Source organism: Piliocolobus tephrosceles, chromosome 5, assembly GCF_002776525.5.
Source record: "Piliocolobus tephrosceles isolate RC106 chromosome 5, ASM277652v3, whole genome shotgun sequence".
Lineage (NCBI taxonomy): Eukaryota > Metazoa > Chordata > Mammalia > Primates > Cercopithecidae > Piliocolobus > Piliocolobus tephrosceles.
The window spans coordinates 71842324-71986502 of NC_045438.1; the positions used below are offsets into that span (position 1 = coordinate 71842324).

Below are 144179 nucleotides of genomic sequence, written 5' to 3' on the forward strand. Positions count from 1 at the left end.
TTATCTTTGTTGGTTTAAAGTCCGTTTTATCATAAACTAGGATTGCAACCCCTGCTTTTTTTTTTTTTTTTTTTTTTCTTCCCATTTGCTTGGTAAATCTTCCTCCATCCCTTTATTTTGAGCCTATGTGTGTCTTTGCATGTGAGATAGGTCTCCTGAATACAGCACACCAATGAGTCTTAACTGTCTATCCAATTTGCCAGTCTGTGTCTTTTAATCGGGACATTTAGCCCACTTACATTTAAGGTTAATATTGTTATATGTGAATTTGATCCTGTCATTATGATGTTAACTGGTTGTTTTGCCAGTTAGTTGATGCAGTTTCTTCATATTGTTGACGATCTTTACAATTTGGTATGTGTTTGTAGTGGCTGGTACCAGTTTTTCCTTTCTATATTTAGTGCTTTCTTCAGGAGCTCTTGTAAGGCATGCCTGATGGTGACAAAATCTGTCAGCATTTACTTGTCTGTAAAGGTTTTTATTTCTTCTTTGCTTATGAAGCTTCATTTGACTGGATATAAAATTCTGGGTTGAAAATTCTTTTCTTTAAGAATGTTGAATATTGACCCCCAGTCTCCTCTGGCTTGTAGGGTTTCTGCAGAAAGATCCACTGTTAGTCTGATGGGCTTCCCTTTGTGGGTAACATGACCTTTTTCTCTGGCTGCCCTTAACATGTTTTCCTTCATTTCAACCTTGGTGAATCTAACAATTATATGTCTTGGGGTTGCTCTTCTCGAGGAATTTCTCTGTGGTGTTCTCTGTATTTCCCGAATCTGAATGTTGGCCTGTCTTGCTATCGGGGAAGTTCTCCTGAGTAATAGCCTGAAGAGTGTTTTCCAACTTGATTCTATTCTTCCTGTCACTTTCAGGTACACCAATAAACGTAGGTTTGGTTTTTTCACATAGTCCCACACCATGCTCAAGGAAATAAGAGAGGACACAAACAAATGGAAGAATACTCCATGGTTATGGATAGGAAGAATCAATATTGTGAAAATGGCCATACTGGCCAAAGTAATTTATAGATTCAGTGCTATCCCCATCAAGCTACCACTGACTTTCTTCACAGAATGAGAAAAAACTACTTTAAATTTCATATGAAACCAAAAAAGAGCCTGTTTAGCCAAGACAATCCTAAGCAAAAAGAACAAAGCTGGAGGCATCACATTGCCTGACTTCAAACTATACTACAAGGCTATAGTAACCAAAACAGCATGGTACTGGCACCAAAACAGAGATATAGACCAATGGAACAGAACAGAGACCTCAGAAATAACACCATATGTCTACAACCATCTGATCTTTGGCAAACCTGACAAAAATAAGCAGTGGGGAAAGGATTCCCTATGTAATAAATAGTGCTGGGAAAACTGACTAGACATATGCAGAAAACTGAAACTGGACCTCTTCCTAGCACCTTATAAAAAAATTAACTCAAGATGGATTAAAGACATAAACATAAGACCTAAAACCATTAAAACCCTAGAAGAAAATCTAGGCAATACCATTCAGGACAGAGTCATGGGCAAAGACTTTATGACTAAAACACCAAAAGCAATGGCAACAAAAGCTAAAATTGACAAATGGGATCTAATTAAACTAAAGAGCTTCTGCACAGCAAAAGAAACTATCATCAGAGTGAACAGGCAACCTACAGAATGAGAGAAAGTTTTTGCGATCTATCCATCTGACAAAGGGCTAATATACAGAATATACCAAGAACTTAAACAAATTTACAAGAAAAAAACATACAATCCCATCCAAAAGTGGGCAAAAAATATGAACAGACACTTCTCAAAAGAAGACATTTATGCAGCCAGCAAACATATGGAAAAAACCCGTCATCACTGGTCATTAGAAAAACGGAAATCAAAACCACAATGAGATACCTTCTCATGCCAGTTAGAATGGTGATCATTAAAAAGTCCGGAAACAACAGATGCTGGAGAGGCTGTGGAGAAATAGGAACACTTTTACACTGTTGGTGGGAGTGTAAATTAGTTCAACCATTGTGGAAGACAGTGTGGAGATTCCTCAAGGATCTAGAACCAGAAATACCATTTGACCCAGCAATCCCATTACTGGGTATATACCCAAAGGATTATAAATCATTCTAATGTAAAGACACATGCACACGTATGTTTATTGCAGCACTGTTAACAATAGCAAAGACTTGGAACCACACCAAATGCCCATCAATGAAAGGTTGGATAAAAAAATGTGACATATGCACCATGGAATACTATGCAGCCATTAAAAAGGATGAGTTCTTGTCCTTTGCAGTGACATGGATGAAGCTGGAAACTGTCACTCTCAGCAAACTAACACAGGAACAGAAAACCAAACACTGCATGTTCTCACTCCTAAGTGGGAGGTGAACAATGAGAATACATGGACACAGGGAGGGGAACATCACACACCACGGCCTGTTAGGGGGTGGGGAGTTAGGGGGTGGGGAGCTAGGAGGAATAGCATTAAGAGAAATACTTAATGTAGATGATGGATTGATGGGTGCAGCAAACCACCATGGCACGTGTACAGACAAACCTATGTAACAAACCTGCACGTTCTGCACATGTATCCCAGAACTTAAAGTATTAAAAAAACTGAGGAAATGTTAAAATGGAAAAAAGGGATATATAAAGTACACCAAAACTGTAATTATATACATATTTTATAGATTCAGTAGGTGGACAGAAAAATAATCTACCCTGCTGAACAGAGGAAGAAAAGTGGCAACTATAATTAAAAGTCAAATATCTTTGATTGGATTTGAAATTATTTCTTGGCTATGACACCAAAGGCACAGGCAATAAATGAAAAAAGAGACACTCGGACTTCAAGAAAATTGAAAATTTGTGTGCATCAAAAGACACTATTAAAAGAGTAGAAAGGTACCCCATAGGATGGGAGAGAATATTTACAAATCATATATCTGATAAGAGATAATATCCAGAACACTCCTAAAACTCAACAGTAAAATAACCTGATTCCCAAATTGACAAAAGTCTTAAATAGACCTATTTCCAAAGAAGTTATACAAATGGCCAACAAACATGTGACAAGATGCTTAACACCACTAATCATTTGAGAAATGTGAATCAAAACCACAATGAGATACCACTTCACACTTCGAAGATGGCTAACCACAAAATAATAAAATAAACAAACAAAAAATAACCAGTGTTGGTGAGAATTTGTGGAGAAATTGGAACCCTTGTCCACTGTTAGCAGGAACGTAAAATGTACAACCACTGTGGAAAACAGTATGACAGTTCCTCAAGAAAATAAAAATAAGATTACTATAAGATCCAGCAATTCTGGAAAAATTGAAAGCAGGGTCTTGAAGAGATATTTGTATACCCATTATCATGGCGGCATTGTTCACAATAGCTAAACCTTAGAAGCAACCCAAGTGTCTGTCAAAGGATGAATGAATAAGCAAATGTGGTATATACAGAAACCAAAATATTATTCTGCCACATGATATGATGTGGATGCACCTTGAGGATATTATGCTAAAAGAAATAAGCCAGTCACAAGAAGAAAAATATGCTTTGATTCCACTGATACAAATTACCTCATACACATGAGTAGTCAAATTCACAGAGACAGAAAGTAAAATGGTGGTGCCAGGGCCTGGGAGGAAGGAAAATAAGGAGTTATTGTCTAAAGGGTAAAGAGTTTCAGTTTTTCAAGGTAAAAAGAGTTCAGGAAATGGTGGTGATAGTTGCACAGGAATATAAAGACAATACCACCTGTATATTTTTAAATGGTTAAAATGGTAAATTTTATGTTTTATGTATTTTTTACCTTAACACAAAATGTGCACTAAAAAAAAAGTCAACTGCTTTGAATCAAAGATGATAAAGTACAAGAAAAACAAATGGCACCTGATATGGTTTGGCTGTGTGTCCCCACCCAAATCTCATCTCAGATTGTAATCCCCATGTGTGGAAGTGTGGAAGGAGGGACCTACAATCCCCACATGTCAAGGGAGGGAGGTGATTGGATCATGAAGGCAGTTTCCCCCATGCTGTTCTCATGAGAGTGAGTTCTCACGAGATCTGATGGTTTTATAAGCATCTGGCATTGCCTTTGCTTGCACTTCTCTCTCCTGCCACCATGTGAAGAAAGTCCTTGCTTCCCCTTCACCTTCTGCCATGATTGTTTTTTGAGGCCTCCCCAGTCATGTGGAACTGGGAGTCAATTAAGTTTCTTTCCTTTATAAGTTACCCAGTCTTGTGTATGTCTTTATAGCAGTGTGAGAACAGACTAATACATCACCTGCAGGTTTATTTAAAAGTTCAGGACAATACACTATGGAGTCAGAGTTCTATATAAGCAAAAGCAAACTTTCTAAACAGAAAGCTTACCAGATCATTTCACCAGCTTATCCCATTGAAACCATACGTCAATAACCTATTAAATGCTGGATCTGGAAATCATTGTTTCTAGATATTTTATTAAATGGGGCGGAGCAACTAATTTTCATTCGTGCATCCTTTGGTACTCCTTTTTTGCCAGAACCCACACCCGCAAATTGGGTGAGAGTCAGGTCTTCTCATAGTGTGAGGGTGAATTAGCATCCCTGACACTCAGCCTAAGAGAATGCTAAAATGTTATTGGTTGGTTGAGTAGTAATCACTTCGTGACACCCAAGCCTCCAGTAAAGTGAAACCCAAGCAAAACTGGCAACCAAAGAACCAAGTCTCCTTTCTCCCTCATTTCCAACATCTGTTTGCCAAATACTTGAACCCAACCTTTCAAGTCCAAAGGAAATAGCATAAAAGAGTTTTAATTATTTGTAATTTGCTCATTATTTTTTATGATGAAATATTTCAAACCTTTCTAAAATGAGAAATTAACAAATGGACATCCCTCTATTGTCTCCCAAATTTATTAAATTATAATATTTTCCACACTTACTTTTTAAAAGAGAAATAAAACATTAGATGTATAGTTGGTGTCCTGATATACCCTTTTCCAATGCTGTTCTCGTCTTCCATTCCAGAGCTAGTCCTTATTCTGAATTATTATCTTTTGTGTCCATATTTTAAACTATTACTGGTATTACCACATAATTTTGTTCCATGTTTTTATACTATTCTCACATACTGTATATCCAAAAGTAATACACAGCAGTTGTGGTGGGCAGCCTCCAAGATGGCGCCCATTGATCTATGCCTCCTTGTGCTCGCACCTGTGGGCAGTCCCTGCCCCTTGAGTGTGTGCTGGACTTAAGAGATTCACCTCTAATGACTAGAATACACAATGGGATATCACTTCCAAATATAGGTGATAAGAAGACTAATTTCCATTTGGGTACTCTCTTACTCTCTCTTGGTTGATCACTTACGAGAGAAGCCAGCTGCTATGTCCCACTTTGTCACGGGGCAGCCCTGGGGAAAGACCCACATAAGCATACGTGGAAGTAGATCTACTGAGGCCTGCAAATAGCCATGAAAGATAGCCTGGAAGCAGCCTCATGAGAGATCCTGAGCTGGAAGGAACCAGCTCAACCATTCCTGGAGCCTTGACCCACAGAAACTATGATGAAGTAAATATGTATTCTTTTAGGCTGATACATTTGGAAGTATTTTGTTGCACTGCAATAGATAACTAATACGGCAGAGTCTAGCATGTTTGTAAACTTTTTTCACTTAATATGGTTGTTGAGATTTATCAATGTTGATACATGCAGCTGTAGTTTAATTACCTGTATGAATATATCATAGTTTATTCACTCATTTTTAAGTTGATGAGCTTTTATATTTGTTTCCAATATATGCTACTACAAGTAAAATTCCTGCAACAAATATTTTTTCTCATTTCTCATCTAATCATTTTTAATTTCATAAAAATCACAAAGCCAACTAATACTCAAGTTCAGATTCTTCAGTAATCAAAATAAATTAGACACGAGGAATTTATGATTTGTCTACACTAGCATGACATGTTTACATTTTTAAGGCAATATTTAATCTACCAAGGTAAAGCCCTGGGTTTCTCCACAAAAAACAATCTAAGCAGGTGATATTGGAATTGTAGAATAAAGGTGGCCATTGAAGCATATTCCAATCCAAAGCTGAGGCACACAGGTAGCAGTTTCTCATAATTAGCCCTGATTTGAAAAAATTTGACCTAGTTAGCATGCTTTTCCTTCTCTGTTATTCTAAGCTGAGATGTACTGCAGAATTTCCCAACAGATGTTTCTTCTGTGACTCAGTAGGAGACTTCTCACAGGTGCATTCTCTAGTAGCCACATGAAGAAAAGTCAAGATGCAGAGCTCCTCCTCACACTGCCCTTCTGAGCCAGGAAATGGCCAGCCCTGCCCCTGCGGCTATACGCTGGGGCTCCTGAGATGCCTGTTACTCTCTTTGGACTACAATGGTGAAGCTGAAGTTGTAAACCTCCTAAGAAGTGGGAACATGCCCTGTCATGATCTCTCCTGGCAAAACAGGACTGGTTAAAATGTCATCATGAATTAACAAGCGTGCCTGCATGCTTCATGATGTGACAAAGGTCTTAAAAGATTCTCTTCTATTTTTGATTTACAGACTTTTGAAGCTGACATTAAAAATTATTCGTCCCATAAAGTGTATTTGGTAAAATGGTATCACTTTAGCAGGCTCAGTTATTTGTTATCAAATGTATTTCTTTATGTTTTTATATTTCCTATCACATATTGATAGGAAAAGAGAAACTAGCAAATGATGACCTCCCAGTTTTAGCTATAGCCATAGAAGCGAAGCACCCCCAACACCACTACCACCCCCGTTGAAACATAAAAGTGCTGAATAAAGAAAAGACAGCTTTGATGAGAGATGCAAATACAGTAACACCCCCACGATGAACAGCCTTGAATGACTGTCATTTTGATGCAACCCGAATGGGTGATCTATTTAAAGGGATGTCAGGCTTGTCAAAGCACCTCAGTAACCATTTCACCACAACCTAAGATTTATTCAAGAAAAATCAAAAAGATCACGTATAACATTCCTTCCTTATTTGAATCATTTTTAGAAGCAATCCATATCTCTCTCAGAATATATACCACAATTCACGTGCATCAATAAAAGAAATACATACTAAGCAAAACCTGCAACCAAAAGTGTGTTATCCAGATGCTTCTGAACAGAAGAGGCAACAAAGATAGGCCATAGGCAGTCTCCCCTGGCCCTTTGGTCCTGCGCAGCTTCCACCTCGGTCTTGCTCACTGTGGCCTACCCCCGAGCCTGCCCCCACAGCAGAGCCTCTCTCAGGGCACGAGTTTACTTTGTCTCTTCACCTGCATAGCACACAGCCTTGTGTATCAGAAGTGTTTGAAAGATGACCGTGGAACAAGTACAGATTTAAACTTACAGGCTTAAGGATTAAAAGAGACAACCAACTGACAGAGGAAAATGAACTTAAAAGTTTTCTTGAGCACCCATTATGCTCATTGTCCCATCTTCTTTTAAAAGGATCAGTTGAGGTGTCTCCGGCGAAGGTCAACAGAACAAAATGAGGTTACCGAATATCCTTCCTGCTTGCAGGTCATTAGGCAGACAAATGCCTTCCTGCGGCGGGAAAGCTGATATGAAAGAGAGCAAAGTAAGCACAGAATCTAGGAAATTAAAGGTATTTTTCAGGCAATGCGTTCAGCGGTAAAACCCAGTCCCTGACGTCCAACAGACCCTGCTGGAGAATATTTTACAGCCTCTGCCCCAGACTGCTATTCATTTAACAACACATTCGTTACCAAATGTGCATTGTCTAAAGAACTCAATGCTCTCCACAGAATAATTCTGGAAGGCTATCAGAGGAATGTATGAGTGGTGGCTTCTGAGGAAGGGACTGCAGGGTGAGACTTCATGTTTAATGTTTTGCACCATTTGATTTTTTTTTTTTTTTTACCTTATGCTTACAGTTTTTTACATTAAAAATAGTTGTTTGAAAACGTTTGATTAAAAAAAAAACCAAACACTCAAAATCACAATATGCCTCAAACAAACATAACAAAACCAAAAGCTAGCACTTAGTGTTTTCTTTACAAGCTGCTTCACTAGCTGTGCATCTGAGAGGTCCATGGAGAGTTAAGGAGAAAGCTTTAATTTCGTGCTGAGGACAGCTTTGGGGGAAAGGGGGTTATTTCTTGTTCACGCATGTGAAAACACCCTCCTCAGAGGAGACACAGGTTCTCTGAAGGGTTTGCAGGGTATAGAGACGTCACAGTTGTGCCCAAAGCCCTCAAATCTTCTATGACTTTAACCTGAGCAGATGGTCACCAGAGCTGACTCCCTATTAAAGGACGATTAAAACAAAGTCAGCTTCAGTATCATGCTTTAGGGAGAAAAACTGAATATTTCTGGGAAAGGGGTTTTATTTTTGTGCGTTTTCTACTTAAAAAAAACTCGGCCAGGTGTGGTGGCTCACACCTGTAATCTCAGCACTTTGGGAGACCGAGGCAGGCGGATCACGAGCTCAGGAGTTTGAGACCAGCCTGGCCAACATAGGGAAACCCCATCTCTACTAAAAATACGAAAAATTAGCTGGGCATGGTGGTGGGTGCCTGTAATCCCAGCTACTCAGGAGACTGAGGCAAGAGAATCACTTGAACCCAGGAGGCAGAGGTTTCAGTGAGCCGAGATTGCACCACTGCACTCCAGCCCAGGTGACAGTGCGAGTCTCCGTCTCAAAAAGAAAAAAAAGAAAAAAATCAAGGTGATTCCTCTCCTTTCACCCCTGTTCTGGATTGAATTGTGTTCCACCCAAATATATGTTGAAGTTCTAATTCCCAGGACCTCAGAATGTGACCTTATTCGGAAATGGGGTCTTTACAGTGCCTTCCACAGTTACAAAGGGGTCATTAGGATGGACCTTAATCCAGCATGACTGCTGTCCTTATCAAAAGGGGAGGTGTGGACAGACACACATAGAAGGCAGATGATGTGAAGAGACACAGAGAAGATGCCACTGGAACAAGAAGGCAGAGATTGGAGTTATGCTGCCATGAGTCAAGGAGCATGTGGGGCTACAAGAAGCCAGAAAGAACAACCCCCTTAGTACCGTCAGTAGCACACCATCAAGGAGAGACACACTATTTCCAATCACCTCCAATTAAGAACCAAGGCCCAGAATCTCAGCAGTCTTGTGGTGCACTGGAAAATAAGTATACAACAAGGAGAAACTAGGGCATCTAGTGTGTTTCTAGCACTTCTGCAGCAATTGTTCCTCCCCACTCAGAGGCCACATGAGATAAAAGAGCCCAGAACAGTTAATGAGTCCCCAGGAATGGCATCAGACGTAGGTTATACATCTGTCTGGGGTATTTTTACTCCCATTATCTCTCACGTGTCTACATGTACATCTGCATTGATTTCATTTGGTCATAAGTTCCTTTGGGGCTGTAACCTCTGCCTCAGACAGTGCCATTCAGTGTCCTCTGGGAACTGAATAAATGATTGCTGAATTGAAACTCCAAAACAATTGAGACTAAACAAATGGGTAGATGTGAAAACATTCCCTGAGATAAGTAAGTGGCTTCATTCCTCACTTCTCTAAAACCAAAAGAACATGTTTAAAGGATTAATGATTTTGAAGACATAAAAAAGAAAAGTAGAAATAAAAGTCCTATTTTTCTAATTAAAAAAAATTCTCTTGATCATCTACAAATTATAGGACTACATATATTAGCATGCTATTTCATTAACAAATTACTGCCAATTCTCCACAGTGAAGGAATAAAGAAAAAGTTCACCTAATAAAAGAGGTTAGCTCCTAATTAGGATCAGGCTACAGAATTTGCCGGGTGTAATTTTCCACTGCGAATTGTTCTCGGGTTGACCTTGGCTGGTATTAAGGACATGGGTTTGAAAACACATCTTTCTTTTGCCAGCACGTCCCCATAAAGCACCAGTACCTTCCACAGACCATTACTGAGTCTGTCTCCTCCCTTAGTACCCCACTCCCCATCACCCTGCACTGCCTCTAGCTTTTAGGAATCTTCTTGAAGAGGAATTAACTTGCACTGAGACCCACGGGGTAGCAGAAAAGGCACAAGACTTGGAGTCAGACAGGCCTGGTGGTTCTGCAATACCTGTGTGACTTGGCCCTCTGACTCTCAGTTCCCAGTGGTATAATGAAATCATAACACCTACTTTCACGGGGGTTAAACATGAGGGTGGTTTATAATGGTATGAAGCAACTGCTCACACATGTTACTTCCTTTCTGTTTCGAGTCCTGTCATCAGCTCTGGCGTTCCTCTCCATTCTGCCCTAGATACCCAGGGAAGCTATGTACATCTCCTAAGAATGTGCAACTAACATACGGTAAGGGCAAAGATTGAAAACGTTGACCCCCAAAGTGTCCAATTTGGCTCCACTGTCCACCCCATACTCTCACCTTGAAAACTGACTGCACTAAGCACACTGTCTTATCTACATCTGCCATCCTTTGGGGCTCAAGCAAGTGAGTTTGGAGGGGAGGATGGGGCAGCAAGGCAGTCCTGCGCAAGGACACTGTCCCTGCTTGGAACCCCAACGCCCTGGCGGTGCTGACACAAAGAATCTCCCTGCTTACCCTGCTACCTCTACCCCACTGGATTCTAAGTAGATTGTGTGAATCCCTTGAAGATGTTATTTACTTATTTGCAGGAAATCATCACCACCTGTCTTCCTATTCCATCCCAGTTGGTTCTCCCAAATGCCCCGTGAGGTCCCAGGTGTGAATGATCTGTGTGGTTATTTCACAACGAGGCAAGGGTCAGAGCTTTATACAATCACTTCATCCATATCAATTGCCTCACCATGTGAATAGAAAACCCATGGAAAAATTCTGTAAATGCACACCAAGCAACCGAGCTTCGTAAGTCAGCACTTTGGAAAACTTTGGGGCTCTGAAAATTTTCCAGTGGTTCCAGAGACATCAATGTGACTTTCAGAGACAGGACAATGGTGTGGAAGTTTGGGAGGAATGAAGGAACAAGGATTTAGAGCTGAGGCCAATTCTGCTCCCACATTACTGCCATTGATAGGTATCTGGGAGATTCTTACAGAACTTCAGACTTCCCTCGATTCCTTTTAGGGCTTGTTATCTCTGTTTGTCCCAAGTGGGCCCTACTTTCTCAGCTTAGGGACTATCATCAAGAAAGTTATTTCAAGGAAACAAAATCAGTTAAAATTTCTAAAATTGAGAAGTCAAAGATTGTAACAGGCTGTGGAAGACAGAGAGTAAAGAGAGTGAAAAGTAAGTATAGGGAGATAATTTTTCTTGGCCAACACTTACAGATTTAGCAGGTGATATAAGTTATTTTCATGAAGATGAAGAACCTGAAAGCAAAATTCTTAACATGCCAGTATGTTTTAAAGGGGGAAGGAAAAAGATTTCTTTTTCTCTTATATTTCAAAAGGAATTGTACAAATTTCAACAAACTTCCTTTAGTTAAAAAGACTTTCCTGAATTTGGTTATATAGATACTTAAATTTACAAGGGATAATTATAATACAATCTGACTTTTAGCAAATCCCCAAAATTGTATTCAAATTATTCTTATTTCCCCAATGTAATCATCTCCAAAGCAATTATTGCCACAAGTTTTTAAAAAACTCCCTTTCAGAATTATTTTCAGAACCTGAGGGATATTTCTCCTCAGTAGTGGTAAACATTTGTTCTTTGAAAGAAAATTTAATTTTTGGAAATGGCCCAAAACCAATGTGATCAATTTAGGTAAAAACAGCTTTGGTCAAATAAGATGAGACTGAGATTCTATAGTCATTGATTTCAAAACCAGTTCCCAAAGAGAAGTTTGAAAGTGTATTTTGCACAATGGTAGCCTTGTTAAAATAGGTGTTTTCTTTCCCAAGATAATGGTGTTCACTTAGCTTTATGAAAAGCTTCCTTTGTCTTTTTGCGCCTAAACCTCAGTATTCCGTTTTTGCTAGCTGCTTTTCAAAAACTTGTAATTAGACACTTATGACTTCATGATACTACTTCTGCTTTCACCTGGGATCAGTAATTTTTTTCATTTCTAGTGTGGACAATTAGTTCTCTTAGAACTCCCAGAACTAATTAGCTAGTAGAAAGGCCACTGTGGATTTGCTGGACAGCTTTATTCTTTAGTTTACAGTATTTTCTGGCATTCGTAAGCTGTTAAGATTAGCGCTAAGTTGTAGCTTTACCATGTTTCTGACTCCAATAACATGTAGAGGTTAGATGGGCCTCCTTTCTTCTCTAATTTAGGAGCTCATTAAGAGACTTTTACTTACTTCAGAAGTGCACAACCATCAAGGTTATCAAGTGCTAATCTCTGCCATGTCATCACAAGAGACAAGGAACAAAATTTTTCTACACCCACAGCGTTTATGCACGCTTTTTGGCTCAGTTCCTGTGGCAATTTCTCTATATTCTGGGGAAAGATCTATGTTGGTACCTATGGGAAGAAAAGGGATAAAGTTATTTAGAAATGATGTTCTCTCTGGACTCCTTTGGAGCATCTGTGCACCTCCCCGTGGTCCAAGCCTGCCCTTTAAATTCAATTGAATAGAACGTACATGGGCATCTTCCCTGCTCCATGCTAAGGCCACAGCAGGCTGAGATGGGATCCTAGCTGAGTGTTTGGGAACACAGTGGAGTTACCCAGGCTACCAGGGGTGCCTGTTCCACAGAGGTCAGCTGTCATGAGCCCGTCTGAAATTGGCATCAGGCTAAACCAGGGTGTGTGTTCCCTTGGGCCATAACGGAGGAGCACACTCAGAGGAGGAGCCTCAGGCATCTTAGAAAACTCCATTAAGACGCACAGGGAACAGCCTGCACAGAGTCTTTTGGATGGCAGCTCCTAAGGGTGAGTGTTCCACCTACTGACCCAACCCGATATTTTGGAATTGAGGGTAGAGGTTTTCCACCCCATGAACAAGGAGGATGATGGATGCCATGCTGACCTACTGTAAGTGTTTGCCTTTGTCACTGATGCTTACCTGGGTATTTTTATTTGATTCATATAATTTATTAATGTATGTAAATTGAATTTGACATTTATATTCTTTTATTTACATAATTAAAGTTTTATGCCTCTAGATTAGAAAAAGATGTCATATTTATCCCTTTCGGTGGTTATTTGACATCACTAACCACTCAGGATGGCTTATCAAAATGGAAAGTGAAGGCAGTTATTCTTCTAAAGTAGTATCAAGTGAATCACTTGCTCAGGAAGTTGGAGAATACAAAGTAAGATTCTGAATTGAATCCCTAAGTTCTCAATAATATTTGTATATAGCACTTTCTACTGACAAATTTGCTGCAACTTTGAAACACAACAGAATCTACTCTGGAAAATAAGTTTTGCCTGGAGTCAATATTTTCTGGTGGTTGGCTGCCTACGAAAGGGAAATTACCAAAGAAGACTCAGGGTAACTGGAAAGATCACAGCCTGTGGGCCTTCCCTCCTCTGTTCCTCTGTTGCTTGTTTCTCAATCTTTGCTTCAGAAGTTGGTGGTAACTGAAATATACATTGTTTATATAGATAACTCTACTAATTTGTCACTGTATTGTCAGCACAAAGAAAAATTTATTGAGAGAAATCTGTGCAAAATACCTCTCCTCCCACTCTGCTCACACATCAAAATATCCTCTGTTTCTGACACATACAAATGTGACTTTAATAAGGGAATAAAATATAGACTCACTAAGCATTCCTGTACCATTTCTCATCCCCTGTTTCTTCAGCCTCTCTCTTTCTCTCTCTCTTCACTATTCATCTTTGAGTCTCCTGATTTGTTGGGGTGGAGAAGGGGTTGATAGGTCTAGCGTGGGGATAGTAGTGATGAAAATCTCTAACTCCTAAGAGACACAGGTCAAATTTCTCTGTGTGCTGGCAAAGAAACACATGGTCACTGCCAAAACCACAGAGTAAAGTCTTCTAAAAATCCCCTCAGACAGCGATGTTTTAGAGTTAAGCCTTTTCATTTATATTTGGACAACCACCTGTTGACTTCTACTGTCACTTGACAAGGGCGGGTAGATGGCGGGAACCTGGAGCAGAATTAGCCCATTCAAAGGGCTTGGTATTCCCCTTTGAAGAGGCTGCCATTGTTTTTAACTGAGCCTAGTCAAGGCTCATAAGATCAAAACATGAAAAACAAAAAGGAAAGCGTTTACTTGGGACAGGGTCTCACTCTCCTCTTGAGATTATCGCAGCATTCTCAGACCATCCCTTTTAATCCAGGAATCAATTAGAGCAGTCTTTACAATGTATTTCCTAGTCCTGAAAGGCAGTCAGTGAGAGCCAGGGGAAAAGACAAAGGAGAAAATCCATGCTGGATGTGCAGGGTGCAATGGTGGGTCCTGCCCGATGACTCCTGCTGTGGCCACACATTTTCCAGGGCAGGATTTTTCTCTGCCACAGAAGTAGAAGCTGGGATGGAAGCACATGAAGCCAGAAGTAAGAGAATGAAGTGCAAAGTATGCTTCAGTTAGGAAAGTCTCATTTAAGCCAAATTGCAAGTTTGTGATGGGAAAGGTACCTGCCATAGGTTGACATCTTTTGTGAGATGCAGACACTCAGTACTGACTGAGTTACCCAATTCTCTAGTTGACCTAGATTAAGCCATTCCACCTACATCTTGGGGTTTATAATGAGCTGCTTATGTCTCAGGGGAATGGATCTGTGGTAGGTACTTCAAAGGGCAGATGAAAAACTGCAAATGTTCTATTGCAGGTGGTGGGGAAGAGTAGACCAAATTTATGAATGTATACTATATTATACTCTAAGCCCTATGAAAACAAATTGATGAACCTATCATGGATCCTGCTCAAATAAAAGTGTATATTATTAATTATTCTTAACAATCCCCAAACGAGACAAGAAGATAAAACTCAAAACTGTATGGCTGGCCTGGTTCGGTGGCTCATGCCTATAATCCCAGTGCTTCAGGAGGCTGAGGTGGGAGGATCACCCAAGGCCAAGAGTTCAAGACAAGCCCAGGCAATATAGGGACACTTCCGTCTCTACAAAAAGTGAAAAATTTAGCCAGGCATAGTGGCACATGCCTGTACTCCTAGGAATTTGGGGGGCTGAGGTGGGAGAATTGCTTGAGCCCGGAAGTTAAACCTGCAGTGAGCTGTGATCACACCACTGTACTCCAGCCTGAGCAACAGAGTGAGACCTTGTCTCAAACAAAATAAAACGAAACACAACACAACAAAAATTGTATGGCTGCTTTTCCAAAATAAGACATTCCAATATCTCTCTTCTGGAAACAATCTTTTGGCCAATTCAAGAGCATAAACAGTGGATGATGTCTTCTACTTACCTTTGTAACATTTATTGTGCACCTCTGCAGAGTCAAAATTATGCTAAGGGCTGAGAAGCATACAGGCAGCTGGGGTGAGAACGCCAATCTTCCCTCCTGCCCTGTGAGCTGTGACATTCTGACAAGGGCAAGCATGCAGGTCCACCAGGTTCCTCCTGTACCATGGACGTGGGTTTTGCAACAGCTTGCAATTCATTGCCCTTTATTCTCATCCATGCCTACTCCAGTCACCCTTCAACCTAGACCCTCAACTGAGCTTCCACAGAGCTGGGGTAAAGTAAGCTGGCTCTGCATGCTGGGGACTAGGGGACCAAAGCCAAACCCAGACGATTTGTCCTTGCTCTCAAAGTTAACATGGTCAGTTCTAAATCAGAGTTTCTGTGAAGTGTTACGGGAATACGAAAGGTAAATATTTGCTTTTGGTGGGAGAGAAACAGAGACTTCTATAGTCCTGATTAAACACAAGATCAGCTACAGCTAGGCTTGGGACAGGACTGGAGCTGGCTAAACAAGATTACAGCTTTGTTGGAGCTATGGGAGCCCTTCAGGTGTTCAATTCCTCAAATTTATTTTTTGATTTCTTGGTTACTTAAAAGTAGCATTGGGCTTTGAAAGCAGATAATGAACAGATGTGTCACCTAGACAAGGTAGCTTGTGGCAAGAGCAGGCACTCTGTACAGCAAAGAAAGTACATCTATACCTGTCCTTCATTTCCACCCTCACTTTGCTGCCTGTCATAGCCCAGTCCTTCATTGGTACTCTTTCTCTGGATGGAACTCATCCCTGCCATCCATCCTGCATCCTGCAGGTCCGTGCCATATCATTTTCTCCAAAAGGTCCTTTGCACCTTGTCATAGCCAGATTCCAACAGGAACAGATGGGCATATGCACAAAATTTAACTGAGAAGAGTTTAATAAAAGAACTGTATACAGAAGTGGATTAGGATTCAGATATTACCAAAGGATGCCAAAATACTGAGGGACTAGCAAAAGTCAGATCTTGCCCCAGGTCTGAAAGCTAAAAGGAGAAAGATGGACTCTCTCAACTGGTGAGAGCCATAGCTATAGAAGAGGGACTGCCTGTCAAAGTCAAGACCTAGAAAAATATAATCACTGTAAAAGCCACGGCAGGAAGAGGATGAGGCAATGAACATTCCAGCTTTTCTCTCCCCCATCTCTCAATGGTTACCCACTGATTAAACCCAACGAGAAGGTGAAGGGAACCCCACTTCCCTCTGGAGTCTCTGCATGGGTTCGGTGTCTGTGGCACAAAGCAGGGTAGAAAGGGTAGAGAATGAATCTGAAGGGGAAGGGGTTCTTTTATATCAGTATCTCATATAATTCCTACGGTTAAATTGTAGATCAGCATCTTACCCATTTTACAGATGATGAAATGTGACTCAGTCCGATTACATGTCTTAGCTAATAATATAGCCACATAGAGTCAGGATTCAAATTCAAATTCATTGTATGACTCCAAAATCTGTGCGCTGTAGCCAAGGAAGCTGCACTGACGACTGGATTCAGGGATTGGTGGGGTCTAGGGAAGGAGCAAGATGGGAGATCTGACGATGTCATTCAGGGGATGATTCTGTTGACTTTGATCATGTTGAGGCCATGAACTGAAATAGGAAACCCAGGAGGAACATATTAGTTTTATGTGCCCACCCATGCTGAATCTGAGGACCCTAAAGGAAACAATCATTCAGTGGATGTGTCTAGCATGCGATGTGAATGCAGGTCTGGAGTATCCGGAGGGCTCAAAGCCAAAAAGAAATATTTACAACCACAGACTAGGGTGATGGCTAATACCTTGAGGGTAAAGGACATCACCCAGGGGACTTGCTGAGCAGAGATGAGATGAAGATTCAGGCAGGGCCATCCAAGAGCCCTGCACTGAGCATTTCCTTATTACCAAGGGCTTTCAAGGCATTTCATAATGCCTAGCTTGGCACAAAAGGCCCTCCTCCACTGGGACCCAGACTTCAGCATTCTTTCTCACTGATTCCAGTAACCAACTCTCTTCTCTGTTTAAACCTACCTGCACTCTCCCAGCTCTTCCACTTTCCCACACCCCAAGCCTTGACTTGCCCATGCTCCACTCCTCCTTTGAGGCACACTATGCCTGGCTCCCTTTCATGATCTTTGGTAATTCCCACATCTTCACTACACAGCACATCCTGTCTTACAGACCCTGTGTCTTTTGTCTCCATCTGTATGAAGAATTAGGTGCTCAGCATACATTGGATGTAGATAAATAAAAAAAATACTAGTTGGCTTAATCACGTGCCTATTTTGGAGATGGCCAAACATCACTAAGGCCAACTTTCTTGTTTTAATTCAAATTAGCTCACCTTGGCCAGGCATGGTGGTTCACACCTGTAATCCCAGCACTTTGAGAGGGCAAAGTGGGAGGATTGCTTGAGACCAAGAGTTAGTGACCAGCCTGGGCAGCATAGCAAGATCCTGTCTCTACAAAAACTTTTTAAAAATTAGCTGGGCATGGTGGTATATGCTTGTAGTCCCAGCTTCTCAAGGGACTGAGGCAGGGAGATCACTTGAGCCCAGGAGGCTAAGGCTGGGGTGAGCCAAGATTATACCATGCCTGGGCAACAGAGCAGGACATTGTCTCTTAAAAAAAAATTAGCCCATCAGTTTGGGCTACTTTCTGTCCAAAACAGTGATCCAAACATAGTAATGGCAACATTATTAGAATATCTGGGTAGGCTTCCGAAGGGACTATATGAAAGGGAACGGCACTTATTGGGATATATATTATAGCGCCTAAAGTCATTTTGGGCTCAGTAGGTAGTCACTGGTCAACTTCTGACCATAGCACATACTTTCTTATAATTTGGGGCAAGTTACTAAATCTCCCTCAATCTCAGTTTTCTTGCTTGTAATAGTGTCACTTATTTAATAGGTTTACCATGCAGATCAAATGAGATCATGCTTAGCCCAGGCCTGACAGCTAGTAAGGCCTTAATAAATGCTAGAAATCCTTGTTATTATAATTACTTCAGCCCATCGAGTCTAGCTTATTAGAGCTAGAAGGAACTGCATAGAAAATTCAGTCCCAGCACTTAATTTATAGATGAGCAAATAGATGCTCAGGTGTCAGGCCATGATCTGGTGGAGCTCAGAGATAAAATAAGGCCTGTGTTCCTTTGTCCACTGGCCAGCACTACTCAAGAGTCTGTGTCACATTTTATACTTGCACAGGCCCATGCTTTTACTTGTATTACAAGCAGTAAGGCAGAGTGATCTAGATCTGTTTTTTGTTCATTTTCTGAAGAAACAGAACATTTATATCAAATCCAATCTACCTTGATCAGACAGGAAAATATAATAAAACATTTAAGACAAATCCTTACAGAGCAAAAGTTACACCTGTTTGTAGTTACAAAAATCCTTGCCGGTGACCCTAATTAACACCAACACTTACGGGAATAATGAGAGCAAATATGCGAAGAGTAAAGTTGAAATGAAAGTCACGGGGGTGTTTTGTGCATGACTGGTTTTTTGTTAGTTAGTTTTTGAGTTTTGTTTGTTTTTTTAGACCACTGTCTGGGTCACAGAAAAACACTTGTAATGACAATGTCCACCTATAGGTGGCAAACTTGTACTGCTGTCATTCTGTCCTTGAGTGTCCTTGCAAATAAATGTCACTGGGAATGGAGATGAAAGTGAAATTTGAAGAAAGAAAACAAGAAATCCAAATGGATCCAGAAACAACGTTCTCAAAAAATTTTTAAATGAAAAAAACACGTAATAATCTTACAAGATACTTAGTCTGATTCATCTGCAAGAATACCTCATGAAATTGCACCAAATGCATATATTCAGGATCCATTTCAGAGTTCTTACAACATAGCACACCCTGGTTTAGAGTGGGAAGGACATATCCTTGCCTTGAGAGTGCTAACAGCTGGGAGCCTTCCACCCGCAACACACTTCCAGCAACAGCTCTCATCTGACTTTTGCTGTTGTCCCTGATGTCACAGATAAGAAAACAGAATCTCAGAGACACCGGGGGGAGTGGCAGACTGGAGCCCAGCTCCTTAGAGTCCAGGTACTGTCTCTGTCTGCCACTTTATGCTATCTCAATGTAAGGCAGAAAGCGACAAAGAGATCTAGGATTTGGGGGTAGGAATAACTAATTATTTAGATGTATCACTCACAGGAAAGCCCCAGTGGTTCTTCTAGAGCCTTTGTAAATAGAATGACCTTGGACTCTCTCATTTCTGCCCTTCACCCCAGCTAACCAACCCTTACTCTCTCATCGTGAAAGGGGAGTTGTTTCCCAGAGTGAGGGTCAGGATCCCCTGGGGCTCTAAGGAAAGTAGTGAAGACTTTAATTTACAGTGGCCAGGCTTGGTGGCTCACATCTGCAGTTCCAGCTACTTAGAAGGCTAAGGTAGAAGGTTCACTTGAGCCCAGGAGTTTAAGGCTGCAGTGAGCTATGTTTACATGCCACTGCTCTTCCGCCTGGGTGACAGAGTGGAAAAAAAAAAAAAGACTTTATTAACAAGAAATAATTCTTTTTTTTTTGAGATGGAGTTTCGCTCTTGTTGCCCAGGCTGGAGTGCAGTGGCACAATCTCGGCTTACTGCAACCTCCGCCTCCTGGGTTCAAGAGATTCTCTTGCCTCAGCCTCCCGAGTAGCTGGGATTACAGGCATGTACCACCATGCCCAGCTAGTTTTGTATTTTTAGTAAAGATGGGGTTTCTCCATGCTGGTCAGGCTCGTCTCGAACTCCCAACCTCAGGTGATCCGTCCACCTCGGCCTCCCAAAGTGCTGGGATTACAGGTGTGAGCCATCACCCCCGGCAAGAAATAATTCTTCTACCCTACTTTTAAAAGATTTTGATATAGTATACTCATTTAAATGTGTTTAATTAAGACAATATTGAGTGCCTGTTTAAACGTATAAAGAGGGTACAATGTGTTTTTTCATGCATTCCTTGCTCCTTTGAAAAATTGTCCCATGTATCATCCCAGGCTTATCCCTAAGTATTTACATATATGTAGATACGTAAGTGTGGATATAGAGAGAATTTTCTTTGCCCAATTCATGTAGTACTCTGCTGCTTGCTTTTTTCATTTAACAGTATAACTTGGAGAGCTTTAACTAGACATATGTTATGCAGTTTAACGTGTCATGGGGTTTATAGTTGAATGTACTATAATATATAAACCATTCCCTTCCCTACTGGTGGATGTCTAGGTTGTTTCTCTTTCTCATTAATATAAACAGGTCTGTAGTGAAGTGCTTTTATATATCTCTGTGTACATGTACAGTATCTCTGAAAGATACATTCCTTAAAAGAAAAAAATTGTTGGACCAAATCATAGATATGCATGTTGAATTTTAAAAAAAATACTGTTAAATTACCTCCCACAAAGGCTGAACTGCCTTTTTATTGACCCCACCTCTCTCTCATTAACTTTCTATTCACAACCTATACTCTGGGCCACTTTTATTCTGCTTTAACTTTTTTTTGTTTTGTTTTGAGACATAGTATCCCTCTGTCACTCAACCTGGAGTGCGGTGGTACAATCATGGCTCACTTGAGCCTCTTGGGCTCAAGGGTATCCTCCTACCTCAGTCTCCTGAGTAGCTGTGACTATAGGTACACACCACTATGCCCGGCTAATTTTTACAAAATTAGTTTTTGTAGAGATAAGGTCTTGCTATGTTGCCTAGGGTGGTCTTGAACTCCTGGGTTCAAGTTATCCTCCTACCTCAGCTTCTCAAAGTGCTGGGATTACAGGTGTAAACCATTGCACCTGGACCTATGTTTTAGCTTTAATCTTGAAGTCTTCCTTATTCCTCTTTCTCTCACCCCACACTCAATTCACCGAAAACTCTGTTGGATTTACCTTCAAATACATCCAGAATCTAGCCACTTCTCACCACCTGCTTTGCTCTCACTTGGTTGAAGCCGCCATTACCCCTCCACTGGATCCCTGTAGTAGGTATCTCCTTGCTTCTGCTCTGCCCTCCTTCAAACTACTGTCAACACAGCAGCCAGAGTGACCCTGTTAAAACAAGTCAGATCATTTTACCCCTCAGCTCAAAATTCTGCAACGTATCCTCACTTCACTTCATAAAATCCTTAGGGTGACCTCCAAGGGCCTATGTGATCTGCACCTACATTCTCTTCTCCTACATTATCCTCCTCCCCGTCTCTAGTCTGCCATGGACACTGACCTTCTTGCTACTCCATGAATCGTCCAGGCACACCCCACATTAGGGTCTTAGCAGTCCTCTCCTTCTTGATATCCACTTGACTAACTCCTTCACCTCCATCAAGTTGGCTCAGATTTATCTTTCTCAGTAAAGCCCTTCTAATACCCTTATTCAATACTGCAAACATCCCCCACCAACACCTTATACTTCTTGCTCTCCTTTTTCTTTTCCCAGAGCATTTACAACCCTCTTACCTGTTATGTAATTAACTTTATTATGTTCATTGCCTACCTCCCCCATTTGAATTTACATGCCACATGGGTGGGGATCTTTACTGTTTTGTTCACTGAAAAAAATCTTCCATAAATATCTGTTGAATTGGAATTGCCATTCCTCTCTCCATTGCAATGGTGAAATAGGTTCAGAAAGCTGTGGTTTTGACACTGAGTCATTCCCTTGTGGATGATGTTGTCCTATTGCTTTTTAAAGATAAGTTTCAAATAGAAAAAAAAAAAAAACAGAAAAAATGGACATCATCAAAATTTTAAACTTTTGCTTGTGAAATACTCTGTAAAGGAGATGAAAAGATGGACTACAGACTGAGAGAAAATATTTGCAAATCACAAATCAAACAAAGAATACATATAAAATCTCAAACTCAACTGTAAAAAAACCACACAGGCAATTCAATTAGAAAAGGAACAAAAACATGAACAGACATTTTACCAAAGGGGATACAGAGATGGCAAATAAGTACGTGAGAAGGTATGTAACATTATTTGCCATTAGGAAGATGTAAACTAACAAACACCACAATGATATCAGACATATCTGAATGGCTAACATAAAAAATCACGTCAAATGCTGGCCAGGCACGGTGACTCACATCTGTAATTCTAGCCCTTAGGGAGGCCGAGGCGGCTGGATTGCTTGAGCCCAGGAATTTGAGACCGGCCTGGGTAACCCTGTCATACCCCATCTATACAAAAAATACAAAAATTTCTCAGGCGTGGCGGTGCATGCCTGTAGTCCCAAGCTGAGATGGGAGGATCACTTGAGATTGGAAAGTCGAGGCTGCAGCATGCCTGGGTGAGAGAGAGAGATATGATTTAAAAAAAGAAAAAGAAAAAAATCAAATGCTAGTGAAGATGTGGAGAAATCGGATCACTCATATGTGGTGGTAAGGATGTAAAGTGGTACAGTCACACATATAGTTTTACTTTTTCTTTTAAAACCAAAAATGGACTTCCCATACCACCCAGCATTTGTACTTTCAGGCATCTGTTCCACAGAAATGCAGACTTACGTTCATACAGAAACTTGTACAGCAATGCTCATAGCACCTTTATGTATAATATACAAAAACTGGAAACCACCCAAATGCTCTTCAACAGGGTGAATCGTTAAAAAAACTGTGGAACATCCATACCATTGAATACTACTCAGAAATAAAAAGGTACCTGTAACAATATGAACTGGTCTCAAGAGGTGGTGCTGAGTGAATACACCAATCTCGAAAAGTTACATTATATATTATTCCATTTACATAACATTCCTGAAACAAAATCATCAATGGAAAAGAGATTAGTGGTGTCCAGGATTTAGAGATGAGGATGGAGGGAAAGAGAAAGGGCTAATATAAGGGAGTCTTGTGGTGATGGTGCAATTCTGTATCTTAATTGTGGTGATGATACACTAAGCTACACATGTGATCAGACTGTATAGGACTATGAGCACACACACACGGACACACACACACAGCCGCGCACAGACACACACACACGAGTACAAGTGTAACTGGAGAAACCTGAATGAGCGCTGTTAATTGTACCAATGTCACTTTCTTGGTATTTATACATACTGTGGTTATGCAAGATGTTACTGGGGTAGGCAAGGTAAAGGGTGCACCCGAATTCCCTGTACATTTATTTGCAACTTCCTGTAAATCCGTAATTATTTCCAAATTTAGAAATTAAGGGCCGGGCACGGTGGCTCACGCCTGTAATCCCAGCACTTTGGGAGGCCAACGGGGGTGGATCACAAGGTCAGGAGATCAGACCATCCTGGCTAACACAGTAAAACCCTGTCTCTACTAAAAATACAAAACATTAGCTGGGCTTGGTGGTGGGTGCCTGTAGTCCCAGCTGCTCGGGAGTCAGAGGCAGGAGAATGGTGCAAACCCAGGAGGCAGAGCTTGCAGTGAGACAAGATGGCGCCACTGCCCTCCACCCTGGGCGACAGAGCAAGACTCCATCTCAAAAAAAAAAAAAAAGTTAAGAAAAAAGTTTCAAGAAGAAATCCAGGCCAACTTTCCATTGGGATGTTTTCCCCTGGGGTTACTCTCCTTATTTCCAATACATCTAACCTTAACTTCTTTTTATTTGGTCTTTTTCACTTTTTGAGGGAAAGCCCAAAAATACTTACTTGAGTGAACATTATTCTTATGTGGTTTTGGGTAAGCTACTCAGCTCTCTGTTCTTCAGCCTTCCCTTTGGAAACCTGGGGAAATATCTTCTGTCCCCATCCTCTCGGGAATGTAGACAGTTACTCACAGAAGTTCCAATTAACTCATTTCATGCTGAAATAATAGAGCAAGTGGGAAGTGAGGTGAGCACTCTCCTCTAGTGAGCACCCATCACATTCTGGTCACTGCACAGGCATTTCAAATCTGCTGTCTCACTGGTCAGGTTTCAGCTCATTTGAAAAAGATGCGAAGGTCCTATATAAACTACAGCATTGCTGGCCACTGAAGAACTGATAGCTGATAACATTGCTAAACAGCAAGAGTTCTTACTGGGTTTATACTTCTCAAATTTCCAATTAGTCAAAGCAATAGTAATATTTAAGTTACTTTTTAAAAATGCACATGCTAATTGTCTAATGCAATTTTCAAAATAAGCATACTTGGCTCTTTTTAAAGCCTTTCCCCCTGAATTTGGTCAATAGATTTTGGAACCATTTTAAACACATTGATGTCAATCTTTTTGTAAAACTTTCTCCTCGGTGCTCCCCACCTCCATGTGTCCATCTCTTTTTCTTCCTCACAGTAGCATTTCTTTTCATTCTCTACTTTCTCTGGGATATGCCCTCACTAAACAAATTTGCTCTGTCACTCTATTCTTATACTTGCTGGGAATGAAATGTTATTTGTTGGTCACCCATTAAGCACTGAAACGACTGCAAGATTATTTCCAATACATCATGACAAACATTCTTTGAAGTGTGTCACATGAGCCCTGAATCAGCAAGGAGGATAGTATTGGGAGGGCCGTTGCTAGACTATACAGTGCCTTTGTGCAAATTAGAAAAAGACCCCCCCTCTGCATGGGACACAGGACTGAGCCAGGGCTGAATTTCAGCCCTTACCTGCATGGATGAGACACAACCTCCTCAGTAAGATCCAGAAGCTATGGAAGGAGCTCTCAAAAGTACACTCAGCTCATCATCATTTTTGTACCCAAATCCATCACTGACTTACAGTGATTCCAAGAGTGATCCCTTGACTCATTTGTGACCAAACTTTCTTTCTGTGTTAGACTATAAATCTATAAAATACTTACACATGAGGTTTTACAAACCTGTCCTGTACACATTTCTTATTTATCATCATGACATTTATCATCTTAATTATCATCATGACAGTGGTGCCAGTACTCATTGGGAGATCAGCAGATCACTCAGCCTTGGGACAAAATAGAGAGTTTTAAGTAAGACAGGGGTACACCAGATATTTTTATCCTTGTTTAGTTTTCCTCTTCCAGTGCAGTGGTGTCTGACTCAACAAAGCCCAACATTCACAACCTGCTGTCAGGGGCCTGTTGCATGCATTGTCTTGAGTTGAATGAAAACATTTGACTCTCTCTGTCAATTTGCAGTGGAACACACCTTCCAGATTTTCTACACTATGTGGTACCAGCTCTGAATATTTTCTATTCAGTGTTCACCTCTGTGAGCTGGTCTGAAAATTGGAGACAGAAACACTTGACAAATCACTGGCCACATTACGGTTGCAGGTGGTGACACATTGCTGCTGCTGCTGCTGCTACTGCCGCTGTTTATTCATGAAACTGGAGATTAACGTTCCATTTCTGAGATGTAAACTAGGAAAAACCCCATATAAAGCACCAGCATTGAGCAGAATAACAGACAGACAATTTTCAACTGAAATGTCAGTTATTAGAAGTCATGTGGAGTCAGGAGTTGCCATGGAATCCATTTGTTTCTAAACCAGCTCCTCCTGCTGGAATAGTTCCTCATTATCATGTCTTTCTTATGGGGTTGGGGGAGAAAGAAAGTGAGAGTCCATCTGATATAAAACTATACTATAATTCCAAAGCACTGAGGCCCTAAAATGAATAGGAAATCAAAAGTTTTAAGGAAAGTTAATGTAAAATTTTAATACTCATTTATATTGTTGGTTGGCTTGGAGTAAAACAATCACATTGCTATCAAGATTTCTTTTCTGTGACTTTTGATTATTCAAGGAGAATACACAATGGCTTATGGTACAAGATGTATCTTCACAAACTAGTTATCAGATCTCCAGGAGTTAAAATAAATATCAAAGCAGATCTAAACTGAGATGGGCTGCAGATTTGCAGTGCACTTGTTTTCCCCTGTTTTCTCCTACGTATCATTTTTATTTAGATTCTTAACCAGACTATTATGGCTTTTCCTCCTGTGAAACTGCTGATGAATCTATCCCCTTGTTTCCTCCAAGTTATTTGTTCAAATCACGAGAAGTGATTGGCTGGCATATGTTAATGCTTGAGTTGTTTCTGTGGTAAAGTCTCCCATGTGTTTGTAGGTAAAATAAAGAAACAGATTGATCAAATATCAACTTGGGACAATTGCATTTCAAAACATACAGAATCCAGAAATTAACCACTGTTTTAACATATGTACAATATAATTGATTATAATTAGACAGGAGATCTGTTGAATGAAGATACATTAGAATTATATTTGCATATCTATCTTATTCTGTGTTTTCTATGAAAGAATGTTAAATGTTTCATGTGAGTAAAAGTGTTGGTAGATGACTCTAGAACCTTGAACCCGTGTTTCTCATTGTCTCCACTTCCCAGTGTTGACGAGTGAGCTCACCCCAGGGATTCAAGAAAGGTTCAACTGTATTTAAAACCAGACCCCACCTCATCCTCCTACCCAAGGATTTACCCACCTCAGAGCCAAGAGGGCCCCCACCCTCAAATCATTTGGGTTGACAGTTTACAGTAGAGAAATGCAAGCAGCAGCACTTAGGCATAGGAAAATATGCCAAGCTTCCCTAATAACAGAAAAAAATTAAAAGTCAATTTTCATCTATTAGACTGGGGAAAAAAGTTAATAGTATGCTTCATTCCAAGACTGTAGGGAAATAGTTACCCTCACACATTGCTGATTAGTGTCAATTGGCAAAACTGTCATGGAGGGCACTTTAGCAATGTTTATCAGGAGTGCAATCCATGTATCCTTCCATATAGCAACTCCATTTTTGGGAATTTGTCCCGTGGGTGTACTTGTACACAGGTAAATGACATGTGCACAGTGTTATTCACTGCAGCATTGTTTGTGATAGCAATAATGGGAAACAAACCTAAATGTCCTCAGTGGGTGAAAGGTTAAATAATTTATACTGGTATTTCCTGGAATGCTATACAGATGTTTAGAAAAGAAAGGATGAAGAAGCTTTCTGTATACTGTCATGGAAAGTGAAATAAAAAATCAAGGTGCAGAATGGTGTGTATAATATAACTCTTAACGTTTGCTTGAAACTCTGGAAGAGTAATAAGAAGCTAAGCAGTTGTATAGCTGCAGACATAAACTGGTAGCCCAAGATCCATTTGCTTGGTTTGCATAGTGTTTTGAGATTGTATTTCACTTAATAACCTGGATTTCTAGGTAAGGAAAATGACTGAAGTAGGTCAGGTGTTAAGATAAGAAATGGTGCTGGTAGCCTAATCTGTCTGGATTTTCCACTTGGTTTTAGGGTGGAGGGACTCTGCAGTGCAGCCCTGAGGAGACGAACAGTTTCATTCCAGAAATGGAGCTGTGACTCACAGATAGAGATCGTCATCCCAAACTTCTCTCCAGTTTTCTGAAAGGGGCTTAGGAACCACGGCTGGGAAAAGGCATGCCCAGCATCCACATCATCCCAGGTGTACCCAGGAGCAGCACTGACTTACCCATTTCACACAATAGTCACAGTGCCGGGGTCCATGTAGTTTTACGGCCTGAGAAAAATGTTTCAATGTTTATTTCTTTTATCATCAGAAGAAAAATAAATAAATATGTAAAATAATGAATATATGATAATGAAACCAACCTGGATTACACTCTTCTGTTTACCAATGCAGTTAGAAAAATTTAATTTTAAAATATTTTCTTATGCAGGATGGAGCCATAAAAAACATGAGAAAAGTGCTTAAGGATCAACAAAGCTATATTATAACGTTGACCCCGCACAAGAGGAAGCACTTAACCACTTGAGGGGAGGCCTAGACCTCCCTGGCCCAATGCATCCAGGCAGGGCCCCCTCCTCTAGCGACCACTCCCCCTGTACCAACAGCACACACACACACACACCTTGAACCCTTTATGCCTAAGTTGTCTTGAAAAATGAGGGAACAGGTTTGGGGCCAAAAGCAGAACCAATGCTTGTCTGCTATCTTTCCAGTGTGTTCCACCCCTTGTTGACTGAACCAAAGCCTCTGGACTTATTTCCAGCAACATAGCTGAGAACCCTGGAACCCTGGAACATTCTGAGAGCACCCTGTGTATTTTCCTGCTCTTCTGAAGCCAAACTCCCCACGGAAGGTTGGTCTGGCTAAGGCCCCAGCTTCCTCTCCCTTTTCTTGAGACCAGCCACTTTCCTCAGGAGGCAGGAATAAGCCATCTTCAGCGACCCCATCCCTATCACGGAGGACAGCCTCACTTCTAGGCCTCGACTAGACCGCCCTATCATTTTATGCTGTATGTTCAAGATCCCACAATACTATGGCCATCGCTTGGAATATTATCCCCCCTCACAGTCTTCTACTTCAAAAATAGGCTGAGAAAAAGCAGACTAAGGCAATGGTTCTTAAAGTGCAGTTCCCTCACCAGCAACATCACCTGGGAACCTGTTAGAAATGCAAATAAATTATTGAGTTCTACTCCAGATCTACTTAATCATAAACTCTGGAAGTGAGGCCCAGCAATCTGTGTTTTAAGCAGCCTTTCAATCAATTCCCACGCACGCTCAAGTTCCAAAACCGCGCTAAGAGCGAAGGCGCCCAGATATTCAAGGGCAGATTCCCATGTCTCGGGCCCACAGGCGATGAGTCCAGAAGGACCCAGGAATGTGCCCCAGACGCCCGAAGCACAGGATCTCCCGCCCAGATAAGCACAGTGGTACTTTTCCCGGGTCCTGGGGTTGAGACGCGAAAGCGGGAGCAGCTATTGGAGGCTCAGGACTTGGAGACTCAACCACCTCAGCGGCGCGGCGCCCCCAAAGGGGTTAAGCTGCTACGGCCTCTGCGTCTCCGGGCGGGTCCACCGCCCCTCACTGCGCAGCCCCGGGTGGCGCCGGCAACCCTCGCTCTGAACTCATCCTTGCTCCTGCTTCCCTGCATTCGGAGCTGCGTAGTGGCCTGAGGCCCTCCTCACCCTTACGGAATGCCAATTCCAGATTCGGACAGGGATTCCGATTCCTAAACCAAAGTGGGGCCTTAGACTTCATATTTAAAAGCCGCCCTCCTCCCCAACCTCCATCCCAAGTGACCCCGAGGCTCGGCCAAGACTAGAAGCCAGACATCTGCTTACCTATTAGAGGGATCCTCCTCCTCAGAATCCCTTACCTACCTACCCAGGGAATGCAGGGCATCGTTCCGCGATTCACTGGCGCAGGGGCTAGAAGGAAAGTTGGGGTTCAGAGAAGGGAAGAACCCTCTAGAAACTTAGTCCAATGGTTCTCAAACCCGGAGGGGCTGAAGGGCTAATGTTGGAGACCTGGAGTTATAAAGATAGGTACCTGCTCTCCGGATCCAGCCCATTCTGATGTCTGGTACCCTTTTTCAGGCCACTGGCCTCCCCACCCCCAGTCCCTCCGGCCGCCAGCCTGGGCCTCTTGAGCGTGGGCCTGATGTGGCCACCTTATAACAAAAGCAGAGTTTGGTCTGAAATTCGGGATCCGATTTAAGAATCAAAGTGTTTTTCAGCCCGAGTTTCCAATCTAGTGTTCATCTCCAGAGTTAGAACGCCTCAGCTGTGTGCCTGCATTCAGCGTTGCTGAAATTTATGTACACAGAGCTTCCCCCGCTTGATTTCTGGAAAAAAGTGTGAAAGTGCAGGCACCCACCTGCTCCCATCCTCAGAATGCACAGAATCAGACCTTTTTCCAGCTAGCAATTATATGTTAAAATAATTATATTATTTAAAGCTTAAAATTTATGTCTGCAAATACAGTAGTGCACAATTCAAGAAGCACTTATTTCTCGGCGGCCATTCAAGGTTCTATATTAGACAACGGTTTCCAATATCTGGAAAATTAACCATAATATTTAGAGAAACTATATGAAACCCTTACTTGTATTCGCCAATCTCATTTTCCAACTTGGTGGATTTTCTTTCTTTTTTTTCTTTTTCTTTTTCCAGTGTGTAACCACTGAAGTGAATTTGGGATATTTCAAGGGTCAATTTAGGGAGACAACTGAAAAACAGTACCTCGGAAAAAGATTTTTTCTAAATATTTATATACATAAAATATACTTTTCAAAACGTCCTGATCAGACAAGTAATATTTACCATAACTTCTAACATAGCAAATATGACCCTATTTTGGGGGGCTCCTTCTACACTTTGGGGTCAAGGCTACAAGTGGCCTTTGTTTCTGCCTCAACATCATAACGACTCACAGAGATGTAAATGTCTAAATGTGGTGACAAAATGAGTCTAGGATAGGATTACATTAACTAATATACTTGGAAGTAGAAAATGTTAATATTTCCTAAGACAATAATATGTCCCTAGATAACTTGTCCTTTTCAGTGATAGAGTGAACATCTGGATATAACATACTGAGATGTTCGAGTGACCATCTTCAGATTTTGTATCTTGATTATAAATATATCCTTCATCCTGACCTTGGACATTGAGCAAATCCATGTCTGTGTGCTTTGTGCAACTGTGCATGTGGAATGTGCGAGCATGCAAATGTGTATGTGTGCGTCCCTAGCAGTCTGCAAAAAAAATTAAAGAGAATGGTAGTGGACAGAAATCATTCTAGTTTTGATAAGTTACTCAAACAACCTGGAGCAAAGAAGAGTCATTAGAGGAGTTATGGGAAGGCAGGGTGGAGGTCTGTGCCAGAGCAAGGGTAGGGGGCTGTGCCAGAGCAAGGGTTGGGGGCCGAGGCATTGAACCCCGGTTCAGCGGTTTGCACCAGAGTTCCACTATGCGTTCACTCGTTCTTTTACAACCGAAAGTTCACCTTCTCTAGTCTTGATTTTGCCTTTTGCGGGGAGGGGTCAGAAGGCGCCTGAGATGCCCATTCCCCCTTCTATCCGGGTGCGCGTGGTATGTTGGACATTGCTCACACAGGCGCGTTGGTTCCTGAATCCACCCGGGCTGGCTCCCCGCAACCACTGGGGTAGACTCACGGACGCCTGCACGTCCTGGCCTCCGGGGTCCAGGGCAGACTCCATGAGGGCAGCATCCTGGGTTGCCCCAGAGGTGGCAGGGACTCTTGGGGGAACAGTGTCGCCATCACACTAGGCTGTTCGCCCTGCTTGGTAGGGGAAGGAGGGAGATACTTTTTTTGCAGCCCCGCATGGGTTTTCTCCCACATCAGGATCGCACTCTGGATGCCTGAGGGCCAGAGGCTAAGTTTTAAGGCCACTGGCTCAAGGAGGTGGCGGCCTAGACTCTATAAGGATCTCTATTTGGGGATAGTGGGTCGCCGGTGACCGTCTCTTCCTTTCTGGGGCTTTTCTCCTTATATTGGCAAAGCGGATGGTGCGATTAGTCTCTGAGCTTCAAGAAATTCATTTAAAATTTCCCATGACAAAGAGGCGAACGCAAATTCTCAGAACACGTGGGAGGCACCTGAGGTTCCGGTTCACAGTTCACGCCTCCGGCTACAGGGCGCATGGGGGGTTGGCAGGCAGGGTCGCCGGGAGGGTGCAAAGCCGCGTCCCTGGGCCCGGGCGGGGGAGTGAAGGAGCAGCGTTCCGGCTCCAACCTAGGTTCAAAGATTAGAAAAACAGGTGTTACGTCGTCATGCTAATTCACTCTCTCGGTAAACGCGGCTCAGACAGTTGTGTGCTGAGGACTTAGCGAGAGGCCGTCACCTCGTGGTCGTGCATTCACTTTGTTTATTAAACGACATCTACTAGTCTCATTGACAATTGAGCTTTTCTGGGACATTGGAACAGCCCGCCCAGCCCCCCAGCACGTCCGCTTTAAGCGTGAATACTTCCTTACTCATTTTGCCCATCTTGCTTCTGAAGACAAAATTACTGCGTTTCTTCTTCTGGAAACCCAGCATTACCTGACTCCCCGCCCCCACTCCCGGAAGTTCCTGCTGTGGGCACAGGTTTCAGATCCCTGAGAGGCACTTCCACACTGGCATGTTGTTTTAAGTAGAGATAGGGTTAGAGTAACCGCGGACTTGACTGAAATCCTCTCTAGAACACAGTCGAATAGAAAACCTCCTCTTAACCCTGTGTCATTGCTTCGCCTGGCAGCTATATCTGACCTGGTTGGAGGGGAGAGGAGGGTCAAGAAAGTTTATTTCCCTCTCCACACGCACTCTCCACCCCCTACTTTACATGTAGTAGCCAACTTGACCTTATCTGATCTTTCTGGAATCTTGTGTATAAGTGAGCCACAGTGCATCTCTCGCTATCTTCTAGCTATGCTTGTTAAAAATGCATCACTGGGTGGTTGAAAGCCGCCCAGAACCAGGTCTGTAAGTGGCTACAGTCACTGGGGAAATGACTCCTCCTAGATTGGAGTCCACTAGCCAGATTCCAGTTTTGAAAGACGTACAAAATCTCCGTGCTTCTTTCTTTTTCTTTCTATCCAAAACGTTCACCTCCTCCAGCCAGGTGTTGCCCAGATGTGTAAATACCACCAGAAAGCTCCTGTTGTCCTTCTACGAGGATCTCACTGCCATCGGGCAGCAAGGAGGAGGCAGATGTCTGTATGTTTGAACAAACACTCTTAAAGTTGTTCTGAATATCAGCAGAATGGCACACACCCCTCTTCAAAGTATTTATTTTCTCAATGGCAATTAGCGCCACACACGAGAGGATGAGTGCCCCGTCACTGGTGTTCTCACTGATTTTTATGACAGATGAAACAACTCCCCCCAAACGCACCTCTGGGAGCCGAATCTGGTCACAGGCAGTACCCAAACCAAGCCGGGAATCGAGTCTGTAGGGGGTGATTGGTGAGCACAACAATTGTTTTTGGGACAATTTGACTTTTTCTCTATGCTATCTGTTGTGTTTTCTCAGATGAGAGAAAGAGAAGGCGTTTCAAATTAGAGGGTCTCTAAGAGATAATTACTCAGGGAGAGTCCTGGTGAGCGTTTGTTTAACCAGCTCCTATTAGGGAATTGTGCGCTCCTATTAGAGAACTGTGAGCATCGTTAAGTTCATTCATGCAGACTGTATCCTTTATGTAAGGAATAGTCATGTTGGACTTTTGTTCCCTGAAACAAAACCCGACAAAGAGTTGGCTAATGTTTAAGATAACGGACTGTTGTGATATGTATCTCTATATATCAATCATTCTATTTTGCCCTGAAATGTAACGTGTTCCCCTAGTGTCCCCCTCGCTCCTCCCCACAGGAAAACTCCCTGGTCGAGCTTTCCACAGTGAAAAAAATCAGCCCCCAAACCCAAACCGTTTAGAAAAAGGCGCACTTCTTTGGGATTAATTTAAAGACAGTTATTGCATTTATTTCCTCTGGCAATGAATTCCGTGTCTTCATGGTTTCACAGAAAGAGAAAATAAAGCACAAAACCGGCCTCGCGCACGCCGTCGGCCCCCGACTGCCAGCGAGATGGCCCTTTGGGCCAACCCTGCCTCCTCCGCCGGTAGACCTAACCAGCCGGTCCGACCTCCGCTGCCTCCGGACGTCCCCGGCTCTTCTGGGCCGCCGCGCTGGACTGAGCGCTTAACCACCCGACCCCAGGGAGCCCGAGGAACGCGGGTCGCGCACGATGTCGGGAAGGCCCAGGAGGCCGCGAGCAGCGGCGGCAACCGGACAGCGCCGACCCCGCACCCGGGGCTCATTAGGAGCCCTGCGGCGGAACGGATAGTAAGATCCAGACCCCGGAGCCTGGACGCGCGGAGGGCGGCACAGGGCCGACTCGTGTCACTCATCCCTGTTGGCCAATGAGCGCCTCGCCCCTGGCCGGGCCAGGCCAATGGGAGGCTAGGAGGCTTCTGAGTGGCATTGAGGGAGGGCGGGAGAGAGGCGGCCCGGGAGTGAAGTTGAAGCTAAACCCTTAAGCTATAAAGAAGTTACGGGGGGCAGTTTTCGGCTTCCAATTAGGAATAATAGTGAACTGGCTTCGTAGCAACTACGGAGGACCAGGATTCTAAAATCACCTCACTCTTCCCAAAGCTTGCATCCTCCTTTTTTCTGCCACGCACCGCTCCTCTAATTCATGATCCAGAAAAGGGAGCCGGGAATGCTCTGCTCCTCTCTGCTGGTGGGAAGCGGAGAGGCCGGCGGAGCCGCTGGGTTGGACGGTAGGCATGAGTACAATTAAGAGATGGGCGCCCCCGAACCCTCTGCCGCCTGTGGGGACTGAAGGTAGGTGAAGCAGAAGACGCCCCGCGCCCTCCCGGCAACCCCGGAGCTCCGCGGCGGTGTGGGAGAGGCCGCGGCGCCTCCCACCCCCGGGGCGCCTGAGAGGGGCTGTTGCGAGCTCGCCACCTGTTAACCTGGCGCTGTCGGACCCCGCTTGTTGCCGCCCCTGCTGGGCAGCCAGAGCGCTGGGTCGCTTGGGAGTCCCGAGGGACTTGGTGTGTAAGTGTCACTTTTTGAGGAATCCCTCAGACTTGAGGCCCAAGTTAAAGAGGTAGCCAAGGTCCAGATCTGCCAAGGTTGGGAGCTGAAAGGCCCCCGCCGCGCCGTGGAGGAATTCTGAATTGTGCAAACCTGCTTTTGTGGGACATGCGCCCAACCTGGGCGCGGGCTCGGGGACCCGCAGCGGAAGGTCCCTTGCGGGTCTTCAAAAATATGCGTTTTGTTGTTTGGGCAACTTCCCAGGGGTCTGGAGGATGTGGCTGGCATGGGTGAGGGAATGCCAGCATTATTTGCAGGGGACCGTCTCGCTGCCGATTTATCCGGTTCTTTAAAAACAAACCCCAAACGCCTGGCTAGGCACGCTGAGTCCCTTTCCGGCCGTGTTTTTGGAATTGGGACGAGCGTGTGAGTGGTTGTGGAGCCGCGGATCTCTTATGCTCTAATGTTGTTGTCTTCACAGGGCCTTGAAAGAGTAGTCTGGAGTTCCTGCTCTTCCCAAAGGGGCTCGGAGATACCTTAAATGTCGCGAGACTGAAGAGCAAACGTCGGGGATTATTATGTCGATTTTCCGAGGACCAGCGTTCGCAGCCCGGAGTAGAAGAAAAGGCTGGCTCCTCAGGGGTCCCACCGGCATTTGATACCCCGGAGACCCCCAGGATTGCCCAAATTCCGTGGATCAGCAACTTTCCTATACTGCATCCCGCATTTTCAAAGAAAATATTTTCCTTTCACCCCCGCTGGTCTTTTACTGCCGTCAATACACAGTTCTTGGTGCAAATACTTCAGCCTCTTTATTCAAAGTATGTTTTATGTTTCTGCCAAATATGATCTCTAATTGAAAGTTTATTTTTTGTTTTGGATGAATCTGCGGAGTTTACCTTGTAAGAAGAAAGGGGGAACAAGACACAATGAAAGAAAAGTCCAAAAATGCTGCCCGGACTAGGAGGGAGAAGGAAAACAGTGAATTCTATGAACTGGCTAAATTACTGCCTTTGCCTTCGGCTATCACCTCGCAGCTGGACAAAGCATCCATAATCAGACTCACCACCAGCTATCTCAAAATGAGAGTCGTGTTCCCAGAAGGTAAGTGACTTTGGCCAGATGGAATTTCAAATGCAGAAGGGGCAGGGGATTTGCCAGGCAATGAGCCTGACACCAGTGACCAGAGAAATGCATACATATTTACATATATATTCTGCAAAGGGAAGTTTGGCTCGGCTACTTCACTAAGGTCCTCACTGAACTCAGAATTTCTGTCGCTTTTTCTTTTTCGAGGCTCCCTCTACTTCCCCATCAATACTTTCTCTTCAGTCCATCAGATATGTTTGGTTGGGAAGCAGCCCAACAGTCCTTTTGTCAACACTTCAGATACTAGGCTCAATTGAAAGTACTACTAATCCAAACATGACTTTCTTTTTACTCCTCTTGTTAGAATTTTGTCCAGTAAAAAGCCAGAGCACTGCCAAATTCTGTATTTTTTGCCAGGTGTAGATAGACCCATGTACCTGGAGCTAGATATGCCAGATAATAATTTCTCTATATGTCTAAAGTTTTGCAAATGGGTAACATGCATATTTGTGAACAAGTATGCCTGAATTTACTCAGGTTCTTAAATAAATTCTAAGCAAATTTATTCTGAGTTTTCAAGACATTCACAGATTCTGGAACTAACTCTGGAGCTTGATGATTTGCAACTGTGGGCTTGATGTTATCTGTAAGATAATAGGCTAGTTCTAAAATACATAAGATTGAGTTAAGATGGCTAGCCCGCTTAGAAAATATCTTCTGGGTGTCAGCTTGGCAAATGGATTCTGAGAAAATTGTCTCTTATAAGGCCTAGAAGTTAGAATAGCTGAGCTGTTGACATGGTTTAAAACTTGTATTTAGATTATCAAGATTCACTGTGTGAGGACAGTGCAGCTTTCATAGAACAGTGTCCTGTATAAAACCATTTATACTTACTAGAAAAGGACACTTTTCCATTTGCCCATCTTTTCCTTTACTTGCATTCAAATAATACAAACAGATTTTTTTAAAAAAATATCTTGGATATGTCTTTGCTGGCAGAAGGGGATTCAGAAATGTAAAAGAGGGATTACTAAACAAGCTAACAAACAAAAATCCAGAAGAAAGAATTCTGTTTATTTACAAATGAGAACTTCTGATTTGACCCCTGGAGGTGTTTGTTGTTGTTGATTTTAGATGTTTGGGGTTTGTGGTTTTCCATTAGATGAATGGATGGGCAGGAAACAGTCATTATTGGGTTTGCAGTTTCACTTTGCTTGATCATGACGTTAAAGTTATTATCTAAGTCAAAAAGCCTGCAAAACATGCTCCAAGCCAAAGGAAAACTTTCAACTTATAGTTCAGTTCTACCTTCAAACTACAAGTGATGTTTTAGTCGTTCCCTCCTAAAGCAGTTCCTTGAACAGTTCTTCTCTGACCCTGGAAACCGCGGGGAAAAAAGAAATGAAAGCCTAAAGTACCTGAAAAGTAAATAAATAAATAAATAATTTAAAAAGAAGAAGAAAAAGAAGAAGAAGGGGAACTTATATACCAAAAATCACATTTCCCATTCACACTGTGCTATGAATTGTTGATGGGATAATTGCCATTATACCACACTGCCTTCTATTTAAAAAAGAGATCTCGTTGTCTTTTATACTGTCAGCGCCTACTTTATAAAAATAAAGCTATTGCGAACTCCGCTGGCCGCACTGTTCCTAACAGGATTATTAGCAGTGATTTGTCAGCCCCTGCGGTCTCAGTGGGCTCCCTTTCTGCGTGATTTCCAGCCGGTCTCGTCAATTATCTGTGCCGATGTCGCTCGCTGTTTGATCAGAAGCAGCATATGGTGTTGCTTGTGGGGCTGCGAGTAATCGCGGGAGGAGAATAGCAAGGCGGCGTTCTGGGGCGGGCACGGAGCCGGCCGGGAGAGCCCGGGGAGTCGCCCGGCCAGGGACGCTAGTCGGCTTGGTGCAGACCTGGGGCAGGCGCAGCTGGGAGGATATCGGGCTGTTATCTGCTGTTGTTCGTGTTTTTGTTTTTAAAAGAGCAAGCCTTTTTGCTTAATTAAGTGCTAACTCTACACATTGTAAGTCGCGTTATAAATAAATAGGAACAAAAAGTAAACTCTCACAGCCAACCTCTCGTTATTTTTAAAGAGAGCGCCAATGAAGGCTTCCGCTGGAGTCCTTTTGGTGGCCAGGATGGTCCCCTCTGGCTACTTTAACAGCCACTGTGCTTTCTGCAGCCCCCTCACCTTCCCCCTCCCGAGCCCCGTACACCTCCTTTCTCTCCCTTCTGTGGGTGAGTGTGAGTTTATGGGGAGGAGGAGGTGGACGATGTGTGAACTCTGGGCACATCATTTGTTTCTCCAGCTACTGTTGAGCTCATAACTCACCCTCAGCCTCCACCCAGTGAGCTAGACAGGGTCATCAGAACAGCTGGCTTCTAGGGATGAGGTTTTAATTTTGACGGTGGACAAGCTTCAAAAACCCAAAACCCAAACACAGCTCTTGAAAATATTAAACAACAACAACAACAACAACAACAACACCACAACAGCTTTCAAAGCAATAAAATAGTCACAATCGCAAGACCAGGCACAACCTGTAGGGGTGCCAAATTTAGGTTCAGTGTTGACTGAAGGCAGAGAGTGGACAAGATTGGGGTCCAAGGCAGTTGGGGGAACTGATCACTTTATATGGATGTAATCTTTTCTAGTGGTGTTAAATGGAATTTGTTGGAAGATGAAATTCATCTTTACATCTATCTTGAAGCCATCCTAGTACATAGTAGGTCCTCAACACGATTTTAAGGATGAGATTAAGATAGGTATAAATGTCTTATCACAGGTAATATATGAATTTTGTAAGTTGTATAATCTAAATAATTATAAATCTGGTGACATAGCTGTAGGTATAAAAATGCTGTGAAACTTCAGTTTTGTTCATATACTATTTCATCTCTAATACACTGTAATGCCAAAGTCTGTAAGTTAAATGAACAAAAATTGTTTCATAATTGTATTTGAAATAATAAATATCCTTAAGTACACCTTAAATACAACTAATTCCCTTCCCTTCTCATTTGCCAAATACACTTTTTTGTTTTCCTCCCAAGTCTAGTAGCTTCCGTGTCTGGCGGCAAGTTTCAGCTTTTATTTGCCTGAGTAGATGAAGTTAAACTGTTTAGGTGAAAATGGGGGAGTGGAAGAACAGAGAAATGGGATATGGGGACCTGAAATAATTAAGAATAAAGCATTAGGTTGGAGATTTCAGAGAAAAAGAAAATTAGGAAAGATAACTGAGAAATCACTAACACTTCATATCTCCCAATTAGTGACATATTATATTCCAAAGTAGCCTTGTGAAGAAAAAATCGAGGCACATGGAAGTGTACCAATTTTTGATATTATCAAAGCAAGAGGGCCAGGATCTATAAAATAGCATGACTTTATTTGTGTGCAAAATAGGACAAATTCAACTACAAAGAAATATATATTTGTTATCCAGCTATAAAGCAATTTTGGCTGGGTGTGTAGTGGCTTTCATAATAAACTTTGAAAGGATCAGATATATTTTCTAATCTATAGCTATTCAAAATCTTGGTAACATCACATTGCCATTTCATTGACAAGATGTCTTGGAAAAATAAAAATAATCACAGAGTTGAAATTAGTAACTACTCAGGAAAGATGGTCTCTACAACAGACAAGGGTGATTAAACAAACTTCCGCAGACGATTTCTGTAATATTCACCTGAAGATTGAAATCCTTAATGGCAACATATATATATAGAGAGAGAGAGGCAGAGAACTGAAAAAGAAAAGGAGGCCCCATTTCCCACGTGGGTCAGTGATTTAAGGCTGTTTTTCTTGCTTCTTGGGGAAATGATTGAGCATTAGGTTTCCATGTTTATTTTCTTACAGAAGTTTTTCTCATTTAAAGGCCTTTAAGCACAGTTTACGCTCCGTGCTGGTTTTCTGTGTTTAATTCCAGTTTTGATGGAATTTGTTGACTTAAAATGTGGAGTGCAGAACTAAACTCCGTGCAGAACATTTGCAAGGTGGATTTATGTGTTAGAAATTGTAGATCAGATCAATAAAAAAGGATACTTTTTTCTTTTAAGGGAGAGATCACTAATAAAAACAACAACAAAAACAGGTATTATAAGCTATTGTGGGATGCTTTCAAGCAGGGTGCAGTCACTCATCTAATGATAAAACAAGGCTGAATTTCTAAAGGACAAATCTAATTTCTAGGGGAGTTGTTGTCCAGTTCTAAGAAATCTTGGCAGCTTCCAGCTTTTACACACCCAAATGTGGACACAGAATGAGAGCCCATAGATTCTCACCTCATTTCTCCGTACCACCAGGTATTTCGCAGGAAAATGAGGCTTGTACCTTGCTAACATCTAATGATTTCAATGGGCCACCCATTGCCAGTCTCTGATCCGTGAAATTTTAAAATTTTGTGTGGAGGAAGGGGAACCTCAATTATTTAGAAGTGGTCCTGCTACTCTGAAAGTGCTAAAACAGTGTCCACGGCAGAGTAAACTTCCTTCCGCAGGCAGCCCCACTGAATAGGCGGTTCCTGCACCTTGTCACTCGGCCTCGGCGGCTCGGGGCCGATATGGGACAATTATGTCCAGGCCCCCGTCGCGTCTCCCGCACCGTCCAAAGCACGCAGTCAGCCAGGTCTGCACAATGTGTCCCATCCTCTGTCTGCGATGGCCCCAGCCAAAGGCCTAGCTCATGGTCTCAGCACAGAGTCTCCTCACTCCCCAGGACGGCCCAGGTGCCACCCCCTGCCCTGATCAGAAGTCCCTCTGGAGCAGGTGTGTGCCAGCAGCCCCTCCTGCCGTCCCGGTCACTGCTCCCGAAGGGCAAGCAGTCGTCTAAATCTTAGGTCCAGATCCAGTCTGTTTGGGCAGTTCCCGGTAAGGCGGGTTAGGTGCCATCGTCCGAGTCCCTGTGCCAAGTAGAACCGAAGTGGATTCGCCTGCGACTTTGGGCTTGGCCACGCCAGCGCGGGCCTCTAGGGAGGTGGCATCGCCAAAGCTGGGCCGCATTAGAGGACGCGGAGTCCCAGGGTGACATCGGTTGACGTTTTTCGGCCGTCACGCAGGACTGTCTCGTGAACGCTGCATGAATTTCGCCCGCAGTTTAGGTCTGACCGAACCCCGCCCTCCTTGGGTTTCTGCAGTCTTTTGGCGGCTGACTCCAATTCGGGCAGCCAGGTTGGCCCGCAGGCTCTATCCCTATGGGAAACCCAAATTCCGGGGTTGGAGCTCCGCGAAGGCGGAGAGAGAGAGAAAGAGAGAGAGAGAGAGAGAGAGAGAGTCAGCGCTGTGACCTTAGGCCTCCACCCCACATTTACAGTAACATTAGTGGATTCCCTGGGCGCGGCCGCGGTGTCTCTGAATCGGGATCGGCAGGTAGGAGAGATCAGGGCACTGCCGAGTGCAGGCACACACTGTGGGGTCCAGGCTGCTGAGTGCAATAAGACCTGGCCCGGCGCGCTCGACGATGCCCTCAGGTCAACCAAACAGGCCCCTTGGCCGTAGAAGGCCGCAGGCAGAGGGGGGCAGCAGCGCCAGAGGTGGGGTCGGGTGCGCCTTGGTGCGTGAAGCGGCCTCCTGCCAGTGACTGCTCCAGAAGCTTGGTTCGGGCTGGTAGCACCCATTTGCAGTCACTTTTTTTCTCTAAAGAGCCCGGCCGCGGAGGCTCCCGGAGGCTGAACACAAAGGCCACTCAACGCCTCAGCCCGGGGAAGACTTGGACAGTACGCATTTAGCGAGGATGCGCAGGCCCAGAAGGATACATGGGATTTGGGGTTTTGAGGATTACCCCCCACCCCCGGACCAGACTCTCCTGCGCACTCTCAAGGGACACTCAGTAGGTTGAGACAAGTTGTTCAGGAACCGCAGTGGCCTCGGCCTCAGAGGGCTTTCCCCTCCTCAGTCACTAAGTCGTGGTCAGGTCATGAAACAGGGCCTCGGTCCACCCTCCTCCATTGCCTAAAAGGCACCTCAATTAGTTGGGGAGGTGAAGGTTCCTGGGAAGGACTGCAAGGAGGATACATTTCTATTGAGATGTAGCGTTTATTTATTAAAATAAAGAAAAAATTTAAAAGAACAGAACACACTCTTCTCTTCCTCCTTTTCCTGTCTGAGTGAAGGCGGTGATGATGACGGGTCTGTAATCTATATTTTGTCAAGGGTATGAAATTCATTCCGAAGGAAAAGCTCTATCAATTTATTTTTGCTGCTTGCAATAACACAGCTGGATGATGCTTTGAGCTCACGCTAGACTGGGGCTCATCATTCATTCGCCAAGAACGGGCCTAAATGGTGCCTGTGGGATTAGGTCAATTTTAGTGGATCTACTTCGCCTCATTTGGTTACTAATTGGTTTCTTGTTTTATAAATCGAAATCTCATTTTCAGGAAATTACAAAACCCGTGCAGTCAGTCCATTGAGGTAATCCTTGGGTCAGGGGGTATTTAAATGGAAATGGCTCAACCGAGAACGGAGGGTAAAGCAACAGTGAAACTTGCCTGGGTTTCACAGGATATGTGAGCTAGCCCTTTAGATCCATAATAGATACATCCCTTCTAATGCTACTTATGTAAATATGATAAACCAGACTTTAAGGGAAGAGGGGGGCCTGGGAGAAGCAAAATTTATCAGCTAAGGTTAATGTGGCATATCTTGGAAATCTTCCAAAATAGATTCTGTTTTCCTTTGTCTTCGGCCACTTTAGCTGAGGAAAATCCTTTTGTCTAAAACCCGATTTAGTTATCGCCTCCCTCACAGAGCTTCTTTTCTCCTTTGCAAAACCCCGTTCCCTCGGCCTCACCGAATTACAAGAGAATCTTTAGATCTTGTTCCCACTGTAATCCCGCCGCAAAGGGAGCTGGTTTCCTCCTCATTTTAAACAGACAATCAAAGGATTTGCGAATTTTCTGCGGTAGGTCAAGTGCAGAAACGAAATCTCAGCTTACCCCCTGGCCAACTGAAATTGGGTTTGCCAGAGCGCGTCAACCAAGGCAGGAGGCGAGGGGGTCCAGGGAGGAGGGCTCTACCCCACTTCGAGACTTTAGGGAGGGGGGACCCCTTACTAGGACTTGGGGAGGTTCCTTCGATATTAGATCGGGAAAGCCCGGCAGGTAGACGAGAGTAGCCAGTCCTTTATAAAACATTAACCCAGACACAATCGTGAGATTTCTACGGGTAACAGAAAGAAAAGGCAAACCTCTGGGAAAGCAAAAGGTTCCTTAAAAGGTGGCGGGGGTGGGGCAGGAGAGGGCGAGGAAGGCTCCTGTTAACCTGTGCCGGACGGGCTGTTTATTAACCAGTGGGGAAGTCTTATTTTCCCTAGTAGGCGCGTACTAATGAGGCCGAAACCCGAAACAACAAACAGCCTAAACTGGCACAGGGAGTTCAGAACGAGTATTTATCCCGAGCCCAGCCTGGGGGGATTTTCATATCATTCTAGTTGGGAGGCCGCTTTGGGTGTCTTCCAGCCCCTTTGGGAAACCCTCAAAATGTTAGTTTGAAGACGGTTTTGTTTTGTTGGCCTTCAGCGCAGGCTTCGTACTCTTCCGGGAGCCGCGCGAGACCTGTTCCCAGTCGCAACGCAGTCTCCGCCCGCTCTGGGCTCGCCTGAGTGCCCCGGCCCTTCGTCCCCGCCAAGCTTTGGGGTTTAAGGCCTCTGTAGGCCCCAGAGCGCCCAAGGGCCAGGCCAGCGTCACCGGCGTCCTCGGCTTTCCCGACAGGGTCCTTTCTCCTTTCCCCCGTGTGGCCTCCGCAGCCAATCCCTCCTGCCACTCCTTCTGAGTGGGTATGTCTGAGCCGGGATTTAAAAAGAAAAAAGCAGGTCGTGACAGAAACGAAGAATAGGTTGGCTGAAACGGGAAGAGCGATAAATGTGACAAGGCGAAGGGGTGTGTACAGGTGGCTGTGGCGGGGGCCCTCCCAGAACGGTCCAGGAGGACCCCAGGGACCAGGGCAGTGGAGTCACTCCAGGGAGGAAAGCTGGGGCGGGCTAAAGAGTCGAGAGGAGTTGACCGGGAGCCAGAGAGGTAGAGGAGTCCCGAGTGCGGGCGGGGAGCATCAGTGTTTGCAGAGTGGTGGGGAAATCGTTAGATTTATTTAGATGTGCAAACACCCAGAAAGACCGGATTTGAGTTTAAGGGGCGCTCACGGTTCCTCATTACCAAGGCTTTGATCGCTTGCTTAGGAAGCAGCTCCTAGCCAACACCTTTTAAAAATCCAACTCCATGTTTTATTTTGAAAGATCTGCCCCCAACCTCATATTACAAGGCGAGTGTTCATCATTGTGTACTTCTTGGTGATTTGCTCCTTAACGCAGTAAATCACCTTTCTGAGGGGTGGGGTGTGGGAGGTCATGTTAAACTTTGTTTAATGGTGTAAGAATAAAAGGATTTAACTATCTAGTTAAAATAATTTTAGCAGCAGCACTATTAAAAAGATAACACCCATAAATAGCTTAACACAGGCCTTCGAAAGTTTTTTTTTTTTTTTTGCCTTCTTTTTTTTTCTTTCCACAAAAGGGTACTCTAGCATACTCCATATTAAATTTTTAAAAATCGGCCACAAGAGTCCTGAGCGTTTTATTTTTTTAGGCATCAACAGAGAAAGTTTGCAGCAAAGCCTCCAAAGATCTTAACGGGGAAACACCAAGGAGAGAAAGAGATGGTCTTTGTTAATAGAATACAGTACCTGGAACGTAGAAAAGTTGAATGAGTCTCAATTCGAGAAGAGAACGAAAATATTACAAAAAGGTTGTTAGCACCCCAAAGTAACTGACTTCAGAAAAAGCCCATGCGGGTTTTAGTGGTAGGGGAGGTGGGTAGGGGGCATGCATTGTGTGTAAGGCAGAGGGCTAGGAGGGGAAAGGAATAGGAAGATGAGTTGAGCAGTGATGCTGGTAGACTTCAGGCTGGAAGTCATCCGCCAGGGAACTAATTTTTCCGAATGGGATTAAAGCCAGAGGCCAAGGGGAGGAGAGTGGCTAGAAGCCCCGCAGCCAATCAGAAAGCCCGCCAGGGACCGGTTGGACCTGGCCGGTCGTCTTAGGTCGCTGCAGGCTGGCAGTGGCTTTCGCTGGCTGTCGGGACAAGCTCGGCCCCGGGAAAAGGATGACGATGAAAACTTTGGGCGAGAAGCAGAGTGCCCTTACCCCCGTAAACACACTAGTGAACCTACACGAAAGTTATCGGTGGGGTGCAATGTTGGAGGCTTTTTCCGAGCCTGGGCCACTTGGAGTCCTGCCAGGGGGCCCTTGGCCTGGGCCCAGCCCTCCCTGAGAAACCAGGTCTAGTTTAGAAGAGGAAATCTAACCTCTGCTGAGAAACTGAGAGGACGGACTGAAATGTACACTCTCCCATCCTCCGCTGTCCACATTGAGAGGGATCCCCTATGGTATCCAGTCAAAGGGCAGGTGCTCGCTGGGGTAATACAGTCGCGGGACTTGGTCCCAAACTGCCTGCCAGGTCCGGGTTCAGTGGCTACAGGATGTTTTTGTGTCTCCACAGGGCTCGGCGAGGCGTGGGGCCACTCGAGTCGGACCAGCCCCCTGGACAACGTTGGCCGCGAACTGGGCTCCCATCTGCTCCAGGTACAGGTGCAGGTCTTCCGGTGGCACATAAGCTTTGAGGGTCTGAGTGTCTGGCCCTGAGCTGGGCTTTTAGTTTCTCAGAAAAACAAAACAAAACCGAACAAACAAAAACAAAACAAAACAAAAAACAGATCTGGATTGCACGGGGCCCTCTCAGAGCCCAGTAGCTGCTGCAAAGTAAAATTTTAGCTTTTGCAGATGATGCCTCAAGAGGTTGAGAGAGAGGCAAGGTAGACAAGTGAGAAGCTGGGTTTGGAAGGTAGCCCAACGAGGCCCCATCAGAGCGACCTAACCGAGGGAGGGGGCACCATTTGTCTCCATCGGGCTGAGGGAATTGGAACACCCCAGATCAGGCAGAAGAGGCAAGGCCACAAAACCATCCCAAATGAAGAATTTCCAAAGGAAATAACAGGAATCTGGTAAAAAGACCTCTCAGTGCTTTAAGCCCACACCTTTCCAATTCAGCTACATCTGCATCTGGTTTTATCTCCCTGTAGTGCCCAGGTTCCCTCTTCTCTTCCTATTCCCCTTCATTCCAAGCCAGCCCAGGCTGCGTGCAGGACTTTGCTTAAGCACATACACACCCCCAGATAATGAGTCTAACCAATGCTAGGCTCCCATTACCTTGTGGTATGTAGTGCTCACAGTTTTAAATTGCTCTTTGCCTACTTAAGTCACAGAACAAATATTTTAAATTGCAAAACCTCGGTGGCATTTTTAGATTTTGCATTTGTCCCAACCCTGCAACATCATCATTATTATTATTCAAGCCCACTGGGAGCTACTTCCCCCCGGGGCCTTGAACCGAAGCAGCATTTGGGGAATTTAAGCAAGTTTTCCCTGTGGGCTGGCATAAGTGGCATCTCTTGACAGGAGCTCCTTTTCCTACCACTCACTACCCTATACCTTTCTCCTTCCAAGACACCAAGGAGATTTTAGTTTCATGGGACAAAGAAAGGGCTTGGGCAAGCATTCTCTCACTGACCTGGCCTTCACACCTTTGAATTTATCTAGAAAGGCACTTGACTCTAAGGCATCTTCTATCAAATTTCCCTGTGTTCTTCCCCTAATATTTTCATATTCCCAACTAATTTTCATCAGAAACATAAACAAGAAAACAAAATCCAAACTGTCCTTGACACTTTCTAGCTCTTGCTAATTTATTTCCTCTTCTTCACCCCACATTTCTGGCAGGACTGACTTACATTCCCAATTTCAATGCCCCCCCCACCAATTCATTCCCACATCCCTGCAGTTTGGCATCTCTCCTACCCATCATGCTCTTCACTGGCTTCACCACATTTTGATAGCAAGAATTAGATGCTCATCTCTTATCCTGACAGAGCTCGCTCATTCCGCAAATTTAGGGGGGGACAATTGCAGGTCAGATGGAAAGCCCTGCTCTCATGGAGTTTACATTCTAAGGAGAGCAGTTTTACAAGCCCACATAGGTACACTGTGTAGTGTACCAAGTGGTATAGGTGCCATGGAGAAAAGTAAAGAGGATAGGAAGAAAGAGTAGTGCCTTTTAAAATAAGAGATGGTTGTAGAGGGCCTCACTGAGAAGGTGACATTTGGACTAAGACTTGAAGGAGGTGACACTGATTATTTAACATTGTTTCCTTTCCTCAGTTTCTAAAATAGCACTATTTCCCAGATTCTTCTCTCTCTCTCTGTCTGCTCCCTTTTGATTTTGCCACCACTGGTTGGCCTGCAAATTCTGTAATTTCCCCAAGGGTTTAGCTCTATTTCTCCTGTCACAGCTTCAAGGCCACCCAGGTAATCTCACCCAATACCAGCCTCTCAACTCCTTTCTCCATATGAAACCAACTGGTTTCTCTAGTCTAGACTCTCCTCCTGAACTCCAGATTTTTGTTTCCTACTGCAAACTGGACACATCTAAATGGAAATCTGCATACACTTGAAGTTTAGCATCTTCAAAACAAGGATGCATTATCTCCCTCCCCCAGAATTCTACTCATACAAAATCTCACTAAATCTTGGTTATTGATGCCACCTTCTGCTTAGTGCCTTCACTGAAACCTTGAAGTAAACCTCTCTCTGCCACCAATGAAGTCCATATCCAGAAACATCTTTGAATTAGATTCTTGCCTTTCTATATTCCCCTTCTGACTGCCCCATTTCAGGCTTGACCATCTCTGCTGCAGCTGCCTTCTCTGATCTGCTCTTCCCCTCCACTTCCTCTTCAGATCACTGTCGTCATTCTGCCAAACAAAATAAAATTAAACAAATGCCACATCTAAGCATGCTATTCTTCTGCTTAGAAACCTCTGTTGGAACTCTAGTGCTTACAGAGCAACTCCGGGTTTCTCAAGTTGACATTTCAAGCTCCATAATCTATTGCAGGTGTAGCTCCTTTGCCATCTCTGGTTCACCAAATTCATCACTTCAGCATACACTAGGTTGGTCCTATCCCCAGACCCAGCAGACTTTGTCACTTCATTCCTTCTGCCTAGAATGTTCTTTCTCTCTTCTCCAGTCCAAGCTCCTGTTCAAGGTTCTGCTCAAACATCAGCTCCTCTAAGGCCTGATTGTCCCCCAGGCCTCTGGTCACTCAGGCTCTGGGCCGCTTGCCTATTCAGCACTGTCTGTTCAGCTGTGTCGTTATTATATCTGTCTTCAGGCCAGTTGCCCCTGCTGGACTTCCTGCTCCTTGAGAGCAGGGTCTGACTCATCTTGTCTCTGCCTGGACTAAGGCCTTATTCACAGAGATAGAGACTGTGAAAATCTTAAGACTTTCCTTCATGGAGAGCCTGTCAGTTTGATGTATCAGTGTAAACTTACACACACATACACCCTATGGCACTACTCTATGGACTTGCTCCTTGTTAAACCTCTCATCTCCTAAACGCCGCCTCTCCTGGACTCTTTCCAGTCACTGGCCAGCTTTCTTCTGCCTACAAACTTTAGACTGCCAGCCCTTCCGTATTGACCAACCAATGCCTACTACACGACTATTCCCAAACCCTGCTATTACTCTTTCCATTATAGAACACGTAGGCTGTGATTTTCTCCCCTAGAACTGTGTGTGTGTGTGTGTGTGTGAGAGAGAGAGAGAGAGAGACAGTGTGTGTGTGTTTTATGGATGTATTTTCTTTGTTCATTTCAGTGGATCTTGAGTCTTACAGGGCATTAGCCTTGTCCACCAATTACTCTGGATCTTTCCCACTGGGCTGCATGCCCCAGATGTTTACAAATTTAGAATGAACAAAAGGGGCTCATGTGGCTAGTTTTCTATGCCCTGTTTCCTGCCAGACCTGCTCCACTCCATCTCTCTACACTTCTGGCTGAAAGTCACTAACTTCTGTCCTCCTGCTCCCATTTCTCCAGATGGCCCAGAGGGCTCTCTATTCTCTCTGTTTCTGCCTCCCCAGACCCTGGATGGCTTCATCTTCGTGGTAGCCCCAGATGGGAAGATCATGTACATCTCAGAGACAGCCTCAGTCCACTTGGGTCTTTCTCAGGTAGGTGAGTGGTTCACATACCCCACCTGCAGTGTTTACAGCCAGGGCTGGGTTGAGGGTTGGGTGCGCTTCTCTAAACCTGGAGCTGGACATCTCACAGCTGGCAGGAAGACTCTTAAATGGGTCTGAGTCTCTCCATTTCTCCACTTCCCTTCTCCTTTACCTTCCACCCTAGGTCCAAACAATGGCTACTTTTTTGAGTCCCTGTGGTAAGCCAGAAAACATGAGAGGAGGTTACATACTTATTTCATGATATCTTTATCAGAACTTTGCCAGGGAGCTGCTGCTGCTGTTGCTACTACTACTATTACTGCTATTATTATTGTTATCATTATTACTGCCATTTTTATTATTATATAGGCAAGGAAGTGGAATCTTAGATAGGCTGCAATAGGTAGCAAGAAGCAGAGCTGGCATTAGAACTCAGGGCCGAATCCAGAATTCTGGCTGCTGTCCTCATGGTCCTGCAGCTCCGGTGGCCTAATCTTTCAGTCCCTTCACCGGGCATTCCACCGCCACCGGGGCGGCGACATCCTCCTCTTTACAGGTAGAGCTGACCGGAAACAGCATTTATGAATACATTCACCCGGCAGACCACGACGAGATGACGGCGGTGCTCACCGCCCATCAGCCCTACCACTCTCACTTCGTGCAGGGTAAGGTAGACACGTGCCTGCGATGCTCAGGCCCATCGCAGTCCGCTTGTGATTTTCCCCCGATTAGTCGTGGCAGAGACGCTTGCCGTCCCACGCCGCCGGTATCACACGTCCTGAGCTTCCCTCCGTTCCTCTCTCCCAGAGTATGAGATCGAGCGCTCCTTCTTCCTGAGGATGAAGTGCGTCTTGGCCAAGCGTAACGCCGGCCTCACCTGTGGCGGCTACAAGGTGCGTAGCTGGAAGATCCGCTCCAGGTGGAGTCAGAGGGGGCAGGAAGCGAGGCGCGTGCGGGTGGGAGGAATGTCCCCACCCATAGGACTACCCGCGAGGGCGCCCCCAGCTTCAGTCGAGGAGCCGCAGGCCAGGACTCTCCACCAGGGCCGCGGAACTTTGTGAACACCTTGGGACTATGCTTAAAGACAAAGTCTAACTGGGTGCCAATACTGGATGGCCTTGGTGGCTATGAACTTGTGACCCGTAGAGATGGGCCTTAAGGGTTCGTAAGGCCTCTGAAGGGGCGGGTAACTTTGGTGGATCCCTAAGAGTTTATGCATAGCATTACATAAGAGGTTAGAAACCAGAGCTTTAGTTCGAAGATATGGGTCTCACTTTGAATGTCGTTGAACGTCATTAGCAGGTTTCAGGGCCCTACTTCGCTATTCAGATGCCTTAGGGTTGGTGGGGCCAAGCCTCTACATTTTTTATGCACTCCCAGGTGAGTTCAGTGTGGCTGTGCAGTCACTTTCTTAAGACACCTTAGAGTACCAATAACTTTGGATTCCTTAGTGCATGGGCGTGGTCAGCACAGCGTTCGTGGCAGAGTCGAGTTTCAACAAGTTTCAACCCCTTCTCCACCTTTTGGGGGCTCTTCCTGACTGTGGCTGAGTCTCCCTCCCTCTCCCTCTGCCTCAGGTCATCCACTGCAGCGGCTACTTGAAGATCCGCCAGTACAGCCTGGACATGTCCCCTTTCGATGGCTGCTACCAAAACGTGGGCCTGGTGGCCGTGGGCCACTCGCTGCCTCCCAGCGCCGTCACGGAGATCAAGCTACACAGCAATATGTTTATGTTCCGCGCCAGCCTGGACATGAAGCTCATCTTTCTGGACTCCAGGTGGGTGGGCAGGGCCGGAAAGGGCTTCCCTTAGCCTGAGGGCGGCCCTGCTTAGTGATGAGAGCTTTCCGTTTATCCTATGAGCCCATTTTGCAGATGAGGCGACTGAACCGTCCCTGGAAAGTCAGGGCGGACAGCTAGGTCTCAGAGGGCTGTCGAGGGTGTGTTTTGAGGGGTATCCCTGCACCCCCACCTGCACTCATCCTGCAGGGATTGCTCTCCTCAGGGTGGCGGAGCTGACGGGGTACGAACCTCAGGACCTGATTGAGAAGACCCTGTACCACCATGTGCATGGCTGCGACACCTTCCACCTGCGCTGCGCGCACCACTTGCGTAAGGCGCCACCCTGCCCCGTACCCAGGCAAACTTGGCGCTTCCCCTGGTTAGGGGGTGGGGGAAGCCACGATTTAAGCGGACAGGTGGGAGCCCAGGGAGGTTGGTGGTGGTGTGTGAGGCCTCCTGAGGGGCTGCTCTGACACTGGGCCCACCTAATTCTCTAACATCCGCGGGCCGCTAATACAGGCGGAAGAAGCATTTCTGGGAGAAATCCGTCCCCCTCCCCCCACGCGAAGGTATATTATTCTCCTATTGGTATTTTTTTTCTCATCTGCAAACCACACTAAAGATGAACAAAAACCGAGGCTGGAACTCACTTGCGTTGACTCGCCTGGCTTTTGATACAGCTTTGCTTTGCGCGTAATCTCCCGGGCAGGGAACGTGAGCTCCGGAGTTCAGCTGCCCAGAGCTTTACTTTCGTAGTTAGAAAAGCGAATCTGTAGGAAACCCCCCCAACCATAAGTGTTCCCCCCTGTGCTAATGGTGAAGACATCTGGTCACCTCGGTATCATCCCTATAATGGTGACAGGAGTGCCCGATGCAATATAACAGGACAATCAATTCTTTGGGAATTTGCCTGTCCTCTCCCTTTCCTGCCTGGTGCGGTTATTACGGCCCGCAGGGGGCCCTCAATTCTCACCACCAGGGATTGCATTTGGGACTAGTCCCGAGCAGGCTGGTTCACCACCATCTGCCTCCTGTCTCTCCGTCAGTGCTGGTGAAGGGACAGGTGACCACCAAGTACTACAGGTTCCTGGCGAAACACGGAGGCTGGGTATGGGTGCAGAGCTACGCGACCATCGTGCACAACAGCCGCTCCTCCAGGCCACACTGTATCGTCAGCGTCAACTATGTCCTCACGTGAGTGCAAGACTGAGACCCCTTCACCCACTCCAGGCGACCCTGCTCTCTGCGAGAGTGCGGGTGGCGGCACAGCCGGGTTAGACAAGGCTCTTGCCACTGGAAATGCCGTTTTGACCCTGGAGTGCTGGCTGCGCCAAGAGGAGGCAGGTCGAACACTTTCAGCTTTTTGAAGAGGCTTTCTTCGTCATGTTCTAGAGAAAGATTTAGGAGTTTTTCCATCGCAGTCCATATTTGCTTTCTTCTCTTTCTTTTTCTCTCTTAACCTTTTAAGCGAACTCTGCATTAAATAAAACTTAATGCAGCAGAAAGAAAAAGAGAGAGAGAGGAAAAGATCCGGCGTACGGAGGCATTTATCGTTAACAAACAGGACATCTGTTTCATTTTTCCAAATCTGGGGTTTGAAGTTCTTAATTTTAACCAGAGTCTCCAATCAAAGTTAAGAGTTCTGAGAGAGTGGTTTTCCTCCTGAACCACAAAGGGGGCTTAAGTGACCAGGAGGATCTGACTTTAACTCGCAGAAAGCTAAGGGACCCCAGCGAACGCTGCAAGTCTTGGCCGGTGCCCAGGCCCCGCGCGGGGTGTAATTGCTTCACTGAGTGAGGAGCGGAGCTCTGGGTGCCACCTGCGGGCGCGACTGACAGGGAGGCTGCAGAGGCCTGCATTTCAGTCTTATTCTTTCTAGAAACAATAATACTTTCTGGTTGCCAGTGTGGCCCTGCAGGTTGATCACGTGGCCTGGTGTGTGGCTGGTGAAGAAAGCATGTTCTGTATAATGTTTGTGAAAGTCCAGTTGCTTAGGGTTGAAGCCTTTATGAAGAGCTCTTTTGTGTGTGCAGTTGCGCTCCCCCCACCTTTTTTTTGGTAGAAGTTGAAATTCTTGTGATTTTAGGGAATCTCATAGGTTGTTTACTTTGGAAGTTGGAAGTGTTGACACACCAGGCACTTAGTAGAATGCTATTTAGACATTAGGAAGTTGGTGAAGGGGTGCTATTTGGAATCAGACTATACTATAGGTGATGAGGACTAGATTCGTTTCCCATTGTTTTAAATTGCCAAATTAAAAATGTAGTAGTTGGAAATATTATGCTCGGCAGTAAGACTATTTATTCTGTGTCTTGTTTAATAAGAAAATTTAATTCAATAGACTTAGAAAATGAATTTGGCTTAGATGAGGATTCAACATTCAAGAATAGTAGCTGACAATTAAGAATAATCTTTTAATTTTTTCATCTTAGTAAACAGTGTTAATATTATACAATTCTTGAAATATCAAGAAGGCTGTGTATTTTAATACAAAACAGAAAAATTACCAATATTTTGGGTTTCATGAAACAAAACCATCAATTTTATGAATACAGTTGTTCATATTATTAAAATAAATGCAAGAGAGAATGGCAAAGCATAATTCATAAAATAGGCCACTCTGTGAAGCAGTAGTATTAAAGGGTGAAAAATTACGTCTGCTTACCATGGAAAGGAAACGGACATTCTTTAAGAAGGTACTTTGTGTGTCTGAGACATCACAAGCATTACACATACACTCTGTTCTCTGGTGGGTGCCTGTGGTTAGTAATCATTTTTTATCAAACAGCAGGGTATATAGTCACACAGACCCATATAAATGACCCAGATGCAAGTTAGACCTCCCAATGGGTAAACTTAATTTATGTTTGGAGTCATTTTGAAATATTCTGTTTTGTTTTCCAGTAGATAAGTGTACATTTTTTCTTCTGTTGATTCTGTCATTCCTGACTTTACATACTCCTTCAGAACTGTAGAATTAGATGATCAACTTTACATCAAATTTAAAAAGATGTAATGAGGATAAACAAATGATTAATAGAAGGAAAAAGAACATGGTGCACATTGTTAAAACATTTTATACCTCTGAATGAAAATGGAAATAAACACACAGAAGCATATATACACAGCACACAAGATGAAAAGCTGAAATTGATTACCCTTTTATGAGTCTCAGCTTCAGTTTCTTGTATAAAAATTCTTAGGACAATTTTTAGGGCTGCAAATGTGGAAATTGCTTTAGATGAAATGTCATCAAGTGGCTCTGTGTATTTTAACAGGATTTTCATAATGAACAGGTTGCAGTTTGTTTGATGTGCATATCACACATCTGGCTGGAAGTTACTAATTTACATTGTCTTAGCAAATTAAATAGATGGCTATTGATTCTCCATGGTTGTAGTGAACTACCACATACATTTGTTTTTTAGGGCTACTTCCCTATGAAGCCTGAGAATGACAAGTGAATTCTTTCTAAATACACCACCTCAAACAAAGTAATTAAAGCCACAAGCTCCCAAATAGTTTGACATGCCAGATGTTTTCCAAATTTAAATGCTTTAATAGCATATATTTTAAAGGGATTTTCATGTCATGAAAGTAGAGATTTTAAATAAGTCTTGGTCAAATGAGGTTGTGATGTTTTGGTGGAGGCAACATTCTTAAGCTCATTGATTTTCTAATTTCCTGATTTATTGCTGAAGTTAAAATATGCTAGAAAAAAAAGTTATTATCTAACAAAAGCAACACTGATTAGACTTATTTAGCAACCTTGTTTTAATAAGTGGTTACAACAGGGCATATAGGAAAACTGGATGATTTTAGAGGCAGGTGGTACATGCCTTGGTGCTTTTTACTGACTTTTGTATGCCCACTATATGTTCTGAAAATCTGGAGAGGTGAGTGAGAAGATACTGTGATTAAATTCTGAAAATTCCCTTAGTTTTTCTGGGTCTCCGAGGTTCAGTGAAGCTTCTATAGCTCTTCATTAAACCCTCGCTCCAAAACAAAACAAAACAAAACAAAACAAATCAGTTCATGATTTTCTGTAAGACACACATACCCTGTTAGCTTTACTTTACACATTTAAAAAAGATTTTTCTTATAAGTTATGAGTATCCTCAGGCTTTGAAATAAGTGTTAAGTATGACAAGCCTTACTCTCTGGTTATTTTCAAGAGGGTAGGTGAATGGAATTAGTGTCTAGTAACAAGGATGTCGGGCAAAGTCCAGAATATATGGAGTATACTGTGTAAAGACCTACGTGAGTTTTCTTGAATTCATGTTTTCTTGAGTTTAATTACTATTATTAATTATTCATCGCCAGCTCAGATGGAAAGCTTTAGTTTTTAATGTAAAGAAAATTGAAAACATAGAACACTTAATAAACTATGAAAAACAATTTCTAAGAAAATTAACAGTCTTGGTTCTATTTACGTTTTTAGACTACATATATTTTTAAAATAAGAAATACTCTGCCACTTTTAAAGATAACCCAGTAGAGTATAAAATTCCTATTTAAAAATATTTTAAAACATAAACTTTGCAAATATAAAAGTTGAAAGAGAAGTGAATGAATATCCATATTCACCTCATCTACATCAAACAACAGTTATTTTCCTATATTTGCTTTACATCTCTCTCTACCTATATGTGTGCTTATTTTTAATGTGTATTTTTTTTCCTGCTAAATCACTTCAAAGTAAGCTACAGATATCACGGTGCTTCATCCTTGAATAGCATTTTCCAACATAGCCACTGTACCATTTATGATGACACATTTAAAGTGTTAAAAATTATTGTGTGTAGGGCTTGCAAAAATATAGTTGAGAGCTAGTTTACTGGTGCCATTAAAAACAATCTGCCACTAATGTTCATCAAGTACTCATTAGTGTATGATCTCAATTAGGCTGATTGATAGGTAATATTTTGTGAGGAGACTTTCGTAGGATAGAAGGTTCTAAATGATACTGTATTTTAAACTAGCTTTCTAATAAGACTTGCAAGCTAATACAATTCTGATATTATGTCTGGAAAGTAAAAGAGAGAATAGATTTAGTGAGTAATTTGGAAATTTTGGAATCAGACAGATTTAACATCTCAACTTCTTTTTCTTAGCAAAGACAGCTTCTCTGCTTATTTATTTTCTACATTTAGGATGGAACATTGCTTTCCTAGAAAATCTCACGTGGTGTTTTAGAGTGATTCACTGAACATATATGAGGAAGTAGTCTTCTGTGTTAAAATTTCTATTTCTGTGTTACTAAAAGCAAAACAAATAGAGACAATTTATATTGGTAGTGTATGTAACATTTGCTGTCTACTAAATACCCCTTTTGAATTCATAGAAAAGTTAGGCCAAATACCAAAGGTGAGGTACAGTACTTCCTTCATGTCGATGAAAATAAAAAGGGTCGCTATATTACAATTACTGCAGATCCCATACTTTTTGTTGTTGTTTGCATACCATGGTATGTTAACCACAACAATTTACCATTATGAGAACCACTGTAGTTCTTAGAATTAAAAAGGATTTTAAATGTTAACATATTCTGTAAGTATAAAACCTGACATATCCTTGTCATAAAGTAGCAAACATTAAAATATGTTCATATTGCTTTCCTCTTTTAAGTACATTATTGGTGCTGAGTTAATTTGGGTTTTCAAATTTTAAAAAATTACTTATTTAAAGACCAGTGATGCATTATTATTGTTATAGGAGTTTTTAGAGAATGCTTTAAAACAACTTGACCAATAACATATATAGTTAACATATATAGTTATTTATTTTCCTGGTTAGCAAAATCATTTTTATATTACAAATAATATAAATGCAAACAATATAAAATTTCCTTTTCACTTAGCAAGCTACAGAAAATATAAAATAATTTACTCTCTGGAGCATTTGTATAGACTTAATCTTTTGATCTTCCAAAATAATAATCATGCACTAACGTATCAAATCTAAGGATAAATTAGATTTGATCCTTAATTGTGTTTAATCTTTACTAAGATAATATTGAACATCAGAGTCACAGTTTTCTTTTCAGATGATCTTTTATGTAACTTAATGATTATAAAAACAAATTGAAGACATATTTGTATTAATATTAATTTTATAACTACCAAAACACTTAGTTAAAAGGAAGAGCCGGGAGATTTAGTGTCTTTTGAAATACATAATACCAGTTAAATATTCACTTAAATAATCTTATTCTTCATACACTTTTTCCTTATTATAGTATTTTATCAAAAGGATCTGTATTTGGTTTTGAATTCATCTTTTATGAACTTAGAGACTTTGTATTTTTTTAAACAAATACTGAATGCATATCTGTTTCAACATGCTGTCACATTGGTTACCTGACTTGCTTCTTTGATGGCTCTGCACAGTGGTTGGGTCAGAGATTGCTTTTCGTATTTTTAGGTGTGGAAACTGAGGCTCAGTTATGCTGAGTAAGTAGTGAAGCCAGAATTAAAAGCTGGTGTGTCACTCCTACTGCATCCTGCTGTTCTCTGTGTATAGGGGTGGAAGTGGAAGGTGGTTGTAGGAAAGATGTCTGAGAAACAGGGATGGATTTGAATGAATGAGACCTGTAGAGTTCAGCCCACAAAACTTCAAGATAGGCTTTGATCTGAATTCACGATGGAAGATTAAGAAACTGCCTCTTTGTGGTTGCTTCACAAGTGTGTGCAGATATTGACATTTTCCTAGCTAAAATTTAGCTGGTTCTGTCTTCTCAATGACATTCAATTAAGAATGTCTCATTTTTCCCCCATAAGTTTCACTAAGGGCATTTTCATTTTGTAAGAAGAAAATGTAGCCTGCAAACATTTTAGTGTTTTACTGAATTGCTTGGTTCTAGATTACACAAGTACATTATTGCTATTACTAATTCTTCTATTTCTGCAACCAGATTTAACATTTTATATTTTTGCTAAACAAAAGAGTTAACCCAAATGTCAGTAGATTTGCAAACCAAGTCATATGTGATGCAAATTGCCTGCTGTGGCAGGGGTGTATTTCTTACATGGTGTGTGTGTGTGTGTGTGTACATCCCCATGGGGATGGGATGGGAGGAAGGAATTGGCCCTTTTCTGCCTTTGAGAGAGAATGGAGGGAATATATGGCAGCAGGGGATGCCCCCGGGGGTTCTATTCAGAGGCCTGGGATAGAGAATTTCCCAGTATTCTTCGGGCTGCTGTGCCATCCTCTGGCCCCTTCGCACTGCCACTACCCAGCTACTTCTCCCTCCCCAGGCCTCTCTGGCCTCCAGTCCTTCCTCTGTTGTTGCCCTGACCTGAAGGGCACTGATTCACAGGAGTTTCACTTTAGTTCCTGGGTCGAGGCCACTGGGTGTGTACTAAATGACCAGCCTGTCTACTTTCCTCTGGCTTTCTCTTAGTCTGGTTGTTGGGAAAAAAGGGTTTTAATCTTTGACTCACATTGTAGAAAAACATGGATCACTGCCTTATTTGAAGGCAGGGACCATACATGTGATTGTGAATGGATGGAGAAATTCAAGGGAGGCTTTACTTGAACTCCAGAAAAACATGTTTTTGTTTCCTGACTTAGTCTACTCACATGGGAAACACTGTTATGTTTGATACAAGATGTGTGTGTGGTGGGGGTTGGGATGGATTATACATATCTTCATAATTTAGTAAAAGGCTGCCACTGCTTTCACCTTAACCAATACTTCCTTCTCGGTTCTTGGCCTATGATGTCTTTCTAGATGAGCAGGTGATCATAGAAAATTCACTGGAGTTGAAATGCTAGTGTCTATAATTAAACCTTCATGCAAAAAAAGAATTGGTTGGAGTTTAGATGAAACTTGGAATTCCTGAGTGCCTGTCAATAGAGGAATTTAACATTCTGGCTTGCCTGAGGGAGTAAACTCTCCGACTCCATCTCCCTTTCCCCTGCCTCTGGCATTCCAAGGACAGGGAGCTGGCAGGGAAGAGGGCTTCTCTTTGGTGATCATGGAACTGAAAGAAGTTACTTTGTAGGGCATTGACAATGTTCTGGGGTGTGGCTGAGCCTGGGCCATCTCCAGAAAGTGGTATTGCAGTAGGATTGTGATTTTGTTTTTACAAAGACCCACAGTATCATTTTCCAAGCAATCTGTGAAACAAAGGCATGGGCTTTAGTGCCAGATGGGCCTGGGTTAGAATGAAGACTCGGCTACATAGTAGCTGTGAGGCCTTGAGCATATCACTCTACCCCTTTGACCCTCTGTTGCCCCATATGTGAAATGGGGACATTTGTACCCACCTTTTGGGAATTTGTGGAGGATTAAATGAGATAATATATAGAGAGAATATATGGCACAGTATCTGACAGAAAGCAGGTGCTCAGAATTTCTTAGCTGTTTTTATTAGCTCTTGCCAATTATGTAATGTCAACTAAAATACTTTGAAAGAGAATTACTAGCTTTCTCCTTAACTTGGCTTTCTATATCCTCAAATCCAAAAATTTAGGTGTTTATTTTCTCTTCCCTCCCCAGTCCCTCAACACACAAACCTCCAAGTTTTGTGCTGTTTGTGTGTGGTGATTTCCGCAGTTTGGTTAGGCTCGCCCTGTTTTTCACTGTAGTCTTGATACTCTAAGGGGAGTAGAGATTTCTATGTGGAGGAAGAAAACACAGCATTTACTGAGCACCTTCTTTGTGCTAGAGAGGGTGGAAGGTGTTTACATATGTTAGTTTCTTACAGAAAAAGAGATCATAAGAAACTAATCAAATATCTAGGGTAATTTAGTTGGAATCAGTGTTTTGTCAACTTTACCAATGCTAGTAGTTATAATTTAATGTGCATAAAACACCAAACACTGACATTTCTGATGGTGTTCAGTGGAGCCTTTTGTATATTCCTCATTGTTCTACATGGACTGAGTGTGGCTGTATACCAGTGTTTCATGGAGTATAGCAGATTGCAATGATTAGTTGCATGATTACTTGAAGTAGGAATCTTAGCATTTCTCAAGCAGTTGACAATTTAGTTGGTGAAATAGAAGGGTTTCATTGAAATCTTTGAGAAGTCAGATTAGCCCAGTTTGCAATGTTACAGTATACTTGCACCATTTGCTAAGGACACAGAATACAAAGGAGCTCAAAGTGACAGTGGAGCTATCAGGGAAAGGATGGAATGTTAAGGGTTGGAAGCAGAAGTAGGGTGTTTTGAGACGGGTCAGTGACCTATATATTTGTCATGTTGTTCTTTTCCAGTAAGTACTCCTTGTAACATTGTTAGTATCGCTCTTCAAATTAGATTCAAACGGTGATGGTCTCAGTGCTCTTGTCTAAGCTGGGTTTTCTCTCTTTCTTTACATTCTTCACCTTGAACTTCATTGCTGAAACTGAGCATGTTTCTTTGTTAAAATTTCCATAGTTTTTTGGGTACAGGTGGTTTTTGGTTACATGGATAAATTCCTTAGTGGTGATTTATGAAATTTTAGTGCATCTGTCACCCAAGCAGGGTATACTGTAGCCAATATGTATGTAGTCTTTTATTCCTTACCCCACACAACCTTTCCTCTGGAAGCCCCAAAGTCCATTATACCATTCTTATGCCTTTGCATCTTCATAGCTTAGCTCCTACCTGTAAGTGAGAACATATGACCTTTGGTTTTCCATTTCTGAGTTACTTCACTTAGAACAGTGGCCTCCAGCTCCAACCAAGTTGCTGCAAAAGACATTATTTCATTCCTCTTTATGACTAAGTGGTATTCCATGGTGGATATATACCACATTTTCTTTATCCACTTATTGGTTGATGGGCACTTAGATTAGTTCCATACCTTTGCAATTGCAAATTAGGCTGCTATAAATGTGCATGTGCATGTTTGTTTTTCATAAAATGCCTTCTTTTCCTTTGGGTAGATACCCAGTAGTAGGATTGCTGGATCAAATGGTAGTTCTACTGTTAGTTCCTTAAGGAATTCCCATACTGTTTTCTATAGTGGCTATACTAATTTACACTTCTACCAGTAGTGTGAAAGTGTTCCCTTTTTACCACATTTATACCAATATCTACTGCTTTTTGAGTTTTAAATTATGGCCATTCTTGCAGGTGTAAGGTGGTATCTCACTGGGGTTTTAGTTTGTATTTCCCTGATGATCAGTAATGTCGAGCATTTCTTCATATGTTTGTTGGTTCTTTGTATATCTTCTTTTGCAAAATGTCTATTTATGTCCTTTGTCTACTTTTTGATGGTATTATTTGTTTTTCCTTGTTAATTTGTTGATCATCCTTGTAGATTTTGAATACTTGTTCTTTGTTATATGCATAATTTGCAAATATTTTCTTCCAATCTGTGGGTTGTCTGTTTATTCTGCTGATTGTTTCTTTTGCAGTACAGAAGCTTTTTAGTTTAATCAGGTCCCATTTATTTTCATTTTTGTTGCGTTTGCTTTTGGGGTCATAGCCATGAATTATTTGCCTAAATCCACGTTCAGAAGAGTTTTTCCAAAGTTATCTTCTAGAATTTATGATTTCATGTCTTAGATTTAAGTATTTGATCCATCTTGAGTTGAATTTTGTACAAGGTGAGAGACAGGGTTCCAGAATTGAGCATTTCATCAGGACTTGAAACTATTTTTTCTATATCCTCAAACCCACAAATTTAGGTGTTTACTTTCTGTCCCTTCCCCAGTCCCACAACACACAAACCTCCAAGCTTTGTGCTCTTTGTGTGTGGTGATTTCTGCAGTTTGGTCAGGCTCGCTCTGTTTTTCACTGTTGTCATTGATAGGCTAAATAGAGCAGAGATTTCCATGCAGAGGGAGAAACATCAGCATTTATGGAGCACTTTCTCTGTGCCAGGGAGGCACAGTCTCTTGCCTTTCCCAAATTGGTACTGATATATGATTAAAATGTTCACTCAGCTTTAGTAATAAATACGTTTTTTTTGTTTGTTTGTTTTTTTTGTTTTTTTTAGCATCTAGACTACAACACCATTTAAAATTTTTTTTTGGCCGGGCCCGGTGGCTGAAGCCTGTAATGCCAGCACTTTGGGAGGCCGAGATAGGCGGATCAGGAGATCGAGAGCATCCTGGCTAACACGGTGAAACCCCGTCTCTACTAAAAAGTACAAAAAAACTAGCCGGGCGATGTGACGGGCGCCTGTAGTCCCAGCTACTCGGGAGGCTGAGGCAGGAGAATGGCCTGAACCCGGGAGGCGGAGCTTGCAGTGAGCTGAGATCCAGCCACTGCACTCCAGCCTGGGCGACAGAGCAAGACTCCGACTCAAAAAAAAAAAAAAAAAAAAAAAAGAAAATTTTTAGGGGTATCAATATTCTGAATGTAAATCTTATTGAAATGAATACACTGTGCTACCAAGTATATGATGGGTATATTTCAAAAATTATTTTCAGGAAGAAAATATGAGGTCTATATTAGGATGACAAACACCAGCAGATTGGAGAAAAGGGAGGTTCAAAGTCCTTATACAGCTTGTTCCAGATTTGCAGGGTCAGAGGGTCTCATGTGATATTATAATCCTGTTGTTATTAGAATATGATGCAGTCTAAACCGTAGGCTTCTTAGTTGGATGTTTCAGACTCTGAAAAACATAGCAATGCATTACAGTTATTTGAAAAATATGTTATCAAATGAAATATCATAATATTTTATCCTATGACATGGCATATTAGTTAAGAGGTTGGGCTCTAGAATCTAGGGTCTATTGTCTGTTCCCTAGCACTGCCATTCATTAGCCCAATGACTATGGACAAATTGCTTAACTACACTATCTCTCTATTTTTTAAAAATCTGCAAAATGGGCCAGGCGTAGTGGCTCATACCTGTAATCCCAGCACTTTGGGAGGCTGAGGTGGGTGGATCACGAAGTCAGGAGATCGAGACCATCCTGGCCAACATGGTGAAACCCCATCTCTACAAAAACACAGAAAATTAACCAGGCATGGTGGTGAGGGCCCGTAGTCCCAGCTACTCCGGAGACTGAGGCAGGGGAATAGCTTGAACCTGGGAGGCAGAGTTTACAGTGAGCCAAGATTGCACCACTGCACTCCAGCCTGGTGACAGAGCAAGATGCTGTCGCAAAAAAAACAAAAAACAAACAACGACAACAACAAAAACCTGTAAGATGCAGGTAATAATAGGTTCTACCTCCTAGAGTCAATTGGAACATTTAATGAGATCATGTGTAAGGTTGGTGGCTCTGTGCCTGACACAGTAACACTGAGTACATGTGAATTATTACAGTGGTTATTTTAGTGAAACTGAATAAAATAATTTTTGTCCTGCCAATGAACACAAAATAAATGTGTGTGAGTCTTTGAACTGAAGGAGGGAAAGCATGAGTCTTAGGAAGGCAGAGAGTGGCCCAAGAACAAGAAATCAGCAATTATGTTGATGCATCTGGAAAGATCCTCCTTCAACTGGTTAGGACTAGTGGCCTTTAAGCATTCATAAAAGGCTTATTGAACACCTATTATGTATCAAGCACTGTGCACAGTTCAGAGGACATCAAAATGAGTAAGGCAGTGTCTGCAGGAAAAAGAGATAAGCATATGTTCAAGCTGTATCCTAGCCTGATTTCCCTGTGGGCTTGCTGGTAACTGAGATGCCTTCATGGAGGAAAGTGTGTCCATCCACAATTAGAAGGAAGACAGCCCAAAGCATCTTGGCACTGTTTGGGTCACTCCTGAGGAAAGGGCTCACAGGTGTAGTCAGACTGCTTTCTGGCTAGATAGTAGGAAGGGAGGAGAGACAATGGGAGGAGCTGGACACCTTGGAAGGAAGGGGTGTGTGTGTGTGTGTGTGTGTGTGTGTGTGTGTGTGTGATGTGTATGGTAAGGGAGTTCATGACTGGCAGCAAAGTAACTGACTACAGATTAAGGAGTTCAACTTTAACTCTCTCAAGGACGTTGCCCAGGGTGGGCCCTGTGTATCTCATCGCCTCAGGGTGAGGGAGCAGTTGTGTTGATTTTTGTCCTGTTGGAATGATGTTTTGTCCTGTTCTAAATGGAATTTTTCAAAATTTTGGGGGTTGAGTTCGGATAGGATTATGAATCTCAGTGAGTTTTTCAATTAACGAATTATTCTAGATTCAAAATAGTCTTTGCAGATTTATTACATTTGAAATACATTGTCAATTATTTTAGATGTTTGTAATTTTTTTGCTTCTTTTTTCTTTTATAAGAGGTAATTCTCAGGCATTGCTGCTCTGTCTGGGAGAGACTGGGAGGTGGTTGTTAGCTCTAAGCTGAAAGAGGGGTGGCACGTTGTTTTGTTCATTACATGCTTAGGAAGGCTGAGGAGTAAGACAGACTCACATTTGAAGGGTGGCTGCTTTGTGTGAGAGGTCAGAGAGGTAAAGTGACTCGGCCAATACAATATAGCTAGTGAGTGGTCCAGCGAGCATACCAACCCCGGGCCTGGACTCCAGCATCCACCTGATTTCCTCTTTGGCATGTTTTCTTTAAGTGGATAATGCTGTTTTAGGGTGAACCATATGAAATTGTCACTTCTATACATTAAAACAGTTCAATGTTGGCAATTTTATATGATTCCACCTAATACTTACATAGTCATTTATGACATTTTGCCAATATTTTGCATGGTCTATGAACAGTTTACCCCCCTTTTTCAATATGGGGTCTCCACAAGGTGACTCGGTTTCTTCAGAGTTTGGGTATATTTGGAACCTACTCAATTGCCAGTCAATATCCTGAGCCCATCTCTTCTTCACTAATGTTAGCATCAACAGTCATGATGTTTTCACAAAACAACAATTGACATATCACCTACAGAACATTATTTTATTTAGAACATTTAATATTTTACCAGGATTCAAATGGGAGCTGCTGTCTTTACTAGAAGAATATTTTTTCTTTGATTGCTAAATGGATAGGGCCTGTGAATGGATCCTTTTTTCCCTCCGCCCCAGGGATTTCTTGTTCAAACAGAATTTGTTGTATCCACATCAGTAAAGCCGTGCTAATATGGGCTGCTGGCCAGATTGTAGAAATAGCCTCATTATATTGAACTGGATATCATAATGGTACCCATTAAGGTGGGATTCTTTCTGTGTTTGTGCTTTTAAACCCAAGTCCCTTGCCACTTTTTACATCTCTTCAAGAATAGCAACATTCTCTGGTAAAATGCAATCTTAGAATGTGCTGTCTCTCACCTCTTCCTACTGAAAACCATTAACAAAAGTAGAATCCTTGGTTCTGAGCATTCTTACGGGTTTGCAGCTGCTCTTCAGTCATCATTTTACTCTCGTGCTTGTAATGACTATATATAATGTGTTCTTGTGACTGAACCAGGAGCTTCACTTGTTTCAATACCTCCCACTAATTGATATTGGTGTCCAAACAAGCGACAGTCAAAGAGCTGCTTGTTATCAGAGCAAAACAAATGCATCACAGAGTTTTTCATTTTAATTTTGATAAGCCATTAAGAGACTAATAGTATTGGAAGGCACAGCATTTATATTCACTGTTGAAATCTTACCACAGTCCTGGCATAGTGAAGTATCTGTTGTGTTGGATTTGGATAACGGACCCTTGCAGGGTTACAGCTCAGGAATGCTAGAAGAATGAAGCCCACAAAGGGGAGGGCAGAATGAGTGTCAATTTCATTCCTCCAATTAGAGCAGTTAAAGAAATAGCAATGTGCAGGATAGCATTTTATTGTGAAGGCTAATTGAAAACCAGGAAGAAAATATTTAGAGACGTTACATGGCACTTTACAGTCTAATCTCTTTTCTATTAGTGTCTCTTCTTGGTTGACTAAATAGGACCTTCATTATAAACAAATTTTTATCATTAGAATCAGCTTAATCTCTGTTGCTATAATTAAGATAATGGTAAGAAATGTTTTAGAGTGTAGTCCTCTCTATGACAAGCTGGGGATTGTTCATGCATTCACTCAGCAAATATTTCCCCAGTGCCTACTGTGTGCCAGGCCCTGGTAGGGCTACAGTGTAGCTGAAAGAGACAAAGTCCCTACCCTCATGGAATGTAAGTTTTTAAATATATGTATATATAATATGCATTATATAAATAAAATAAATGTGTGTTTGTGTGTGTGTGTGAGAGAGAGAGAGAGCGAGAGAGAGAGAGAGAGAGTCTTGATCTGTTGGTCAGGCAGCAGTGTAGTGGCAAGATCATGGTTCACTGCACCTTGACCTCCCAGGCTCAAACGATCCTCCCATGGCCTCAGCCTCTGGAGTAGCTAGGATGGCATGCATGTGCTACCACACCTGGCTAATTTGAGCATAAATTTTAATATGCTTATAAAATAATTATAAAGGAATAAAAAATGTCATATAATATCAGAAAGTGATAGGAGAAAAATTAAGCAGGACAAAGAGGTGGGAATGGTCAGAAAGGCTTCTCTATAGACTCATAAATGAAGGAAGGGGGCCAGCGATGTGGAGTCTTACAGGGAGAGTATTCCCAACAGAAGGAAGTGAATGCAAAGGCCCTGAGGTGGAAACCTGCTTGGCATGTTCAGGAACAGAGAAGGTCATTGTGGTGGCCATCAAGTAAAAGAGGGGGAAGAATGGAAGGAAGTGATGCTAGAAAAATAGGCAGGGCCAGATTGTGTTGGATCTTGAAGGTTTTGGGAAGCCGTTGGAGAATTCTGCACACGGGCGTGACATGATCTGATTGTATATGAAAAGATCACTCTGACTAGTTTGGAGAATAGGCTTTTGGGAGTATGGGTGGTGGAGACAGAGAATACCATTGAGAAATGATTGTAATTGCCACGGTGAGGGAAGATGATGGCTTGAAACATGGGGTAGTGGTGAGGGGTCAGATTTGGCATACGTTTTGAAGGTAGGCCCAGTGGGATTTGCAGATAGATTGGATATGGGATGTGAGAAGATGAAAGGGGTCAAGAACAACACCTAGATTTTTAGTCTCAGCAACTTGGGTAAATGGTGGGAAGGAACAGTTTAGCAGGCAGAGGTGGCGACCAGGGTTGTGTGTGGACAACATGTTTAGCTTTGAGATGCCCATCATTCATCAGAGAGGAAATGTCACTTAAGCAGTTGAACCTGGGGGTCTGTGGAGTTGGGAGGTCTGGGCTAGATATTGGGGGTAAACAGTGTATGGAATTTAAAGTCAGCAGAGTAGATGAGATACCCAGAGAATATGTGTTAATAGAGAAGAGAAGCATCCTGAAGACTAAACCCTGTGGCTCTGAAATATTTTGGGGTCTGCAGAAATAAGAGGCACTCAAAACGAGGTTAAGAAGAAACAGGCAGTTGGGAGTAGGGGTGGGAGTACTTCATTGAAAGATATCCAGTGAGGTATGCCTTGGGGAAAGTGTGAAGCTTGAATTTTGTCCTTGGAACCCTCCCTTTTCAGTGGTTTCTTATCTTCTCTGTGGTCTCCTTTCATCTGATTCCTTTCATTTAAAACAACAACAACTCAGAAAACAACTGCTTTAGTTCTCAAAGTATGGCCCTTGATTGCAGCATCAGTACCATCCAGTAGCTTGTTAAAAATGCAAATCACTGGGCTCAACCGCAGACCTACAAATGAGAAACTCTAAGGGAAACAGCCCAGCAAGCTGTTTCTGAGGCGTGTTAACACACTCTTCAGGTGCTTCTGAGGCGTGAAGTTTTAGAACTACTGCTTTCAGGAAAGTAGCTGATAAACTAAACAATAAATGATAACAAATGAGGCATACACTATTATCTCTCTCTCTCTCTTTTTTAGAGATAGGGTGTTACTCTGTCACCCAGGCTGGAGTGCAGTGGCATGATCATAGCTCACTGCAGCCTCAAAATGCTGGGCTCAAGCAATCCTCCTGCCTCAACCTCTCATGTAGCTAGGATTACAGATGTGCACCACTATGCCTGGGTAATTTTTTTTTATCTTTTGTAGAGATGGGGTCTTGCTATGTTGTCCAGGCTGTTCTTGAACTCCCAGCCTCAAGCAGTCCTCCCACTTTGGCCAATGAATGAGTCATCACTCATCCAGCCCTACTATTATCTCTTTCTGGGCCATCGGCTTAAGACAAATAGATTAAAATATGAATAAATGAATTTTAAGCATCAGCTATTAGACCACTATTGAGACATCTTCATCATGGCCAGGGAACTTTCTCAAGCCCTATAAATCATAAAAACTGGCTGCTGCCGCCTATTCTGTCTTTGATAATGGGCTCTGTTGATAACTATGTATTCTGTATAGTAGTATGCAAGTTCTCTGACTTCAGGTATAGAGACAATGAAAATTTTGGTATTTTAGTGGGCAATCTGAAATCCCTAGCAACTACTCAGAACTTATTTTGTTTAAACGCAACTTATCTACCAGGCAATTTAAAATAATGTCTGAATACTGAAGCACAGAATAATACTAATAATAATGGTAGGACATTTGTTGAATTGTGGATTTTGATTCGTAAAATAAATCTCAAATTTATTTTAGTCATTTAAATAATAGAGTTTAATGTATATTTAGCCAAGCATTACAGTAGTAAGGGCTTTAAGGAGATTAGAAATAAATGAATCCAATTAAAGAACATGTCTATGAGATTTGATATGTCATAGGTATGAATGAACTGTTTGCACAGCAACTGTAAAGAAACCATTAATGATTAACTATCTAGAAGAGGTTTAATCAAGAATAAATGTTATAGGACATATTTTAAAATATTTAAGTTAAACAAATGAAGATTTGTGCATTTGAAAACATTGCATCATGCCATCATTTTTTGCGGTGTCATTTTCTGGGGAGTTCAGAAGCTGAGGCTCTACTTTTTTATAATCTACAGAAATGCTAGTGTCTTTGTGTTGTACAGAAAAGGGCAGAGCTTCCAACCTGCTGTGAGGTTTGGCCTTATGGGGTCTCCCCACGTGAGATCCTGTGGGGAATTTGGAGACTCTGTGGCCTTGGGTATGGGGTCTAAATTTCCCAGTGTCGTGGAAAATTATTTTATGATTACAGGTAACTTTTTTTGTTCCTAGTGTTTGTGTGGAGCTGAAAACAGGAGGTATGCTCTTTTCACCCCTCCACCAGAGGATACTTTTAGGGTTTAGGAATCAGTTTTGCTAAGAACTAGGTAGGAAAGCTGTTTCTGTGATAATAGAACCTCAACCAAATGTAAGATGTTCAGTAATGGGATCTTCCATTACTTATCATTTTTAGGTACTGGAAGACTTCTAAAGGGAAGGTACACTTGAAAGACATTAGCTTAATAAATGACAGTGAAGGATCTGGTGAGGGGGATGGACACAGAGGGTGAGGAGGTGGGAAATAATGGAAAAGAGGGGGTCAGCATAACATATGTGTATTTTATTTCCTAGTTTTTGAAAATAAAAGAAGTAATACAAATGTGATTGATATTAATATTACTTTTTCTTTATATTTGATTCTTTTCTAGAAGTGGGCTACAATTAGGGGTTTAGATTGTGGAAGAAGAGACTGACAATTTTAAATATATGCCTCATTTGAAAGAGGCAGCATATTTTGTGTTTATTCAGATCTAACTTTTAAAGACCAACACCCTCTTCCAGCCTCCAAGAAAATAAGAAACAGAAAAAATATAAGGTCAATAGAATGTAGAATTTCAACCTGAAGGATTCACAAATATATTTAAACTTTAGTAGCTAAATATGGAATGAATTTCTGAACAGAATAAAGTTCCTTAGAACAAAAAATGTGGTCCCCACATTAGGGTTTACTTCATTTGAACAATGACAAATGTACCATTTATAAGCCACATGAAACTAAATTGTTTTAAGAAAGTACATGACAATACTTTATTTTTTTTCAATTGTGGTAATAATTTAGATTATATTATCCTAAGAAGGAAACAAAGTCATATAGCTCACATGAAAGCCTTCAGAGACAGATAATTCTATAAGGTAGGAAGGGTGGAAAATAGATCAGAAAGTGAGTGAAACATGCAGGCACTGAGACAGCATGTGGATATTTTAAAATTACAGATGGCATACCTGAGGAGCTGAACCTCGAGGAAAAGGAATTTACTAATGCTTTCTCTTTTGTAATTTAACATACACAAAGAAGAAATTCTGGAAATGTAAAGAAAGTTTTAATATGAAATGAAAGCACCTGAAATTTGCCTCAATTAGTATTTTTTTAAAAGAAATATTTTTCTGATTGTAAAAGTCATACATACAAGAAAAAAATTAGGGTAATGCAGAGATGTTTAAAGAGAAGATGAAAGACATCTTTAATCCATTTTCAAATATCAACTAAATATTTTAGTTTATTATCTCTCAATATGCATATAGAGTACATGTCAAAGAGAGATAATTTTTTACTTTATTATGTATATTTTATGTCATTAGAGTAAAAATATTTAATAACTGCATAATATTTTATCATAAGGATATATCATAATTTAGTAATTCTATTATTGTTGGTTCTTCTTATTTGATTATTTATAATTAAGAGATTATGCTGTGATAAACACACTTGTATATAGTTTTTTTATTTTTTATTTTTTTTTTATTTTGAGACGGAGTCTCACTCTGTCCCTCAGGTTGGAGTGCAGTGGTGCACTCCCCTCACTGCAGTGCAGTGGTGCACTCGGCTCACCGCAATCTCTGCCTCTGGGTTCAAGCGATTCTCCTGCCTCAGCCTCTCGAGTAGCTGGGACTACAGGCATGTACCACCATGCCAGGCTAATTTTTTGTATTTTTAGTAGAGATGGGGTTTCACCATGTTGACCAAGTTGTTCTCAAACTCCTGACCTCAAATGATCCATCCGCCTTGGCCTCCCAAAGTGTTGGGATTACAGGCATGAGCTACCGTGCCCCGCCCTGTATACAGATTCTTGATACTTATCTCTAATTATTTTTATCAGATATATTCCCAGAGGTGGAATTACCATAGTCCCCCCTTATCCACAGTTTTGCTTTCTGTGGTTTCAGTAATATGAGGTCAACTATAGTCCAACAATAAGTGAGTGCAATACAATCAGATATTTTAAGAGAGAGGGAAAAAGAGCATGTTCACATACAATTACAGCATGTAGTTATAATTGTTCTATTATTATTACCAATTATTATTGTTAATCTCTTATTATACCCCATTTTAAAATTAAACTTTATTATAGGTATATAATAAAGTGTGTGTGTTTTCCTATACATACATTTCCTATAATGTATGTATAGGGTTTGGCACTATCCATGATTTCAGGCACCCTCTAGGGGTCTTAGAATGCAACTCCCTTGGATGAGGGGGCACTAGTGTGCTGAATTTAAGGTATGAACATTCTTAAAACTCTTGATAAACACTACCAGTTTACTCTCTTACTAGTAGTATATAAGAGTGTCCATTTATTTCACCTTATCTTCATTTGGATTTATTGTCATTTAAAATTTTTTGCTAATTTGAAAGCAAAAATGGCACCCATTAGCTGCTTTAATTCATATAGCTGCTTTCATTCATTTTACTCGTGAGGTTAAACCTTTACAAAATGTTTCTCAGCAATTTGTGCATTGTTCATATATTTTTTCTTATTTTTCTACTGCAGATATATTGTATTTATTGTTGATTTGCAGAAGTTATTTCTCTGGGCGTCTAAAACACTATCTTTCTAACTCCTTCAATACAATTGTAATAGTCCAAATAAATGGCTGAGGATGAAATTAATTTAAAATTCCAATTTGGCTAAGTATCACATATGCTGAGCCTGAATTATAATTTCATAAAATAAGTACATTTTATTAATGTGCATAACAGTAAAACATGATTTGCTTTTTTTAAATTTAAGACCTTACAGAACTTCAGAATGATCATTATTAATTATAATCTGAGAATTTAAGAATCTCTCACATAAACTCACTTAGTAGATATCTCTTTCTCATTTATGTAAAAATATTTACCAGTATTTGAATTTTTATTCATTTGGATTTGAGATGAGCAAAAGTTCATTAAAAGATAATTATTTTGTTAATCACTTGCAAGTGAGCATCTGTTGTATGTGAGATACTGTCTAGACAATAAAGGCTGTTTTAAGAAGGAATTTAGAAGGAGGTTATCAAGATATGAAGCCACCACACTGTAAGACAGAACATTAGAAATGCCAGATGAGTGGTTGAGGCAGTGAATGGTATAGGAACTCAGAGGAAGGAGCTGGGAGAAATCGCCGTGGCCTGGAGGGGTGAGGGAACAAGTTTAGATGTAGTGTGATGGCAGGTCTGGATTTAGCTATATTTCCACTTGTTCCATGGGTTGGTATGAAGGTATTAAACAATCTCTGTTATGAGGCTGGTTGACTTTGCCACATCTTATCAGCACTTCACAATTTTTTTTGCCTTACTTTTTGGTTGTTATTGTTTGCCTGTTGATTACACTCATGTTTTTCCGTCTTGAGATTAATAGCAAACTTTGTGTCTGAACCATTCGTTACCCTTATGATGCCATCCACTCCATCGCATGTTGGATGAAACCTTCAAAGTGGAGAAGAAAGATGGTTTCTAGGCAGAGGCAATGTATGTTTATGTAAAAACAAAGACTTTGGGAAAACTATTAAAATCACCAGATCAAATGGAGAAAACTACAAGGAGCAAACATAAATCCACTTATTAGTATGAGACTATTACAATTTCCAAGGGTGCCTTAGCCTAATTTCCCAGCAGATTGTCTTAGTCTGTGAGCCCCTCGCAGTATTCCTTCTTGTCAGCTCTCTCTGCTGGGCTCCATGGGAGCTTGAAAATGAAACATAAAGTAGGTCTCTCCGCTGCAGAGGTTTACCCAGTGGCCAGGCGGTAACTCTGCCAGAATATAAAGAAGGTCACGCACTTCGTGTAACAGTGACTCTAGAATCCAATTAAAAAGTTTAGTGTAAGGCACAGTCATTCCCACCTAATCCGATCACGGTTTAATGCAATCCTCTGCTTATTTCAATCAGCGCCTTTGGAGCCAAATCAATTGTATGTCTTTGTTTCCACGTTTTCCTTGGTAATTTGATCACCTTCAGCTGTTTAAAAAAAGCTCAATCGGGAAATCTGGCAACCTCTTTTAAGAATTGCCACATAACATAAAGCCAACAAAGAAGCTCCAGATTGGCCAGCCAACTCCAAATTGACGTGACAGAAGCAAAAATAACGTTGTCTAAAATGAAAGTGGAATATGGTGGGGTGGAAGAGAACAGTTATTGCAAATAATCTTGAATCAACAAGAACTGATGAAATACTGTTGATTGCTTTCTCTATACACTCATTCAAACTCACTTGAAATTGTAAATAGCTCCAAATTTCTTTATAAATTAGTTTGGCTACTAGTATTATGGAGGCTATTCTCCCAGTTGAAATGATAGAAATAATGTGAATGCATTTCTCTAAAACTGACAATGCCTTTTTGTGGCAAAGACACCTTCTATTGGCTTTCCAAGGGTGTCACGCTGAGCCTCCCATATGGCATGTTGGCATTTGCCTCATGAGTGGTCACGGTGTATTGCTTAAGGGAAGGCTGAGGAAGCCCAAAGATACAAAAATGGCCCCATTTTCTCTATTGGAATTTGAGTTATTTCAAATATGTACATGACTATTATAAAGTTTAAAGTAGACTCAGATGGTTAATTCTGCAAATTGAATGATTTCTGACTGCCTGTAATGGAATAAGAGGATTACTTTGGTCTGTGCAAATATGGGTGAGATTGACAAGCTGCAAGTCCTAGTGATTGCAAATTTCCCATTTCAGATTGCTTTCAGAGCTGAGGCACCTGAAGATGTCTGGAGCTCTCTAGAAATCATTGAAGGGAGAAAAAAGTGTAAATTTTCCTCAGTAGCCTTTTGAAGGATGTGTCAAATGCATGTGCCACAGTTCCTTTCCATATGCCAATCATGTCTGAGAGAACAGCGTATACTGCCCTTGAGAAAGTTACCTCATGGAGCCCCAAACAGGGTCTGTGTGGCACTTTTCAAGAAAACTTTAGAAGGAGAGAAGTGCTGTCCTTCATTTAGAAAATTGGATAAGTCAAATTTCTTACCACACGGATTTAAGAGTCTAAGTTCTGTGCAGCTGAGTATTTTACTTTTTTCCACACCATGAGGAAGCATTAAATGTATGATTCTACTGAGCATGTATGTAACTTTGAGGACATATGCGATACCAGAAAGTGCCTCATGAAATGAAAGGAAGAGGGTAGGGCCAGACAATTTGTGTCTGGGTTAGGAGGAAGAAAATGGAGCTCATAATGTGATTTCCATCAGCATTTAGCCCTTTAAGCTATACAAGTGAAACACTCAATTTAATAGAATTCTAAAAGTAAAACAAATGCTTTGTTCTTAGTGAATCTGCCATTCAGAGCTGCTCTTGGCAGCACATCAACCATACTTGAAATGGCTTTAAGTGGGTATTTTTTATTGTGCTTTCCATCCTAGCACATCTTTTGAGCTGTTGGAGTTTTGAACAGAGAGGCAGGAAGGCCAAATTCCTCTCAGAGTGACTGTGTTGCCATAAGGTCCCCATTTGCTGACTTAGTAATAAAGAATTTACCTTAGAAAGTATTCTGGCCATACTGCAATAGATTTTAGAGGCTAAAAAGTAACAGCGTAAATTAAAATGGTCTCGGATTGTATTAGTCTGTTTTCACACTGCTGATAAATACATGCCCAAGACTGGGAAAAAAAAGAGGTTTAATTGGACTTACAGTTCCACATCCCTGGGGAGGCCTCAGAATCATGGCGGGAGGTAAAAGGAACTTCTTGCATGGCAGTGGCAAGAGAAAATGAGGAAAAAGCAAAAGCAGAAACCCCTGATCAACCCATCAGATCTTGTGAGACTTATTCACTATCACAAGAATAGCATGGGAAAGACTGGCCCCCATGATTCAATTACTTCCCCCTGGGTCCCTGATATGCAATTCAAGTTGAGATTTGGGTGGGGACACAGCTAAACCATATCAGGGATAGAAAAGAATGAAATGCAGCGAAAGGTTTTTATAATGAAATTTATTGTAATCATTACCAAAGTGAAACTATTGTTCTGGGGATAGCAGGTGCCAAAACTTGTCACACAGTTTGGAAGGTAAGATATAATGCTATTTATTGAGCATTTGCTATGTTCTAGGCACTGTGCTATGAGTTTTTCATAGAATATTTCACCTAAACTTCACCAAATCCAAGGCTAGTCATGGTGGCTCACACCTGTAATCCCAGTACTTTGGGAGGCCAAGGCAAGTAGGATCACTTGAGCCTGGGAGTATGAGACCAACCTGGGCAACACAGAGAGATCTCGTGTTTACCAAAAATAAAAAAATAAAAAAATCAGGTGAGCGTGGTGGTGCATGACTATAGTCCCAGCTACTTGGGAGGCTGAGGTGGGAGGATCCCTTGAGCCAGGGAGGTTGAGGCTGCAGTGAGCCAAGATTGCACCACTGCACTCCAACTTGGGTGAGAGAGCAAGACCCTGTCTCAAACAAAACAAAACAGAACAAAATAAAAAAATTCACCAAATCCATATGAGTTACAAAAAAGAAATTGAGGCCTATACATAGAGGCAGAGGTTAGCTTAAACCACTGATCAACCTGCCATCATGGTCTTCCGTTACATTTTGGTGGATTATTTTTGTATTTTTGATGTGTACCAAAGCATTAATATTTGTATTAATTTATCAAGAGTATTTGTATAACTCTTCTTATTTTTTTAGAGTTTTCATGTGAATATGTGAAATTTTAAACTATGTCTTGGTTTTAAATGTTATTTAAACCTATTTAATTTGAAGTATTTCTGTTATTAGAAGCCATGCAAAAATTTTGGTAAGACTTTTTCAACAGTGAGATGCATACCTTGGGTGGGGGCGGGGTCTGAAAGTGTGCAAGAGAAAAATAAATCCTTGCTTATTCCCTGCTGATAGCCATAAAACCCCTGGGCTGAGATGCAGCATTAGGAATGGGTTTACCAAGTTATTTGGCCAAACTTTCATGGGTGCACAATTCTTATTGTCTGTCTAGATCCTGTCCAGCAGAAACTAAATGTCTACTGGACTATTGTCCAATGAACGGAAGTGCATTTGACACAGGAAATGCCCAAGGGTGGAGGCTCTACCTCCTGTTAGAGTCCAGTTAACTTGGCTCACAGATGTCTAATGGCAGGTAGGTCAGAGGACTCATAGACCATCTGAGTTTTTTCTCGTGCAGAAAGGATATTGGGTTGCAAGTTATTAGTGCTCACTGGGGAAAACAATCTTTCTTAGTTTCATCCTTGTTATCATCTTCCTCTTCCTTCTATGTGAAATACTATGCAAATGGTCATTGGAATATAATAAAATATCTCTTAACTCTTGTCCTCTAGGGACTTAGAATCCACTGAGAAAGACAAGACATTATCACTTGAAAAGTAAGGCTAGAGGTGGAAAAGGATAGTTCTTGCTTCCTTCCCCACAATACTCAGGAACTGGCCCTGGTACCTTCTTCATGAGGGGTAGGAACTTAGTCCTTGTGTTCATTGATGTCTCCCTGTCCCCAGAACAGGGCCCCATACAGAAAAGACACTCAGTAAATATGGATTGAATAAATAGCTTTAGCAGTCACGAAGGGCTTCATAGAGGCAAGTGGGAGTTAAGAAGAGTTTTATAGGTTAAGAAGAACCAAGAGAGTTAAAGTCAATTCGGGGACAACTGTTTGAATGAAGTAAGGTGTAGATGAAGGAAAATTTTGAAATATTTTCAAAAAAACAAGTGGGAGCAGCATTTTGAAAGATATGCCATTTCTGACAGAGTGCTCAGAGTCTATATGGTCCTTAAAAGGAGTTGATTAGAGCTGAAAAGCAGACCAGTGATGGGATAGGACTTCCCAGGCCTGAAAGACAAATTGCAGGTTCACTTTTTAAATTTTTACTGTTTATGTAGAAGAACATTTTTTTTTTTAAAGAAAGCTTGCATTGAGTGGATAGATTATTTGATAGGAAGCCATTGTAATTTGCTGATATACATCACTTCCCTGTGTTTTGTGGCAGTGATATTGTTGGAGCTGTTTCAGCTGGTTTCTCTTCTTACTCACTTAAGAGACTCCTTATCTGAATTATATTTTATCCATTTTAAATTGACAAGTAAAAAATGTATATCTGTGATGTACAACATGATGTTTTGATGTATGTATACATTGTGGAAAATCTAAATCAAACTATTTAACATGTGCATTACCTCACATACTCATCATTATGTCTGTCTGTGTGCGTGTGTGCATGTGTGTGTGTGTTTGTGTGGTGAAAATACTTTAAATCTACTCTATTAGCAATTTTCAAGTACTGAATTATACTTTTGCTTTTGCCTGATCTTTCTATAGAAGAACCAATAGGGACAAAGAAAAGAAGATAACTGAATATTTACTGATCCATGGAATGTGCTGGTCACTTTTACATATATGATTTTATTAATTTATTGGGTTTTAGGCTGGATGCAGTGGCCTACACCTGTGATCCCAGCACTTTGGGAGGCCAAGGTGGGTGGATCACCTGAGGTCAGAAGTTCCAGACCAGTCTGGCCAACATGGCAAAACCTTGTCTCTACTAAAAATACAAAAATTAGCCAGGCATTGTGGTGGCTGCCTGTAATCCCAGCTACTCGGGAGGCTGAGGCAAGAAAATCGCTTGAACCCAAGAGGTGGAGTCTGCAGTGAACTGTGATTGCGCCACTGCACTCCAGCCTGGGTGACAGAGTGAGACTCTGTCTTAAAAAAAAAAAAAAATTATCAGTTTTTATATGCTTCTCAATCCAAAGACAATTAAAAATGCATGGAAAAAATTATAAAAGGCAAACCCATTAGAGAATCAGAGAAAGTGAAAAATAAGAAAAATAAGAGAAACCAGTGGAGTGTGTTGCACAAAATGCATGGCATGAGGACTTTGTACACTTGCTAGAAGTGATTACAAATCAGACTCAGGGCTTGGAGACTTTTGACTTTTAGTGCAAAGAGGGAAACTTGATGAACTATATAATTCACAGTTTCATGAGATCAAAATAAATAAACTACCCAGGGGAAGTCCAGTGAGTTCCGGAACCTGAGAGAAAATTCTCCCATGAGTCTTCATAAAGAAGACTCTCTAAAACATTTTATTTTGGCTATCAGTGAAAAGGGTTAATGTCCTCTTATGAAAACTGAGGAGTCCAATGAGATTCACTGCTGTCTAGAAGCCAGCAGAGGTTGTATCTATGGGCAGGCCAAGGCTGTCATCTTCAGCCCCTAGATATCTCAAGTATACCTTTGTAATGAGCTTCCTAAGATAAGCTCCATACCACAGTCTGCAGTTATTATGTATGTTTATTTGTTTACTGTTTCTTCTCCCCAATATATTATAATTCACACAAGGGCAGGGGTTATAGGTATCTTATTTATTCTTACATCTTTATGTAGCACAAAGTCTGGTGTATATTAGGAACTCAATAAATATTTATTGAATAAAGGAAGGAATGGAAAAAACGGTGGTAAAATGTACCTAAAGTAACTGAATTAACCTGTTGAGAGGAATGTTTAACTATTTATAATCCTGCTTAAACTAGTTAGCTAACTGTAAGAATGCTTTGAATGTTTACCAGAATGATTGATCTTAGAACGGCTGACAGTTGACATTCTCCTTATATTGGTGGTAGACATGCTACCAATAATCTGGTAGCATCAAATGACCACCCCACATAAGAAACCTGTAGAGTAGGTTGTTTGATTCATATCTCATCAAAGAGCTCACAGAAGTTCAGAAAATATGAATTATGTGCTTATTTTCCACTTAACTAATAAAAATAATGAGAAATACATTATTGTCAGCACACTAGTTAAATATTAGGCCTTCCTAGAATAATCGAGGTGCTTGTGGAAGTTAGTTATAGGGCTAACTTTTGCTTGCCTTCTTTTCAAATATGGATTACTATCATTCCTGATGAGAGTATGCATGAATCCATTTCCTATGGTGGCTGATTAAGGGCTTTGTCCTTCCACCCTGCAGAGACACAGAATACAAAGGGCTGCAGCTCTCCCTGGATCAGATCTCAGTCTCCAAACCAGCCTTCTCCTATACCAGCAGCTCCACCCCCACCATGACTGACAACAGAAAGGGGGCCAAATCCCGGCTCTCCAGCTCAAAGTCAAAATCCAGGACTTCCCCGTACCCTCAGGTAAGTGCATTGCTGTTTTGCAACTTTCTTTTGGTGATATGGTTTGAACTTGAAGTTGAGAAAGTATTAAAACTGTTTGGAATGAATTATCTAGTTTTAATAACTAAAACTTCTGTAAATCTAGAAGATTCTCTAAACTATCTGCCTCCTTTTAAAATAACTGCTAGTAAAAATTTGAAAATTTGAAAATTTGTGGTTTACTGCATTAATATAAAGGTCACAAGAGTCTGGTTGTTGTCAGAACTATAACTTCTTTGTGATTTTGAGGAGATTGATCCTGAATTTCCCTCCCACCCAGTGAGTGACCAGAATGATGTAGCCAGCAAAATAAAATACAGGAAACAAGAGCTCGATGTAGAAAAATGAATCTTGGGACAGGAACTAACGAAGAAGAAAATTAAAAGGGGAAGGCAAAGGAACAAGGATGCATGTTCCCATGCAATTTGAACACAGACTGGCTATTTACTAGAAGGAATGAAATAAAGAGGGTCTTCCAGATGGCCGGAATGGTAGGAAAAGCAAATTCTTCTTATCTTTGCAAGGTGGAGAGAAGATGAGACCCCGAGAGGTATTCCAGAAACATTGCAAGGTACAAATAGGATTCCTGGTTCTTGGAAAAAAAAAAAAAGATTATTTTTCTGTTCAGTCACAGACATAGAAACTAGATTATGTCAAGGTGTGTAAACAGCTCTCCTGGCCTGAAGGAAGTAGGACAGGACTGAGAATTACCCATTCCCAATATCCTGTGGCCACCTCACCTCCATCCTTCTCTTTTAATAGCATCATGTCAAACCTCCTGCAGTTCACTAGAGTAGCTCAGGAAATGCTTCCTGGGCTAGTATAAAACCAAACTGGAGGCTGGGCCTGGTGGCTTATACCTATAATCCCAGCACTTTGGGAGGTTGAGGTGGGGGATCACTTGAGGTCAGGAGTTCAAGACCAACCTAGCCAACATGGTGAAACCCCGACTCTGCTAAAAATACAAAAATTAACCAGGTGTGGTGGCATCTGCCTGTAGTCCCAGCTACTCAGGAGGCTGAGATTGGAGAATGGCTTGAATCTGGGTGACAGAGGTTGCAGTGAGCCAAGATCGCTCCATTGTACTCCAGGATGGGTGATGGTGAGACTCCGTCTCAAAAAAACAAAAACAAAACCAAACTGGTTTCTGAGTCACTTATTCGTCAAGTTGACCTTTGTCATTTATTTTAACATATATTTTGTAAGTAAAAATGACAATCCAGTAGGTATAGAAACCATTGTTTCCTTATTTGTCAGAGTTATGTTATTCTGTTGATATCTATAAGTGTATACTATTTGAGAAAATGTTGTTCACTGAACATGTGAACAGTCACTAAGAAGCTGCTATTTGCTAGATTATTTTAGTGGCTTGGTGTATGAAGATGAGCACAACATGGTCTCTGCCTCTAAGAGACTTATGTCACATGGTTTGGAGTCTTCCACAGAAGATCAAGTTTCTTTACTCTGGCAAAAGAAAGGAGAGTAGATGTGTGATGCCCAGATGTTTTTCAGTGTACAACTTCCATTATAAGTACTGGGCACTTAATTTATAAAATATACACTTTAGTCAAAGTCACTGCAGAGAAGAAGCTGCCTTTTTGTGTGTGTGTGTGTGAGATGGAGTCTTGCTCCGTTGCCCAGATTGGAGTGCAGTGGTGCGATCTTGGCTCACTGCAACCTCCACCTCCTGGGCACAAGCAATTCTTCTGCCTCAGCTTCCCAAGTGGCTGGGATTACAGGCACCCGCTACCACGCCAGGCTAATTTTTGTATTTTTAGTAGAGACGGGGTTTCACCATGCTGGCCAGGCTGGTCTCGAACTCCCGATCTCAGGCAAACTACTCACTTAGGCCTCCCAAAGTGCTGGGATTACAGAGGCGAGCCACCATACTCGGCCAGGAGCTGCTTATTTTTATGGAACATCTAATGAGAAGCTTTTCTTATTGCTCTCTTGTACCTTGGGAAGAGAGTTTTATGGTTTCTTTTTACTGCTTGAAAAGATGGATTATGGCTTTGGGTAGTTCTCTCCTTTAATATGTAGATGTGTTGGACACATAGATGAAAGAAGAATTTAAATTAGGAGGTACTAAGTAGAAGGAGTTTGTCCATTGTTATATAGAAATTAAGCCACAAAAATAAAATCTCCCTATTGGACCCCCAAATCCTCACTGTCTAGTCTATGTTTTCTTTCATGCTCAGCTCTTAACATCTAACATTTCTATTAGTTCACTCTAACAGGATACTAAATGTTTTAACTACCATTAGATTACCCTTTCCCTGGGGTGAGGGTAGGCGGAAAGGAGTTAACTGGAAAGTTATACCTGTTCTATGATTTAAAGAAAAGGAACACAGATGAGTAGAAAGTAGAAATTTTCTTATTTATTTATTTATTTATTTTTGGAGACAGGGTCTCAGACTTTTGCCCAATGGGCTGGAGTGCAGTGGCAAGATCCTAGCTCACTGCAACCTCGAACTCCTAAACTCAAGCAATAATTCCCTGTAGTACCAGCTTTCTAAGTAGCTGGTACTACAGGCACACAACAATGTGCCCCATTAATTTTAAAATTTTAAAATATTTTTTGTAGACATGGGAGTCTCACTTTGTTGCCCAGGCTGGTCTTGAAATCCTGGCTTCAAGCCATCCTCCTGCCTCGGCCTCCCAAAGTGCCCATTTTTCATTTTTTCTCTCCAAAATTGTTCTTTCTTCTAGAAATGTTCTATGAAATGCACATGCACACACGTATGTCCACATAGGATTTATCTTAAAGTTTGTGTATTTGTTATTGTGGTTAATACTTATATAAACTAGTCCTTAGAATTTCAACCATATGTCTCACTTGAAATTGCACAGTCATAAATTAAGTTTACTTAACATTTATGTGCCTAGTTAAGGTTATTCTTTAATTGTGTTTAGATAATCATGGTACTAAATCAATCATTGACTGAGTTCCTCCTGAGTGGTTGTTGATAACCTAGAGATTAGAATTGGAACATGCTATCCTTGCTGGTATAGACAGACGAGAAAGCAGGCATTTACAGTGAATTGTCATAGGCTGAGAGTTTCCTCTGGGGCACACTGGAAAAGTATGGTGTCCAGGGCAAACTCATCACCATTTCTGTTGGAAGAAGCAACTTAGAAGTCCTCCATCTTGGATTTTAAATTCTCAGAATTTTTAAAAATTAGCTTCTCAAAAATCTTATCTGGTCCAAATTGTTTGTATATTGTTAAGGAATAATTCACTTTTAATTTTCATGCATCATTGCTATTACATATCTTTGACTTAGCAGATGCTAGCTGAATACCTGCATTAAAAAGATACTTCTCTGGTCATCATGATAGTTGGGAGTTAGGGGTTGGATTAAAAAGTGCTAAACTATAAAGAAATGGTAAAAGAAATATCCTTAAGTTTTGCAGTACAGATGAAGTCATAAATTATATACTAGAATAAGTATGGTCTAGGAGATGGTATATATAAAGGACATTGCAGGTGGTATGAACAATATGGACTCTGGCTTGGCTGAGGAAGGTGTTGTGGGAGACCTGGCATCAAGGGTAGAACTCAGGCATATGGGCATAAGGGAAAGGAGAGGGGACTTCAGGAAGCCTAGGATTATGAGGAAATGCAGGAATAAATTGTTAATGTGATTGGGTCTAGGGGTGGAGTGGAGGAGGATTGGTGTCTTTTAATGAGAACAAAGAAGAAGTGATATGTTTAGAAATATAGACTGGTACCAACTATATGCTAGGCCAAAGAGTTTAGAGTTTGTTTTTGGAGAACTAGTAAAGGTTTTGAACAGGAAATGAGAGGATTAATGTGATTGAAGCAAGGAAAACTATTTAGGGGACTAATTTTAATAGTCTGACGTGAGTCTATGAAGATCTAAACTAAAGTTCTCTCCTGAAATAAAAGGGACTGTAGAGGAAGAATGGATAAAATGTTTTATCCTTTGTTGCTTGTAAAACTTTTCTTGTCATAAATATATTCTGATCATTCGTTATGGATTTAGTTGGAAATTATACTTTTAAAGCTTACATTTAGTAGTTATTGACACACAGATTATCCTTTTCGTATTAATAGCTGCAAAATAAATTCCTTTTTTAGTGACTGAATGATAAAACTTTGAATTGTATTTAATTTTAAATATTTCTGTCCATTTTTTCAAACATAAGGTGACAGTCTTTTTTGTTATTTACATATTTACATATTTTTGGCATGCACATTCACATTAAAATTTTCAAGAGGCAGTTTCCAGAGCAAAAGCAAAATTGGACTCATAGGGTAATGTCTTGTGCTTCTTTAGCTACTTACATAAATGGTGATTTAATGATTCTATCACTATTATTCATTAGGCTTTTTGCTCTGACTAGTATGTATCAGGCATATCTAGATTTCTAACAGATACCTAACAAATAGCAGTAATACTGCTTTTTGGAATTATTTAGGCACCCTTATACAAATATTCAAGACATGCACAAATTGTAATTTGCTACCACTGTAAGAATTAAAGAAAGAGGAGAGAAACATGCAGGGTGGCTCGCCAGTCAACAAGGACAGGTTTATTTTAGAAAATGAACCTGAGAGGGACTTCTGGCTGAGTTAGGTCAGAGCCACACTCTCTTACAGACTAAGAGTTTTTAAGGGTTCAGGGTGGGAGAGTTTATTAGAGTCTGGGACTGCTTCTGTGTCTCTTTGTTGTGCTTATCTGGGAGGGAGCGTTGTGTGTCTGTTCCCATACATCTTCATGCAGCTGCAGACATCCTCCGGAGTCGGCTTTTAGCTTCCTTATGTTAGTAAACATGAAGGAAAAGGAATGTGCTTATTAAGGCCCACCGTTTTACTGGGGCCCGTTGTATGAGGGTAAAGTTTGGCAGTTACCTAAGAGACTTCCCCACCACCTCCCTCTGTGCCCGAGCTGTCTTATCTTATTTTACTGTCTGTTCTTTCTGTCTGCTTGTAGTTAGAAGTGAATTCCTTGAAATGCATGAGGCTAGAAAGGGAGCTGGAACTTAAAGTGGTGGTGTTTGTCCAAGATGATGGTGCTACTGCTCTGTCAACCAACATTCAGTTTGTCTCCATTAATAGATGAAACTTTAGGTCCCTTTCTGGTATGAGATACCCTTAGGAATGATGTTAGACTTGATTATATTATGACCACTTAATGAATGACTCAGTTACCTTTGTACCTCAAGGTATTACTGGGGACAGGAGAGGTCAAAATAAAATTGTTTTGAATAGTTTTGGAAAAATTGTAAGAAATATTACAGTTAATTTCCAAAGATTCTGCCCATAGCTACTGTGCTGCTGTATGGTGGCAATCTTACCATTATGACAGTTGTATTTTATTGTTATGACATTTGTTATGCTTATGAAAATAGCAATGTATTTTTCAGAGTTCTGTTGAATTAGAAATACTGAGTTTATATAATTTATTTCAAAGACTTTGTCTGCTAGACATTGCTACAATATTTTCTGTCTATTTTAATAAAACTAGTTATAGCTACATTAACACCAGTTGGAGGTTATCTTGCCATGGTTTAGTCACGTCAATCATGAATAAATTGCCTCCTCATTCCAGAGTTTCCTTTTAAACTTCTCACTGGCATATTTATAGTTACATTTATTACAGACAGTGCGTGCCATCCTGTTTTATTGTATCATCCTGCCCTCCTCTTGCCTTTTCCCTAGTCAGTAATAACCAATACACTATATAATTCAGTAATAACAGTGCATACAGAAGACTGTATGCTTCTGAAATCTGAAAGTATTTAATCACTTGCTACTGATACATTGTAACACTTGCAGATTTTATTCTACATCTGTTACCTTAAATAATCCCACAGAAATCTCTTAATTTTCATTGCCAGCAATCTGGCTTCCTTTTGGTGAAGGTAGAAACTCTTCCTTTGCAAAGGTTTTCTCTGGTCTCAAAAATATACTAGTGACTATATGCTGAGAGACTGACTTTTTAAGTCACAGATATCAGAAGGGTCAATAATTTCTTAAGCATAGTTATCCCTTTATACATAGTACTTTGATCACTATTAGTATAGATATTCCTTCATTTCATGTTTTATATGTAACACCCACACATGTAATCCTGGACCACTAAAAACAAAAATTTTTAATGCATATTGCCAGAAAAATTCAGATTATCTTCATAGAAAGTCTTGTATTAGATAGGTGCATTTGTATTTCCTGTCCATGGATAAATTTGAGATTACTCTTCCTCTTCTGTTGAAATTTTGGGAGATTATTAGAGTAGACCTTTATAATCTTTTTAGATGGTTTTCATAAATGAATCTCAGATTCACATTTTAGAAAACATTTTACTGAGTGGGGTGAAGCCTCTGTAGTTTGGTTTTTACTAACTCTTGCATTTAGTTAAGTACTATGATGTGCAGTAAAGTAATACAGGTGAACTCTTAAGAGACTAGGGTCTAGTTGGGCAGGCAAAGCTAACCTGTTAGAGAGGAATTATAAGATGTCATTGATCATAGGGCCTCAAGGCCACAATTTCTGCCCTTTTATTCTCTTGGCATATGACTGAGGCAAGGGGCAGACAGTGGTGTCCAGGGACTGTTGGCTTCTGCCCATCCATCCCTTTACCCAAACAGGGTTTCTCCATGATTGCTTTATGAAATCACATTCTGTTCACACTATTCCCCATTAATTAACTTCCTTATACCCCCAAATTTATTTGTCACTATCCTGTTTTTCTAAACTGGATCTCAGGAGGAACCAGCGTGCTTTTTTTCAAATAGGTTATAGTGAAGTCTGCTATAAAGGACACACAATCTTGCCGAGTGAATATGCATGGTAAAGGAGCACAGAGAAAGGGAACATTTTAGGAGACAGTGCAAAAGGGTGAAGAGATGGAAGGGAACTAACAGTAGAGATAGGCAAAAGTGGTTGTTTCTAATGCAGTTTATTTAATAGAGAACTTCTTTGGCCTTCACCTTGCTTTGGAGCACAACAGTATAAAATAGATATTTATGGTAGATAAAGTAGGTACATGGAATCAGATATAGGATTGTATACCTTTTTTGTTAGTTTACTTAAGTGGGTATATATCTTAGGTATAATATTTTATTGATGTTTACTATCATAACATCATAATACACACTGATACATGGCATTTAGAATGCATTCCTGATACTGAGAATTTAAAGATGACACATCTCACAAAAATTAAGTAAATGGATGGCTAGATTTAGTCACATTAGTTTTCTAAGTAAGGCGGCAGGAGTTATTGAATAAGAAAAGACCAATAAGAAGAAACAATGAGAAAAAGTGGCATAAATGAGGAAGGTGAAATTAGACCTAGCAACAATGACATGGTAAAAGGAAGAAATTTGGGGGCAGTAAAGGTAAGGTTCATGAGGACACAAGATGTTGCCCTTGGTAACCAGATTGCCTTGGCCACCTAGAAGTCCTTAGCAGATACTGAGTGAGTGCATGAGTGAATGGATGAATGATTCCTACCAAGGTGATGGGGTAGATGGAGAAAGAAGCAGGAGAATGATGAGACATGTTAAGTCCTGAGGATACCATCCTCACCCCAGAGAGCTTACAGATTCAATGGGCAAGATTAAAATGTAAACATTGTTTAAACACATGTAATATGTAATGAGATAAAGGAACGTGGTGGTGTCAGTGTGGTATATGTGGTGGTGGTGGTATGTGTTGGGAGTTGACCTGCCCTTCCAGCAATGATCTGGAGGCAGGAGTTGGAAGCAGATAGTGAGAGAACCAATAGCCCCTAGGCTTAGAGAGCTCACATGTTAAGGGGAGTTATCAGCAGGACTGGGTTTATCCCTGTTTACAAGATTTGCAGAGGGGCTGCAAGATGACAGTTAATAAACTCCTGGTGTACTTGGGTGCCCCTTCAAGGACCAGACTCATGCTCACTCTGAATACCCTGCTGTGATTTTCTCTTTCTTTCTTTTCCTTCCTTCCTTCCTTCCTTCCTTCCTTCCTTCCTTCCTTCCTTCCTTCCTTCCTTCCTTTCTGACAGAGTCTCGCTCTGTCTCCCAGGCTGGAGTGCAGTGGCACTGTCTCGGCTCACTGTAACCTCCACCTCCTGGGTTCCAGTGATTCTCCTGCCTCAGCCTCCCTAGCAGCTGGGATTACAGGCACCCACCACTACAGTTGGCTAATTTTTGTATTTTTAGTAGAGACGGGTTTCCCCATGTTAGCCAGGCTGGTCTTGAACTCCTGACCTCAGGTGACCACACACCTTGGCCTCCCAAAGTGCTGGGATAACAGGCACAAGCCACCATACCCAGCCCAAGCTGTGATTTTCTATGCTTTCGCCCATTTGATCTTCTTCCCCTCATTGCCCGTGTCCTGGGAGGTCCCTCACCCTGGATGATTGTAACAGCATCTTAATTTTCTCCCTATTTTGGAAAATTTTCCTCCCCAGTCTGCCATGTCTCCCAGACCATGATCAGAGACCACTGCCCTAGCAGTTCCTCAAGGTCATTTATAACTGGACCCTAAACAACCTTCCTCACATTCTCTCTTGTTGGTCCCCTACCTGAACTTTGTGATCTAGGCAGACCGGTCTACTCACTGTTTGATGAATGCCTTGTCTTTTTCTGCCCCCATGCTTGTGCCTATGCATTTATTTCTGCATGCATTGCCCCCATTTTTCAAAATTCTGCTTAAGGTCCAGATTGAGAACCACCTCTTTCATAAAATATTGCTGAGTTATATTTCTCCTTTGGACCCCTATTTAGAATAATCTGCCTTCTACTGCCTTCTAGACATGTCATATCTCCTCTCTTGGACTATAATCTCTTTGAAAGTAATGACATGTCTTTTTCATATCCACCTCCCTCCCCCTCCATTCCCCAGCATCCACATATTTACTCACTAAATGGTAATAGAATGAATGAATAAATAAATAAATTTTAAAAGTATGGGGACACTTTGTTAATTGTCTGTGGAGATATTAAAAACCCCAAGAGGAAGGGAACATACTGCTACTAAGAAATTTATAACCTCTGTAAAGAGACAAAACAACCTAGGGATGGTCTGCAAATGCCACATCCTGTAATAAAAATCAAACACCTAAGTGCTGAGAAGGAATTAGATGTGGTGGAATCTAAGGGTTCTTTTGAGAGTAAAACTTTGAACAAGCACTCTCTGTCTCATACTCCGGGGACAGAGAACCATCCATTTCCAATCCTGAGCTGGACTTTCTAGTCTTCTTGTCCTCACTGTAATCTCCAGTACAAAATGGAAATATGTGACAGCTGATATTTACTTTGTGTGTGTGTTTTGATAATAAAATACTTGCATTGGCAGTTGAGTAGCTGTGTAGGAAATGCCATTTGACCCTATATTCCATCTCAGTTACCCGTGTTTATGGGCTCATCCCTAGTTCCAGGGCTCAGTTCTCATGATAACTAGTCTCTTTCTAGATTACATTCTTATTATTCTTCTACTAGTTTATGTACACTTTTTGTTCTACATTTTTAATAGTGTTATGCTTATGAAACATAGATTTTCTCCATAATAAAGGGAAAACATCTCAAACTATTTTCTGTTTGCTTGGCTTGGTTTTTGATCTTATAGACACAAAAGGCCTTGTGAGGGTCATGTTCCTTCATAATGTTTCTTAACTCTTGTCCCCTCCTCACTGTCTGCCTGGTTCCAGGCTCTCTGGAACAGGATATGACATTTAGAGAACCTAATCTGCCTCTTTATTGTTCTTTTGGTCTCTGATCATTCCTGCCAGGGTAAGATTCCTGAAATATGATTTTCATTATGCCTTACCTTATCTGCTTAAATACCTACAGAGTCACCTCATTGGTTATAGTATGACATCCAATCTTGACAGTCTGGCCCATTGCCTGCCTCACTCTACCCACTTCAGTCCACCTGCCAACCCCACCCCCATGTCAGCACTCCACTCTAGCTAGAGTCTGTTTACTCTGTGTGAGGATAACTTGCTTCTCAAATCCTATCCACCCATCAAAGCACAGCTGCAGCTCCGCCTCTCATCCCCACAGATTCCTGGATATAAGTCATAATTTATGTTCAACATGTCACTATTCCATAGTGTAGCATGGTTTGGATCTGGGGAAGAGTTAGTTTCAAAAAAGAAATCAGGCAGTGGGTGGAGCAACTGTGCTAAATCAAATCGGAAGCCTCTGCTTCTGGCTTAATGGAAGTGAAGCTGCAATTTGTGATTCTGCTCCCCAGCTGAAAAGAAGAGAAGAGCAGAACGGCTGAATCTACTATCAAAATGTATCTAGGGAAATTTATTTTAACAAAATCTATGGAATAAAGTATTATTAAAACTAAACAGTAAATTTAAAGAGAGCAATGCCTCATTTGACAGTTTATGGTGGCATTTGACCCTTCTAGAGTTAATGAAGTTGAATTTGAGTATCTTTAGCTAAGAAATGTAGATTCCTTTAATTCTTCCTTCTTTCACAGATTTTTAGGAAACCCCCTTAGTGTATTAGAGGGCATTGAATTGCTTTGTTTTTCTGTAAGGTCAAGGTTCTGATGCAGAATACACATTTTTCTCAAGCTCATGCAGAACGTTTTCCAGATAGTCATATGTTAGTCCACAAATCAAGTCTTAATAAATTCAAGAAGGTTGGCCTTATATCAAGTATAATATACACTGACTACAGTGGTATGAAACTAAAAATAAGTAACAGGAAGAATATTGAAAAAATTGCAATTTCATGGAAATTAACAAACTCCTGAACAACCAATGGGTCAGAGAATAAGTAAAAAAGGAAATAAAAAATATTTTGAGATGAATGAAAATGGGAACACAATATATAAAAATGTCTGGGTTGCAGCAAAAGCAGTTTTAATAGGAAAGTGTGTAAACACTTACATTAAGAAAAAAACAAAGATCTTATATAACCCAACTTTACACCTAAAGGAACTATAAGGTAAAGAACAAACTAGACCCAAGTTTAGCAGAAGGAAGGAGTTAATAAAGATTGGAGCAGGAATAAATGAAATAGAGAATGGAAAACAATAGAAAAAATCAACAGAAGTAAGAGTTAGTTTTTTGAGAAGATCAACATAATTGACAAATCTTTAGGTAGACTAACCAAAAAAATGACATGGTACACAAATAAAAAAATTATAAATGGAAGAGGAAATATAACTGATACTACAGAAATATCAAGGATTATAAGAGACCCCTATGAACAATTATATGCTAACAAATTGGATAACTTACTCTTCTGGATACATTTCCAGAATGTACAGACTACCAAGACTGAATCATTAAGGCACAGGAAATCTAAACACATCATTAATGTGTAAGGCAATTAAATCAATCATCAAATCCCTCCTAACAAAGAAAAGTCTAATATCAGATGACTTCGCTGGTGAATTCTATCAAACACTTAAAGAATTAATGCCAATCTTTCTCAAATTCTTCCAAAAAAAATGAAGAAGAAGGAACATTTCCAAACTCATTTTACAAAGCCAACAGTACCCTGACACTGAAGCCAAAAAGGACACCACAAGAAAATAAAATGACATGTCAGTATCCCTGGTGAACACAGACACCCACATTCTCAACAAATTACTAGCAAACAAAATTGAACAACAGAACAACACGTTGAAAGGATCATACACCATGATCAAGTGGGATTTATCCCTGGGATGCAAGGTTGGTTCCATCCACAATCAATAAATGTTATATACCACATTAACTGAATGAAGGATAAAAATCATGTGATCATCTCAATAGATGCAGAAAAAGCATTTGATAAAATTCAACATCCTTTCATGAGAAAAACTCTCAACAAATTAGTATAGAATAAATATAACACAACATAATAAAGATTACATAGGGCAGGCCCACAGCTAACATTATACTCAATGGTGAAAAGCTGAAAGCTTTCCCTCTAAGACCAGAAACAAGAAAAGAGAGAAATAGAAAAAAAATTCTCAAATTCATACAGAACCAAAAAAGAACCCAAATATCCAAAGCACTATTGAGAAAGAAGAACAAAGATGAATGCATCGCACTTCCAGACTTCTAACAATATTATTATACAAAGCTATAATAATCCATACAATAACAGTACCAGCATTAAAACAGACACATACCCCAGTGGAGCAGAATAGAGAGCCCAGAATTAAACCCATGTATATATGATCAACTAATATTTGACAAAGATGCCAAGAATGCAAAATGGGGAAAGGATAGTTTTTTCAATAAATTGTGCTGGGAAAACCAGATATCTACATACAAAAGAATGAAATTGAGCCCTTATCTTAGACAACTCACAAAAAGTGACTTGAATGGATTAAAAATCTAAATGTAAGGCCTGAAACTATAAAGTTTCTAGAAAAAAACTTAGGGAAAAAGGTCCTTGACATAGGTCTTGACAGTGATTTTTCAGATATGACACCAAAAGCATTGACAACAAAAGCAAAAATAAATCAATGGGAGTACATCAAACTAAAAACTTCTGCATAGCAAAGGAAATGATATAATGAAAATGCAGCCTTTGGAGTGAGAGAAAATATTTGCAAATCGTATATCTGGTAAAGAGTTCATAGCACAAACATACAAGGAACATGTACAACTCAATAGCAAAATAAACAAAAAAGGGAAGCAGAAAAAAAGAAAGAAAAGAAGAAGGAAATATTTGATTAAAAATGAGCAAAGGACCTGAATAGACCTTTTCCTGAAGAAGGCATACAAATGGTCAACATGTACATGAAAAGGTACTAAACATCACTAATCATCAGAGGAATGCAAATCAAAGCCTCAATGAGATATCACCTTGTACCTGTTAGAATGGCTATTATTAAAAAAGACAAGAGGTAAGTGTTGACAAAGATGTGTAGAAAAGGGAAAGCCAGGCACTGTTAGTAAATTGGTACAGCCATTATGGAAAATGGTATGAAAGGTCTTCAAAAAATTAAAAATAGAACTATGATATGATTCAGCAACCTCACTTCTTATATACCTGAAGGAAAAAAATCAGTATGTTGAGGAGATATCTGCACTCCCGTGTTCGTTGCAGCATTATTCAAAATGAAGGCATGGAAACAACCTAAATGTTCATTGATCAATGAGTGGATTAAAAAATTTATCTATGTACAGTGAAATATTATTCAGCTACAAAAGAAGGAAATTCTGCCATTTGTAACAAAATAAGTCAACCTGCTAAGTGAAATACGCCAGATAAAGAAAGATGAATACTATATGATTTCACTTATGTATGGAATACTGTATGAATGGATTAAAAAGTATATATATATATACAATGAAATATTATTCAGCCACAAAAGAAAGAAACTCTGCCATTTGCAACAAAATGGATAATCATGCTAAGTGAAATAAGCCACATAGAGAAAGATGAATACTTACATGTAGATTACACTTAATATGTAGAATCTAAAAAATGTAGAATATTCTATATGTAGAATATGCATGATTTACTTATATGTAGAATCTAAAAAAATCAAACTCATAGAAACAGAGAATGCTAGTTGTCAGAGTTTGGAGGATGGGGGAAACGGGGAGATGTTGATCAAAAGGGTACAAACTTTCAGGTATAAGATGGATGTGTTCTGGGAATCTAATGTAGAGCATGGTGACTATAGTTAATAATATTGTATTGTACACTTGAAAGTTGCTAAGAATAATCTTAAGTTTTCACACCACACACACACAAAGGGTAATGATGTGAGGTGACGAATGTGTTAACAAACTCGTTTGTGGTATTTATTTCACGATGTATAGTTACATTAAATTTATGGTGCTGTATACCATAAATGTATACAATTTTATTAGTCAATTATACTGCAGTAAGGCTTGAGGAAAAGGTTCTGATATCTATTGTTTAACATAGTTTATATTATTTTAGTTTTCCTCATATTTACTGTACTGGACTTAGAAGAAGAAAAGGTAGACTTATCCTTCCATTCACAGTTGCTCAACTTGGTGGAGGGCCTTTAAGCTTCAATTTCTTTTTACAAAATTACAAATCTGATAGACCTCCTCTTTCAGTGTGCAGAAGGTTGGTAATATGCCTGCCAATCGGTTGGCCTAGTTCTAGGACATTCCCAAGAACAGCTTGGGCAGTCCATGCTTTGTCCAAACACAGAATAAAGCAGTGGAAGACCAAACAAAGCTGCAACAAGGGGTTGGAGCAGGTGGCACCACCTGTACCCATCTAATTCAAACCCATTTAATCTGCCACTTACATGTGAAAAATCAGAGAGTGAGTCAGAGCATCAGTGAAAGGATCAAAGTGATTGTGGCACATGCCTGAAGCCCATCATGGAAGATGGGCTACTTTAAATTAAAATTAGTACTATTGGTTCTGGAAATCCAGGATTTTACCCAGTAGGCTAGAACTATTCCTATATTATCTATGCCAGTTGGGATATACTTAATCATTTACAGTCATGGATGCCATGACATAAAGGACTTAATTAAATACTTATTCTAATTTGTTGTTGCCTGATTAAAATTTTTAGTGCAATGAAAATGTTTGTAAGTCTTTAAGACTTCACCTTTGGATTTACGAAAGGGATAGATTGTAGATTTCATGGTTTGGGAACAACTCTCTCCATATGGAATCCTACAGGAGATTCCTTATAGAGTTACACTGAAGGAAACCCAGCCCTGGGTCCTGCGTGCTGATTCCCTTCCAGCTGCACATCACCCTGACAGCTAATGAGATGTCGACTATGGTTACTTTTCTGTGAGAAAAATGAGTTAACCAAATCCCAGGAACATTTTTGTAACTTTTTTTGGGGGGGGTGGGGTGGATTAAGAGAAGGCCTATGACATTTCAAACCACATTTGAGGCATATTTTTAAAACTTCCCATGTTTCTACTTCATGAAATATATCAGAGAATTTACAGGTATAAAAGCTTTCTTGCCAGAATATTTCTTTAGAGCTAAATATGACTAAAATGTGGATAAAAGGTAAAAAAGTCACAATAAATAATAGATTAAACTATAAATGAATCAAATTGTAACATAATGGGGAAAATCTTGTGAATAAATACTTTAAAATTGATTTTGGGAAGCTGATAATTCATACTGTTCTTTAAAATGAAGGAAGAAATGGCCAAAATATTTAAAACTTCTATTAACTGAATTTTGATTCAGTATTTACCATCTAATTATTTATAGTATAAATGGGTATATTTACTGCTCAGTTCCTCTAGCCAAATTATTTTCAACTCTGGAATGTGACTCAAGATTGATATAATTTTTCTTTTAGAATATATTCTCCAACTTTTCTTGAAGTTTTTTTAAAGCTTAATTCTTTAAGAACTATATGTAATTGAATTAAATTTCACAAACATATCTCAGGAGGGTTCTTTTCCAATGCTAAAAATTTGTGAGACTTGTCTAGAAATCAAATTATACTTAGTTTTTATTAATATATATTAGATTAGATTTATTCTTGCTGTTTATTAATAAGGTAATAAATTAGAAATGAAATGGCAGCAAACATTTCTATTACTTGTAGGAGTGCAGGAATGTGGAAAATAATTTCCACTTGATATTCTCTTTGCAGTTTTATTTAGTTGTGTTTTCTAGGTACTAAAATTTTTCCAGTTAGAAATAAACTTTATTATTTGACTGCTGTTCAGTTACATTATCACAGGCACATGGTTTCCATCAACCTCTCAGATTAGCAAAATAAGTTGCATTATTGTCATTTAAAAATACATTTGATTCTGATATTAGTTTTTCTCTTACTCCTGTGTTTATCCTTGAGAAAACTCCTGGCAATTTCCAATGTGTGTAAGTCAAAGCCATTCTTTATAGTAAACAGGACTCCTGTTTGAGGGAAGCATCCCGAGAAGTGGGGTTATTTTAATGGACATGCTGTATTACTTTAATCTAACCCTTTCACCATCTGTTCTTCCCATAACAGTGAATGAAAAAAAGAACATATTTTATGTTTCAGGGTTACATTAGTAAAAGAAAAAAAGATAAAAGTGATTTAAAAGCATGCATATGTTCTTAGTACAATGCAGTCTGCATCTGTGATTTTTTTTTTTTTTTTTCTCTCATGGTTCAGACACAAATCAAGAGGAAAGCTGCTCATGCCTGATAGAGTGAAAGTTTTTCATGAAAAACAGGACTTTACCAGAAGAGGGTCTCTTTATATATTTTACAGCTATAAATGATAAAAACCTCAATGAGCTGCCAGAATAAAAATAGATAACTGTGACATCTATTGTTGGAACATCTGGCATTTTTCCTGGGCTGGGTGTTTGCTGCCACATCCAGATGAATGCAGAGCACCTGTCTGGAACATGCTGTTGAAGCAGGAATGAATCTTATGACCGTAATTAAAAGAAGAATATCTATGGGTGTACTTGTGGTAGGAGACTGTTTGAGTGATTAGAGAACATACGTAAGGGTGTGTGGGGATTAAGGGGTGTAGAGGCTGGAGAAAGTCCCCTTTGTAAAAAGATGCTTGAGAACCTGAAATCTATTACTGCATAGAGGGTAGGACACTGTTGTCTTTATTATCTAAGTACAGTATATCAAAGTAGGGGACAGTGAAAAGAGTAAGGGTTCTGGAATTACATGTTCCCTCTTAAACTTCGTAATTCTGCAACTTTGGGCCAAAAAATTTTTTTGGACCTTATTTGTTATGTCTGTAAAGGGATTAATAATACTTTTAAGATGTTGTTAGCATTTAATAAAACAATGTCTATGGAATCTGCATAGTGACTAATGCATAGCAAGTGTTTTATAATGGTAACTATTGTGATGGGTATTAGTTAGCATAAGAAAATAATATAGTAAGTTGCTACTTAATAAGTCACAGTTCTTTTCCTTTTTCCTAAATAACCCATTTACTAAAGGAAACAGTAATGTTTTCCTCCTTTGAACTCCTAAACTATTTTGTTTTCCTCTCTATTCAGGTCTTTGCCTTTTCTAAATTGTATTAAAGTTATGTTCTGTTCATTGTTTATATCCCTCTTAATGTGAACACCTTGAAGGTGGGGCTGTATTTCTCCTATCACCTGGCATGCTGTCTTGCAAATAGCAGTCACTCAATAAATATTAGAATGAATGTTAGAATGAATTTTTGTAAATAGATACCATTGGGTGCATATTAAGCCCCGAGGGATGGCTCAGGCCTTTAACTCTTCTAGAAGGAAGGATTCTGTTATAAGCTGAATTCCAGAGGAGAGCTGGGGGACTGTGGATGTCATCTGAAATCCAGTTTTGGCAGTCATTTGAGCTCTTTGCTTGCCAGCCTCAGTCCACCTTTGGTGGATAGCATTTGGTTGCATGTTTCATGAGAACAAGAGCATCCATCATCTGACTCATATTTTAATTTGCAAAATGAATGCTTGTTTTGAAAATTAAAACTTAAATATGAAATTGAGGTAAATTAAGGTGCATAGTATTCAGAACGGCAAAAAATTTTCTAAGAAGAAAGAGGTTTCAGCAAAATTAAAGCTAGATTTTCACTGACCTTTCTTACTTGATTGGCATAATCTAATGAAAATAAAGGAATCATTCAGTTTCTCAACTTCAAATATAGGAGAAAACATTGTTACCTTTTCAAAGGAAGAAGAGCAAATACTCTCTAACTCATAAAGTGTGACTGTTTTACTTAAAAATAGTATCAATACCAAGAAAGGCTAGGAGAACCATCCACAGGCTTGCATTAAACCTAACTGACCATGATTCTCCCTCCTCTCCACTCTTAAGACACATCTTTAGGCTCTTAATCAAAGTATAAATGATAAAAACTGTTGGTACCAAACTACCTTTCAGCTTTGAAAACTGCAGTATTTGGAAGAAGAGGCCCCAGTATTTAGATGACTGGCTAGTGGCCTGATTTCTTTCTGCAGCTGGGAATATTGATTTTTTTTAACCCTTTAACATATGTATCTTATCTTTTACCTGCCTATAAGATGGTGCTGAAAACATGGTTTTTCTAGACAATATAGTCTATGGCACAAAATAATTTTTACAAGATGGTAACCATTTCTGTTTACCTAAGTGAAAGTGATTAATCAACAACCTTTACATGACACATGCATATCTGTACCATTTGTATTTTTTAGTGCTGTTATATGTATTATTTATTTGATTCTTACTGCAATCCTATAAGGTAGTCTGTTCCTATTCTACAAATGGGAAAACCAAGGCCCAAGAAAAGTGATCCTTTGCACAAGTCATATCAAATGGCAGTAGATCAGGATGTACCCATGTCTGAATCCAAGATTTATTTGTACTGAAATTCCTGGTTGATAATTTTATATTTTCATATGCAAAATATTAATAGTCAGAAATAAAAACAAAGGTATTTAAATAATTAAATTATAGCTTTATTAAAACAAGTTTCCATTTCTTCAGAAAAATGTTGTTTAAAAAAAGGCTTTGTCCGAAATGATTCTATAAAAATAAGATATAAGTTTACTATATGGGATTTTTCTGATGTTCAAATATTTATTTTAAAATGATTACATACTTTAAGAAAAGTTGCAAGAATAGTACACTAGGTTCACTAGTGCTTAGCATTTTGCCACATTTGCCTTATCATTTTTTCCTCTTTCCCTTCCCTCTGCCCTCATTATTATTTATTTTTTTGAACCATTTTAGAGTAGGTTACGTATATCACGCCTCTACCTAAACCTTAATACATCAATGTGTATTTCCTAAGGACAAGAATAGTCTCTTATACAACCACAGCACAATTATCAATATCAGAGTATTTAACATTCATAAGATGATTTTTATCTAATCTTACAGGTGTAAGATGTAGGATTTCTCCAGTAATGTCCCCAATAGCATTTGTTATTTCCTCTCTAGTACAAGACTCAGTCCCGGACTCTATATTACATGTAATTTTCATGCCTCTTTCATCTCCTTTAATCTGAATAGTTCTTTACCCTGGACTTTTCTTTCATGTTATTGGTATTTTTGAAGAACACAGCCCAGTTATTTTACAGAATGTTCTTCAATTTGAGTTTGTGTGCTGCTTCTTCATGGTTAGATTCTGGTTATACAGTATCCACTGGAATACTTCATTAGTAAGGTTGTGTCTTCAGAGTGTCTGTCACATCCAGAGACACATAATGTCCATCTGCTCTGAGTTGGTTGGTGATGTTAATTTTGATCATCATTTGGTTCTTTACTGTATAACTTTTTTTCCCCTTTCTAATTAAAAAGCAATCTGTGGGGAAACCCTTTAAGACCATAAAAATAGCCTATTTCTCAACAGTTCTTCCCTGAGATTTATCATCCATGATCATCTGTGCCCAAATAAATCTTTACTGAGGTGATTGCAAAATGTTTATTTTCTAACTCAACTACTCCCTCCATATTTATCAGTTGGCATTCTCCTGTAAGGAAGATTCGTTTATGTTTCCCTATTTATTAGCTAGTTTGTTTATCAGTTTGGACCCATGGGTTTATTTAGTGAGTTACAATTTATTAATTACTGTCATTTACTTTTGCTTAAGTTTTTCTGTATTTGGCCGAGGGATTTCCTTCAAGCTGCCTCCTGTGTCGTTTTGACATGTCCCTATCATTCCTATGTAAAGCTATTCAGAACATGGATCCCATAGGTCTGGATATGTAGTTTTTACCTCCAGAATTCTGTATTTAATTTACATTAATTTACAGTTTGTGGTTACCTATTTTCCCCAAAGGGTTATTTAAAAGTTTTTTTTTTTTTTTTTTTTTTGGGTCGAAGGGTTTTTTTTTTTAATTTTGTTTTTAATTTCCATTTTTATGCATTGTGATCAGAGGGTATTGTTTATATTTCTATTCCATGAAATTTGCTGAAGTTTTCTTTGTGACCTAATATTTGCTTGATTTTGATGATTGGGCATCTACATCAAGAAGGTTTCTTCTTTATTATCGGTATTTGAAGTGATACATAGCCATACAATTTAACTGATTGGTTTTCGTTTTTTTTAAGTCTTCTGTAGTCTTTATTATTTTTAAAATTCACTTTATTCTGTTACTGAGAGTGGTATGTTAGTCTTTTATTTGTCAGTGTTTCTATATCTCCTTTGGATCTCCTGTAGCTTTTGCTTCATATAGATGGCATTGCAATGTTATTTGATGCACAAATATTCATAACATTTCTATCTTCATTGTGAATTCTGGCTTTTAGCAACATAAAATGTCTTTTGTTTTGTTTGTTTTATTTAATGCTTTTTTTTTAAGGCTAAATTCTACTTTGCTTGGTTTTACAATCCAAACTCTTGGTTTCTTATTGTCCACATTTGCTTTGTTTATGTTTGCCTTTTCCTTTATTTTTAGCCTTTTGAAACTGTGTTTCAGGTATGTGACATGTTCAGTATAGAATTGGGTTTGCTCTATAAATTATCAGAAAATTCTTTTTTAAAATTGGTGATTTAAGCCAATTCACATTTATTGATGGGTTTGATATGTTTGATTCAATGCTGTCATATTATTTAATATTTACTGTACGCATTATGCTATATTTAATGTGTTTTCTGGATTTGTCTGTTTTTCTGTTTTTAATCAAATTGTAATTTCAATATATTTCTAAATTAAAATGCAGGTATCACAGATAGTGCCCATTTACTCATTATCTGGTTTCCCCAGTGGTAACACCTTGCAAAGCTGTAGTACAGTATCACAACCAGGATATTGCATTGTTACTATCATCATATAGAACAATTTCACTACCACAAGGATTCCTCATGTTGCCTTTTTACGATCACATCTACCTCTCTCCTGCTCCTGCTTTTGTCATTAGCCTCAGCAAGCACTAATCTGTTCTTCATATCTGTAATTTTGTCATTACAAGAATGTTGTAGAAATGGAATCATACAGCGTTTTGGAATTGACTTTTTTCACTCAGCATAATTCACTGGAGATTCATCCACATTGGTGCATGTATCAATAGTTCATTTTTTTATTGTTGTTTTTGGTTATTAAAAATAAAGCTATAACAACTCAATAACAACAAAAGCAACTCAATTTAAAAATGGGAAAAGGACTTGAATAGACATTTCTCCAAAGATTTACAAATGACCAACATGCATGTGGAATGATGTTTAACATTGCTAATCATTAGAGAAATGCAAATCAAAACTGCAATGAGACACCATCTCACACACATTAGGATGGCTACCACTACTACTACTACTACACACACACACACACACACACACACACACAATAACAAGTGTTGGTGAGGATGTAGATAAATTGGAACCCGTTGTACTATTGATGAGAATGTAAAATGGTGCAGCTTCTATGAGAAACAGCATGGCAGGTCCTCAAAGAATTCAAAATAGAATTATCATATGATGCAGCAATCCCATTTCTGGTTATATACCCTAAAGGATTAAAAACAGAGTCTCAAAGATATATTTGTACATCCATGTTCATAGTAGCTTCATAGCCGAAAGGTAGAAGCAACCCAAATGTCTCAATGGGTGAATGGATAAGCAAATTGTGGTATATACAATAGAACACTCTCCAGTTTTAAAAAGGACGGAAATTTTGACACCTGTTTCAACATGGAAGAACCTTGAGAACATAATGCTAAGTGAAATAAACCAGTCACAAAGAGACAAATACTCTACAAATTTCCTTATGTGAGGTACCTGGAATAGTCAAAGTAATAGAAACAGAAGTTAGAATGGTGGTTGTTAGGAACTGAAGGGAAGAGGGAATGGGGAGTTATTGTTTAATGGGTACAGAGTTCAGTTTTGTAAAATGGAGAGTTCTGGAAATGAATGGTGGTGATGGTTGCATGGCACCATGAATGTACTTAATGACACTGAACTGTATACTTAAAAACGGATGATAGTAAATTTTATGTTATGTGTATTTTGCCACATTGAAAAAGAAAGGAAACAAAGTGGACTTGGAAGTGCAGAGAGGTAATTGCTATAAATATTTTGTGCAAGTTTTATATGAATATAGTTTTTATTCCTCTGGGATAAATGTCCAGGATTACATGTGGTAATTGCACATTTAGTTTTTAAGAAGCTGCCAAACTGTTTTCTAGAGTAAGTACACCATTTTATATTCCCATCAGCATTGTATGAGTGATCCAGTTTTCCTACATCTTTGCCAGCAATTGGTGTTGTCATTATTTTTTATTTTAGCCAACCTGATAGGTATATTGTGATATTTCATTGTAGTTTTAATTTGCATCTTCCTAGTCACTAATGATGTTGAACATCTTTTCATATGATTATTTGCCATCTGTATATCCTACCCAGTGAAGTGCCACTTCATATCTTTCACCGTTTTTTGTTGTTCTTGTTGAGTTTTGGGAGTTTGGTATATATTCTAGAGGCTAGTCCTTTGTTAGATATGTAGTTGGTAAATGCTTTATACCTTCCTATAGCTTGTCTTTTCATCCTCTTAATGGGGTCTTTTTTGGAGCAAAAATTTTTAATTTTGATCTAGTTTAATTTATCTTTTTTTCTTTTATGGATTCTGTTTTTGTTGTCAAGTCTAAAAACTCCTTACCTAGTCCTAGACCTTGAAGATTTTCTTTTATGTTATTTTCTAAAATTTTTATAATTTTATGTTTTACATTTAAGTCTGTGAACCTTTTAAGTTATTTTTTATATAAGCTGTGACACTTAGGTTGAGATTTATTTGATTTTTGCCTATGAATGTCCAATTACTCTAGCACCATTTGCTGAGAAGTTTATGTTTCCTTCACTGAATTGTCAAAAATCAGTTGAGCATATTTGAAGTTTGTCACATTTTCTACCTCCAAGTAATGCTGATAGTATGGGTAATGTGTGACTTAATTTGTGCTTCTTAATGACTTTATAGGTTATGAGGGCAGAATGTGTGGACAGATCCAGATTACAGTGGTTGCCATTATCCTTTAAACTCAGAAGCCTCTAGAATGTAATAATTTATTGACCAAAAAGCAGCATGTAATTCCTAATGAAATTTTGTCATAACGGGATACTTGGAGGAAAAATAGGCATTATAGTAAAATTATAATTTACACAACAACTTTCTTTATATAATTATGACAATAAAAATTTGTAGACTTGGATCATTGTTCTCAATAATTATTTTCTTCCAATAACTGAGATGTAGGGACAGGCACAAGACTCAAACATTTCAACACTAGAAAGGATACCAAATAGTTACTATATTGTAAAGAGTAGTAGAGCTGAAAGACAAGTTAGATAAAGTCTAATCTAACCCACTACTGCATTTTTATGCAGTATTCATTCATTGCACCGCACACACTACATATATTGGCTGGCTGCCTTCCTCTGTTTCTGCCTTCTCTCTTTTCTCAAATATATAATGAATACCTGAAATATTTTGGATCAAGTAATGCGGCTGTAGTGTCCTCAACAGAGTTTACATCAAGTGCAGTTCATTTTAAAGCGATGAACATGGCTCAGAGTTTTGATGGTGCCCACTGGTATAAATTTATAGGTCTTGAAAACAAAAGTTTACTGTGAAGTTTTTCCTCTGTATCTCCTAAGCAGTGTGAGGTCTTGGACTAGCTGAACCACCCAACTTCCGCCTGCTTGAATATCTCAGGGCAATGCATTTGGTGGTGTTGTAGTTTCCTGCCTATTGACAAGAGGCTTATCCTTCAAATTCTTCTTTGGGTACTCTTGAAATGTATACCTCCTGTATGCCCAGGTTGTCTCTTGTTGAATTTTCATTTGATTGAAGGACAGAATGTTCTTCTCTGTTGCACCAATAGCACTTTCCCATACACACTCAGGGAAAGCTTTTTCCCCTCTTAACAGGGCTCAAAAGTCTTGACTGGAGTACCTCAGAAATAGACCTGGTTTATACTTTTATAAAAACAAGCAGAATCTGGACAACTCCTAGCTTGGAATAACACTGATGGTCTGAGTTTCTCTGAGGCAAGCACATGGATGGTACTCTCAAGGAACACATGTACATGTATAGCACTGGGATCCCCACTCAGTAAGGTGAGGAAGCGCCAACCCTGCTTTGGTGAAAGTGAAGGTGGTATCTTGTGAAAAGAGAGTCTGGGTTCACTGGGAGAAGAGGATGATGGCATGTGGAAGGCATGATATAGGATCCGAGTCCCAGGATGCCTTGATGTCTCCTATTCTACAACCCTGCAGGGAGAGAAGGTGGATTTTCTAATTTTTTTTCTTGATGGAATATAGTGATAGCCCACATGTGCATGTGGAAAATAATTAAAGTAATAATTAGAAATGGCAAAGGAAAAATTTTGACCTGGAATTTGCACAGGACTCTGTTCTGAGCATGCTATATTGGCATACTTTGGAGGTTCCCCAGAGGAACCTGTGTAGTTCATCTCTCTATCCCCAAGAGCCCTCGGCTGAGATGCCTCTTTGTACTGAAATGGGAAGAGCCAGGATTCTTATTCCCACAGGGTGGGCCTACTGGTAAGGGGAAGGTTTGTTTTGTCCTGTGAAGTTCTCATCATGGGTGACAAAGGAACAGCAGTGGAGACTAGGAATTTTTCTTCTTCCCTCTACAACACCACACATGCCCACCCCTGTTTATTCTGGGATAAGAAGTAAAAGTCTAAAATTGACTTGTATTTTGGTTCCTGGGACTATGAAACAGTTCCTGCTCCTTCTTTGCAAATCTCCCTAACATTGGATCATTTTTTCTCTCCTTTCTTCCTTAACAGTGTTTTATCTGAAATGTAAAATCATGGTTTTAAGTGCAGGCTTTGAGACCAGATAGACTGTGAAGTGGCTGTGGCATCTTATTAAAACTTGTAGTAATGTCCTTTCTTCCTCTATTAAATGGAGCTATATTATGTTCAGGTGGTTGTGAGGATTAAATGATGAAGTGTATATGGAATGATTAGCATATTGCCAGACATATAGTAAGCTCTCAATAAATGGCATCCATCATTATCATAGTAGGTAATCTCTTTACAGTACCTAGAATGGTTTGGCATTAGGCAACGCAAAACTGGTAAAAATTTTTATTATATTACTGATTTTAGTGGCTCACAAGGGCCTTCAAACTGAGCACACTTCTGAGGGAGATCTACCAAACATTTTATATTTTCTTTCAAAATCTGACCAAATAGTCTGGGGGTAGATAAGCCATTTAATTCCAACGAGGCACAGCAATGCCTGTGGCTTGTTATTTTCTGGTGACCCTATGCATATTTCAAGTTTCATCTTCTAAACAAGAGGCAAATGCTAGTGAATAGGCCCAGCTCTTATATGGGACAAGACTCTTAACAGTTACATTGCAATTGAATTAGGTAAACACTTATTAACTATTCTGCCATCTACCCAGCAGGGCCTTCAGAAAGTTAACAGTCAAGTATCAAGATTAAGTTTCAGGACATTGGTGCCTTAAACCTTAGGTTTTTGTTTGTTTGTTTTAATTAAGAAAAAATGTAGGCTGGGTGTTGTGGCTCATATCTGTAATCTCAGCCTTTTGGGAGGCTGAGGTGGGAGAATTGCTTGAGCTCCAGAGTTCAAGACCACCTTGGACAACAAAGTGAGATCCTGTCTCTACCAAAAATTTAAAAATTAGCTGTGCATGTTTGCACACCTGTGATCCCACCTACTCAGGAGACTGAGTTGGGAGGGTTGCTTGAGCCCAGAAGATGGAGGCTGCAGTGAGCCGTGATCACGCCACTGCACTCCAGTCGGGGACAGAGCCAGACCCTGTCAAAAAAAAAAAAAAAAAAAAAAACCAAAAACAACAACAACAACAAAAAACAAACAAACAAACAAAAAAAAAAAAACACAAAAAACAAAAACGTAGAAAGCAAATAGAAATAAAATATGGAACTTACTTGGAATCTCTCTTTGGCAATACTGTCAAGGTAGATGAAGAACCTGGGTTTCAATAATCTTCATTCTGTCACCTGCTAACACTGTGGCTTTGGGCAAATCACTTTCTCTCTCTGAGCCTTAGCTTCTCTATCCATAAACTGGGGATACTAATAGCGCCATTAAGGGTTTCCTATAGGAGCTACGTGGATAGTTCATATGAGGCACTTCATTCAGGGCCTAGTACTTCAGTCGATGGTTGTCATTATTATTTTTATCTCCTGCTTTCAGCAGCCAAAAGGATTTTATTTGGAAGCATCATAACGAATTAAGTAACTCCAAGGTAGGTGTGCACATCTAACTCGGTGTGCACCAAGCCATGATGCCAAAGCCACAGTTATTTTGACGACCTCAGGACAATTAGACCTTAAGGGTGCTTGTAGAGTAAATAAACGCTGTTTTTTGTTTGTTTGTTTGTTTTCGTTTACTGATTGATCGATTTTTGAAATGAACTTTTCTCCCCTACTCTGTTTCAGTATTCAGGATTTCACACGGAAAGATCAGAATCTGATCATGACAGCCAGTGGGGCGGAAGTCCCTTGACCGACACGGCCTCTCCGCAGCTTCTGGACCCCGCCGACAGGCCGGGCTCCCAGCACGACGCATCGTGCGCCTACAGACAGTTCTCGGACCGCAGCTCTCTCTGCTATGGCTTTGCGCTTGACCATTCCAGGCTGGTGGAAGAGAGGCATTTCCATACCCAGGCCTGTGAAGGAGGCCGGTGTGAGGCAGGCAGGTACTTCCTGGGAACGCCGCAGGCCGGGAGGGAGCCCTGGTGGGGCTCTCGCGCAGCCTTGCCCCTGACCAAGGCCTCCCCAGAAAGCAGAGAAGCCTATGAAAACAGCATGCCTCACATCGCTTCAGTCCACAGGATCCATGGTAAGAGCAGGTGAAAGGGTTCCCGAACTCCAAGCTTTAGGCCCTGGGCAGGTTCATCATATTGTGACACTAGAGCGAATGACCAAATAGTTCTCTTCTTTGATTTACAAATCAGAACCCATGAGATTTTTTAAAAAATTTCACTCTGTTATGAATTTTGCTAGTATTTGCCAAACACATTTAATTTTGACAAGTGAATAAAAACGATTCCTATTTTAAACATCAGAAAGTATTGAAATTATGTAGTTTATTATTGAATATGTCTATTGAATTTGTAGTGTGTATGCATTTACGTTCCTCGTGCATTATTTTCTCTTGTATTTGCATGCTTCAAATGTGAACTTGAACAGTCTGTAGGCTCATTTGGTCATAGCAGTGTTTCTGAATGAGGGCACTATTGATATGTTGGAGATGGCCAGTCTTTGTTTTATGGACACTCACACATATCACAGATGTTTAACCTTTCTGGGCATTAAATGCCAGTAACTTCCCCTTCTTTCCCCATCATTATGACAACCCACAGTGATGATCCTGTGAGTAAAGGATGAAGCAATATGTAGAATGCACTGCATTTTTCACCTTGGGATAATTATACGGCTTTATAAACACATTGAAATGGGCACCATAGCTAAAGCCTTGATTGTTGCTAATGCTTCCCTTTGTTCATTTCAAAGTAAACTGGTTAAGGAGAGTTCATTCCGTCCATTCCAAGGTTGGGTCCAGACCAGTCTTTGGAATCTTCCCTATTTCATCAAAAGCCAGTGACGTTAGAATTGATCTGAAGGCCCCAATACTACTACATTTGTCTTTAGAATGAGAAATGTGCTAGGCAATATTCTTTCCATTAATAAACCTTCCTGTCAAATACCACTCAGAAGCTGAGTAATTTTAATCTGTTTCTATTCTTGCTTTCTCTTTTCCTGATTTTACTTTGAGTATCCCTAGATTGGTTGACTGGTAATGGAAACCCGGAGGAAAGGGCAATTACTTGCCAAAGAATAGAATTAAGTGAAAATCCTGGCTTCACCTACAGGGTCTGGAAGAAAATATTAGAAATAAAACAAGAAGAAAAGAGAAAAGGAAAGCAATGAATAGTGTGATCCAGGCTTTCTCTGCTGCATTAAGCAATTTACAGCTTTCATATATTCCTACTTGTTTCTCTTCTCTCTTTTTATATTGACTTCAGACTGTTTTGAGAATAATTTGGTTTATGGAATATACTTTGGATGCACTACTCCTCCATATTTTATTTCTTTCCTTATTGTTTAAAAAAAATTTTTTTTCGAGACAGAGTTTCGCTCTTGTTGCCCAGGCTGGAGTGCAGTGGCGTGATCTCGGCTCACTGCAACCTCTGCCTCCTGGGTTCAAGCAATTCTCCTATCTCAACCTCCCTAGTAGCTGGGATTACAGGTGCCTGCCACCATGGCTGGCTAATTTTTGTATTTTTTAGTAGAGACGGGGTTTCACCATTTTGGCCAGGCTGGTACTGAATTCCTGACCTCAGGTAATCCACCCACCTGGGCCTCCCAAAATGTTGGGATTACAGATGTGAGCCACCATGCCCTGCCTTATTCTTTACCTTACTTCAAAAGCAATCTAAGGTACCTGAGTTACTATATGATTACCTGTGAAGCTGAGATGTTTACCACCAAATTTGATAAGATGATATTTATGTTTTTATTTGGGCAAGATTGTATCTATATCTATAATCTTCATTTATATCCATCCATGCTTACATATATATCTATGTGAATAGATGTATATTTTTAACCTTCAAATACTCTAAAAATGAATATTAGAGCTTTATTGTAACTGTACTTAAGATATATTAGAGCTTTATTTTAACTCTACTTAAGATATATTTAGCAATATTAACATTTTTGGTTATTTATTTGGAAGTGAGAGAATAGTTAAGCCTATATAATTATTTCCCTCAAATCCAATTGAAAACATTTTCCAAGCATCAATTTAACGTGACACTGCTCTAGTGAATAACGTAAACCAAATTCTATGCGTCCTCCTCTTATTTCCAGTCAGACAGATCTAATAACATATATCCATAGAGAAGTATAAACACACTTTACCATTTTGCTAATTGTAATTCACAATGAACAAGGTTTATCTTCTAAGAAACTTGTTATAAACTTGGTCTGCATTTAAAATTCACTGATTTCATATGAATCCAGTACAGAGAGTTGACACTCTATCATGTGAGCCTGTGCCTGTTTCAAATATTGGTGCATATATTAAAAATGAAAGATATAAAGTTTATTTCAATAGAAAAATGAAATATATTTATTTTTGAGGGTGAATTCTGAGATCACTTACTTTGGACTTTTTCTAATTTCTAGGCCGAGGTCATTGGGATGAAGATAGTGTGGTCAGTTCTCCAGACCCTGGGTCGGCCAGTGAATCAGGTGACCGATATCGTACTGAGCAGTATCAAAGTAGCCCACATGAACCCAGCAAAATTGAAACTCTTATAAGAGCCACCCAGCAAATGATTAAAGAAGAAGAGAACAGATTACAGCTAAGGAAAGCCCCTTCAGACCAACTGGCTTCCATTAATGGGGCTGGGAAAAAACACTCCCTCTGTTTTGCAAACTACCAACAGCCCCCACCAACAGGTGAAGTCTGCCACAGCTCTGCTCTTGCCAACACTTCACCATGTGACCACATCCAGCAGAGAGAGGGAAAAATGTTGAGCCCCCATGAAAATGACTATGACAACAGTCCCACCGCACTATCACGGATAAGTAGTCCCAATTCAGATCGCATTTCAAAATCCAGTTTGATCCTAGCTAAAGACTATCTGCATTCAGATATATCTCCTCATCAGACAGCAGGAGACCACCCTACTGTCTCTCCAAACTGCTTTGGCTCTCACCGGCAGTATTTTGATAAGCATGCTTACACATTAACTGGATATGCCCTGGAGCACTTATATGACAGCGAAACCATTAGAAACTATTCCTTGGGCTGTAATGGCTCACACTTTGATGTAACTTCCCATCTAAGGATGCAACCAGATCCAGCACAAGGACACAAGGGAACATCTGTTATAATAACCAATGGAAGCTGATGTTTTGCTGAAATATTTTGTTCTTTAAGGATCTCTGAAATGTATTTATAGTTTAATACCCCGTTACCAGCATTTACTATGCCACAGATTGTTAGAGAGGGTAACTTAAGTTACTGGGTATTTGATACGTGTTCCTATAAAATCAAAGAAAACATAGCACTAGCATTCAGGGTTATATATAGAAAATGGAGCTGAATTGAATACACAAATTTCCCCTCTAATTATATGGGAACCAGAATAGATAAATTTTGAATAGAAAAATATTCATGTAGATCAAGTGTGCATATATACCACGTGAGAGGACTGATGAATGACAACATTGCATTGTGACTATCCAGTGATCCTCATACACACAAACTATTACTTACAAACTGCGGTATACATTTTACATATGGAAATATAGGCTATGTAATGTAAATACATAAAAAATGGGTAATTTTCTTGGACTCTATCACACTAAACTTCTTTTCTTTTTTTCTTTTGAGACAGAGTCTCACTCTGTCGCCCAGGCTGGAGTGCCGTGGCCGGATCACAGCTCACTGCAAGCTCCGCCTCCCGGGTTTACGCCATTCTCCTGCCTCAGCCTCCCGTGTAACTGGGACTACAGGCGCCCGCCACCTCGGCTGGCTAGTTTTTTGTATTTTTTAGTAGAGACGGGGTTTCACCATGTTAACCAGGATTGTCTCGATCTCCTGACCTCGTGATCCGCCCGTCTCGGCTTCCCAAAGTGCTGGGATTACAGGCTTGGGCTTGAGCCACCGCGCCCGGCCTAAACTTCTTAAAGAAATTTCCATTCCCAAAATAACTGAGAAAGAGAGAGATATATCTTATAAACTGACTTCTTTGTGGTTTCAAATTGGCCAGCTCATTTGGTTCAGGCGTAAATTAGAGAAATGGTTCTGGATGTGGTGCAAAAATGAGTTTTCACCTGGTATCCATTATAAACAATCAGGAAGAGGTAATTTTTCACCTTGCTTTTCAGTTAGACAAGGACGAGGATTGCACTGACATGGCGCTAAGGGTTTTTCTAAGTAAAAACACTGAGATGTTGGGACACACATCAAAAACCTGGTGTGCTCAATTGGAAGAAGTTCTATGAATATGGAAAGGCCAGAGGCAGAGTGAAATAAAATGATATCTCAAAAGACACAATTTAAGGGCTCAGCATAAGTAAATGATATATTTGGGGTTTGCTTGGAAAACCAACTAAATAAAAAAATTCAGACCAATTCACCCAGAAAAAAGACTGATACATGCAAAAATAAAAGGAAAACCAGTGAAGTGCTACATGACAGCAGTGTAAGCGTTTGAAAACGTTTCAAAGCACATATGTGCCAGTGTAACAACATGTGGAAAGCCTCAGGCGAGGGTCTAAGATAAAAGCTTAGGCTGATAGACAAGTAGTTAAAAGCTAAGAGCGGTACTCTGAAGGAATAGGCAAAATGTTTATTTTCCTTATTGTTGGTAAACAACAAACTTGGTCTTACATCTGTGTGGTATAGTAGAAAGGCCAGCTGACTAGATCTCTGGATTCTAATTTTGGCCCTACCTATAACTTAATTTTGCGATCACATTTGTGTCATTCACCATGCCTGGGCTCTAATTTCCTGGTTTGTAAGGCAGCCCTAACGTTCCATGTTCTGTGATAGAGCAGAACTGAACTTATTACCTAATTAACTCTCTGCTATGAGTTGTCAAGACTGATCATTCTGGTTTTTCTGTACACAGAAGTTTAGATGCTTTGTGACTTAAGCAGGTGTGTGGGCTCCTTTAGGCAGGTTACAGTTAACTTTCCAGATTTAGCCAAAACGTAATTGGTAGAAATTTATGACAAGGAAGAAAAATATCAAGATTTATTTAATGCACTATTCTTTAGTAATTAAAGCAAAATGATGTAAGTGATTAGAGAAATTTCATAGATAATATTTCCTAGGAGTCTCATGCCCAAAACTCTTGCCATATTTAAGGAGGGGAATGTACTGGAAAAACTTAACTTATAATTTTGGAAACAGAACATGAAATTGAATACTCAGGGATTAGTAGTATATTTTCATCATTTAACACACAGTTCTTTGACAGTCCATAGGTAGGTGACAATCTGAATGATAATATGAAAGATGAATATTGGGTTGTTTGTATACGCAAGAAGAGGCTACATAAAATTAGATAATGTTAACATTTGTGCTGTAAATGCAAAAAAGTGCAAGTAAGTGAGAAAGTTAGTGGTTATATATATTTTCAAAAAATTCAAAGTGCAGCTGACCCTTGAATAACATGAGTTTGAACTGTGCAGATTCACTTGTATGTGTTTTTTTTTTTTTTTCCCAATCAAATGCAGATCAAAAACCCAGTATTTGGAGAAATGTGAAATCCGAGTATACAGAGGGCTGATGTTTTGTATAAGCGAGCTCCACAGGGTCAACGGCAGGACTTGAGTATGTGAGAATTTGGTTATATGGGGGTGGTCCTGGAACCAACTCCCTGTTTATACCAAGGGGTGACTGTACAATAAAAACTAAATTTTGAATGATACAAACAAGAGTATTTAGTAATTTTGAGAAAATTATTTATGAGAAATCCTGGAATACATCAAACGGAGTTTTGATCAGTTTGCAACATGAAGTAATGTCTTAAGAATGCTAAAGGTTTTGTAGAATTCTGTAGATTGGTAAGTGTTTGGAAGACAAAAATATTTGATGAATGTGGTGTATTTTGGAAAGGTAATTTTCACAGATGGGTATTTCTGGTGGCTATACTTTTTACCAAATGTGGCAGGGCAGAAACTAAAAGAACTGGAAACTTAAGAACCAGGGAGAATTAACTGATATTAAAGAAAAGGCTGTCACTAAAGGAATTTCAGTGGAATTTTTATATGGAAGATAGTTAACTGGTGAAAGGAAGAAATTATGAATTTCACAGATGAGAGTAATCAGAAGGAATAATGGTCTTCAAAATGACATGACCAATATTTTTAAGGGAATACAGAATTAACTAAATTATATCTTGATTCAAAATTTTGGTAGATTGACCCAGTTTTAAGTACGTAACCATTTTAAAATTTACTGAATGTCAATAATTTTATAGTAGCAGCTTTATTACATTACATAAAATATCATATTAACTCACCGTATTGTATAGCTTACATTTTTTGCAATATGGCATGATTATCACAAAATGACCCAAGGTAAGTTAAGACATTTGATGACAATGTACCTTCTTAATATACATGAGAATGTATTAAAATGTGTTTATAATCTACATTATTTTGTTCTGTGCAGGAACATACTTCCTCATGATGAAAATGTCATCTGTGTCTTTTAAAAATAGTACATAGAATAAATATGTTCCTGATAATTTAATCAGTTAAACTTAATGTGGCTTTAGTTTTAATTCTTAATTTCCATAACTTTGCCAAATGTTGAGACATACGCAATTTGATTGAAATAGATGGAGAAGTATGATTTTTATATCACCTTGGGGATACATAAAAATGTGCTCTATCCAATTACCAGTATAATATGTATCAGTTCATTAGGTAAAATATAACTCATGGTTTTATAGAATTCTGCTTTCTAGTAATAATAAGTATCTTTACTGCCCATTTCACCTGCCATGCCTATTTTAAAAATTTGGATGACCAAAGAAGTAAATGAACGTTTCCCCAATCTTTCTTGGGAAAATTCTGTTTAAATTGTTATTGGGAATATACAGATTTGATGTGTTATTTTGGGATGCATAATATTAATGTCACAGTCACTACAGGTCAGATATTTAGGTGTGCTTCAGCTCCACAAGTCTTTTGTCATATTATGCTCGCTTAACTAAACTGTAATTGCCTGATAAAAGATAATATGACAGTGCTGAGGTGTCATTCAAAATGAGACCAGATGCAATAAATGATTGCCTTCAGCATTTATACAGAAAAACCACTTGCTCTTTCTTGGTTTTATTTTATAGGGCTAGATTATTTCCATTGATACTATTCTTAATTCACTCTATACCATGTTGTCACATGCTGCCTCTGGGCAAAGAATCCCACTTAAAATAAACTTTCGGGGGTCTTCTAAAAAAAGATAATGTGCTCCAATTTTTATTTCTTCTTATGGGGGATGAGGATATACAAGACCATTTGGAAAATATGCATAGACATTTTAAAGTGAAATACAAGACTTCCGCTTTCAAGGTCTAAACCAAGTAAGTTTGATGGACGGCAGCACAGGTAAAGAAACATTCTGAATACACATTTGATTTTTATAGCTCTTCTTTCAAGAGTAGGATATTACTAAGATATTCAGTGCAATCTATCAGTCCTAGTAGTATTTGGAAGTGACAGAGTGAATGCTGATATTTGGAAAATTGAGCATTTGACCATTTTGGGGTTACTCACCTGGCCTAGTGGAATAGCTTACACTTTAATACAACCAAATGAAGTCTTTCTGATTTAAAATGTTTGAATACCCAGATTTGGTTCCCTAGTTCACTCAAATCATAGATGTAGACATACATCCTGTTTTCATAATGATTTTTAAAAGAATGTAAATCCTATGGTCCTCCAAGTAAATGATTCAACTTTCATGTAAATGTCAAGTTTTTGTGAATAGGGATTTATGTCCAAGACAGAAAAATCTATTGAACCAGTTCTTACTGTGGAACTTATTGTGGATAAAACACTCGTTATCATTCTAAATTTTAAATGAATGACAGAACAGTTATGGACACATGCAAAAGGTATCAGACATAGAAAATATTCTTGGGGGAAATTTCTGTGTGGTGCTAATTTCTTGCAAGGGTTGTATGGATAGTGCTTAACTCAAAAAGTGAGAGTGTAGTCATTGCCAAATAGGGGTTTGTTCAGAGTTCCTTCTCTAGGACTGTATGCAGAAAGCATATAAACACACACACACACACACAGAAAAATATGATTTTTATAACATATTCATGAAAATGTGCCATGTCCAATTATAACACACACACACACACACACACACACACACACACACATAAATAAATAAATGATGGTTCACATAAGAAATCCTAATTGCTAATTTTAAACCAAACATTTACAGTTTTGTTTATTGCAACTTTGCTGCATGGGACTTTGCTTTCATAAATCTATATGGGGTTGGGGGAATTTACCCTAATTTGCTGACCTGGGACACATGTAATCACAGTTAAATTTACACCCAGTAACCCTGATGTGTTTACATTTCAAAAGAAAGGAAATTGGCCTGGAAAACATTTTGGAAGTACTGTAATTTTTTTCTTTTTTTCCAAAGGGAAATATTTCAAAAAATGAAACATTATGAGTAGACACTTCAAAAAAGATAAAATATTTTACATTTGTTTTTTGAATAATGTGCTATAAAAAGGATTATATTTGTGAGAAAAGATACTGATCGCCAATATTTCAAACACCATGTTGCAATGTATAGTTTTTAGTGACATTGTAGTATAAAGCTGTAATTTGAAATTTTACTTTGGAATGTAAAGTAGAAAATATTAGCTATGTCAATGATATCTTGCAAAGTGTTCCCATTTATAATTATTTATATTGTAAATAGTTTTCTGAAGTAAATTCAAAGTTAATGTGCATAAAATGTATTTATTATGTGAGGAATTTTTTGGTTTAAAATATAGTTACCAATATGCAGTTTGAGTCTGAGTTATTCATTGAAAGAAAAATCTCTATAGGACAAAGAAGACTGTCAACCAAAGGAGTACTATAAAGAAACAGGAACCATTTTAGCTCTAGATTCTATTGGAATGGGTAGCACTAAATGCACACACACACACACACACAAATATGTACACACACACATACTGTAAGAGACCCGGGAATAGAAGCATATACATATGCACAGCAACTATTAAATAATGAGTCTATTTTTTATTAGACGCTGGAGAATGGTTTTTCAACATTTCATTAGGACAACTTACGCAGGACTTCTTTGTTAAATAAAGCAGAAAATTTGAAAGTAAAGATTATGTTTTTAATGCCTACATGAAAAGAAAACCTAAAATATTGAGATTATTTAATCTGTTGTCATTTAAAAATATTCTCTGAATAATTTTTGTTTTGGAATCCAAAGTAGTTTAAAAATTCAGAATGAAGAATTAAGGTCAAACAAAAACAGATTGCCAGGTAGCAATCTATTCTATCTGGCAATCTATTTTTTTCTCTTTTAAGCATTTTCATAATGTCCAACGTGCTTTTCTTTTTCTCCTCTGAGAATTTCTGTTTTGCCCTAAAGTACTCAGAAATTGTCAACTATTGGCCAGTTTAATGAACCTACACAATATCTGTCTAATTCAATGAAAATATAGTTCGTATTTTATGAAGCATTTTTATGAAGTGAACAAAATATCAAGACATCATTGTTATTAATATTATAGCATTTATCAGATATTTTCAAATATGATTCTTTGAAATAATTGTTTTCAGGCTTTTGCTTCTGCAAATAAAATTGTTTTCACCTATTTTATTATCCAAAAAAACTGCACTTCCAATTTAACCCACAACTTTTATTGAATACCCATTATGTGTCCCAAATGGGATAGGCACCAAGAATCTTTTTTTTTTTTTTTTTTTTTTTTTTGAGACGGAGTCTCGCTCTGTCGCCCAGGCTGGAGTGCAGTGGCCGGATCTCAGCTCACTGCAAGCTCCGCCTCCCGGGTTTACGCCATTCTCCTGCCTCAGCCTCCCGAGTAGCTGGGACTACAGGCGCCCGCCACCTCGCCCGGCTAGTTTTTTGTATTTTTTAGTAGAGACGGGGTTTCACCGTGTTAGCCAGGATGGTCTCGATCTCCTGACCTCGTGATCCGCCCGTCTCGGCCTCCCAAAGTGCTGGGATTACAGGCTTGAGCCACCGCGCCCGGCCTTGCAGGGTGTAATAAGAAAGGACATACAATGGGTCTTTGATTTTCTCTATATGCTTTGAAGTATAAATTCTCTAGATAATGGTAAAAATGACAAGCACTTATTGAAATATCATGTGCTACACGCTGAATCAAGCTCAGATCATCACAGAAGTCTGAATGAAGACCATCACAGAGGAAGATACCTATATGCTCCATTTGATTAATGAGGGAACTGAGACTCAAGGTCTCACTTGAGTAACTTAGTCACAGAGCTAATAAGTGGTGAGATGAAATTTGAACTCAGGATGATTTACTCTAAAACTTTACCTAACTTCATTCTGCTCTTTATATATGTAATATAATATAATATAATATTTAATATAATAAATCAGCCTGCTGGGATCAGTCTGTCACTGGTTGCCTTGGTAATCATGCAACCCATGGGTATGAGGAGCTGAGGCAGCCTTCCAGGCCCACCCAGCCATCCTTTCTCAATTAACAAAATGCATGTTTCATCTATATATATATACACATATAGATGTATATATGCATATGTGTGTGTGCATGTATATAAAGAAAGCAGAATGAAGTTAGATAAAGTTTTCTTTTACCTAACTTCATTCTGTTTTTTTTCTATAGGCCATTTCTTTCATATATATAGATATGCCCCTTACATACATTTTTCTTTCCTGCTGAATGAGGATTCTGATGTTTCTTTTATATGACCATGATACCAAGAAAAGTTTAGGGCACAGTAAGCTCACAGGAAAGTTATCCTAAAAGGTTCCGCATAATATTTGACTTTTTTTTTTTTGAGACTTTCTCAATTAACAAAATGCAAATGGCTTCATTAGTAATTATAAACTATATACATGTTTTACCTAACATTTTCAGGACATGAACCCAAACAAAAGTTTTACTTTTTCATCACAGTCATTAAATACTTTGTTTTGTTTCATGGAAAATTTTCCTTCCTGTTTGAATAAAAACCAACCAAAACTCACTCAAGCAAGAGTCAATATGTGTCAGCAATGACTGCATTATTTAAGGGCCTGGTTTTGCTATTTCAACTACCACATTATGTATTTTCCTTATTTGAGGGGGAACTTGTTGCAAGTTATCTGACAGGAAGACTGCCCTTCTAACTGCAGATGATTCCTATAGGATATCTTTAAGCAATGATGTGCGCCGGCTGGAATCAGTCTGTCTCTGGCTGCCTTGGTAATTATGTAACCCATAGGTATCAGGAACTGAGGCAGCTTCTCAGGCCCACCCAGCCATCCACCGCCACTGGCCTCTCTGCCTTATAGTATCAGGAGGGTCGATTCTCTGTAGTACTTCTTGGCCTTTTAATAATTATACTTTATAACTTAATATGTACTGTAGTTACTGATGGAACTAGATCCAGGGTGGGAGAAATATAAAACAGCCCCCGCTTTGGGAATTTGTAAATAATCTCTGCTTTGTTCAGCTTCCTCCAGGCCAGGCTCCTGTGTGGGGAGTAATTCCATATGCGAATCTTACTTGAGTGTCATCTAACTAGATCTTAAAGGAAATCTTGGCAGTATCTTCCAAGTCATAAGGAAATCATTCTCAGTTTCTGATGAGGCTTTTCTGAGAACTTTGTTTGATATATATATCTCAAACAAAAAACCAAACCAACCAGACAAAAAACACCTGAACCTGAGGAGTCGTTTGTGGATGAAGTCTCTAGGATTCACGTGGAAATGGGTAATTGGGTTCTAACATAAGAAGAAGTCATCCAGGCAATAATTGAGGTTCATTATTCAGTGCATTTCTACATTTCTAATTTCCAATTTCAGCTGTTGTGTGAGTCACATGCCCCATTAGTTAGGCTAGACAGGGCTTGTCCATGGTAGCATGCTAAAACTATTTTTTAATTTAAAAGGTCAGAGGCATGTTTTTAATTCACATTTGCAATTCTGTTACATAATTGAGGGTTGTCAATAGCTAAGAAAAATTTTTTCAGGGTGGGGGGTAAAAGAGATGAGCGGGCTGGCTTTTACACTGGTTAAATACTCCTTCCAGGCTCACGGATTCCTTGTTTAAATACCCATGTCTGTTATCTAATTAACCTTGCTAGTTTCCCTACATAAAATTAAAAAATATAAGAGATGCCTTGTTATGAATGACACAGAATGTCTTGTTTTTGAAATTTATTTTTATTTCATGACATTGCTGTTCCTTCACTTAATGGAAATAAAATGGCTTAAGAATTCTGCCACTCTTTCATGCCCTCTTTAGTTGGTTTATGGTCAGGTTTCCTTCATTACGGATATTATGTCATATTCCATTGCTCCAAATTTTTACTTTTTTCCCAGGCTCCCCTTACCCTGCAGACATCATGTCGTTTTACTTCAGGAACCATCTCTAAATGATAAGGTCTTAAAAATACATATATAACCATTATGCCACTCTCATACATACCAAACTTAACAATAACTTATTGTCATCCAGTATGTGGCACTTTTTGAAAGAAGGCTGTGATCAGGCGTGAATTTGTTTCCTTCTGTCTCCAGGTCCTCTTGCCTCCCTTTGGACATTCTGTCTTCGATGCTTCCACAGCTCTCTTCGTCTACTCACACTTCTCCCCCTTCTCTCATTTTTGACTCCTCTCAGCTTCTTCCCGGGATTTTTAGGTACGCCAGTGTTCTTTTAACATATGCTTACATACATGCATACACACACATGCACATGCTCCCAGATGGGCCCAGCCTTCAGGCCACACGCCTCATAGCTGCTCAGTTACTCTGGCTCAATCATCACAGCAGCTGTTTTCCATTCCGAGAGCATCCTAAATCCGATTCTTAGGTGAAGACGGAGTGCTTTATAGTCCTACCTTCCTGAAACGTTTCAGTATCTCTTCCCAACACTTCAAAATGTGTCTGTATCTTTGCCCTTCTTTGCTGCCTGCTTATCTCATGAAACAAGTGATTTTCCTTTTCAAGAGTAACTCGTCTTCCTGTGATACTGATGCAGTTACACTGCTAATTGTTCCCTTCTTTTCTCTATTCACTGACTCCTTTGTTTCTGCTTCTAGATATGCCTCAGTCTCTCAATTAAAAACAAAACAAAACATGAAGAACAAAAATAAGGATAGTCCTTTGAATGCTATCCTCTCTCTTCCTATTACCAACAAAATAGTTTATTTATTTGTGTATTTAGATGACATGATACACTCCTTACTTTCTATTTTACACACACTCCCAAGCCTTAAGGTACAATTTTCCCCTTTTATCTTATGGTTCCCTCATGCACAAGTCAACATCAGCTCTTCATTGTCTTTCATATAGAATCCTGACCCCTTTTCTTGGTATTTAAGATTTCCTCCAATCTAGTTTCTACTGCCATTTTCTTTCTTTCTTTTTCTGAGACAAGATCTCATTCTGTCACCCAGGCTAGAGTGCAGTGGTGTGATCATGGCCCACTGCAGCCTTGACCTTCTGGGCTCAAGGCCTGTGCCACCACACCTGGCTAGTTTTTCTATTTTTTTGGAGACGGGGTTTTGCCATGTTGCCCAGGCTGGTCTCGAACTCCTGAGCTCAAGCAATCTGCCCACCTCGGCCTCCCAAAGTGCTAAGATCACGGTGTGAGTCATTGCACGTGGCTCTACTGCCATTTTCAAAATCATCTTCCACTACTCTCCTACATAATTAGTCTACACCCAACACACAGGTGTACTCATTTTCCCATATCACATCATTTGTCTCTGAGAGACTGGCAGTGTAGCCAGTGTGCACGTGCTTACATGCTAAATCAGACCTAGATTTGAATCCCAGCCCTGCTACTTACTAGTGATGCAACTTTGAACACTCTGGCTTGCTTCTTTCCTTGGTAAAATGGGGATGCAGAAGATTTATATCTCAAAAAACCTTTGTGAACATTCAATGAAGCAATGCTTGTGGCACCCTCAGTATATAGCAAGTGCTCAATAGATGTTAGCTATTAGTATTACGGGTCTCCAAGAATTCACCTCCCCTTCATTCATCATTCAGTCAGTGCTTAACTGACATTTATGAAGTGCCTCCACCTACTGACTGACATTCAACTCGTCCCAGGCCACTACAGACAAAAATCCGTGTAGCCCCTGACACACGAGGTTCACAGTTGGGGAAGGTGGCGACGGATAATTTCAAATGCCCTTCAGTCCTTTCCTCCTGCGTAGATGCCACCCCTCCTGTGAAGCCTGCCTGTCGTGGCCCTCTCCTTGACTGACCCCTGTGCACTGCCTCGATATGCACTTTTTTTCTGAACTCCAAGTGTTCCTGGCCAGCTTGCCAGCTGTTTTCTTGTGCTCTCTAGTATGTTTGTGTGGGCTCTTTCATCAGCAGCGAGGCCTTCAATGCAGGGACTATTCCCTGTGCCTTCTGTTACCTTCAGCCCCAGCCCCTGTAACAGCACCTGACAAAGGAGAGAAACATAATGAATATGCTGGGTGAGTGACTATGTGCCTTGCAAATGGTCATGTATTTCAGATTATTTCATCTGGTCTTCAGTCAGCATTATAAAACCTCCTGTGGCTTGTGCAACCCCAGATAATCTCTGGATTGTATAAACAGGATTATAGCTTCTTCATATTTTCTTTCTTTTTGTTGTGGGGGCAGAGGGAGGATTGCAAGTTGTTGTCAACATTCCGATTTTAAAACCTGAACAGTAATCATTCTGAGTCTCATCCATGTTAATGATTTTTACCCACAACTTGCATTCTAAAGGAGATTATATATGAGACACGTTGGCACGGTCTCTGGCTTATGGTGACTGAACACAATTGTGTTCCACCTCTTCTTCCCTCTCAAATCTACATTTTCCCCTAATTTGCCCCCAAATCTCTTTCTGCATTTATGATGCATATTCCATATTTTTAAATTGTATTCCATGACACAAATCCATTTTAAAAAACACTTTTCCCAAATCTTACTCTGTTACTGAGATAATACCACAAATTCAACTTCCTCTCATTCTTCCTTCAAATTTTCCCCCAATTTTCCTTTCCCCTGTTCTGTACATCTCCCACACTGCTGACAGGGTCTTCTTCCCAAATAGTTTATGTCATTCATCTACTTAGAAAGCCCTTTTATGTCCCTGTAGCAGCTGAATGAAATTTAAATCCCTTAGCCTGTCACATTGGGTGCTTTACAACTGAGCCCTAAACTACCTCATTAGCCTTATCTCCATCTGTCACCTTGGGTACCCTAGGTTTTTGCTGTACCGAGTTTTTCACTCTTCCTGCAATATGCCTTGCCTTTCACTATCCCAGGCCTTGGCACACACTGTTTTCTGGTTGGAATGTTCCGCAACCATTATTTATTGGGGAAATTCCTCTTCACCCTTCAAGGCACATAGTTCTCGTGTGATGTCTAGTTCTCTTTGGGAAAGTTTTATACTCCTTTCTTGGCTCCCACAGTGCATGGCTCATATTTCTGTTATATATTTATTGAGTGTACTATGAGTTATAAGGTTTAAAAAATTGTAAAAATAAGGGACTAGTTAAAAATTGATGTACTACACAAATGTGTGCAGTAATAAAGAGAATACATACAATTTTGTAAATTTTTTCATTCAACAATATATCATAGGCATCATTCTATATGAGTTCATATAGCTCTCAATTATCTTTATAGTATTTTATTGTATGGGCTTGCTATAGTTCTACTTATGATAGAAATCAGTCTTTTTAACAGATATCTACTTCCTTCCAATTTTTATGTATTATTTTACATCATGTACATATGTACAATAAACATCTTTGCAAATATATCTTTTTGCATCTGTGACTAAATTTCAGTAGAATGGATTCCTAGAAGTAAAATTGCTGATTCAAAGAGTATCTTTAATTTTCATAAGTATTATCAAATTGCCCTTCAAAGACATTCTAAAAGTAGACACTCCCTTCAACAGGATATGAAACCATACTCTTGCCCTTTAATAAATTTCATAGTTTGTTTCATATAAGTTTTATGTATTTCTTAACTTGATTCATGGTTATTCAATAATTTTCTAAACTATTAATATCAATATATGGATCTTTTTCTATAACTTTTTTTCTCATTTGGAATTGATAAGGTATAGGAAAGCACTTGATTTTTGCATATTCACCTTATACAAATAATCTTTTATTGACCTCATTATTTCTGATAGTTTTTAGTTGATTCCTCTGGATTTTCTATGTAGACAATATTTTTCAATACTTAAATATTTCTTTTTTGAGCTTTAGATTAGTATATTTAAAAAAATGGTATCATGCTTGAACTTATCAACAGAATTTTGGTAGTCAAGATGACAGTACTTTTTTCCCCCTTAATTTCCTAATTTGAGATATTCTTTCCTAATATTGACATATTCTTGAATTCCTAGCCAAAACCTGCTTGGTCAAATTATTCTTTTGATATATTTCTGTATTCAGTGTGCTAATGTTTAACTTTAAGTCTTTTCTTCTATATTTTCCATTGTAATTCATTTTCTTATTTTTGTCCTTTTTTGAATATGGGCCTTTTGAGGGCAGAAAGCATACATCACTCAGCATACAGCATACATCAGGGTAAGCACACATACATACATACCCACACCACATATAACACTAGGTACACATAGTAGATGCTAAAACGTTGCCTTGTATTTGTGCTCTGCAGACCCAGATTCAACCCGCAATTCTAACTCTTCCTAAAAATGTGAGCAGGTCACTTGACATTGTGTCTGTTTCTTCATTTGTAAAATATGGTATTACCTCCTCAAAGGACCAATGTAAAGATTAAATGGAAAAACATTTAAATATCTATGTAAATTTTAAATATCTATGGCAGTGTTTAGAGCAGTGAAAGTAAAGTTAACTCCCTCCTTTTTCCTTTTAAGATAGAAAAATAACCTGGATTTACTTGTCATGGCAGAATTATCGGGGCGATCCAAGAAGTTTTTTGCATATAAGATTATGAGTGACTCTAAACTTTCACTCCCCCACTGCAAAATGAACTAGTGGATGTCAGTCTTCTTTTGATCACTGTCAACAAAAATATTTGTTGGGCAGATTATAATTACAACTTCAGAAAACCTTAATATAGTATAGATATCATGGTCAATCAGTAAGAAATTTATACTGAAATTATAGGTCATTCCTTCATATTTCCTACTTCAACCACATGTATGCAGATATGAACAGAAATACATATACATCTTTTTCATTTTTGCTTTTAGACTATCTCTTACATGTCCTGAAAGACTAGGATTGCTACTGACTTATTAAGTCACCAGTTCAGCAATAAGCTTGAGAATTTTATGATGAGAGTGGTCTAATTTGGGCTTTTTATTTTTGCAAGAAGAACAAAATAATACCTGGACTGTTTAAACCTGAAACCTTTCTCCACCAAACTTAAATATTAATGTTTTCCCATATACAGGAGAATACATTCTATTACCTATGCATGAAGCTGAATCAATGTCTCAGTAAAACCCTCTGGTGTCATCTCACTGAATGGTTTCAAATAGGAATACAAAGCCCAGATGAAACTAAGATGAGATAGTAGAAATTGTGACAGGGCTATTTTTGAAATGATGCTCTTAGGAAAAGCTGCTGATTGAAATCAATACCTCAAGACCCGGAATTTGAAAAGACTATTTCTGAGACCTGAGAGGGTCACTGAATAGAAGTGTCAGTTGATGGCATTCAGACCATGCAATTGCTTTCACCAAGGTGCCTCTGTGTTTACTTAAGTGACTTGTGGTAGCTGGTGGCTGAGCATACATTGAGAGAGTCTCCCTCGACTCAGGCTCAAGGGAGGAGGGGACTAGAGGGGACGTTGTCTGCGGTTTAAATGAGGAAGTCCTAGTGTGCTATATTGAAGGAAATGAATTGAACTGGATTTTCTTTTTTATTTATCCTTAGGAGAAAAAAAAAATCTGTGAAAGATGTGAAGAATATAAACGTTTTAAATATTTAAAAAATTAGTGTACCCAAACCTTGTAATATTCTTCTCAAACCAAGTCCTATTTAATATATTATAATTGATCAGGAAAAATTCATTTGCACAGATTCCTGCTAATGTTTCCAATTTTCTCCAAGGCACATGGAGTCATTTTCTTTTTGTTGAGTGTGAAATTTTGTTTGTGGTGATATCCTAGGGTGTGGGGTAACACAGAAGCTATTCATGCTATTTCAAGATGCTTTATATAGAAGTTGCCAGCTCACTTAATTATACTGAGTTAAGATTTGAGACTATTTTGTTGGGTGGGGGGAAGTGTGAATTTTAATGAAGCTATTAGTCTGTCAGTTTTTTACAGCACTAGATTGTAAATTTTAAATTATAGAAAAATTTGATTTATCTATTTTTGTATGTCAAAGTAAATCAATCACATTTTAGCATCCTTAGCATATATGGTATATCTTGATTATTAACTTTGTTCTCTATGTTTAGGATAGTTCATTTGAATGAAAATGAATTTCTTTGTATTCCAAGTGCTCTGAACCCAGCTCTCCACTGTCCTACTACCCATGGGACTATCCCAAATTGATATGCATGTTACAGGTTCAGATGATATCACAGACAGAGGAGTAACAATACCATCCCCCTACTCCCACCCAGACTCTGTCACATGCTGCAGATTTGGACATGCTCTTCAGAACTGTAAACTTGGCCAAATTGCATGTGAATGAAGCTTTGGACATAGAATCAAGGTTTTAAAATGTCAGAAGAACAGTTTGAAAAGTGAAGTTGTCCCATCAGCTGCCTTAGTCATGTAAGACCACATTTTAAAAGGGTAGACTCTGTTGTTGTGGCCATTGTTCTAAGAACTCTTCTAGTAGAAACTGCTGTGAACATAGAGACAGGTGTGAGGTAAGGCAGGGCTGGGTGGTCAGGAGCCTTGGGAGGAAAGCAATCAGAAAGAGGTCTCATAAGTTGTCCACTGTGTCTGCGTGGCAACACATCTGACCTGGAATCAGAGCCCGATTCTTGAGCATTTACATTGTGAGATTACTATAGCTATGAGGATTCGGCCCACAAAACCCAAATGGAAGTTTGTCTACTAGGTCTCTATAGCTTATATACATGCCTGCCAAAAATTATGCGGATAGGCTGGAAGTCCAGCTGGAAATTTTCTGCCATTTCTGCTTTTGGATATTTTGAAATCTGAAAACTCATAAGATCATATAGCCTAAATGTGACAAGTCCTTGAACTCTCTAAGTCTTAGTATCCACAACCATAAAATGGGGAAGAGTTTTTACTTTAAAGGATTGATAAGGGGATTTAAAGTAATATCTTCAAAGCATGGTAGCATAGTTTAACCCAAGACATAATTAGCTCATCACTCGATAGATATTACTTATTATGATCAGTACTATCATAACTATAATTATTATTCTGAAATTGTTCTTTGACCTCAATTCTATTTCTAGGAATAACCTGAAGTCAGAATATATATGGGTATTTTTTAGTTCACGAGATTTTAAAGGATGTTGCATCTCATCAAAAGCATTCTTTATAAAAGGAAAAAGAAAATGTTGGAATGTATGTCATAGTTTTATTTTTATTGCAGTTCTTTAGTGGAATTCCAATATTATTAAGCATGTTTTATGTTTACAGAATTATTTAGGGTATAATCAAGAATATCATAATACTGTCTTCATAAATGGGCACTGTTTAAAAACGTGGCATAATTAGCAGGAAGATATTCATAGTGTAGGTCTGACATTATTATGACTGCAATATAAATTCCACGAGGTGAAGAAGACTCAGAGAAAGAAGGCTACAGATTTATCATAGTATGATGCATTTGCAATATGGATCATACTTATCTTTTTATTTGCCACAGACAATGTAAATTAGGAACATCTGAACAAGGATTCAAATAATTTAGCATCTGTAGCTCACTATAAAATATGCTGTTCTGATGCCCAGAGAGGAAAAAGAAATTTACTGTTTTCTAACTCTACTGATATGATTTGGCTTGGGGTCCCAGAGGTAGCCTCCTATCAGTGATGGACAGGGAGTCACTTTGAAAGAAAAATGGGAAAATGGCAGTAGATCACATTATTATTTCTTCCTCTTCTCCCTTTAGTAAAAAAAAACTTTCTTCTTTGGTCCAGATTATAACAATGAATAAAATCCTTTAGAGGAGGTGAAGTTTGGGGTAATGATATCTTCAACCCGTTTTCTATCTTAATGTTATTTATTATTCTCTTGCTGAAATCATAAGCTTTAGGGAATGTAATTGAACAATTGAGAATTTAAATTTATATAAATATCTGAGGTTTGGTGAGGTATTCTTAAAGGCTATAAAGATTTCTTCTTGGACAACTTTGCCAGCATGTACAAAGAACTTTATTGTGCTCAGAATATAAAGTTAATCACCATGGCAGTGGACAATGGAAAGAGGGCTTGCAATAAGCCTGGAAACTTACCGTACATTTTCATGCTTAATCTTCATTAGACAAATGAGGAAATTGGGGCTTGGAGATTTTTAAACGACTTACTCTAGGTCACGAGTCAGACTTTTCATTTATAATAAAGATAAAATATCGCAATTTGGTTATGGGTGAATGAAGCTGTGGTCATATATCAGGGTAGTGGGCATCTGCTTTTTAAATGTATTAGGAAAACCTGGACTGCCATAGGAGCTGTGTGCCCAAAAGCAAATGGAAGCTGCCAAACCGCCATGATGAGGGTATTGGCACTGGGTGTGTAGGATGGATGGCCGAGAGTTTTCAGGTGTGTTGATGAGGAAGACCAATGGAAGATGGCACTTGCCTCATTTCACTCTGAGTGGCTGGGTGCATTTTTGAAGTGGGCTTCCAAGTTTTCTCATTATACCACAATTGGGGAAATTTAAGTATAAGATACAGATTCCCAAAGGCCTGAGAGATCGCCTCACTGTTGTCTAATCTGCAATCTGGCTGAGGCATTTCCCCTACTTTCTGATAGTCCCACTGGGGACAGAAGGGGCTTCTTGCTGCACCCATTTAGCAACAAACAACAGCTGAGTAGTTTGGATCCAATTTAGCCACATAATTTGCAAGTGGCTTAAGCAGACCTGAGGAATCCCACGACTTTCTCTTAGCTGTGTGTGTTGAGTTCAGAAAGTGGAAACACAACAACGTCCCTCTGGCCTCTCAGGCTACCATGAGAGCCGCAGCTTAATGCGGAACTGATTTCTTTCTTTGAGCAATAATAGCAAAGCAAGCACTTCAAAAAGACCAATCCATCTCCTCTCCATAAAATGTTAATACCCTTCAATGTACAAAAAAGAGAACAAGCTTCTCACCCTTTGCATGGCAAACACCAACTGAGAAAAGTAAAAAGAACCAAGGATATTTGAATATCCTCTTTTGCAATCCATCCATTATCCGTTTATCCCATATTGCAAAAAAAGCCCATCCTCTGTGTGGCTTTCCTGTAAGCTTGAGCTTTGCTTACACTTGGAGTTTTTTTGGGCAGGGATAGGATCCTCAGTGAAGCAGCCTCCAGCCCTCCCCAGGAGGCTGGTGACATGGGGATCCAGCTCCTGGGTGTTGGCTGTGCTCCTTCATAACAAAGCCAATGCCTCCAAGTGGAATTAGGACCAGACGTTTGGGAGTGGAGATGCTGTTTTCAAGATGCATGTGAGGATGAACTTCTGCAATGCTTGCAACACTGTCATCCTGTCCTGCCCAATCCCCTTTCGAAAGGTTACACCATTGGGCTCTTTATTTCTCTTTGCTTTCACCAACTTTCTATGCTCTTCACTGCCCGTGCTAAAAGCACGCAGTCACTTTCAGTGGGAGAGGTTTTTGATGAGGAGATGGGTAAGGAGAAATAGTGAAAAGTTTCCTTAGTTTCACACATGCTTTTACATGATGTGAGGGAATCAGGGACAAATTCTTTTGTCTTGCTTAGTGCCTCAATGAAGGTAGCGAACTATGCTCCATTCAGAAGGAAACTTCGGGCCCTCTGGAGAATAGAAGAAAGAAATTCACATTGCATATTCTGGATAAAAAATGTTTGAAATAAAGTACGATTTTTAGGGAGAAATAACGTTGGCATGTCACTCTAATTATATCATAGAATCCTAGTGCAAGAGGAGATTTTTAGCCTCACCCTCTACTTGTATAATAACAATAATTAACACATATCAGATGTGTACTACATGACCAAGGCTGTGCTATGCTGGGGACTTTATATGTAATATATTCTCAGATCTTTACCTGAGCTCCTGTGAATCAAGTACTATTATTATCCAATTGTATAGACCAAACCAACGGAAGGTTTGGTCTGCACAATGTAGATAATAATAGTACTTGATTCACAGGAACATATTTGCTTAAGTTCTCACTGCTAGTTAGTGCTGGGGCTGAGATTTAAACACAGGCTCTGACACAGAGCTGATGAGCTGAACCACCATAGAAGCCAAGCAAGGTCCAGAGCCTCCTAAGCTCACATTCTAATCTGTGCAAAACTATCGCACTAAATTGCCATTATACTTAGGGTGTATGAGACAACTGGGAGAGTTTGTTGATGATATCAAACAATGTCAGTCATATATTTTACAAAAGAAAAAAATAATTCAAATTGAAAAGTTCCTGTTTCTTAAATGTGCCTAATATATGAGTCACTCAAACATTAAACTTTGTTTGGAAATTTATAACTAATACTATCAACACTGACAGTGTGTGTGGGTGTGGTGTGGGTGTGCGTAAGATACAGGCTGGTGGGATGGAAGAGAAAAGCAATAAGAAATAATTTTAGGGTGTTAGCACACTGTGTAGGTTGGTGGAGGTAAGGAGTAAGTATTGGACCACACAATAAAATTTCAATGGTCTAGACAGGCCTTCTGACTTTCAACCTGTTTGTGAAGACTGAAACTCTCACACTTCTTCCTGACAGTCTGTTACAATAGGACACCATAGCCTCCTCATTTATTTGTTCCTCAGTGGGAACTAGTTCATTTTTTCACTGGACGTTACATGTTATAGAAGTAGGCAAATGGCAAATATAGTAGAAACATAGTAAGTGAAAAAATGGGTGAGGGAAAATATTCAGAAAGGTAGTATTCATGTAGATAGATCTCAGTTTGCCCAGGGCAGGCTTTACTGTAACCTTGTCTTTCCTTGAAATTTATCCATGTAACAAAATCACATTTGTACACAAATTTATACAAATTTTTTAAAAAGAGAAAGGTCTGGGTCTGTGAAATTAGACTGTTTCACAGAATCTGAGTTAGTCTTTGGGTTCTTTTTGCAACAATGAAGAAATACTTGCCCATAATCTTATCTAACTGATTTGATTGATTTAATAAATATTTTGAAACAAAGATTTTTTTCTATAAAGGCAGCATAAAAAGGAAAGAAAGAAGTGGTTTTTAAAAAAATAATGTTTCCAAATTATGGAAAACATGTTATTGTATTAATGACTGGGATGAGGAAAATCAGCATTCACAAGGCAATTCTGGAAAGAGGATTGTTAACACTAATTAAACTAAAAATGATACCACCTAAACATGTACATAATGATTTTAAATTTACAAGCTCCTTTCATATGGATCTTGTTGATCCTTTCAAGACTGAGCAGATGTCACCATCTGTATTTTATAAAGAAGAAAATAAGGGAAAATTGATGATTTTCTGAAGAGGCCACATGTGGCAAGTGTAGGACTTGAACTTAGATCTTCTAGTTCAAGTTAATGGATCATCTATGTCCTAGTGCAGGGCAAATGCTATACAAATTTTATCATGGCAAGTGAGTGGTTCAAACCTTTGTCTAGGATCCAAGAAAAAGTTCCAAGTGCATGAATAATGTTGTTTAATGCACTAGCAGGAAATTTTTTCTTTTATAATAATATTTTTCTCAGACTTAAAAATGCATTTTCATTGTAGAAGTTTAGAAATAAAGAGGAAATTATGAAATATTCACAATCCCATCATTCAGAGATAACAATTCTTACAATTTTTATATATTTCCTTCTGGAATTTATGGATCTAGCTATCTACCTATCTATATATCTATTTATTTATCCATCCATCTGGATCTATGGATCTATCTATCTAGATCTCTATCTATCATCTATCTGTCTGTCTGTCTGTCTATCTATCTATCTATCTATCTATCTATCTATCTATCTATCTATCTGTCTATCTATATCTATCTACTGTGTATGTATATACTGTTTGGTATCCTGTTCTTTATACATTTGTTTGTGATAAAGAGGATCTCTAGATGACAGTCAATTGATGATATAAATAACTCTTTTGAAGGGAAAGTGAAATGTGTATGTAAACTGTAACCTGGAAGAAAGAGGAGAATGGATGAAGGTATTGCTGAATCAAACCAGTTCCTGCTCGTTTGATTAATAAGGGAAGAGCAGAGATTTTATTTTTCTGGTCAAAGATTAAGATGTGTGACACTCGGCACACAACTCTATGGCACACAGCAGAGGCTGCAAATCTGTAGTGTGCTCTGAGAAGTTTCTTTTCTCTACAGGCTGAAGTGCAGCGTGCTTAGCTTACCTCGTACTTTAAACAAAAATGGTTGCCTAGGGCTTACAGTTGCTCAGTGTAGGCCTCTGTCTTAGTCTATGAAGGCTACTATAGCAGATTGCCATGGACCAGGTAGCTTATGAACCACAGAGATTTATTTCTCAAAGTTCCAGAGGCTGGAAGGTCCAAGTTCAAGGTGCTTGGATTGGGTGTCTGGTAAGGGACTTCTTCCTGGTTCACAGAAGACCATCTTCTTCCTCTGTCCTAGCATGGCAGAATAAGCAAGGAACTCTCTGGGCCTCTTTTATAATGGCACTAGTCCCATTCATGAGGGCTCCGCCTTTATGACCTAATCTCCAAATACCCTTACATTGGGGGATTAGGTTTCAAACATACGAATTTTGGCGGGGAGACACAAATATCCAGTCTATAGCAGCCTTTTTAATGGCATGAAAACCTCAAATAAAAATATGTTTTTTTCAGAAGTTGGTGAAATTGTGAACAAATTAAGAATTACTGAGATTAAGAGTTTTTAAATGAAGGGTGTAGTAGTAAAGGGTTGGGGAATGTATTAGTTTTCTATTGCTGTGTAACACATTTTCATAAATGTAACAGCTTATTGCAATACTCATTTCTTATTTTTGTTGTTATTATTGAGCTCTTTCTTGCCCAAGCTGGAGTGTGGTGGCTTGATCATGCACGGCTCACTGGAGCCTCAACCTCCCTGAGCTCAGGCAATCCTCCCATCTTAGCCTTGCCAGTAGCTAGGACTACAGGGGCATACCACCACATTCAGCTAATTTTTGTACATTTTGTAGAGACCAGGTTTTGCCATGTTGCCCAGGCTCGTCTTGAAATCCTGGGCTCAAGTGATCCATCCACCTCATCCTCCCAAAGTGATGGGATTGCAGGTGTAGCCACTGTGCCTGGCTGCAATATCATTCATTAGCTCACAGGTCTCTAGTTCAGAAATCTGGGCAGGAACAACAGGGTTCTCTGCTGAAGGCCTCACAAAACTATAATTAAGGTATTGGCCAGGCTGGGCTTTTTTCTGGAAAGCTCGAGGGAAAACTCTGCTAAGGTAATTTGGGTAATTGGTCAAATTCAGCTCCTTCTGGTTGTAAGACTGAGGTTCTGTTTCTTAGTGTCAGTTTTCAACAGGGTCCTCTCTCTGCCCTAAAGTCTGCCCTCACTCCTTGGCACATATTCAAACCAGCAATGGCTTATAAAATTTCCCTCATGCTTTGAATCTCTAACTTCCTCTTCTGCCACCAGATAGAGAAAACTCTCTCCTTTTAAAGGTCTCACTTGATTGTGTCAGGCCTACCAAAATCTCCATACCTTAAGGTCAACTGACTTGGAACTTTACACCTACAAATTCCCTTCACAGCAGTATGTAGATTAGGGTTCGTTTGAATGGGCATGGAATAGAAATATTGGGGTTAGGAAGAGCATCTTTAGAATTCTGCCTGTGTGTCACAGGGAGGTTAAAACACTGCCATTTTTACAATCTACCAAATCACACCTTGAGTCTCCTCTGTACTTCCACACAGAAAGATTGAGAAATGTTATTGCCTTAGAAAACTTAATGGGGCCAGGCGTGGTGGCTCACGCCTGTAATCCCAACATTTTGGGAGGCCTAGGTGGGTGGATCACCTAAGGTCAGTAGTTCGAGACCAGCCTAGTCAACCTGGTGAAACCTCGTCTCTACTAAAAATACAAAAATTAGCCGGGTGTGGTGGTGTGCACCTGTAATCCCAGCTACCCAGGAGCTGAGGCAGGAGAATCGCTTGAAGCTGGGAGGCAGAGGTTGCAGTGAGCTAGGACCACACTACTACCCTCCAGCCTGGGTGACAAAGTGAGACTCTGTCTCAAAAAAAAAAAAAAAAAAAAAGGAAAAAAGGAAAACCTAACAGGAAAAGTACTTTTATTATCATATTAAAGTAACTGGTCACACAAGTGGTAATAGAGTGTTAGGCCTCAAAGCCTCCTGTCTGCTACTGAGGCCAAGCTCTTAGGCTCCTGGAGTTACTCTTTGCTATTTATTATCTTTTCATGGGTTTGTTGAAAGACAAAGCTCATAGATACTGTATGGGGACTGTGGGATAAAATTCATCTGTTTCCTATGTTACATCATTTTACTCATATTTGAGTAACAATGTCTTGAGCCACCTAATAGGAGCGAAGATCCTCAGGGCAATATGTGCGTATTAGTCGTTTCCATGTGGCTATGAAGAACTGCCCAAGACTGGGTAATTTATAAAGGAAAGAGCTTTAGTTGACTCATGACTGGGGAAGTTCAGTTCAGCATGACTGGGGAAGCCTCAGGAAACTTACAATCATGGTGAAAGAGGAAGCAAGGCACCTTCTTCACAAGGTGGCAGGAAGGAGAGGTGCCCAGCAAAGTGGGGAAGAGCCCTTTATAAAACCATCAGATCTCATGAGAACCCATTCACTATCATGAGAACAGCATGGAGGTAACCATCCCCATGATTCAATTCCCTCCACCTGGTCTCTCCCTTGACACATGGGGATTATGGGGCTTACAATTCCAGATGAGATTCTGGTGGGAACACAAAGCCTAACCATATCAATGTGCTAAGCCCAAGGTCCTGCTTGGGAAGAATTCCTATGTTCAGGCATGGAGCCAGCTATTGGTTTGGAATAACAAATAATTATTTTTCTACACATAAACGACCTGAGAAGTATTTAACGCATTACGTTGGGTATCAGTTTCAGGTAGTTTGTCACCTTCTAGTTATTAAGGGCTGGTCATGGTTAAGAACTTGGACCCTGGAGCCAGGTTCCCTATATTCAAATTCCAGTGTTGCCCCTAATCAGCCCCTGGCCTTTGGCAAGTTACTTCTCCCACTCTCCATTTCCTGTCTGTAAAATGGGGACAATAATAAAGTCTGCCTCAAAGGACCTAGAACAACATCTGGCACATAGCAAGGACTCAGAATATGTTGGCTGACATTTTCTTACCATAAAGTAAAGAAGGCTTAATTTAGTCTTATTTTGTGTTCTTTTTTTGTCAATCTTATAGAGGTAGCTTGATCTTCTTGCTGAAAAATGATCGAAACAAAGTGTCTTAGACAAAAGTAAAGTAAAAATTTCTAAACAGAGCAATTTTTGCTCCTTTGTTAGAGGATAATTCTACCACCACCCCACCCCCCAACCACCGCATTGATAACTATAGTTTCTATAGAAGAAACATAATTCCTGAATTAGCTCTTACAGGATAGTACCATGGAAGAGATTGTTTGCTAGTGTATTTCCATGACCTAACAGACACAAGTTGCTTCCAGATTTGAATCATGTAATTACATTTTCCTCCTATTCTAATAGGACTACATTTTATAATACCTGTAGTGAGTTAGTATAAAGCTTATTACTCTTTACATTGGTACTCTCAATTTAATTGATTCTCAGAATCTTCTGCAAAATATGTGGAATCCCAGAATCACTTTCAAAATGAAAGCTATGAGATAGATAGAGAAATTGTGAGGAAGATCATGTTCTTGACTGTTAACACAACAGTGCTTTCAGGTTACATATAATATCCCAACACCATTACTTTATTTCATTCCCAGGACTCTCAGAAAAATAACTAAGAGAAACTGAGATGAGATCTAGGAGAAATAAGTAATAAGATTATTAGAAAATATAGAATTCAGTGTGCTTAGGGGCTTGGGATTGACCTTCCTATTACAAAGGATATTCATTTTGAGTCAAGTAAAAGGAGAATATAAAATATATACACTGGTATGGAAAGGTTTGTGGGAAGAATATTTTACATTCTCAAAAAAGGCAATTGGTATATGATGTGCCTAAGATTTGTAAATTCATATACAATAATTAATGAAACAGCTGACAATTACTGAATATCTACTAGGTGCCAGGCTCTTTACATATACTCTCTCACTTAATGGTCATAAATATTACATCATATACATACTATTGCTGTGATAAGTCTATTAAGGCATTGCTTGCAGACTGTATGTCTGCAAAGCATTGCTTCCTTTTTCCATCTTTAAATCCCAAGTAAACTCCTACCAATGACCTTTGTGTCAAAGATGACTAGTAAGAAGGAGAGTGTCTTGTCACAAAACCTGTAGTGCTCTCCAAAATCTATTTTCTCCTCTTCTTTCTGGCATACTATAAGACTGTATTTTCTAACCCCCTTGCATCCAGATGCAGCCATAATTAAGTCTTGGAGAATAGAATGTGGTGGACATGATGCAAGCTTCTTTTAGGCCTTCTTAAATCCCCTGCGTTTTCCTGAGCTTTCTTTCTGCGGACTTGCAGGAGATCCAGTGATGGACACCAAGGCCATAGAATATGAAGAAACTACAACTACCAAATAGGTGGAACCTAGCTCCCACATTGGTGAGTAAAACTATCTCCACAGTCTGTCCTTTGACGTGAGTGAGAAATACTTTTGTTGTGTTAAGCTAATTTAAATTTTGGAGTTTGTTATATTAGCTAACATTACTTATCCCCACCTAAACTGGTTAGTATAAGTATTTATATATTAGCTAATACAAAAATGAGTCAAAATAATAGGAGTGGCAACACCTATTGCCTGTTCATTTAATGCCAAGGACTGAAGCATAGAGAGGTTAACTCACTTAACCAAGGCCACCAGATAATGAGTGGTAGCACCAGGATTGAAAGCTAGGAAGAATGGCCTTGAAGGTTCATGCATTTATCCATTTTACTTTGGCATTTGTTTATAAAACATATCATGTTATCATTAATTTTGCTTTAAAGAAGTAAATCATGGAGTGAAGTGAGCTTCAGCTAACTTTTTGCTCTAATCATTTAAAAAAAATCTTGTTATAAGTAGCTACAAGTAACTATAATTTTCATAGCTGAAGACCTCAGTCCTTAGGTTATTGAATAATTATCGCAGCAGTTATAGCAATGCAAATACATATGCATCGTCCTTATAGTTTTCTTTCTCAGCTGGGCTACAATACCTCCACTGAGACATGTCATATCATGTCTACCCATTTTTTGTTGTTGTTTTTTTTATTTGGCAGGATTACTTTTTATTCCCATTAGTCCACATCTTCCATATTTCTCTCTGTACTCCAGCTATAAAAGGAGAACAGCCTTTAAAACGCCAAGATCCTGGTTGAGATGCTAGAGGTGGCCTGTGTTAATTTGTGTGAATAGAGGAAATGCCAGTTAAGGGATAGCCATTCTACAGACAAAAATGCAGCCCTCTATACTTTTACTCCGTGGGAATATATTATTTGTATTTCTTCTTTCTTAAGCCTCTTGTCTATTTGTGTTAGGTATTTGTCTTACATATTTGTCTCCTACGTAAAGTATGCTCACTAAAATGCCACTGACTTTAAGGAATTATAAGTATGATTATATGTGGTCCTTGTAGAAAAACCATCTTTAAAGTGTAAAAATAAAAAAAGTTTTTTAAAAGCTAAATTAGAAACAAAAAAGATCTGAAAACTCTGGAACGTATACATATAGAAATGGTTCCTTGAGGACCATATGTTCCTCTTTGTAATACAAATGTGTCGAAAGAGCAAATATCTGCAAAAATCAACTACAAAGAATACCATGCAAGTTAATGCATATCAAGCCATTCAGTCATGAGAAAAATTTGGAGTAACCAGCAGTGGGTCCATCCAGATCCTCTCTCTGCAATGGTGATAAAATTCCAGATGCTGTGCCAGCCGTGTGTGTGGAGGCTCCAGGATGGAGATACCCCTGGGATGTGTGTGCATGGGGAGAGGGGCAGGACCAGTTAAGCACAGCCTGTTTGGAATGCTAATGGGTTATGCTTTCTGCTGATAGAGAAGGTTGGTTTTTTTTTGCAAAGCATTAAATCCTCTCCTTTCCCTCCCTCCTCTATCTTTCCAGTAGTAATTCTAGCACATTCTATCGATTGACTCATTCTGGACTGATTTTTACATTCAAATTTGAAGAATATATGCTTTAACTCACAGGAACATAAAAAGGCATAATAAGGAAAGCAGTCTAAGTTAAAAAGGAGTAAGATGGGAAAGTACTCAAAGGGCTACTCAAGAAGAGGAAAGGAGAGAGAGGGAGGGAAATGAGGAGCTGGTTAGTGTGGGTGTTATCTGTGCAAGGCAGCAACTTGGAGTTCCTGAACACGTAATGGACCCTTGCCTAATAATATGGCAATGTCAATATTAGCTGTGGTTTTGACTTCAGTTATAATATATTAATTTATATATAGAACACATATTGTGAACAGTGAGAACTGAGTTTTAATCTGACAGACCATCAAAGGGATTTGTGTTAACTAGCAATTTCACACATCTTCAGCTGAATGATAAATGGTGCTAAATGATGTTGTGCCTATACAGAATGGGATCCTCAAGGGCCTGCACACCATTAAGGAAAAAAAGGAAAACACATTTATTCCATTTAAGGCAGTGAATGTACTTTTGTGCATTCATATCTGTAATCCATATACAGCATATATGATAAAAATGGTAATCCATATACAGCCTATATGATAACCAGAGTGCTTTATTAAGGACATTTTATTTCTAATAAGGCTATGAATAATTTATATTCAACAAACTGAGTTTCTCTAACTCATATTCCTTCTTATTTTGAAGTGGAGCTTTTCAGAGTACTTAACTGTGATGTCTGGGGATGATGATGAGGCTCATTTGTTGAGGACCAGAGAAGGAAAGTGTATTTTAGGGCTTCCCACTGTGCCTTCTTCTCCCTCACATTCCAGTCAGGTTCTCCCCTTAGGAAGTCCTGTGATAATCATATTCAGGTTTCTGCTCTCACTGGATGCTTCTGTTCAGCCCTCCAACACTCTCCTTGAATTTGTTTCTAGCCCTAGGGTCTCCTAATCTTTGAACTTTTATTTTCCCATCCCTGCTATTAGAATTTTTGTTGCCTTTGCAGTTCCATGCACAGAACTGTATAGCTAAGAGTAGACTTGTTTCGTTGAGAGTCATTGCTTTAATTGACAGCATTTGTGCTCTTTGAGAGCAATGTGAGCCCATCCATGAGAGAGCCCACCCAGGTTACTGGGAAGTATGTGCAGAGGTAGCAACAGTGACTTTGAAAGACACAGAGAACTTTACCAGTTTTGCTTTGGAACTTCAAGATCTTCTCTTCCTTCCAACTAAGGCTAGAAGAAAACTAACATTTAAGTATCTACTAACTGCTGAATGCTAACAGGGTCGTACAGTACTAGATCAAACCTCTGTACATAACAATTCTCTGCCATATGCCCCTGGTTTGGGAAATCTCTGGATCCTAGAGTGTCTATCAGAACTGGCACCACGCTGCTATCAAGCAACTGAAACATTTTATTTTTCATGACAATTTTATATCACTTCCAGACCTTAAAACTTTTTCCATTTTACTGAAAATTCTTGGTTTATTTGTTGGCAGATCAAACGCTGTTCTTAAGTGCACATATTTTAAAATTAACTGTCCTCTAACTTCAGTGAACAAAACCTGCCTGGAAAGCTTTTTACCCCAACACAAACTCTTTTAATTCTTCTCAATTCACATGAAATGAGGAAAAAATTTAACTCCCAGGACCTGTGGAATGAGTATCTCTCTACATATGGTGCAGAGCATGTGTGCTTAACAGTCTACTAAGGCAGTAATGCTTAGTGTTGAGAAGTTGGTGAAATTGTATGTTTTGAGCCTTTGTTAGTGCACTGATTTAAATTTCATTTTTAAGTTTGAGTATATTTGTTTTATGAGGAAGGCAGGTGATACCTACTAATGTTGAAGCAACATTCATGTGACTATGCAGCTCCAGGCAGCCTCAGTTTCTCCCTCTCCTGGACTCTGGATTGGACAGACTTATTATTTGGAGGGTTCCAGTGTGGTTTTTTTGGTTGAAGCCCTGGCTCTGCTGTTTTCTAGCTATGTGACCCTTGAAAATTTTCTTGACCACTCTAAGCCTCAGTTGCATCATTTGTAAAGTGGAGATGAAACTAATACCTTATCATAGATAGAGTTGCTGGATTATTAGTTGAGATACTACACCTAAAAAGCTTAGAATAGTGTCTCAGAACATGTTAGCAATTATTTTGAAGTGGAAACATATCCTAAAGGTAATGTTAAAAGCATTTTTCAGCTGGGCGCGGTGGCTCACACCTGTAATCCAGGCACTTTGGGAGACCAAGGTGGGAGGATCACGAGGTCAGGAGATCAAGACCATCCTGGCTAACACGATGAAACCCTGTCTCTACTAAAAACACATATGCAAAAAAAAAAAAAAAGAAAAGAAAACCCAAAAACGTGGTGGCATGCACCTATAGTCCCAGCTACTCAGGAGGCTGAGGCAGGAGAATCACTTGAACCCAGGAGGCGGAGGTTGCAGTGAGCCAAGATCGCACCACTGCACTCCAGCGTGGGTGACAGTGAGACTCCATCTCAAAACAAACAAACAAACAAACAAACAAACAAACAAACAAACAAAGGATTTTTCTTATTAAAATTTGGTTTGTGTTATCAGACAAGAAGTGAAAAAGCTTCTCATTGCATCTCCTCTGAAGTGAGATAACAATATTCCACGTACGGCTGAAATTCTGCTTTTACTATTAATTTGCTCATCGTGCCTTTCCATTATTAGTATTGGTAATGGCATTTGCCAATCTACCTACATGTGTAACACTAAACCCTGTCTGTTTTCTGAAGTAATAAATTGCTAAACCACAGCTTCAGTACCTTCAGTGGACATTATGAGAGAGACTCCTTCATTCATTGGGTATCTCTGGTTCTTTGGTTAACTACACTTCAGCTTCACAGGGTGGGCTCTTGGAGGTCATTTTGATGTGCATCTTTATTTGTGCCTTTAGGCAGCGTTGTGAAGACACCTGATCTGCAATAGACCAGTCACATTTTTTCGTTCGATGATTTGGCTTTGAAACTAGACCTCTTGTTACTTTATGTGGCTGAACATGTAGACCTGGAGGCCAGGGGCTGCCATGAGTCATGAGTGAGGAGTGGAGAAAGGCTTATCTGCAGAGAGAGAGAGGAAGGGAGTAGACAGTAGAAAGAAGCCAAGATGCAGTTTGGAGAGACTGGAAGAGAGCTGACCTCCAGGATGCTTCCTGGTGTGCAGTCCCAGTTGCATTCTTGGCCTTCAGTTTCATGAAGAATTCTCCATGTGTATAACTAATGCTCTGTTTTCATTTAAGGTAGCAGAGTAAATCAGCGATGATCTCAAATGAAGTGCACAAGTCCACTGCCACCACCCACAGGCTCCTGCCACTCCTTTGTGGCCTTCTGTTATTCTATTGCTCTTCTCTTTTTATGCAGTGAAACTCAATCTCCATGTGTGTTTCAAACAGTTCAATTTTGTTAACATTTGGAACACAGAACGGTTCATCTGCTTTAGTTACGTAAATTTGGAATTAGTCTAATTTTATAGTTGTGCTGAACGTTTAAGAAATAATTGGTTAATTCATTTATTTCTAAGCCAGGTTTTGAGGGATGTCTCTAAATCTGTGAAGAATATTTGAAATGGTTTGTGCTAACTCATGTTTAGGAAAGATTATCCTTAGCAAACTAACAAAGCAACAGAAAACCAAATGCCATTATGTTCTCACTTATAAGTGGGAGCTAAATTATGAAAACACATGGACATATAGAGGAGAATGACACACACTAGGGACTATTAGAGAGTGAAAGGTGGCGGGGGGGGGGGGGATCAGGAAAAATAACAAATGGGCACTGGGCTTAATACCTGGGTGATGAAATAATCTGTACAACAAACCACCATGACACAGATTACCTATGTAACAAACCTGCACGTGTACCCCTGAACTTAAAATAAAAGTTTAAAACAGAACAAAATGATGTAATGTTTCTGGTATCAATTGAGATAGAATTTCAGAGCAAAGAAAATCACTGCTTTGGTCTGGCTCAAAAACTGGTCCTTGAGGATGATCCACAGAAATTTCCCAACGTATGTTCGCTAGAACTCTTGTTTTCAAGGATGTTAATGGTGTAATGAATAAAGGCATTGCATGTTCAGACATGCTGTGCAATACTGAATTTAAAGAGAGTTAAGCTCTTTTCTTCATTAAATAATTTTTTTCACAAGCGATTTTATATAGTGATATATATTGTGATTCTCTAATCTGTGTATAGTTTTGTAATTACTAAACTAATTGGCCATGGAATCTTTTTTCTATAGAGAACATCTTTTGAGACTAGTGTTCCTTGGCACGTGTTATAGAAACCATCCCCACAGGGTTAACAGGGATTACATGCTGGGTTCTCGGCAGAAATACAGTTATAATTATGTATTAATCAGACTGCACTTTGGCCCATTTCCTTGTAACCAAAAGTCATGTAGCACTAAATACTGACCATTTGCATTCCCACTGGTCTTACAGATAGGATCACTGATGTTAGAATTATAAGGCTTTATGTTTAAGAATTGCTTAAGATGTTCTTCAGATCTTGAATTCCAGTGGAATGGCTGATGCCAACCAATTTATAGACCCCCACAGAGGAATCATATCAGTGTAATAATGAAGTTTTTTCATCTCTCTGTCTCTCATGACTTCACTCTACACTCTTCAACTAATTAATAGTCCTCATACCTCGGCCTCCTGCAAACCCTTTAAAATCCTTAGAACCAGCTCCTTGGAGAGGTGGATTTGAGATTCCCTTCTATCTCCCCATTCAGTTCTTTCTCTGCTGCCATCCCCAATGTCTTGTATGTTGACTTGCTGCACACCAGGCAAACAAACCTATAACCTTTGTTGTGTATTGTTCTAAGGGAAGTATTTGGGGAAGATTGTGTTGCATAGTGTTGCTAGGCTTGACCTGCTCTTTAACTGATTACATAGCGTTTTCACTTGTAAATGATACTAAAAGTCCTTTCAAATTATAGGTATTTATAGAAAATCAGACCAACTTTTAGGTGACATTGGCAATAAGAAAACCATAATACTAATGACATTAATAGAAAACTGTTTCTCTACTGGGTGTCCTACAATTCAATTCAGTTCTGACACTATCTACCTGAGTTAGTGTCAAATGTCACAAGTTAATTGTCACAAGTCCTGAGCTCTGCAAGACTGATCCCCCCCACTTCAAATGCCAGTCACAAATGCCAGTAACTCAAGTCTGAGTTACCACTTGTGTTTTGACTGACCAGCTATAAATTGAGGTTTCTATGACCCCTGTTCTCAGATTTGATAATTTGTTAGAATGGCTCACAGAATTCAGGAAAGTATTTTATTTGTACTTTCCAGTTTACTATAAAGGAAAACTCAGGAACAGCCAAATGGGAGAGTCACACAGGGCAATGTATGGAAGCTGGGGTGTGTATGTGCAGTTTCCATGATCTCTCTAGGGAGCTACCCTTCCAGTACCTCCATGTGCTTGCCAACCAGAAGCTCATCACATGTCAAGAGTTTTTACAGATCTTAATCTCTAGATCTCCCTCTTATTCCTGGATGTTGGTGGGAGGAAGTGAAAGTTCCAGTTCTAATCACTTGGTCTTCCTGATGATCAGACCTATCCTGAGTCTACCTAGGGACCCCATTCCAAGTTACTTCATTAGCATAAACTCTGACAGGATCAAAAGGGGCTCCTTATGAATAATAAAAGCCATTCTTATCACTCAGGAAATTCCAATGGTTTTAGGAACTCTGTGCCAGGAACCTAAGGACAAAGATGATATAAATTTTTCTGTTATAGCACAGGCACATTTCAAGGGCACAACGATCACCCCTACTAGATTTCAAGCTCCTTCAAGTGTCTTATTTATCATTGAATCCCTATTACAAGACCAGTTGATGCCAGTCAAGTTGGTTGGATTGAATTATTAATTTACTAAAGAGTTAGGATTAAATTTTCTTATTCTTTCAAAAATTAGGAGGTTGTGCATTTCTTTTTCCAACAAAGGACTTCTTTAAAGCACTTCTTTTAATACAACAAAGCTATCATTTGACTCACTCCATCATCCATCATGTGTACCATTTAAGTTCTCAGGGATATATTGCCAACGAGTTCTTTATTCTTTTATAAATTTCTTTCACATTTAGTGATGTATCTGTTATACCTTTTCTAAAGGAAAGAATGATAATTTTTTTTTTAGAGAAATCAAGTCTTTGTTTATGCACTAATATGAGAGTCTTAAGTAACAGACTATCAATACCACAATTCAATAAAATTGTGAGATAATGTAATGCAGAACGGTTCACTGTAAGAGTTTGTTGTTCTTATATTATTTATGGAATTGAGTCTGGCAGTATGAAAACAAGCTGAGCAAAGATTCTTTAGATTACACGAGTATTCATGCTCATAATGCATATAACATACACATTGCATTTTAATTTATGGGCTTAAGGGAACAGTGATTAAGTAGGAGAGAGAAGAGCTTTTTAAACACCTTCTGGGGAGTGATTTCTATTCTTTGCTGTCACATCTCCAATTATTCTTTCTTTCAAATACTTATTCTCTTTCTTTGAGTTTTCCTGGTACAGGTGGCTGCCATTTGTAGAGCTATCAATTTTGCTGCCCCCTTTTAAGGCAGCTATTATTTATGCTAGTTCCTGCTTATCCTTCTTTTGATTCATTTAGACAAGAACAGCTACAAAACATTTTAAACAGCTTGAAAAAAAAGGTTAACTTTAAGGATCACATGTTATCACGCATAGCCTCCAAATAAAATGTTTAAGCCTGCTCCGGCACAGTTCTCAAGGATTGTGACTTCAACATGCTTTTAATTTGAGCCACTCTTTTAGATGCCAGAAATGTGAGGATCAGCACCATCCCACCAGTGCAATGGCCGGCAAGGCTGTCTTGCCCGGTGGCTGAAAACATAAACTCGGTTGGAGAAAGGATTTATTTTCTTTTTAATCTTTGAAAGTGTGGAACTTGTGTCATGCAGGATGGCTGTTTTCCTTCTGTTAATTGTTGTTGTGTATTTTACTCTTCCAAATCATTGGTTTAAAGTTTGTATGTTAGAACTAATGGCAGGTTTTGCAGTCTGTTAAACCGTAAATTACCACTCCTTGTCTTAGTTCTGAAAGAGATTACTTAGCCATTCACAATTTTCCGTGGGATGTTCTCCAGATGTGTGCCATCTGAAGTCTTCTGACTTCTTTCTCCAGTGGACTAAGCTGCCTCTTCTTGAGGAAACAAAGAACTGGAAAATATATACATCAATGTTAAAACATGCGGGCCGTCAGACAATGTTAAGATGCCTTCACACTTTTACTGAGTCCATTTGCGTTTCCTAACAATGCCCCTACTGTGGTGAGCAAGTGCCTGCGCTGTACTTACTCTCCTTTATGTATAATTTTATGCTAATCCTTGAATTGTTCAAGAAGCCTTTAACAGTCAGCTGTCTTTCTCTGTCTTTTGAGGTATCAAATAATGTTACAACTTGAAAATCCCATAGATGCGGGCAATTGTGTCTTTAAATAATTCTGGCTCGTTGGGTTTTCTAACATGTTATGTGTTAAGGATGTAGTTCTTTCCAGTCCATCCTGAAATACTGCGGGGATTCTCAATTTCAAAGTAGCCCAAAAGAGATGGCCATTAAGACAGCGTGGCTGCTAATCCAATTTCCCATAATCTCAAACTCTATGCAAAAGCAAATGTTGAACCTGTAGCTGAACTCAGTCTTTTGAATACCAAACCAAGACCCATAATGTATTATCTTAACTATTTTGGGGGAATAGTTTGATTGTTTGCAAAATATCTTTGGGTTGCCATTAGTTTGGGTTTAATCCTTTAGAAATATTCAGCGCTCAGGCCTATTCAAGCTCTCAGAGAACTGGCTCATCGCAGCAGCTCAGCTTGGCCTGTGAGATTGCTTGTGTACTTAGACTCCACTTATTTTGTTCAGGTTCACGATCAGGCGAGACAGCGCTGTCAATTCAAAAAGACATTCTTTTTTCAAACTATTGATCTCCATTGCTCCTGCAAATCCTTTAGTATTGGCTCTCAGGATTACTATAATGCTATAATCATTCTGTTAAGGATTCAGATTTGTGGTGGGCTAAAAGATGGGAACATCAAAAGGATTGAAATGCCCTTGAAGCAATCAATTTTTGTTCATCAAATACAAATGCTGAGAGGCTGCTTTCAGCTAATAATTTATAACTGAATTAATGACACATGGCTTCCTTCAGTCTTTTCTTCTAGGATCCTTTCCGTCCTCTTAAATGTTCTGATTTTATTTTCTGCAAAGTGAATTTGAATTGCATAGTGTTCTAAACAAGAATGCTTTGGGAAGTAAAGCTTATTTCACTTGCTTTCAAACTGTTAAGGCAGTAGAAATCTTTTCTTTCTTTGGGCTTTAAAGGAAGGTAAAGTCTAACAGCATATCTGTTCTACTTTCCCTAGTAACAAAAAATGCACTTGTGATTTCTCTGTGAGTAACATTCTAACAGAAGCTTCCACCAGCAAAAAAGGTTTCTGTTAAAATCACGAATGCTGTCATGCGACTCAGTTACTTTTGCACAAAACAATTCCAACAGACAAAAGTTTATTTATAATATATAACAAAATGATGTTATAACCAGGGCAGGATTTCTTTAGTATTAATAAATATAACTTACTCGTCTATGTTAAGGTAGTGATTAAATGACAGAACATTT

General features: G+C 39.8%; 1 protein-coding gene across 1 annotated transcript; it reads left to right on the forward strand.

Moving 5' to 3' along the window:
- Positions 1 to 33977: 33977 nt before the first annotated feature.
- SIM1 (SIM bHLH transcription factor 1) lies at positions 33978 to 108253 on the forward strand. The gene is made up of 12 exons (XM_023205823.2): positions 33978 to 34294; positions 34971 to 35593; positions 45076 to 45158; positions 48554 to 48643; positions 49191 to 49299; positions 49442 to 49527; positions 50212 to 50411; positions 50638 to 50744; positions 51461 to 51608; positions 78313 to 78481; positions 104769 to 105171; positions 107523 to 108253. Exons 2-12 carry the CDS (start codon positions 35419 to 35421, stop codon positions 108251 to 108253), a joined length of 2301 nt encoding a protein of 766 aa, XP_023061591.2. The 5' UTR covers positions 33978 to 34294; positions 34971 to 35418.
- Positions 108254 to 144179: the final 35926 nt, after the last annotated feature.

Bases quoted from the DNA above. Each gene is read 5' to 3' on its own strand.
- SIM1 (XM_023205823.2), top strand. From the start codon at position 35,419: ATGAAAGAAAAGTCCAAAAATGCTGCCCGGACTAGGAGGGAGAAGGAA. The intron at 45,159-48,553 runs GTACAGGTGCAG...CTGCCTCCCCAG, and splicing joins TGGGCTCCCATCTGCTCCAG to ACCCTGGATGGCTTCATCTT. The intron at 78,482-104,768 runs GTAAGTGCATTG...ACTCTGTTTCAG, and splicing joins GGACTTCCCCGTACCCTCAG to TATTCAGGATTTCACACGGA.